The following is a 121,896-nucleotide window of genomic DNA, read 5'->3' as shown; positions in this document are numbered from 1 at the left end:
AACATATTAAAACAATCATTAGGAAGCCTAATCACTGAAAAGTAGAAAAACAACCAACAGAACCAAAAACCCACGAACAAACAACCTGGAGCCGGCTCCAGAATATTGGAGCCGCCTCCAATGGCCCTGGAGCCGGCTCCTAGACCATTGGAGCCGCCTCCAGTCCAAGGAGAGCCGGCTCCAATCCAATAGGAGTCGGCTCTCTCCCTCCTCTTCTTCGTGTTCTCCTCTCCGGTCGCCGTTTACGCCTTCGATATTTCACAGTATAGGTTTTCAGAGAGTTTAACTTAATCCCAGAAGATTCCAACCCTTAATTCAGTCCTTATTATGCTACTAATATGGATTAAACCAAGAATTAAACAAGAAAGTTCAAAGTTTAAACAGTTTACAATTTTAAAACAAATTCAGTTTCAGTGAAACTCTGGACATGAAACAGCTAACGTTTTTATTTTTTTTTAAACATGTAATTCATCCTGGAACTATTGAGTATGCAAAGAACACGAGTATAAGGGAGAGAGTAAGGTTAGAACTTGCCTTTTGAGATTTTTGTTAAAAATCTCTACGTTGTCTTCTACGATCTCCGGCGATTCCTCCTACAGCTTCCTCTGTTCCGCGTTTCTAATTCCACAGACGTGTTTTGGTTTTATTATTATTATTATTTTTTTAAGCAGACTTATCTTATATATTTATAGGCAACCAAAACCCTAAGTCCAATTACATCTAAAGTCTGAAACGCGGCCCATAAACACAACCTAGTTTATAAACCCTGTCGGCGCATTAAATTAAACCTAAACAGAACTAAACCCTAACCACACTTTTATACCTAATCATAAATTAAAACATGTAATTACTAATTCAATTAAAGAAACAATAAAATTCCAAGTTAACGTAAAACAGAAAATAACATACAATGTACAGAAAATTAAAGCCAAATAAATAATTAAAACAATTAACTTAAATAATCACAATTATGTAAATAATTCAAATAATTAGTTAAACCAAAGAAAACAAATAAACCAACTAATTAATTCAAATAACACAAATAAGTCAAGTAAAACAATTCAAAACAATTAATGAACCCAAAAACAATCAATGAACAGAAAAAACAATTAAACAAAATACCGAGACTATCCTTTTGAAAATTAGGGGTATTACAATTCCAATATCAAGTTGGGCTATGAGTGAGAATCCATTGGGCCTATTATTTTATTAGCTATAATGAATTAATAATTGGCCCGGTCCATGGACCCAATTCAATTAATTCATAAATTAATTTCTACTCCACTAAAAGAAATTAATTGAACTCCAATTAAACAATAAATAACCACTAAGTCAATATTGCACTTTGACCCCTCTATGCATAATTAGTTATCGGATAAATAAAGCCATCAATCCGACTACTTAATTAATATATTTATTTTGGTACCATTAATTATTTCTAGCTCGATCACAATAAAACATTTGTTTGACAAAAATAATAATTTAAATAAATAAATATATAATAAATCATTTTGTCTAAAAACATACGAAGGCCTTCGAATTTACTTTGTGATCAACCATAATCAATACAAAATAAATACAAGTAGCAATGATGCAAATATTGAAAATATAACCCTCTAATTATTAATTACATAACTACCCAAAGTGTCGGTCTAAGGATCCCGAAGAATCCGCCGAACAAATCAAAGTAATTATTAATTAATAAAAGAGTCTAAAATTTTCTCATGCTTAAGAGTCAAATGCCATGACGGTGATAGGGAGCAATTGCATACGACGACTCTCGCAATATATCTCAACCTAACGCGGATCCAGTTCAAATTTTAATTAATTATGAGTCCATCCATAATTACCGACTATGAACCATTTATGATTACTATTTATATATCATGCATTGATTGTCATCACATACATATATATAAATATCTCTTGTAATCAAATGGACACTATCAATTCTATAATGAATCAAAATATCATACATTGAATTCACCAATTGTATAAAACATAAATATTTCAGAAACGTCAGGAACATATGTCACTTTAATCCAAACAGGAATTTGCTATGCCAGGGCATATAAATCCCAACACCTCCAACAATTGTTCAACAATAGAGGAAGTGTTTGGTTAAAAGTGCTTACAAAAATAGCATATACTATTAAATACCCTCATCCTTCCTCCAATGATCATGCATCTAGCAGCCATGCTCTTGACTTTAATCCCCACTTGAAGAAATTTTGGTTCCTTCCCACCAAAATAAAATTTCAGTTCTCTTTCTCTGGCAGTGTGCTCACGAGCTTCTTCCAATCCTCACAAACCCTAAGCATTGAAGCATGACCCGAGATGATACATGTCCACTATGCCATTCCAAACCTGAGACCATTTCCCACCTTCTATGTCAATGCCCTTCCTCCAAATTGGTATGGCAATTAAGTCTATTTCGTCTTCATTTCGACTCTCTACAATATGTTCCCTGGGCTAAGCACTAGCATTCCTCTTAGATCTTTGGTCCCAACATCTCGATTCTAAGACTTATCTGAGTCTGGGTACCTTCATATATTTGAAAATTTTGCAATGACTAGCACTTTAACTCCATTCGTTGGGATCCAAAAGATATCATGGATCAAGCTATACACAACTATGAAGAATTTTCCGAGATATATGTGTACGTTGGCACAAATACTTGGGCAACAATATGCTTCTGATCTTCCGCTCCACAACCCCTTTCCACATCCACTTCATCCATCTCACTAGTTTCCCCCAAAGGAAGGATGCGTCAAGTTGAACTTTGACACTGCCTAATTTTCCAATATCAACAAAACTGTAAGTAGTGGAATTATTCTTTGAGACTCAAAAAGGAAACGTTGTTCATGTTACTTATTTCTTCTTGTCCTCCATTCCTAACTCTGAAGTGGCTGGAGCCTTCCATTATTTGAAAAGGCCTCTCTCTGCTTATTTATGCTCATGTTGATATTGAAGGAGATTGCCTCAACGTCATCAATATGTCTCCCTCTAACATTATCTTTGCTGTTTTGCTTAAGGACATCCAGTCCCTTCTATCTCCTCACAAGCATTTTTTGCTTTGTTGGTCTCCTAGACCTTATACTCAGTTGCCTATTCTATTGGCCAATGGGCACTCCGCTCCTATTGTGGGCAGGGAGGGACCAGGAAATGATGCGAGTGGGCAATAATAAATTTTTTTAATAATTTTAAAGGGGTAATGGTAATTTTTCAAGGGCATATACTTGAAAAAAAGCATATTAGCAAGATTCTATTGCTTAAAAAAAAAAAAAATTTCCTATAGGTCCGTCCCTGATTGTGTGGATTTCCACTGGCCCCTATAGAGGCCTCCGGCCTTCCCACTTTGTATCTTGATCTCTTTGATCCCCGATTGTCAGAAAAAAATAAATAAATAAATAATAATAATTACTAAAAATATACTTCCAATATTGAACACATTCCACAAATGTTGCTTTCATTTGGAAGTGTACTCAAACGCGTTTCAATATATAAATTTGACAAAAGTAATAAAAATAATTACACTGACCTATCTTCTATATATGCTTTATTACATAAATTTCTCCTAAATTTGAAAAATTAAATAAAAAATCTTTGTTTAAAATGTGATATATATATATATATATATATATATATATATATATATGTAATGAATATATATGTATATATAGAGTAATATTCAGAGAAATAAATCTTTCACAGATAGAGAGAGAATGGAAAACTTTTTATTCAAGTGTGTCCCAAAGCAGTATATACACATGGCCTATTTATAGGCTCAAAATTGTAGCTTCCCAAACAAGCCATAATAAGGCTTTTCACTGTAAGCAAGAATGGATGACTTAAGATTGTGGGCCCCACAAACATATATATATATAACACTCCGACTTGGGGTCCACAATACTAAGAATATATCTCGTTAAAACCTTACTAAGGAAAACCCAGTGGGACAAAACCCTAATGAAGGAAAAATAGTACAGTATTATTGTGTATGGTATTGCATAGATTAAAACCGCCTCATTAAAACCTTGTCAGGAAAACCCAGTAGGACAAAACCTGGACGAAGGAAAAAGAGTACAGCATGCCAATACCTTTTCGATCACTTGTTCCCCCTCATTAATTCAACCCTGAAGATCCTTTAGTTGGTGCATTCCAATGTTGTCCACTAACTTCTTGAATGTTGTAGTTACAAGCGCTTTAGTGAATAAATCTGCTAGATTATCACTCGAGTGTATCTGCTGAACATTAATATCACGGCTCTTCTGGAGCTCGTGTGTGGAAAAGAATTTTGGTGAAATGTGCTTGGTTCTGTCACTTTTTATGTATCCTCCTCTTACCTGTGCAATACATGTTGTATTATCTTCATATAATATTGTTGGACTATCTTTGATTGAGGAGAATCCACATGATTCTCGAATATGTTGTATAACAGATCTCAACCAAACACACTCTCTACCTGCTTCATGAATTGCGAATATCTAAGAGTGATTTGAAGAAGTTGCAGTCATGGTCTGTTTCATAGATCGCCATGATATAGCAGTATCACCATAAGTAAACAAGTACCCTGTTTGTGATCGGGCTGTATGTGGGTCAGAAAGATAACCTACATCTGCTTATCCGATCAACTGGGGCTTTGAATTTCTTGAATAAAACAACCCCATATCAGTCGTTCCCCGAAGGTAACGTATAATATGTTTGACCCCATTCCAATGTCTTCGAGTTGGTGCAGAACTATACCGTGCTAGTAAGTTGACTGCAAATGTTATATCAGGTCTGGTAAAATTCGCAAGGTACATTAGAGCACCGATTGCACTGAGATATGGTACTTCAGGACCAAGAATTTATTCGCCTTCTTCTTGAGGACGAAAAGGATCTTTCTTAACATCAAGTGATCGGACAACCATTGGAGAACTCAAGGGGTGAGCTTTATCCATATAAAAGCGCTTCAGGACTTTTTCAGTGTATGTTGACTGATAGATAAAAATTCTACTTGGTTAATGTTCGATCTGCAGGTCGAGACAAAATTTTGTTCTACCAAGATCTTTCATTTCAAATTCTTTCTTTAAATAATTAGCAGTCATGGTGAGCTCTTCAAGAGTTCCCATGAGATTTAGATCGTCAACATATACAGCTATAATGGCAAATCCAGATTTTGATTTCTTGATGAAAATGCATGGACAAACTTGATTATTCACATATCTTTCTTTTAGTAAATATTCGTTGAGACGATTGTACCACATGCGTCCGGATTGTTTCAATCCGTATAAGGATCGTTGTAGCTTGATCGAATACATGGTACGTGGTTTCAAGCTATTTGCTTCAGGCATTTTAAATCCTTCAGAGATTTTCATATATATGTCACTATCTAGTGATCCATATAAATAAGCTGTAACCACGTCCATCAGACGCATATCCAGTGCTTCTGAGACTGTCAAACTGATCAAGAAGCAAAATGTGATTGCATCCATCACAGGAGAGTATGTCTCCTCATAATCAATACCAGGTCTCTGTGAGAAACCTTGGGCTACAAGTCGGGCTTTATATCTTACAATTTCATTTTTCTCATTATATTTCCTTACAAATACCCATTTGTACCCTACAGGTATGACATCTTTAGGTGTCTGGACTACAGGTCCAAATACATCACGTTTTGCTAATAAGTTTAGCTCTGTCTGTATTGCTTCTTTTCATTTTGGCCAATCATTTCTACATCGACACTCTTCAACGTTTTGAGGTTCAGGATCCTCATTATCACTTACAATATCAAGAGCAACTGCAAAGGAGAATATATCGCTAATAATAACTGTATTTTTATCCCACAATTTTCTATAGTTTATTGAGATCTCATTATTTTTAGGTACCAGTGCTTTTTCAGAGGCTTGTGCCATTTCCGGCGTATGTGCCACTTCTGGGGCTACTTGCTTATAAAATTTAGATTGATAAATTATTTTCGTTATTCCTTTTGCAGGTGTGACCTCTTCAGGAGCGCCAATTGCTTGATTTGTTTTCTCTTGTACTTTCCTCTTTCAGGGAACGGTGTCTTTTGCACCAAATGGTTTACCACGCTTTTGGTGTGTCTTAGATGCATTTGCAATAACACTAACAGACTGTTCTACAGGGACATCAATTCTTGCTGGAATGTGTGCAGCTTGTATATGTGATTTCATCACTTTCTTTTGTGTCAGTGAATGCATCGGGTAATTGATTTGCAATACTTTGTAAATAAATGATCCTTTGAACTTCTAATTCACATTGATTTGTGCGAGGATCGAAATGAGATAAAGTCGAGACATTCCAATTAATAAGTCGTTGCTCTTCTGGCCTTTTCTTTTCCCCCTCTAATGGAGGGAAAACAGTCTCATCGAAAAGACAGTTAGCAAACCGTGCCTTAAAAACATCACCTGTCATAGGTTTAAGATATCTAATAATAGATGGAAAATCAAAACCTACATAAATACCAAGTCGTTGTTGAGGACCCATTTTGGTGCGTTGTGGGGGTGCAATGGGAACATATATAGCGCAACCAAAAACTCGTAAGTGAGAGATACTTGGTTGTTGACCAATCACAAGTTGTAGTGGTGAATAACTATGATATGCAGTTGGTCTAATGCGAACTAGTGATGTTGCATATAATATCGCATGTCCCTAAGTAGAAACAGGTAGTTTAGTTCTCATGAGTAATGGTCTAGCTATTAACTGAAGACGTTTGATAAAAGATTGTGTGACCACCGTGTTAATACATTAATTAAGACTATAAAATACCGAAATAGTCCACACGCTGGATGAATTGGTCCACATATATCCCCTTGAATTCGTTGTAAAAATGGTGGGCATTCATCAGCGACCTTGGAAGGTGATCGTCTGACTATTAATGTACCATGTGAACAAGCGGTACAAGGATAATCATTTGCTAAAAGAATCTTCTGGTTTTTTAGTGGATGACCATGTGAATTTTCAATGATTCGGCACATCATTGTTGGCTCAGGATAACCAAGGCGATCATACCAAAGTATAAAAATATTTGGGTCAGAGCACTTCTGGTGCGTCACTACATGTGACTCAATTACTCTTATATTTGTATAATATAATCCAGAAGATATAGTAGGGAGTTTTTCTAATACATGCTTCTAGCATATAATACAGAGATATTCAACGCCCCATTCATTTATAGTCTCAATATGATAACCGTTGAGACGTATATCTTTAAAACTTAATAAATTTCTTTTGGATTTGGTAGAGTATAGAGCATTATCAATATTTAATTTTGTTCCACATGGTAACATAATGATAGCTCTTCCGGAGCCTTCAATTAGATCTGCTGGACCTGATATTGTATTGACACGAGCTTCAACTAATGTTATACGCGAAAAATATTTTCTATCTCGGAGTATAGTGTACATTGTTGCACTATCTGCCAGGGATATATCTTCACCATTTATCTTGGGTACAGTCAATTCCTTAGTCAGATCCATGCTTCTTCATACAAAAAATATATATTTCATTACTTCAAACTTGAAATACAAAATAGATTTACATACAAGATAGCCAAAATAAAAACATATTGGTACAACCTAGATAGAGACATATTGATACAATGAAAATTTAAACATACTGATACAGATAAGATAAAACACACAAAGGATAACATGCTAGAGAAGGACATATTGGTATGGACATTTCCATCACCAATCAAATGATTAATACTACCACTAGGATCAGCAAAGAAGTCAGAAACATCAAGGTGAGTAATATCAACTGGTAAGTCATCATCCACAAAATTCATTTCAATTTCCTTTCCTTTCCCTTGTCATTCATTGAGGCACAGTAAAGATCAACTAGATGTTTGGGCGTACGACAGGTACGCGATCAATGACCTTTCATTCCACATTTATAGCAATGCTTGTTATCATATATCTCAGGAGCTTTGTTCTGCAAAGCTTTTCCTTTTGCCTACTTGGTCGCATTTGAATTCCACTTCTGGTGGGACGGTGTGGAGTTCCTTCTGGGAGTCAATGAGGAATTATGACCACCACAATTATTATAATTATTTCTATTGCGACCATATCTACGACCACCACTACGTCTGCGTCCGCGTCCACGTCCACGTCTATGGCCGTGAAATGAGGACACCTTCGCTTCTGGGAATGGAACAGATCTAGTTGGATGGGACTGGTGGTTTTTCATCAAAAGCTCATTATTCTGTTCAGTCACCAACAAACAAGAAATTAGCTCAGAATATTTGGTAAATCTGCGCTCTCTATATTGCTGCTGCAGGAGCACATTTGAGGCATGAAATGTGGAGTATGTTTTTTCTAACATATCATCATCAGTAATTTTTTCTCCACATAATTTTAATTGTGAGCTAATTTTAAACAAGGCTGAATTGTACTCACTTACACTTTTAAAATCCTGCAATAGCAGGTGGATCCAGTTATAGCGAGCTTTTGGAAGGATCACAGTTTTCTGGTGTTCATATCGTTCTTTCAAATTTTTCCACAGTGTAAGTGGATCGTTAACCGTGAGGTACTCTATTTTTAATTCCTCATGGAGGTGATGGCGAAGAAAAATCATAATTTTTGCACGGTCCTGCAAGGACGCATTATTTTCTTCCTTAATTGTCTTTCCGAGATTCATGGCATCCAAGTGGATCTCGGCGTCAAGGATCCATGACAAGTAGTTTTTGCCCGAGATATCAAGTGCCACAAATTCAAGCTTGGTAAGATTTGACATTATGAACTATAAATGATAAAATAACATAGTCAGAATTATTTCACAAAAAGAATAATCAATTTGAGATTATAAAAATACTGCAGTCACAATAATATGATTTGCATAGTAGTGATACCATATATATAAATAATAGTCAATTTATAATCACAACAGAACAAGTGGCTTGGTGGCTCGTTAACTCAACTTGCGCATTAAAGGGCCATAAACAAAGAATAAGTTATATGTATAGTAATGTACATAAAGTAACACGTAAAAGATTGTAACAAGATATTTAGCATTATACAATGTCAAAAAGTTAATTATGTGCTTTCAGTTACAAAACAATGGCTGATGAGCACTGAAAAGTGCGCATTTAAACCCGTTAAGCTTAAACATTCTAGTACCTTTATCTATCTTACTTTGCCGTTTTAGACTTATTACGTGTTATTTATATTTTCAGGCACTAATCCCAAAATTGAGCTAACTCAGCCAAATAAGAGCTTAATTGAAGCAATCCTGAGATAAACCAAAGGAGGGAGCAAAGTGGAGAAAACAAGGAGCAAAAAGGAATCAAAGTTGTGCAGCTGAAAAGTTCGATCGATCTAACTTAGAGTTTGATCGATCGAACATCTATGATCGATCACAGTACTTCTCGATAGATCCAACCTTGGCCTTTGCTGAAATTCCAAGTTTGATCGATCCAACATCACCTTCGATCGATCAAACCCTATTTTGTCCTATTCAAATGATTGATCTTATCCACAGCTGTACGCCTACCAACCACTTTTGTCCTTTTCCCCATAAATATCTTCGAAATATCTCAGCCTTATCCTTATCCGGAGGAGTCAGACCACTTCGATCGATCCAAGATGCAGTTCGATCGATCGAACCCATCTTCGATCGATCCAAGTTAAAGTTCGATCGATCGAACTTCCTCTAGCGAGAAAAAGTTAAAGTCCAACTCATTTATTCCGTCCTTCACCCAATCATTGGAGAATATGCCTTGCACGACCACAGCTCATCATAGGGTGTATTTGACCTACCTATATAAGGAATATGATACACTTTTTGGAGGGGAGCCTAGAGTCTCTTGTCACACATTGAAAATCATCTTGGAAGCTATTCTTGGAGAGGAAGAAGGGAGGAAGCTAGAACAACCATTGGAGGAGATCTTCATCTACAAGGAGCAGCCATGGAGTTAGCCCTTGAGGGTTAGATCATCACTACTATGAGTGGCTAGATATCTTCTTGGGGCTAGAGTTAGCCCCAAGCATGCTTTCTATACTCTAATCTTGTGTATTATTAAGGGATTAGTGTTGTATGATACATCTTGATATTCATGTATATATAAATCTTGATTATTTCATGGTTTGTATGGTTTAATGCTTCCAATTGACTATTCTATTCTACCCATATGTCTATGTATGCTAGAGTAGGATATTCATGTGCTTATCTCTAGATTTAGTGTTTTTGATGCATGTCTATGTGTATTGATGCTATAGATCTAGAGATTATCAAGATGATATGCTTAATGAATACTATTTTGGTTCATTTGATGGTTTATGCCTATTCTTGATGGTTTGTGCCTCTCCCCTAGTCTAGATAGCTTTATTTTCATGCTAGTAGTGTAGATTTAGTGTAGTGGTAGTATAATGTTAGATGGGAGGACAATCTACTCTTGATGTTTGATGTTCCATGCTTGTGAGTCCAAATGGCATATTCCTCTAATATTGTGTTGCATGTGGATTGTGAGCTTAATGAAGGATTAATGACTTATTTTGATCGATTGTGCTATCCCCATGTTGTCTAGACAATATATGCTCTATTGCTTAGATATATCGTGCTCTTCACATGATGTTTAGACAATACTTGCTTGATTTATCATCCTTGCCAATTGAATCAACCTAATGCACACACACCCCTTATCATATTGCAACACATCCATTACCCTCAATTGATCACTTGTTAGTAATATAGAAAAGTATTGCTTGGTGGTGATCTCTACACCCCAAGACCTCTCTCTCTCTTGTTTACCTCATATTATTTTATTTAGTTGAATTCAATTTAGCTTAATCAACCAACCAACCAATTGTGTGATCACTTGACCTACTAACCCTAATTACCATAGTTTCACAATTCGATACACCATCAAATCCCTTGGGACGATCCCTACTCGCCCTATCTATATTTTATATATAGAAAAGTAGTAGTGGCTTTTTATAAATGTAAAACTTGGCCACCTCCTAAACACACACAACTCTTCAAGCTTGACTTGGTATCGCGACCCTTGTAAAGGACCGGTCAGTTTTTGGCGCCGTTGCCGGGGATTTTAAATTGGCAACATCGAATTGTGAAATTCAATTAGGATTAGTACTCTTTTGATCGTATCTTTACTTTCTTTTTATTTTCTGTTTTTGATTACTTATTAAGTTTGTTCTTCATTAACAAGGTGCATTGAGCAAGGAGCTAGCAAAGTAATTCCAAGCTAAGGAGCAAAGCAAAGCAAAGGAAAAATGCTTAAAATGAAGAGTTGCTAAAAATTTTTTGCTAAGCTAAGTTTTTAAATTTGGAGTTGAAGTGCTAAAGGACTATTGTGAGACCTTCTTACTCAATCTCCTTAGTTAAATCGGGGGCCCACGTGGAGGCATTTATTTGACATACATTGCATTTGAAAATTGTGGTTGTGAAGTTTAATTGCATTGTTGAGAAAGTTGCTTATTCGTGTTGCATTGTGCATGCATGGTCGTCGTTCATTGAGACCTACTCTTGTCCCTCTTGATTTGCATTTAGAATCCACTATTAGGAATCCAAGGGGAAGAGGAAGTTCACATAGAACCAATCTACCAATGGATGCTCTCAATGATGATCATCTTGAAGACCTTGGTCACATGGACCAACAAGGCATCCTTCACCCTAATGTGCAAAATGATAATATGCAAGTTCCATTAGGCATGCCTAGGCCATACATTCATCAACCTCCTCAACAACAAGGCCAAATTCCAATGGGAATTCCAAGGCCAATGTATGCACCACAACCCCCCATCATTAATCAAGCTCAATATAACCAAGGTGTCCATGTTGCACCTCAAGTTGCTAATCCACCACTCGCATTGAGAGATCACTATGTGCCTAATGAGTATAATGCACCCACATGCATTCAATTGCCACCATTTAGAGCACACCATTATGAGATTAAAGCACAAACTATCCAAATGCTACCTAACTTTCATGGACTTCCTAGTGAAGAACCTTACAAGCATTTGGATGAGTTTCTTGAAGTTTGTTCTACCGTTCGATACACGGACATGCCGGAAGAAGTTTTAAGGCTGAAACTTTTTCCATTCACCCTTAAAGATAAGGCGAAGTATTGGTTCAACAACCTTAGGCCTTTTTCTATAACTTTTTGGGCAGAAATGCAACAAGAATTTTTGAAAAAGTACTATCCGGTTTCGAAGACCAATGCTATGAGAACCGCCATTAGGGAATTCACACATGGGGAGGGAGAAACTTTCCACGAGGCATAGGAACGCTTCAATGAATTGCTTAAGAAGTGTCCTCACCATGACATGCCTAAATGGCAATTGGTCCAATTCTTCTTTGAAAGCTTATCGGACAATTATAAAGGCATGGTTGATGCTTCAATGGGAGGTTCTTATATAGACTGGCAAGAGGAAGACGTGTGACGTCTTTAAGAGAGCATGAGTGAAAACTCTTTGCATAGAACATTGTCATCTAGGAATGGTAGAAATTCTCAAGGTAGGAAGAGTGTTGGCTTACATCAAGTTGACCACTCAAATGATATAACCGCCGAGATGAAGTCTTTATCTCAAAAATTTGATCAATTGATCAATCAAAACTCGGCGAATCAAGTGTCTTCCTTTCCTAATCATTCTCCTAGAGCTCAAAATGAATCATGTATGACTTGTTCTAGTGTTCTTCATTCTACTTCTAATTGTCCTCATGGACAAATTCAAAATGAACCCATTGAGCAAGTTAATGCAACATTTGTGAACCAAGGGAACAATCCTTATGGTAATCATTACAATCCCGGTTGGAGGAATCATCCTAATTTTTCTTGGAAAAACCAAGGGGAGGGTTCAAACTCTTCCCAAGGCGGTTTTCAAGGGAAATACATTCCACCTCCACTTCAAAACCAAGGATCCCAAGGTTCAAGACCATATAACTCACAAGGAAATCAATTTGCTAATTCTCATTTTCCTAACCAATCATATTCTTAAGGAAATTCTAGAGGTTTCGCTTTTGAGGAAAAGGTTTTAAATGCTTTAAGCACTCTAGAAGCAAATACTCAATTGTTGCATTCTCATTCTCAGTCAATTGCCAAGCTAGAAACCCAAGTAGGGCAAATAGCTGAAACACTTAATGCTAGAGAGAAGGGAAAGATGCACGTGAATGCCCCAATCAAACAACAATGTGTTGTAGAAACCAAATCCTCATTGGAAGGGCATAATGTGAGCATGTCAATGCGGTAACAACCTTGAGAAGTGGTAGGGTAGTAGATAATCAAGTTAGAATGCCTAATGAAGAGAGTGAACCGGTACAACCTCAAGTTGTCACCCGTCCCGTTCCACACACTATTCCTCCTTCATTGCATGTGCATGATCTTGAGAATGAGAAGCCCTCAAATTATGAGTTGAAAGATGATTTCCAAAGAGATTCATTGAAAACAGTGTTGAAAAATGTGTTTGAGAAAAGTTCTTTGAAAAATCTTATTCATGATTCTTCTTTGAAAAGTGATTTGAAATCCAATGAATTGAACAAGTCCAATGCTGAAAATTCTTTGAAAAAAAATGCTGAAAGAGTTTTTGAAAAAGCTCCATTTCCGGACGCCTTGAAAGGGTTCATTTCAAAAGAAAGGCAAAAGACCAAGAACAATGAGATAATGGATATGTTTAGGCAAGTCACAGTTAATCTTCCACTTTTGGATGCAATTAAGCAAATTCCGGCTTATGCCAAATTCTTAAAAGACTTATGCACCCAAAAGCGGAAGAACAAGAGCCAAACATCAAAAAAAGTGGTCTTAACCGAACAAGTGAGTTCCATTCTACAACACAACACTTTCCCAAAGTTTAAGAACCCCGGTGCACCTACAACATCTTGTGTCATTGGTGAACATGTCATCAACCGGGCACTTCTTGACTTAGGGGCTAGTGTTAACCTTCTTCCCTATTCGGTTTATGTCAAATTGGGCCTAAGTGAATTAAAACCGACGTCGGTGGTTTTACAACTTGCCGACCGATCCATTAAGAAGCCTAGGGGGATAATTGAGGATGAGTTGATTAAGATTGATAAGTTCTTCTTCCCGGTTGACTTTGTCGTCATTGACACGGAACCGGTGCCCAATCCAAAGAACCAAATTCCGGTTATCCTTGGCCGTCCTTTCTTGGCAACCTCAAATGCCAACATAAATTGTAGAACGGGGATAATGAAGATTTCTTTTGGGCACATGAGAGTGAAGTTGAACATCTTTAACCCCACACCCAATCCATTTGACAAATATGAAGAAGAGGTTAATGTGGTAGAGGAATATCATGATCTTGCTTGTGAAAGAAATGAGCTTTTGTGCATGAACAATGTTTCAAAGCCTTCATCTTCATCTTCAGCATTGCATGCCAGAAAAGTGATTTCGAACTCTTGTTGTGAAAGGGTGTGGAAGCCCAATGAAGGTTTTGACAAAGAACTCAAGACGTCTTTTGAGTTTACCCCAACAAGTTCTTCTAAGAACCGTTTGTTGGGAGTGACTCGAAAGATCTCTCATCCCAAAAAGGAGGGGATGTATTGCAAGATCTTTGATCCAGGCTAAAAGAGCCCAAGGTCTTGCTAGAGACGTTAAAGACTAGCACCGAAATTTGTAGGATGTCAAAACCCTATTCCTCCCTCATTTCTATCTTGCATTTTGATTCTTGCGAAGTCTGGATACTGTTTTTGTGATTCATATACATTGGAAGGAACTGAGTAAAGGATTGCATGAGCATTCAAGTCATTTTGAGCATTTAGATATAATTTCGATCGATCCAAGTCTTGGTTCGATCGATCGAACTTTGGTTCGATCGATTCAACTATGGACTCGATCGATCCAACTCTCATTTTGCACCCAATACTTAGAAAAATTTTGGACCTGCATCCAACCTCCAAACTGCATGCTCCGGGATCTCCAAATTCTCAAAAGTTTGATCGATCGTAAACCATTTCGATCGATCGAACTACCTTTCGATCGATCCAACATGTGGTTCGATCGATCATGAGTCCCAACACTTAGAAAAATTTTGGACCTGCATCCAAATTCCAAAATGCATGCTCTCGGACTTTTCAAAATTTTTCATGTTCGATCGATCGAATTCCAAGTTCGATCGATCCAATGTTCCAACACATCAACTCTTGAACCCTTAAACTTGTACATTCTTTATCCTCTTCGATCGATCGAAATCTTTCTTCGATCGATCGAAATTTGCATCTCATTAAAAAAAAAAAAATGCCATTAAGAGTGGAGACCTAAGTTCGATCGATCGAACTCCATCTTCGATCGATCGAACTCCATCTTCGATCGATCGAACTCTGCATATCGTGTTTTTAAAAATATAACCGAGTTGGATCGATCACTTTGGATCGATCCAACTTCACAAAGAAACCAAACCCTAGTCTCCCTCTTCTCTCAATCTCATCTCAATCCAGCCAACCTCCATTCCAATCATCTTCCCCACCTCCGGCGAGCCAATTCCAGCAAGGTAGAGCCTTATTTTCACCGCGGCTTCGCACCCTCTCTCTCATCTCATCCCTCTCGGTTTTGAGGTAAATCGCGAGCCATTTCTTGATTTAAAAGTTTAATCAATGCATGATTCATGATTTTCTATATTGATTTATGTTGTATGTGTATTAATCATCCATTTTGAAGCATCAATTTCATGATTATGGTATACATATTCACACATGCATTCGGCCGAACCAAATTGGGGATTTTTGATTTGATTTGGCATTTGGGGAGTGTTTGGATGTTGAGGATGGACTGTTTGGTGTGTAGATGGGCCCACAAACACGTTTGTGTGGGCCCCGTGCTCTAAATCTCACAGATCTGTGACTTTTCAAATTCGGCATTGGCACAGTTCGATCGATCGAACTTGTTCTTTGATCGATCGAAGTAGTGAACTTCATTTCACTATCTTCGATCGATCCAATCTTGTGCACTTTCATGCTTCGATCGATCCAAGTGTTAGATTGATCCAATTCACTTCGATCGATCCAACTTTTGAACATTTTTCACTTCGATCGATCGAAAATTTCTGTGATCGATCCAACTTAAACTTCGATCGATCGAACTTTCACAGATCATACATACACACTCCATTCATCTTATGTTGTCTTCATGCTATCTTTATATGCACAATGCCTGTGATATTCCACATTGGATGCATTTCACACCTACATTGCTTAGCATGATTCACATTTCATCATCATCATAGATTCATGTCATCCGTATATTGTCTATCTTATTTGACATACATGTTTCTATTATGCACTTAAATTCTTATATCTGGCACTGACTTATATTGAAATTTTCTTGTCTTTTTGCAGATCATGCCTCCTCGGTACAAGAGTACAGCCAGGAGATCTTCGGGGCCACAACGACCCCGTAGACATATGCGGCGCAGGATAGAGATGGTTGCAGAGCCATCTCATGCTCAGGCGGAGCCCGCACAAGCTGTTTCCCCTCAGTCCCCATCCCACGAGGCTGAGGAGGGAGCTGACCACATGCCATCTACATCCCAGGCTCCTCCAGCCTTCACACCATCACCTTCTCCTATGCGCCATCAGGCAGATGCAGCCGCCATGCCATCACCGCAGCCACCTCTACCGGCTCAGCGCCGTGACCAGTTGCTGCTGAGATATGCAGCTATGACCGTGGCTCAGGAGTCATACTTCGATACTGCGTACTTCTCCGAGTCTATCCTGACCCGGTCTGGCTATCAGGATATTATGCAGCGGGGCCTCTCAGCCATCTTTGCCCCAGTCACCGGCCTTGTATACCCGCGACTGGTGCGGTTATTCTTTCAGCATCTCCAGCCCTCGCCACGATCTACCGCAGAGATGATCACTACACTGGACGGCCACGAGATTGTCATCACAGTTGACACTCTGGCCCGTGCTTGCCGGTGCCCACACCGGTGTTCACCTGAGCTTACCGAGACATACCCGAGGCTGCATAGGCCTTCATTTTCTGACATGGCTGTTTCTTTGACAGGCCATCATGCCGGTGGTCAGACATTCGCCACCAGGACCTTCTTGCCTGACGACCTCTGGTTCATCGACACAGTTCTTTTCCAGAACATTTACATGGCGGGTCACAAGATCCAGAGGCGTCATGACTACTTGACAGCTCTTTACGCTTTTTACACGGGCTGCTGGGTATCTATCCCAGTCCTCATCTGGAGCGAGATGAGGTTGCTATATGATTCTTCCATTTCCAGGAAGGACCCTAAGCGGTCCAAGGTCCTGCCCTTCGGACACCTCATCACGCAGATCCTTCTTGACCAGCGCTACAGAGTGCCCCCAGATGAGGAGCCCCTTGCACGGTCCAGCTTCTATAGGAAGAGCGACTGGAATAAGAGCTACAATGCTCTTATTCGGAGTCTTCAGGAGCCAGCTGTAGAGGCAGCAGCTGACCTAGAGGAGGAGGAGGCAGCCTAGGCACAGCCGGCACCTCCAGCAGTAGCAAATATAGCAGCGGACGACGCACCAGTCGGTCCGGCTACCGATCGCATGGACATTGACCTGAAGCGACCTGCGGAGGAGTATGCCGATGCTGCAGATGATGCTGATGCCGATGATACCAGTGATCGAGCCGCTGCTCAGGAGTGAGTTCGGGAGTCTTCTTCAGAGGCATCTCTGCCTGAGTCTCCAGTTCCCACTCTCGGATTCGGAGCACGCTTGCAGACACTAGAGGAGGACGTAGCAGCCATGCGAGCCGACATCACTGCCCACCGAGCTAAGTTCACCTCTTTCAGGGCGGATGTCATGGCTTGCTTTGCCGATCTCTCCAGCCGACTCCCTGCGCCTGCACCCGCACCTGCACCTCCAGCCACTGCAGATCTTCACGATCAGGCCTCCCGAGACTCCACTTCCAGTTGTTTTATGCTTTCATTTCTTTTATTCTGGATCTGTATTATACTGTCACTGTTACTGTATTATACCTTGCGGCAGGTCTGTCGGCTTTATTATTTTATTGATGTACCTGCATTTTATATTCTCTATATATTGCTTTTTGATTATGGATGTCTCTTAGTATCTCATATTTGTATGTTTGACTCCATCAGGTACACCACAGTGACTTCAGTGAGAGAGTGCTGCCTAATTTTTTAGGACCACTCTTACACCTCTCTCTCTATTCTCTATTTATCCCATCTTACACTTGCATGTCCACTGTGCACTGATTATCCTATCTTGTTATCTAATGAGTTTATCCGAGTGCAAACTTTTTAGGACCACAGTTTATCCCAAGTTTGGGGGGGCCATGCCACCCACTTTGGATACTTCTATCCCGATCATTCATGTCTAAAGCACTGGTATACTCTTTCATTTGTTCTCTTCACACATTGAGGACAATGTGCAGTTTAAGTTTGGGGGTATTGGTGTATGTTTCAGTGTTACTTTAAAATTCAAATTTTGAGCATGTTTTGTGTATTTGAGGGATATTTCTATACTTGGTCCATTTCTAGCTATGATTTTGATCTTTTGAGGACTATATTGCTTAAATTTAAAAATTGCTTGACTTGAGAGTCCAATACTCCTTGTATGCCTTGAGGATGCCATTTAGGAGTAAATTTTTCAAAAGATTGATATCTTGCTTGCATTTGTGGTCCACATCATCCTGATTTTGTGATTGTTTTGAGATTCATTCTAGGATTCTACACTAGCACTGGCGCACGCTAGCATTCAATTGTGGGGTACATGTTTTGTTGATTATTGAATTGGTTATATCCCAATTGGGCTAGTAGTGCATTGAAAGCTTTCATTCTCGATAAAGGTGGATAACAACCCCTTTTCATTGAGTAGCCAGGATTCTTGCCTCATTAAGTAGTGAACTTCTCGCGCCGAAAGATGGAGGGCCCAAACTCTAGGTTAATAATTGAATTGAAAAAAAAAAAAAAAAAAAAAAAAAAAAAAGAAGTTGCAAAAAGCAATAAAAGTGAGGACTTCTCCCAAAAGGTGAGAAGTGGGAAATGATTAGATGGTTGTTGTCTTAATTTGTAGCCTAGTTGATTTGAGTTTGTAAGTCCGTAGGGGTGTCTTAACACCTAATGCCCTAAAGCCATCTGGTTTGGGAGTCATTAACCTAAAGCTCGCTACATGAATCTTCTAGAAAGCTTAAGAGATCAACACATTGCACAATACTTCCATCTTTGATCCTCAATAAAAAAAAAAAAAAAAGAAATAGAGTGAAAAGAATAAGCGCACCTAGAACAATAAAGCTTTAATAAAAGGTCCACTCTCTTATCTTGATGATCGGTACTAGATTTGTGTGCTAGTTTGAGGGTAAGGATGTGATTACTTCTCTAGTTAGCTAAGATAGCAACACACTTGATGCCGGACCTCTCACATGGATTCTAGACTTGTTTTGATTTTCATGATCATTTTCTTGATGTGTGGAGGACCGTGCTTGCTTGCTTGATATTAAAATTTTGGGAGATTGCTTAGAAACGGTTGAAAAATTGCATACTTAAGGTAGTTTTCTCCCAATGCTTGTTTGCAATATTGGTGCCTCTTTTGAAAAAATGAGCTTAATGTTTGTGGGTACCATTTCTGGAAACCCTCACGAGACTTTACTCGTCCACTAGGGGTAACCTAGGGGTTTAAAAGGCTTGTTGCATATGCTAAATGCAATCGTGTTCCCTACGAAAATGGCGCTATCATTTTACTTGCTTTCCAGTTTATACTTGTTTAGTTGTTCATTTCATTCTTTGACTTCTTAGTTCATTGCTAGGGACTAACAATATTTAAGTTTGGGGGTATGATGAGCACTGAAAAGTGCGCATTTAAATCCGTTAAGCTTAAGCATTCTAGTACCTTTATCTATCTTACTTTGCCGTTTTAGACTTATTACGTGTTATTTATATTTTCAAGCACTAATCCCAAAATTGAGCTAACTCAGCCAAATAAGAGCTTAATTGAAGCAATCCTGAGATAAACCAAAGGAGGGAGCAAAGTGGAGAAAGCAAGGAGCAAAAAGGAATCAAAGTTGTGCAGCTGAAAAGTTCGATCGATCCAACTTAGAGTTCGATCGATCGAACATCTATGATCGATCATAGTACTTCTCGATAGATCCAACCTTGGCCTTTGCTGAAATTCCAAGTTCGATCGATCCAACATCACCTTCGATCGATCGAACCCTATTTTGTCTTATTCAAATGATTGATCTTATCCACAGCTGTACGCCTACCAACCACTTTTGTCCTTTTCCCCATAAATATCTTCGAAATATCTCAGCTTTATCCTTATCCGGAGGAGTCAGACCACTTCGATCGATCCAAGATGCAGTTCGATCGATCGAACCCATCTTCGATCGATCCAAGTTAAAGTTCGATCGATCGAACTTCCTCCAGCGAGAAAAAGTTAAAGTCCAGCTCATTTATTCCGTCCTTCACCCAATCATTGGAGAATATGCCTTGCACGACCACAGCTCATCATAGGGTGTATTTGACCTACCTATATAAGGAATATGATACACTTTTTGAAGGGGAGCCTAGAGTCTCTTGTCACACATTGAAAATCATCTTGGAGGCTATTCTTGGAGAGGAAGAAGGGAGGAAGCTAGAGCAACCATTGGAGGAGATCTTCATCTACAAGGAGCAGCCATGGAGTTAGCCCTTGAGGGTTGGATCATCACTACCATGAGTGGCTAGATATCTTCTTAGGGCTAGAGTTAGCCCCAAGCATGTTTTCTATACTCTAATCTTGTGTATTATTGAGGGATTAGTGTTGTATGATACATCTTGATATTCATGTATATATAAATCTTGATTATTTCATGGTTTGTATGGTTTAATGCTTCCAATTGACTATTCTATTCTACCCATATGTCTATGTATGCTAGAGTAGGATATTCATGTGCTTATCTCTAGATTTAGTGTTTTTGATGCATGTCTATGTGTATTGATGCTATAGATCTAGAGATGATCAAGATGATATGCTTAATGAATGCTATTTTGGTTCATTTGATGGTTTATGCCTATTCTTGATGGTTTGTGCCTCTCCCCTAGTCTAGATAGCTTTATTTTCATGTTAGTAGTGTAGATTTAGTGTAGTGGTAGTATAATGTTAGATGGGAGGACAATCTACTCTTGATGTTTGATGTTCCATGCTTGTGAGTCCAAATGGCATATTCCTCTAATATTGTGTTGCATGTGGATTGTGAGCTTAATGTAGGATTAATGACTTGTTTTGATCTATTGTGCTATCCCCATGTTGTCTAAACAATATATGCTCTATTGCTTAGATATATTGTGCTCTTCACATGATGTTTAGACAATACTTGCTTGATTTGTCATCCTTGCCAATTGAATCAACCTAATGCACACACACCCCTTATCATATTGCAACACATCCATTACCCTCAATTGATCACTTGTTAGTAGTATAGAAAAGTATTGCTTGGTGGTGATTTCTACACCCCAAGACCTCTCTCTCTCTTGTTTACCTCATATTATTTTATTTAGTTGAATTCAATTTAGCTTAATCAACCAACCAACCAATTGTGTGATCACTTGACCTACTAACCCTAATTACCATAGTTTCACAATTCGATACACCATCAAATCCCTTGGGACGATCCCTACTCGCCCTATCTATATTTTATATAGAGAAAGGTAGTAGTGGCTTTTTATAAATATAAAACTTGGCCACCTCCTAAACACACACAACTCTTCAAGCTTGACTTGGTATCGCGACCCTTGTAAAGGACCGGTCAATGGCAAAAAAACAAAATATGTTTATACTAAAAGGCACATATAATTTATATTTCTATATTTTGCAAAACTTCAGGTTTGTAAGGATACTCAGTATAAATGACTTCAGGTTAAAGAATTTTAGATTCATTTGGACTTTAGGCCAACAAATTTTGCAAAACTTCGGGTTCACAAATAGTACCAAATATTTGTGAAACTTCAGGCTCACAAATAGTATATTAATATATGCAAAACTTCGAGTTTGCAAATTAAATAATTTAGTATTTGCGAGACATCGGGCTCAGCAATTTAATTAGCTGTAAAGTTTGAATAACAACAGTTTAATATAAATAATTATTTTTCTTACCCTTTGAAATGTCAGTTGACAGAATCTCGTGCTGATAACGTGTAATGAATATATATATATATATATAGAGTAATATTATAAATAAATCTTTCATAGAGAAAGAGAGAGAGAGAGAATGGAAAGTTTTTCATTCAAGTGTGTCCCAGAGCAATATATACACATGGCCTATTATAGGCTCAAAATTGTAACGTCCCAAACAAGCCATAATAAGGCTTTCACTATAAGAAAGAATTGAGCTTTCTCCGTAAGCTAACAATGTCATCGCGAATGATTTAAGATTGTGGGTCCCACAAACATATATATATATATATATATATATATATATATATAACAATATTTATATTATAAAAAAGGAAAAGAAAAAACTTATGAGAAGGATTTTTTTTTTCTTTTTTCGGCTCTCTCCCTCGCCTGTGTTTGTTTATATTCTCTCTCATGTGGGCGCAAATCCTCTGAAGTAAATTGCGGTGCGGTCCCCTGCGGTGCGGCCCTTAAGGCGCGTTTGGCTTGAAATAAAACAAATTAAGTCAAACAGTGTTAACCCCAGTTATATGTATTTAATACTATATACCCGGTTATCCCCAGCTGTATTATACTACATACTCCAAGTTAAAATATATACTATAAACCTCCAAATTCTCACACGGCTATCCTGCAGCACCAAAGTACCAGAAACAAAATTTTGATTAGGGGTTTCATCTTCAAAGATCGATCTTTGTGAGTTAGGGTTTCTTAAGCCAAGAAGATGTGGACTAGGTATGCTTCAAGAGAACAATATCAACTCTCACTCCAAGCCCTAACTCTAACTCGATAGCAGGATATCTCAAAAACAATCACAAATCAAGCCCTGAATCCGTCGAAGCAGAGTGAATCAAAAAAGCTTGGGTAAGACTCCTAACTCTTTTTTGATCTTCATGTTTATCTCTCTTTGGTTGGTACCCCATTTTGATGGTTCGAATAAAAAATAATAAAATTCAAAATCCAAAACCTAAAGGGGGTTTCATCTTCCACCGCAAAATTAAAACCCAACCTCTCTATGTTTTCTTAGCTAGCTATATATATATATACACACATCCATACATTTGTTGCTCCATCTCTTGTTTGAAGAGATGAAGTCTCCGATATCGGTGGCCATGGTAGGGTGTAGCGCGAGAAAGATTGTGTATGTGCATAGTCAAATACTAAGAATAAGAGAGGAAGATTCGCACATCGATAGGGTTTGAGCACCAAAGATAAGCTCTCTGGTGACGGTGTAACCATCAATCTGATCTCTATTTCTCTGGTAGCTAAGTGGTATTGAAAAAAAATTAGGGTTGGGATTTTATCGTTGGTTTTCAATAGTGGACCTGTCAATTTTGAATTTTAAAATTCTTTTAATTGATTATTATGCAAGTATGAATAGGTTTTGTATGATTGAAATGATTTTATCGTTGGTTTTCAATAGTGAACCTGTCAATTTTGAATTTTAAAATTCTTTTGATTGATTATTATGCAAGTGTGAATGGGTTTTGTATGATTGAAATTGGGTTTTGCTTTGATTGCTTTTTTATTTTTTATTTTTTTACTATTGTTTGGCTTCGAATTCGTTACATATTTCAGTTTTATTTGGACCATGGATTGTTGTATGGTAAGGTTTGGGATGGAGTGATAATGGTTTTTTCCTCAATTGTTGTCTTCAATGTTTCTAATTTAACAATTTATTGTTCATGCATGTTTGGGGCTTTGGGCTAGATTTTCATGAGTAATTTTTGATATTCCCTAATTATGTTTTCAAGTTAGGATTTTTAATGATCCATGGTTTCATGGAAGGTCTTTTGTGGAAACCTTTGGGTAGTATAGAATGCTTAGAGGTATTGATTTACAAAGAAATCAAATAATTGAAGACTTATTGTAAAATGGTCAGTGGAATTTCTCTCCTGGCCGGTAGAGATTTTAGCATATCTTTCCAAATTCAGAGATCATTTAATGGAGGATTCTGTGGTATGGAAGTATGGGAATTTCAATTTCAAGGCAACGTGGAATTTGTGCAGAGATTTGGGTACTAGAGTTGAATTTGGTGTGGAATTGATGCTGACCTAAAGTACGAGTAGCTTCTATACTGGTTACACACAATGCTATTCCTTCATTTTGCAATTTAAAAAGAGTGGTTTAGTCTTTCTTTTTATGTCTTGGAGTAAATGAATTTATGGGCTTAATTATGTGAATGGTTTCCTAAATAGTATGCTATAAATTTATTTTTAGGTGTTCCAATTGTTATTTGGTGTCAGACTTAACATAAAATATTTGTAGTTTTTGCACAATCTATTACAGTATATTCCAACATGAATGATATTGTATACATTAATGATTTTGAATATTTAAGCAAAGGATGTGGGTAAATTCGTTTATAGGTGGTTTAAGTGAGTTGTTCCGTAAGATTGAGCGAAAAATACTATTTTTTTCATTGTTCTTGTAATTTTAATTTCTTTGTGGAAGTTATAAAGGTTATTCAATTGTGTGGATGACATCCCCTATCTCATTTATGATCTTATTTTTAAATTAAAATTTAAGAATTTCTTCTGCATTTAATTTTGATTATTTAGAGCACATTAAATTGTATTGAGTACCTCCACTTGTTTATCGTTCAATTTATTATTTACAACGGCTTGACCTCAGATAGTTTATTCTGTAAATTAGGCATCCTTCTCATTTAAAGGTCGTCAATTGTTTGTATATGGCAGACATGAGCTTAAAATGTGTCTAGTTTTTTAGTTTTCTATTTTTAATTTTGGGTATAGAGTAAATGATTATTAGGATTATAATTGAACGTTTGGAATGAGGATATCGAATATATAAATAGATGTATTGATATAGATATATGTGTTTGCAGGTGGTCCAAGTGTTCATTAGTATAAGATTAAGCTAATAATTTTTATTTACATTGTTAGTTTTTAGTAAATGAAAGTAATTTTTTTCCTCTCCACTTTCTTTGTTGTGTCAACTTGCGTTGGCAGACTTTTTTCTAGGCATATTGTTTGGCAAAACTTGAGGAGGCTTTGCATGGTTTGTGACTAATTCAAAAGAATCACAAAGGGGAGTAAAGTTCATAAGATGGTACTGTGATTATTTGGAATATCTGAAGGGAGAGTAATCTTAGATTACATGAGGATCAAACAAGGTCTGCTAGCTACTTTTGTATATTTAGAAGCACTACTCTGTATGGGGCTTGAGGATATGGAGTTGCTTTGAATTTCTTAATTCTGTTATATTTATCCTTTTGGTTAGTTTTTTTAAAAATACTGGTAGTTTATGTTTTGTAAAATTTTTCTTAGCTCTGTTTTTTGCTGTATTTTTTTGTATCAATAAAACCCACCAGATTCAAAGGGGAAAAAAAAAGTTAGAATTTTGTATGTTGTCTAAAGTTAGTCCAAACAACTAACCTTGAAAATAAAATCATAGGTTTGAATTTGAGAATAATAACTTTATGAAAATCATGGTTTTAAGGTTGAAAAAACAATACACATTTTATGAAAATCAATATTTTGAGTTAAAAATTGTGACTCATTGTATTCTAGCAATATTTCATTCTATGAAAACTTACACGAAGAAGCAAAGGGTCGAAAATATGTATTATATGAAATCAATAAGGTGTGACATTCAAAGATTGAATACATTGCAAGGTTTTCTATGTTCTTTCACCTCCTTATTGTTAACAAGTGATATTGATATTTAGGATAAATAATATGTTGAATTAAGTTAAATTTATGTGTGACATTAGTTAGTTGACACTATGTAAATATGTTTTAAGGGTGAAGGTATTGAGTGAGCAAATTATCAAGTTCTTTTCAATAACATAGTGGTATGAAAGTAATATGAACTTTGTCGAAGAACTTCATGGTTCACTTGTCCCAAACTAAATGTATGATTTTTTTAATACTTGGAATAACAAAAAGGCCTTCGCTCTTTTCATTATTTTGAGAAACGTTGAGTATTTTGTTTGTTGTGTAATACATGTGTGAAGTGATATACTAAAAATTGTGCAAAAATACTATAATAGAAGCGAAAGTTTGTAAAAGCAATTCATATTCTTCAATTAAAACAATCGTTGTCGAGATCGATAATTCATCGCGGTGATTCTTTCCCATAAGGATTAAATTTATTTAGTACAAATGTAAATCATTTGGATTGGAAACTTGTTATACGAGAACTATTTCAATAAAACTATTCAAAAGTCCTTGTGTGTGCATAAGAATACAAATATTAAAATTTGTGAAGTAATATATTGAAACTTGTGCAAAAGTGCTAAAATTCAGGTGAAATTTTGTAAAAGCATTTGTTATTGTTCATTTAGAATTGCCGAGATCGATGATTCATCTCTTTAATCCATGTAGGTAAGGGTAAATATAATTTATGATGGAGATTTGTCATGTGAAAACTATTGGAATAAAATTAAAAGATATTTGTAAAGATGCATAAGAACACAAAATATAATGAATTGTGAAGTAACATATAAAAAATTGTGCCAAAGTACTATGATACGGAAGAAAGTTTGCAAAATTATTTCATATTCTCCATTTAAAACAACCATTGTCGAGATTGATGATTCATCACGATGATTCTTATAGGAAAGGATAAAATTTATTTAGTACAAATAGAAATAATTTGGATTGGAAACTTGTTACATTAAAACCATTATGTTATCAAAAAAAACTTGGCAAAGTTTTTCATGGATTGGGTTATATTTTCCAATTTCGTGGATTGCAATGATATTCACGTGATACTTGGTATTAAGAATTTTATGTAAAGTTTTTGACACAAAGGACATGGGTATACAAAGTATGTCCTTGACATTAGGATCCATAGAGATCACGCTACTGACATACTTGGACTTTCTCTAAAAGAACTTATGTTTATGAAAAATTAAAGGGTGACTAAGCGTAATAAGCACATAGACATAAAGTACATTTTCAAGCGTGAGAAGGTTAAGATTTTTAGGATGTATTTTTTAATGGTAAAATTTAACTTCGAATAATAACATAAATAATATGTTGAATTAAGTTAAATTTATATATGACGTTAGTTATTCGGCACGATGTGAATACCTTTTTTTGACGGTGAAGATGATAAGTGAGCAAATGGCAATTAATATCAAACTCTTCTTTTGACGATGAAGGTGGTAAGTGAGCAAACGTATAGGTAGTGAGTGAACAAACATATTAATATCAATTTCGGCAGGGGAACTTGTGCCACAACGCACCACCACTAGTTGGCGTGTGTGCATAGATTACCAGAAACTAAACTCTGCAACTAGGATCATTTTCCACTTCCATTCATTGAAAAAATCCTAAAAATGTTACATCTTTTCTTTTTTCTTTTTTCCAAAAATAATGAAAAGAGCCACATCTTTTCTTTTCTTTTTTTCTTCCAAATATTAAAAAAACATACACTTAGGTATAAATTATTTAACATATCTTTGAATTTTTTTAGCAAAGTTTACAAATGGTGATGTTACTTTTTAGACTCCTGTAATGTTACTTATAAATGGTGGCGAAATATTACTTATAACAAAATAGATCATCTTCACCCTCAAAATAAGGTATGCACATAATACAAATTAAGTAATGTCACATACAAACGTAACTCAATTCAACATATCATATATATTATAATTTGAAATTAAAGTATTTTAAAAACATATTAAATATTGTGCAAAAGTATTATGATACGGGTGAAAGTTTGCAAAATTATTTCATATTCTCCATTTAGAATAACCGTTATCGAGATTGATAATTCATCATGGTGATTCTTATAGGAAAGTATAAAATTTATTTAGTACAAATGAAAATAATTTTGATTAGAAACTTGTTACATGAAAACCGTTGTGTTATCAAAATAAACCTGGCAAAGTTTGTTATTAATTGCCATTTGCTCACTCACCAACTTCACCATCAAAACAAGGTATTCATATAGTGCCGAATAATTAATGTCACACATAAATGTAACTCAATTTAACATATTATTTATGTTGTTATTTGAAGTTATATTTTACTTCAAAAAAATAGAGCATCCTAAAAATTACCTTCACATGTTAATTTAAAGAGCTCCATCCCAAAGTTAGTCACTGGGCTAACTTCAGAAAACAAACAAAATATTCGACATTTTCCAAAATAATGAAAAGAGTCGCAACCCCCTTTTTTTTTTTTTTTTTCAAGAATTAAAAATGCATACATTTAGTTACTCTCTAAAAGTGAACCATGTAGGGTTTTCTTCTATAATCTTCAATAAGTATTGTAGTGAATATAAAATCTTCCATAATTGATTTTTTTAACTGACTTGGTTTCATTAGGTACCAGTGTGTTATCCAAAAATTTTGGTATTAAATGTATACTGCAATTACACATTTCATAAGTTATTATTTGATATTTATGAGGAAAAAAATATTGCAAAGTTTAATAAATTGACAAACAGATCACCTTCACCATCTAAATAAGGTATTCACACAGTGCTGACTAACTAATGTCACACATAAATATAAGAATTTGTGATTCTTTCATTTTGTCATGTGTTTGTGTAAATTATGATATTTTTTAGTTGAAATTGACATTGCTCTTCTAGTGAATCTGAAATCTTAGATAATTGTAGAGTTTTCTTCTATAATCTTCAATAAACATTCTAGTGAATCTAAAATCTTCAATAATTGATTTTTTTGAACTGAGTTGGCTTCATTAAGGACCAACGTGTTATCCAAAAATTTTGGTATTAAATGTATGCTGCAATTACACATTTTACAGGTTATTATTTGATATTAATGAGAAAAAAATATTGCGAAATTTAACAAATTGGCAAACAGATTACCTTTACCACCTAAATAAGGTATTCACACAGTGCTGACTAACTAATGTCACACATAAATATAAGAATTTGTGATTCTTTCATTTTGTCATGTGTTTGTGTAAATTATGATATTTTTTAGTTGAAATTGACATTGGTTGAGCATTTTAGTGAATCTGAAATCTTGGATAATTATAAAATTTTCTTCTATAATGTCCAATAAGCATTCTAGTGAATCTAAAATCTTTCATAATTGATTTTTTGAACTGATTTGGCTTCATTAGGTATTAATGTGCTATCCAAAAATTTTAGTATTAAATGTATGCTGCAATTACACATTTCATTGGTTATTATTTGATATTTATGAGCAAAAAAAATATTGCAAAGTTTAACAAATTGGCAAACAGATCACCTTCACCATCTAAATAAGGTATTCACACAGTGCTGACTAACTAATTGTAACATCCCAAACCTGTTCCAAACATACATTACAAGATCTATCCTCCAATAGTTACCTACGATATTAAATCAAAAAAAAAAAAATGACGACAAATGGTTCAAGATAAACATAATTCATCCCTTTAATACATTCATCCCAACCTAGAGTCATTAGATTACATGCCTTTAAGACGAGTACTACTGCTATTACATGATCAAAATATAAAAAACTTCACATAAATACAACATATACAGTGATACAAAAGAAAAGCCATAAGTGATAGTTCAAATCCATCTAAGCTTGCAGAGGGATGTCTTCAACGACCTCCTTTCCATGATCTGAAAAAAATAAAATAATGATGGAGTGAGCACGACGGCTCAGTAGAAGTTGCCTAAAACGCACTCCTTAATGTTTTCGTGAATCCACACAAAGAATAGCTATAAGAAAAGGGATCATGTTTGTCTTGGAAAAATAATTAAATTAATTAAATACAGTGCAATGCAATATCTGAAATGTAATGTCACTCCCCGTTTTACAAAATTCCTATCCAACGCCTCAATTGTCAAACCGTTAATGTAACCCGACCCGAGGTAACTCCCCGGCACCACGAGAGAAGGATTGGATAACTATCTCTGACCTAAGGTAACTCCTTAGCGTCATTTGGGACCTAGTAACTCAATCACACGCAAGGCAACTTCTTACATCCCCTCTAGGTCCCATTAACGACACGGACACAAGGTAACTCCTTGTCGCCCGATTTTCACAAACTTTAGTTCAAAACATCTTCCAAAATCTGTTAGTATTCTTTCAAAAATTCCTCCTTTGCAATAATCCCTTTCACCCTTCAATGTCCAATGATATGCATGATTATACATACTATTCAATGTTATCACGCTATAAACTTTAAATATCAAATTTCAGTGGTATAATCATGCTTGAGTAACACATCAACATGGCAGTTCTGTCAGCACAACATGTCCAATCGTGTAGAAAAACAGTACCACTTCTAAGGTAATTTAGACATACATATATAACATGTACTAATTCTAACAGTCAAGCTACAACAATCAACACATTGGACATGTAATGATCAACCAAACACATAGTAGATAATCTGCATTAGGAAAGCTCCAGGCCAGCTTTCAAGTACGTAACATATACATGTAAAGAGGCTAAAAAAAAAAATTCAGTTTTTGAAACACATTATATACAGTAAAGGCTAGAGCACTGGGAACACAATTTCATTCCTAAAAACCAATTCAAGCAACAATTTCAAAGGATTGATTCCATAAAAGCAAAGCTTATGAGAGTTAGGACAACCCCTACCTCTACAAGAGTTGAAACCCAGCCAAAGGCCACTGATTGATTGTCTAAAACCACCAACAATTGAGAAAAGATGAAGAACAAAATACTCCTTTGTAGTACAGCAATGGCTTGAAAATTATTTGGATCGTCCTTACAGTCATGGTTGTTCTTTTACTTGTTCTTCTATATATATATATAGAGGTGTTTACTCTGAGGTTGGTTCTTCACCAACCAACCTTAGAGTAACATACTTCAAGACAGTACCAAACATGGTGCTTGTACCCTTGTTCTGTAAACCCCACCCACCCTTTCTGTTCTGCAATTCATATCTCTACATTTAGTATTTTACAGTCCCGTTGGGAAGATATATAGAAAAAGAGAGATTCTAAAATACACAACATTGAATATCCTAAAATAAAATCAAATTGCATCATGAAAGAGGCATTATAGGTTTAAATACTAAGATTAACTTGTGGCATATCTCACATTTATGTTCTTTGGACAAAACTGCATTCAGTGCCCCGGTAATAGACATAATAATGACCTGACAAGCAAAAAAAAAAAATTCAAAACTGAGATGATTATCATTTTCTTGGATTGAAATTAAAACTAACATGATTATCCTGTTCTTGGATATAATTTAGCAGCTATATTCCAAACGTCATAACTAACTAAAATTTTTTAAATTATATAGAGGCGATAACTAAGACAAAGTCAAATCAATACTCTCGAATGATGAAATATATGGGACTGGACCGGACAAACACACTTCACATTTCACGGACACAAAACTAATCTAATACACAGAAGATAGAACAAACTAATAATTGCACAACGATAGAATTTTTTTATATTTTATTTTAATAATTAAACACAACATTTAGAGATAAAAAGAGAACCAAAGTAAAATTGATAGGAAGACTAAGAAAAATGAAACACTTAGGATTCTGCAATATATTTTGAATAACATCAGTTATTGTACAAAGAAAATTAAATAAATAAAATTGGTCACTTAAATCAAAGTTCCCAGATATCTCTTCGTGTTGTCATGGGGGTTCCATTAGTTCAACTGAATTATTCTTCAAAAAATTTCACCCAAAACTCTAATCTCCAAGTTTTGTGGGCCTGTGTTGGGTGTATGTTCTTACCTGTGTATGTATAAAGTAAGTAGAGACTTCCACCCACAAGGAGGTCAAATGAAGGATCAAGAAACTCTAATTGTAACAAGAGTATATTTTTACAATAAATAGCTGCACTTCAGTAACATTGATCAAACATAACTCACAAGCTAGTAATAATTAAACACAAAAAGCAATTAACATTAGACACGAAAAAAAATGCTAAAAATTCATATAAGTTTGATAAGTTACGAGCATAACATGCTTGTCTATTGCTATTTCAAATAACTATCTTTACCAAAAATTTCAACTAACACCAAAAAAGTAGCAGAAAAGCCCCACACTTGATATGCTTTGAGTGAATGATCAGCTGCCTCTTTCCTCTCCTCACCTCACCAGACTTAAATTTAGCCAATACCAATAATAATAATCCCCTTCCTGCATGCAGCTAACCCCAAATCAAAACCCTAAACTACATGCAACATTTTTTTTTTTTTTTTTTGAAACACATTTAAGCAATATACTCACATCTTGTAGAAGAACACCGTCGATTCATCAGTAGGCTGGATAACTCCGATTCAACCTTTTATCAATTCATTACCTCCCGCATCCTCCTTTTGCTCTATCGAAGAAAAAATACGCCTCGAAGCGCTCCGAGCTCCAATCGTATTCTGGTACCGAGCAAATTCCTCTCCTCAATAGTCAATTCGACATCTACCTTTGCCTCTTTCTTCACGGAATCGTGTGCGAGAGTACAATAGTAAAAGATGAAAGCCCAAAATTAAATCTTGCTTATCCTATTCCTCCTGTGTATAAAACCCAAATCGCGTGTGAGAATGAGGAGGCCCCGGACGACATGGGCCAGATCCGACTCGCAAACACAACATTCAGTTCGTATAGCTGGGTCGGCCCATATAAAGACACTGCCATATGGGCCGAACGGGAAGAAGCCCATCAAAGGTGACCAGGGCTTATGGAGGAATAGGCCCAGATCCAGCAATCAGTAAATATCTTGAAAATATCTTGTAAATATCTGGTAAATATCTATAAATAGGATATGGAATGGAAAGGAGGGGGATCTTTTTGGGTTGAGGTGTAAGAATTCTAGAGAGAGAAGGAGGAGAAGGAATTTCTTGCATCTTCAATTGGCGCCGTCTGTGGGAAACGCATAAAAGTTTGGTTGATCAATGAGGAATATCGAATGGATTCAAACCAATTCGGTTGATCGAGACTCGATCTTTGGGATTTGAATCCAGATCTGAGCGATTGTGACCTACTCTGGAGGAATTACAATTCTTGAAGCTTTGGCAGGAGTGACTTCAGATCTACGCAACAACGAGTTGTTCGATTGTGGCAGGATCTGACGGATTTAGAGTTCAGACAATTCAGATCTCGTAAACAGTGAGCATAATTCGGAGAATTAGAAGCCAGATCTAAAAATTCCTACTCACGAAGCTCGGATCTACTCGCGAACTTGAGATTAATGCCTTTACTCCGTTCGGGAATAATGATAGGTGAAAGCTCCAATCCGATGGAGGCTGTCCAGCAAACAAAGCTTGAGGAGTTGATGAACTTGATTGAAGCTCTCAAAAAAGAGAATGCAGAATTGAAAGCTGGACTGCAACATCGGCAAATACCTGCGGTTTCGCATCCACTTCCAGTCGGAGAAGGAGGTGTTCAATCTAATATCGCGCATCAAGGCGAACAGGACGAGAACAATCAGTCAGCTCACCACCGTGATGAAAGGATAATGGACAATTTGCCGCCATATGTTCGTCGAGTTGAAGATCACGAAGGATCGACTCACGTTGATCCGCAGCGGGAAAGGTTCGACCGAGAGGAAGTGATGGAGGCTGATCGCCGTCGAATAGCGTCGCCTTGGCAAAGAGAGTTCATAGAGGAGCGGTCGTTCGATCCGTCTTACCGGCCCTCCATGGTTACTATCACTCATCACGGTTCGGAGGGCAGAACCGTAACTCACAGAGCTACCGCTGGACTCCAGAGAGAGAATGAAGCTCTCCGATCCGCAGCTCGGACGGTGGATTCACCATTCACCGACGAGATCTTGAATGCCCCGCATCCAAGGAAGTTTGCTATGCCAGTCTTTATTCTGTTCGACGGAACGACCGATCCGATCGATCATGTGTATCATATCCAGTTGAAAATGGCCCTGAATACGGAAAACGACTCTTTAATGTGCAAATGTTTCCCTACAAGCCTGGCCGGACCGGCGCTCAGCTGGTTCAAAAACTTGCCTAGGAGCTCCATTGGTAGTTTCAGAGACCTGTGCGATCGGTTCATAAGCCAGTACTATGGGAACAAACGTCCGCCGAAGGACATCTCGAGCCTATTCACGATGAGGCAGCACAAGGATGAACGTCTCCAGGCCTTTCTTACCAGGTTTAATCTCACTAAGAGTATGGTGATCGAATGCCACCCTTCTACGGCAGTTCAAGCCTTCAAGTTAGCCATGACACGCGGAACTCCGTTTCACACCAGTCTGGTAGTGAACACGCCGACTACTATGGATGAACTCAATGAGAGAGCTGATGGCTTTGTGCGCCTAGAAGAAGAGGAGGCAGCTAATGCTCGGACAACGTCGCTTGTGTCGACCGAGGAAAAGTCCAAGGCAAAGATCAGGCAGAAGCAGGCTCAGCCGCAGCGTCAGACCTCTTGGAAGGCAGAAAAAAGGTCCAGGGAGGAAGAGTTGATTACTCCGCTGAAGGTCACTCTGGCGAGGCTGTATCAGGAGAACAAAGACAAGTTTCATCCACCACTGCCAATTAGGCAACCCCTTGAACAGAGGGATCAAACTAAACATTGTGCTTTTCATTCTGATTTCGGTCATCAGACTAACGAATGCAGGAACTTGAGGAGGCAAGTGGAGATGTTGATAGCTAGAGGGGAGTTCGCGAGTTATGTTCAAGGTTCGGCAATGGAGCAGAATCGACCGGTGGAACAAATAAAAAGGAGTCATAAACAAAGCTCCCACAATTCACAACCAGTTCGTATAATCAATGCTATCCATGGTCGACCCGAGCCTAGTGAAGAGTCAGATGAGCTGCTCCGGGTGCGCCTGCGGCAGGCGCAAATGAAGAAAAGGGTCGGCAATGTGACTACTCTACACCAGCAGAGCCCGTCGATGCAGATAAAGTTCGACTGGACAGACCTGCAGCGTGTTCAACTGCCTCATGACGACCCGTTGGTAGTCAGTTTGACAGTGGCAGATTGCTTGGTGCGCAGAGTTCTGATCGATCCTGGGAGCAGTGCGAATGTCATGCCAAGGGACACATTTGACAGGCTCGACATTAAACTAGAGAGACTCAAGCCCACCGGAAATCCCTTGTTAGGGTTCGATGGGAAGAGGGTGGAACCCGTCGGGATGGTGGAAGTGGAAGTTCAAGCTGCAGAACGAGCTCTTATGGAAACTTTTGTGGTTGTGGAAATTCACCCCTCGTATAATCTCCTGATGGGAAGAGGATGGATTCACAGAGTCCGAGGTGTACCCTCAACTCTGCATCAGGTCATGAGGTGCCTCGGGCCCGATGGAGATAAAGTGATAGACATTCGGGGGGATCAGGTCGCAGCCAAGGAGTGTTATTCCGTCACACTAAAGCATGCTGGGAAAGGAAAGGCGCCCGTCCGTTCGGCAAGCCCCAGATAGCAATTACAGGAACCTCCGCTCGAGCAGAATAGGGTGGAGGAGTCAGTCGAATTGACCGAGGAGCCCCTTCTGGATGTGCAGATCGATCAGTCCAGGCCAGAACGAACTACCAGAGTAGGTATAAGACTGACCAGAGAAGAGCAGCAAGAGCTAGTGGATTTCTTGTCCCGCAATGCCGACGTATTTGCATGGAGTCACCTAGACATGCCTGGAATTAGTCCCTCCGTATCCTGTCATTCCCTGAATGTCAACCCCAATTTCAAACCAGTGAAACAGAAGCAGCGAAGATTTGCTCCAGAACGTAATCAGATCATAGCGGAAGAAGTCGATAGGCTGCTTGATGCGGGATTTATCAGAGAGGTGCACTACCCTGAGTGGTTGTCCAACGTCGTTGTTGTGCAGAAGAAGAATGGGAAATGGCGAGTATGCATTGATTTCACCAATTTGAACAAAGCCTGTCCGAAGGACAGCTTCCCGTTGCCTAAGATTGATCAAATGGTGGATGCCACCACTGGGTATGAGCGTTTAACCTTTCTGGACGCATATTCAGGTTATAATCAGATTCCTATGGACCCCGCAGATGAAGAAAAAACTTCTTTTGTCACCGAGCGAGGAACATACTGCTACAAAGTTATGCCTTTCGGGCTAAAGAATGCGGGAGCAACTTATCAAAGACTTGTTAGCAAAGTTTTTAAGAATCAAATGGGTAAGATTGTGGAAGCCTATATTGATGATATGGTGGTAAAGAGTAGGAAAAAGGATGATCATCTGAAGCATCTGCAAGATGTATTTGATGTACTAAAGCGATATGGGATGAGGCTCAATCCGACCAAGTGCTCGTTCGGTGTGAGTTCCGGACAGTTTCTGGGACACGTGGTCAACCGCAGGGGCATCGAAGTTAGCCCCGCTCAAGCAGAGGCTTTGATTAAGAATGCCGAGCCAAAGACGATCAGAGAGGTGCAAGCCCTCACAGGACGAGTAGCTGCATTAAGTCGATTTATTTCAAAATTGTCAGATCACTGCAAACCATTCTTTGACACGATTCGGAACCATGGAAGGCAGGTCTGGGGGGATGAGCAATGACAAGCATTGACTCATTTGAAGGAATATATGCAGAATCCACCAGTCCTGTCAGCCCCAGAACCGGAAGAAAAGTTATTTCTATATCTTGGAGTATCTGGTGTCGCGACGAGTGCCGTTCTGATTCGTTGCAAGGAAGGGGTGCAATACCCGGTATTTTATGTAAGCAAAACACTGACGGAGGCAGAAAGAAGATACTCAAAGGCCGAACGGGTGGTACTTGCCCTTGTAAATGCAAAAAGAAAGTTGAGGCATTATTTCGAATCCCACCCCATAGCTGTTCTAACAACTTTCCCAATCAGAACGCTTATGCACAAGCCAGAGCTCTCGGGCAGAATGACAAAGTGGGCCATAGAGTTGAGTTCATTTGACATAACGTATGAGCCGAGAACAGCTGTTAAGGGGCAAGCGGTAGCCGATTTCCTACTAGAATGTGACACCGAAGATACGGAAGAGGACCTTAGATGCGGCTCTTGGAAACTTTTTGTGGATGGCTCCTCTAACCAGATGGGGGCTGGGATTGGGATCAAACTGCAAACCCCAGAGGGTACTTCCTTGAGCCAAGCACTCAGACTTGAATTCCGAGCCACCAATAATGAAGCGGAATACGATGCGTTGCTAAATGGATTAAAGTTGGCCAGAGAGCTACAGATCAAAAGTTTGACAGTGTATAGTGACTCGCAGCTGATTGTTCGACAGGTAAATGGTGAGTACGCGACCAAGGATGACACGATGGGGGCATATCGTTCTGCCGTTCTGCATAGAGCCAAGGACTTTGCAAATATCGAATTCATACAGCTCCCGAGGGAACAGAATGCAGATGCAGACCGTTTAGCATGCAGTGCTTCGAGTTGCGGTGAAACATTGGCGAGGGTGATTCCAGTAGGAATAGTGACCCAGCCCTCTATTTTCGAAGAACCGTTGGACTCTGACCCTTGGCAAGTCAACATCATACCGTATGAACCGAGTTAGATTGACCCCATCATTACCTATATTCGAGATGGCGTTTTGCCTATGCAAAGGGATGAAGCTAGGAGACTCAAAAAGAATGCTGCCAAGTACGCCATCGTGCGGAACCAGCTGTACAGAAGGTCCTACTCTGGCCCATACTTGAAATGTGTCACCCCCGCGGAGTCGCAGCAGGTATTGCGAGCTATTCATGAGGGTGTGTGTGGCAATCATTCTGGGGGGCGATCGTTAGCGCATAAAGCAATGACACAAGGGTATTTCTGGCCAAACATGTCAAGAGATGCGGAGGAGTTCTCTCGAAGGTGCGATAAATGCCAACGATATGGACCATTGATCCACCAACCACCTGAGGAATTGCACGTAATGGCCTCGCCATGGCCTTTCGCGCAATGGGGGATGGATGTGGTCGGTCCTCTGCTAACTGCAAGAGCTCAGAACAAGTATGTGTTACTGGCCACGGATTACTTCACTAAATGGGTGGAGGCAGAACCGTATCCTAGCGTGACTCAGACTCATGTGAGACGATTTATTTGGAACAATATTATCTGCCGTTTCGGTGTTCCCAGATCAATAGTCATGGACAATGGCACAAACCTCGACAGCAGGCAAGTAAGAAAGCTGCTGGAGGAGTATGGAATCAACCAGAAGTTGGCTGCAGTAAGTCATCCTCAGGCCAACGGACAAGCAGAAATCACAAACAGAACCATTTTCGCCTGCATTAAGAAGAAGCTGGAAGATCATAAGGGGAAGTGGTTGGATGAACTCCCGAACGTTCTATGGGCTTACAGAACCACCCCAAGGCGGCCGACTGGGGAGAGCCCGTTCGCAATGGCGTATGGCACCGAGGCAGTTATACCGGTTGAGCATTTAGTCCCCACTATCAGAAGCTTAGCATGGAGTCGAGATCAGAACGACAAGATGTTAAGATTGAACCTCGATATGATAGACGAAAGGAGGGACGCAGCGGCTATAAGGCTAGCATCGTATCAGCAAGTGCTGGCGAATAGTCACAACAAGAGAGTAAAACACAGGGATTTTGCCCCTGGCGATCTGGTTCTGAAAAGAAAAGTGGGGATGGTCAAAAAAATGATGCCACCCTGGGAAGGCCCATACAGAATTGCAGAAGTCATTGGCAAGGGGGCATATACGTTGGAAACCATGGCGGGAAGGCTGGTCAGCAAGCCTTGGAACGCCACGTCTCTGAAGAGGTACTACCAATAAAAGCTAAGTTCCGGCTTCAATTGGATGTTGTTTGTTGTCAATCAAATACATATGAATGAGCAAGTTACTGAAATTTACAAAAAAAGAATTTTCTTTTCCAACGGTCTACTATAAAAACTTAAAGCCAAGTGGCAAGTGGCATTCTAGCCGAGCGCCAGGCACTTGAGCAAGATAAGTGGCAGCTGGCACTATAACCCGAACGCCAGACACTTGCTAAAAACTTAAAGCCAAGTGGCAAGTGGCATTCTAGCCGAGCGCCAGGCACTTAAGCAAGATAAGTGGCAGCTGGCACTATAAGCCGAACGTCAGACACTTGCTAAAAACTTAAAGCCAAGTGGCAAGTGGCATTCTAGCCGAGCGCCAGACACTTAAGCAAGATAAGTGGCAGCTGGCACTATAAGCCGAACGCCAGACACTTGCTAAAAACTTAAAGCCAAGTGGCAAGTGGCATTCTAGCCGAGCGCCAGGCACTTAAGCAAGATAAGTGGCAGCTGGCACTATAAGCCGAACGCCAGACACTTGCTAAAAACTTAAAGCCAAGTGGCAAGTGGCATCCTAGCCGAGCGCCAGGCACTTAAGCAAGATAAGTGGCAGCTGGCACTATAAGCCGAACGCCAGACACTTGCTAAAAACTTAAAGCCAAGTGGCAAGTGGCATCCTAGCCGAGCGCCAGGCACTTGCCATAAACAAACACACGGCAAAGCTAATATAAAAGAAAAAGAGAGAAGAGATATGTATGTATTGAAGATAAGTTGAATAGAGCACAACACATAGGGAAAAAGAGTTCTGTCGTTTCATTAATATTGAGCATTAAGTTTACAAAAGAGAGATGTCCATCATTACAAAAAGATATGGAATGGAAGAATTCAAAGGAGCCCTAGCTAGACGCCTCAGTACCAACAGCATCCTGGTCGTGCCGACTCGCCTCCTCGGCCCCAACAGCCGTCTCACCTTCATGAGGTGGGGAATCAAGGTGAATGACTGAATCGTTCGGCTGGGGTTCAGCGTCAGCAGTGGCTATGGAAGGAACCACGGTTGACGATTGAGGAGCGGTCAGTGGCAGAGCGGTAGGAGGAGCTGTGATGATCCTGGAGGAAGCAATGTCCTGGCACTCATCAAATATACGCTCCGCTTCGGTGGGTTCTGGGTCGACATAGACCCCCAGAGGTTCGATCCCCAGGTCCTTGTCTACCTCATCCGGAGTGGAGCTGGTCTGTCCCTCATCCGGAACCCGGTCGGCGAAACCCTCCCGGAATCCTTGAGCATACCTAAGAGCACCGACCCTTGAGAACCGAGCGTGAAGGGCCAGCATCCCACCACCCACTCTGCTGATCGCGTCGATCAGAGCGGTACGCTCGTCCAGAGCTCTTTTTTCAAAAGCCATCCGAGCAGACTGTTCATCAGCTAGAAGGCGCTGGAGTTCTGCCTTCTCTTCTCTAATTGATTCCCGCTCGGTCTGCCAGACGCTCTTCTCAAGCTGGAGAGCGTCCTTCTCATCCTGAAGGGAATCATTCTCCTTCTTCAGGACATCTCTCTCTTGCTCGGTTTTGTCAAGCCGAGCCAGTACCTCGGTATTCTTCATGGCGAGGAGGTCGTTTTCTTTATTAGCCACCTCCAGGCTGTCAGAAAACTTGCGGGCCCTGGCGTTCCCCATCTCCACCTGCTTCTGCATGGCCATCATTCCGAACAATGTCTGCATAGGTGCACATTAAAAACGGTTAAGCCAATAGTCAGGTCGGGCGAAGGCAAGACCAGATAATATGAGAGAATGCATGAGTTAGAAAATAAAAGTCACCTCCATAGCAGATTGGGGAAAGCGGCTGAACACATCCTTCTGGGAAAGGCCCTTTGCCGCCTCAAGGTCCTTCGGAGTCCACATGCTCATGTAGTAGGCCATAGCGGTCTGGCCATCCTTCAGCATGGTCTCGTTCGGTTTCACGAACGTCCCATCCGTTCGGGTGTACCGAGGGGCCCATGGCGGTAAGGTGGGGATAGAAGAGGGGCCTGAAGCAGAAGCAGAGCCACCAGCTGCAGCAGGCCCAGAGGGAGCAGGAGCTCTAACCGCTCGGTGCAAGAAAGCACCCGGCCCGGAGACCCGGGTCCTTCTAATGAGAGGCTCCTCCTCAGGATCGACTTCACTATCAGGATGAGGCCTTTTGCCTCGTTCTTTGTCCCGACCGCCCCCTGCAGCAGCAGGAGCTATGGTAGCTGGGGGGGACGCGTTCTGGTTGGCAGCAGGGGCGCTGGCAACAGGGTTAACAGCCACTGCGCTCGGGGCAGTGTCAGATATGGTGGCTGAGGAAGAAGCTGACGCTGGAGAGGAGGTCGCCCCAGCAGCAGGAGTGGCTGGGGGAGTATTTTTCTTCCTGCCAAAAGAAGGAATCTGAAGTCTGCTCATGTTGTAGCCGAGTGATGAGAGCGCTAAGAGGTTGTCTGAAGTGAGGAGATCTGAGCAGGAAGGAATATCGTTCAGAACGTATTTCTTCAAGTAGTTACTCCTATCCCTGCAAACACTATAGCTCAAGTCATCACAAGGTATTCCCAAGGAACGGCATAAGAAAGTGCAAAAACGAGGAACGCATGTTTCGCAGGGGCAGTCATGTTTATGAGATTTGAATTTCTTATAGGAGGAGACAGAACAGACACCAAAGGCGCTCGGGATTGGGTAATCCTCTGCAGCCGGCGAAGACCAAGCCCCACTAATGCCCACTATGCTATCCCTCCAACCCTTCTCAGATTTTATTGTGTCCGTACATATGGACATCTTCTCGAACGGGTAGAGGTGGTAGAAGGGTTCGTTAGTACGGATCTTACTGACCTTATAGCACAGAAGGAGGTCTATGAGGTCGAGGTCCAGATTTCTGTCACGCATCAACAAGAGCATAACAGATATGATTCTAAAGAAGTTGGGGTTGACCTGCAGAGGGGATATCCCCAATCTATTGAAGACATAACTAAAGAAAGGGTGCAGAGGGAACCTAACAACATTCAATTGAAGGTTCGTGAATAAGACTTCGCCGGGCAGGAGGCCGGCGCCGGTCATAATGTTAACATCCTGGGGGCAAACCCTAACTTCGATGTTGTCAGGAAGTCTAAGTCTCATACGAAGAACATCCAGATCTACAACCATGGTGGAAGTGCTAGAAGAATCTAAAAGGGGGTAAATGGAAGCCTGCCGAAAGTAAAAAGAACGAAACTAACCTCGGAGGACTGCAAGATCGCTGGAAGAATGACTCTTGAAGGATTTCACCAGAAAAAGCTTAGCACTGTTCTAGAAAGAAAGAGACTTGGCTGATGATGGAGACGGTAAAGGGAAGTGAAGTGGAATTCTAGAGCATTATAAAGGCGAGGGGGCCCGAGGGCCGAAGCGTCGGGAAGGCGAGAAATTCCTCGAGCCCCGGAACATTGATTCTGGATCTGACCGTCCGCTCCCCCACGTGGTTATCTCGAGCCGTCAACATCATGATGAGACGCCATCAATAATTACCCCTTATTAAATAAGGGGCAATTATGGGGGCAGTTGAGGAGGCCCCGGACGACATGGGCCGGATCCGACTCGCAAACACAACATTCAGTTCGTATAGCTGGGTCGGCCCATATAAAGACACTGCCATATGGGCCGAACGGGAAGAAGCCCATCAAAGGTGACCAGGGCTTATGGAGGAATAGGCCCAGATCCAGCAATCAGTAAATATCTTGAAAATATCTTGTAAATATCTGGTAAATATCTATAAATAGGATATGGAATGGAAAGGAGGGGGATCTTTTTGGGTTGAGGTGTAAGAATTCTAGAGAGAGAAGGAGGAGAAGAAATTTCTTGCATCTTCAGAGAAAAATGGTGTTAGAATATGAAAACCCTAAATCAAATATTTGGTTCTCTTCAAAACCCAAATTGCATGTGTGAGAAAAGTTAAAGTCTATGTCCGATAATTTTGAATTATAGATGATTTCAGAATGAGGGAGATTTTTTTAGATTCTACGTTTTGAATTTCAATGCGTATATATTTCAACTTGGGTATTTGTATTATACAGTTGAGTTTAACTATGGTTAAGTAATGAACTTTCCTGCCTAAAACGACGCAGCTTAAGGGCCTTTTAAAGAAATAACTACGTGTAAAAATATTGGCCAAGTAAATTATACACAGCAGGGGACCGCATGGGAGATAACTTCAGGGGATTCACGCCCCTCTCATGTCAGCTTCAACTAAACCCTTAACTAAACTAAAGCCTTACGATTCGAAAAATAAAACTTCAACTAACACCCAGTCTCTCTCCCGGCTGTGCTCGGCATTGACATCTTTTGGGTGAGTTTTCTTCGCAATCAATCTTGATGTTATATATGTGTATGTAAACATGTATGACTGTTATATACTTGTTAAAACTGCTTCTATGCGTGGGAATTTGATTTTAAGTGGCCTCTACATGTTTGATAAATTGCCCTAAAGACAGTTAGGGCTTTTTGATCCTCACAGTAGTTATGAGAAGGTAATTAGGAGACACTGACAGTACATCTCTTTCCCTTTCTATAGATATAAGTTTGGGGTTTTGTTGTAATATTATTTTCCTCCACATGTTTGATAAATTGCCCTAAAGACATTTATTTCAGAACCTCGCTCTCTTGGCTATCAAAGAGTAATAAATTGCCCTAAAGACAATTAGGGCTTTTTGATCCTCACAGTAGTTATGGGAAGGGAATTAGGAGACACTGACAATACATTTTTTACCCTCTTCTATATATGTAGATTTAGATATAAAATATGGGGTTTTGTTGGTAATATTATTTTGGGTTTATATCCCTTCTGAAGAGTTCATGTCATAGAAAATATTCAGTTATGGTAGTTGAGCATGAAATTTTTCATGGATTTACATAGCAAAAAGCTACATAATATTTTTTATAATAAAAGCAAATCAATTTTCAAGACCTTTCGTTTTACATAAGATGCATACTGTTTAGGTGACACAATTTTCTACAAGCTACTCCGCTAACCCTCCTTAAAATTTTTATCTTTGGCAGAGGATTTCTTTTATCAATACCATAACCTCATACATAAGATTTTAAAGATGTTGCTGATTGATCCTGCAAAGAAGATATCTTTTCAGCGCTGCATTAGTGATGGAGATTTGGTTATTGTATATGAGAGGCATGACACCATGAAGGCTGTTAAAGTTTGTGAGGGTTCTATGCTGCAGAACCGTTTTGGTGTATTTAAACATTCGGAATGGATAGGGAAAACCTTTGGGTCCAAGGTGTTCAGCAACAAGGGTGGATTCGTTTACTTGTTGGCGCCAACTCCTGAGCTATGGACTCTGGTTCTAAGCCACAGAACTCAGATTCTATATGTTGCAGATATTAGCTTTGTTGTCATGTACCTAGAAATAGTGCCTGGTTGCTTGGTTCTTGAGTCAGGCACTGGGAGTGGATCTTTAACTACCTCACTAGCAAGGGCTGTAGCTCCCACAGGACATGTATATACATTTGATTTTCATGAACAAAGGGCTGCCTCAGCTAGGTAAAGATCGAGATCCTTATTTAATTTTTTAGGTTAGTGCTTCTTGTGATATTAGGTTCATATGTACTTTCTTAAGTTTCAATCTCAAAATACAGTTCAGGATATTTTAATTCTAATTATTAAATCATCGAGATCCTTATTTAATTTTTTATGTTAGTGCTTCTTGTGATAGTAGGTTCATATATACTTTATTAAGTTTCAAACTCAAAATATAATTCACTTATCAAAAAAAAAAAAAAAAAAACTCAGAATATAATTCAGCATTTTCTTATTCTAATTACTAAATTATCCAGATCCTTATTTAATTTTTTTTTGTTAGTGCTTCTTGCGATATTAGGTTCAAGTGTACTTTCTTAAGTTTCAAACTCAAAATACAGGTCAGGATTTTTTAATTCTAATTATTAAATTATTGAGATCCTTATTTAATTTTTTATGTTAGTGCTTCTTATGATATTAGGTTCATATGTACTTCCTCAAGTTTCAACTCGAGTTCAGGATTTTAGAGTTCTGTTGCTGATTTTAACTCGAATTTAAGATGTTGTAGTTGAACTTATTTACTTGACTTGATTTAATCTTGGATTGACCACCCACATTATAGAAGTACTCAATTTTTTAATACCTCTAAAGGTTATCTCTCAACCTGTTTTCTTCAAAAGGTACATTGGTAACTAAAGAATGAAGTGATTTGTATCTGTAGCTCATTTAGTTTATGTTCTGTGTAGCACGTTACTTTTTCAAGTGGACCAAGCCATCCTTGCACACTAGTGGGTGCTTATTTGTATAGGTATTTAAATGAAGAAGGTACTTAAATTAAGCTTGTTTACTCGATTTGAAGATAAGTTTCACAGTGCTACTCAATTTTAATAACAAACTTCATTAGCTTTCAGAAATAGTTATAGGTCATATAAAGTTCATATCCTTGATAGTATTCTGCTCCTCTTGTAACTTCAATGGAACCTGTTCTGCCCAAAGATACTCGAGGGAAGGAAAATAGTACGTTTGCTGCTCATTGTTTCTCATATGTATGTCAAACAAAAAATTGACTTGGTTTCTTTCCATTTTTCCTCGATAGGGAGGATTTTGAGAGGACGGGACTGAGCAGTTTAGTCACTGTGGGGGTCAGAGATATTCAGGGTGAGGGGTTTCCTGTAGAATTTTCTGGGTTGGCTGATTCTGTCTTCCTGGATTTACCACAACCCTGGCTGGCAATTCCTTCTACTGGGAAAATGTTGAAAAAAGATGGGATTATATGCTCCTTCTCACCATGCATTGAGCAAGTACAACGTTCATCTGAAGCTCTTAGATTGAATTTTACTGGTATGCTTTTATGCAGCTGATTCTTCTAGATATTTATCTCTACCAGTGCTTTCTTTTTCTTAAATTAAGTTTTCTTGTTTTTCAAGTGTTCGTGCATTCTTCATATATTGATTTTGTAGTTAAAACTTTTTACTTGTCTGGTCCATGTTGAATATTCATTGATGGATATTTGTACATGTGCATGTATCTTGCAGACATAAGAACTTTCGAGGTACTCCTTAGAACGTATGAAGTTCGGGAAGCGAAAATGGATTGCTGCGAGGGTGATGAAGGGGCTTCTCTCGGGTCTCTTCCTCTCAAGAGGAGGCAGCGATCAAGTGAAGGAAGCAATGGCCAAGAAATTTCTACTTCTCCCACAGTCATGGCTAAACCATCTGGTGAGGCTAGAGGTCACACTGGCTACTTGACATTTGCAAGACTTAAATGCCTCTCATAGAAAGCATGACTTTGCTTTTGCCCGTTCAGGTTAGAAGAGTTTGCTTGCTTGTATTTGGTTCCGTAGAAGAGTTTGCATGCTTGTATTTGGTTCAGTACATTGTTAATTTGTTACTAAATCGGGAGCTCCGAAGGATTTCATAGGAAGTTCTTTCTTAAATGGTGTTTGTGTCTTATGACTTTGTATTTTCTTTTAGATCTTAGGTGTTTGGAAACAAATGCAAGGCAGAATAGCATCTACTGCTAAAATTACTGAAATATATATATATATATATATATTTTTTAATGAAATTGAGACTGGTTTATGAGCGCTGATATGGTAACTATATTGTTACCAAAAGAGTTTTATAACACATTTAGTTATTAAAGTATTGACCCTGCCAAAAGCTCTAGGTGAAGGTAAATCAGTGAAATCACGACCTTCAATCTATCCGACTAGCTGTCCACGATGCATTTCCACTACTCTCTCATATTGCGCATCATCATTTAGCTATTGTATATATTCAGTCAATGGTCCCCGGGGATTAGGCTGGGAGTTCATACACGGCCAAATCTTGCACTTAGACCCTTCGCATCTCATCAATCAAGGGTGGGCACTGCTCCATCACTAGCGGCTTCGCCTGCCTTTCCCCACCGGGACTCATTATCCATCCGTAACCCAACCCATCCTCAGCCCCTAACTCTTACCTACTAACGACCCAAGCACAATTTTCCAAACTTGGGAGTTTGTTTCAGCTATTAGTTGGGTGGTCTCATAGCCATTACTTGGGAATTTGGGTTGTAATTCCATTCTTCCTTTCATACAATTTATGAGATCAATGCCCTACATTTATTGACCCTAGCATTCATGTGAAATGTTTATAGGTCATGTGAGCTGTGAATCGAACCAAATGGTCATATTCAAAAGCCAAACAAATAATAACACACGTTTAACATAGTCAAACTTTTTTATACAAAAGCTGGAAAACATGCCATAAACACAATTCTCTCTCTCTCTTGCATGTGCACTGTGCGCGCACACAAGCTACCTACTTGTCCTTTTTATAGCATAACTACAGGAAACCAGAAAATGACATCAAACACCATACCTAACTCTTCAATATCCTGTTCGAGTTTTTTTCGAGAAGACTTTGAACACCCTAGAAAGTTGGCTCATTGCATCATCGGAACATTTTTGCAGGAAAACACAGCCAAACACCTAAGAGCTCAGAAACTTCCCAAGAGAGACCATCTCCAACAGGTCCATCTCCTTCTTCACATCAAGCTGCATCTGATTACCCACTTCCAATGGCATTCCGAACTCCAAATTGCTCTCAACAACAGAACCACTAGGCATGTCATCAAGCATGGACCCAAAACTACATTCGTCAGAAAAAGTTTCTGCGTCAAAAGATAAGTCCCCGCTCTCACAATTACTTGGGACTAGCTGATCATTGAGGTCGAAATCTGATCTCTCAGACTGAAGTTGTGGACAGAACATAGTATCAACCACATGTGTGTTGGATTCCGAGAATGGGTTATTTTGATATCCAACGCGATTTTGATATCCAACCCAATCTGAATCTGAGGTCACGCTCTTGATGTAGTTCTGCAAGAGGTAGTTGTTGTTCTTGGTGTTGCGATTATTGCGCTTTGCAAATTGCCTTCTTTTTGTTGCATTCCAATGGTTCTTTATAGTGTTTTCAGTCCTTCCAGGTAACCTCTTTGCAATTTCTGACCATTTATTCCCTAGTTCTCTGTGGGCTCTTATGAGTATCATGTCCTCTTCCTCAGTAAATATATCTTTCTGCAAATGAAACAGATAAATAAACAGTAGTAATTGTAAAACTATGCGTTCATGCCCGTAGCTGTATTCTTCTCGTGTGTGTGTATACTCATGATTTCTAAATGAAGTGAGAAGTGCAGTGGATATATATATATAGGAGAAAAGTCATGACAAACTAAGAAGAGGACTTGCGAATATGAGATATTTGGAGATTGAAATGAGTAGTGCTTGAGATTATAGGTGTTAAGAAAATGATCTTGATGAATGGTTGGTAAATTATAGGTGTCCATGTGTTGTTTGAAATGTAGGCTTTTCAAAATGGAATTGCTTTCAATCCATTTGATCCATTCTAAAATCTTCCTAACATAATTGGATTTTGGAAAGATTGAATTAAAAACAGACTTTTATTTTACCATTTTCTCCTACATATACGGCGGCAATTATCATAGAGGATTCTTCATTTTTATTATAACAATATCTGATACCAAAAATGAGAACGAATTTAGGCTTCGTTTGTTTCGATGTAAAACATTCTTTTTGGAAAATATTTTTCTTTTTCAGGTAAAATATATATATATTTTTTTAATTTGTCGGTGTTTGGCAAATGTTTACATCGAGGTTAAGGTCGAGTCCATTCGGCGGAGCATGTAAAATAACTTGCTAAAAATTAATGGATAAATTATTTTTGTTAAATTTTAATATTTTTTTTCTTCGTAAATATTTTATGGACAACCAAACACCATAAAATAAAAAAATATATATTTTAAAAAAAATATTTTACGTCCAAACAAACTGATAATGTAAAATACTTTCTATTCCCTTCCCCTTTCCATATCTTTTTTCCAATGGAATTTTGTTCCAAACACAGCTTAAACACACACACACACACATATATATACACATATATATATCCTTAGTCATAATCCCATATACACACATTGTATATATATATATATATATATATATATATATATATATATATATATATATGTTTAGTTGGAATGAAGGATTGAGAAATGATGGAAGAGATGAGGATAGAGGAAGCTTTCCTTGTTTGGTTGGAATTGGGAAGGGAAGAGAGGTGGGAAGTAAGAAGGAATACTCCTAAGTTCCTAACATACATATGTTCAATTTTTATCGGTTCAAAATTGGGTGAAAGAAATAAAAAAAGACTACCTATAAATTCTTTCCAATCAAACAAAAAAACATTTCATCCTATTTATCCTTTCTATTGTATCTTTCATTCAATCAAACAAAAACTGAGGGACACCTTCTCATTCGTCATCTTCCTTTCATCCATTTTTTCATTCATCCAACTAAACGGAGCATTGAGTATTTTTGAAATGAAAAATTAAAGGTTCAAGCCCTTAAGATGGGGCACAAAGGATTGATATATATATAAGAAGTGAAGTAATTAATTCAAAACTCCTTTACAAAATTATTTAAAGGCAGGCTTGAACATGTAATGCATGACAATTTGGCAAATGTATAAAGCAGTTGAAAAAATTAAAATTTTATGAACAACAATGTTAAGCGCGTGACCGCACCGCATGACATATGAGCAGTGAGTGTGTGAACTAGAATGAGACGAGCCAAAAAACAGAAAAAAGTGCAAAAAATGCAAAGTAGGAGAAGCATAAAAAGTGAGAAAAGCTTCATGTTCTAACAAAATAACATAAGTATGGCCCGTGCCTTGTGTGTGAGCCTGTGAGGGCACCGTGCATTCATATTAGCACAAGACTTCAATGTCTTGTCTCAAATAAAAGGAAAAAACATTGTGTCAAGTGCATGGCCTGTGTGTATAGCATACTAACTTACAAGAAAAACGAAAACGAAATAGGGATTATACATGGGTGTCACATATAGCGTGTATACAAAATGCAAGTCTGTGTGCGCGTGCGCGTGGTTAACATGAATAATTGAACGTGTGTCATGTGTGTTCTTACTATCGTTTGATTGAGTGACCTAAATCTTAGTCCTGATTGAAAAACCTAAATCTAAATATCTCAAATCCAGTAAGTGTACTTGTCGTGCGTGTTTTTACTGCCGTTTGATTGAGTGACCTAAATCTTAGCCTTAATTGAGTAGTCTAAATCTAAGTCTCTCAATCCAATAAGTGCACATGTCGTGCGTGTTCTTGATGTCGTTTGATTGAGTGAGTTAAATCTTAGTTTTGATCAGGGGCGGAGCCAGGAATTTGGTTCAGGGAGGGCATGTTAACACTGACAAAATAATTTTTTTTTAAGCAGGCCGAAAATATAATAGTGTAACAACAGTGCATTAGAATAAGTGAATAAAAAATGAATAAATAGATAAAAAAAAGAAAAAAAAAAAAAAAAAAAAGGGTTATTGCACATAAATTATGCATGAGTGCAAGAAAAAATAAATTTTTAAGAAGAAAAATGAATTTTTTAAGAAGAAAATGAAACAAAAAGAAAAAAATATGAGAGAATTTTGAAGGAAAAAATAGATTTTAATTGTAAAAAGAGAATGCAAAAGTTTTTGAAGATGACAAAAAAAAAAAAAAAAAAAAAAAAATTGAAGAATAAGAAAGAAAATGAATAAAGAATTAAAGACGTTTTTAGAAATAGATAATTTTATGGAGATAATTTATAAATTTTATAAGTGTGTTTTATAAATATTTACAAATTATACGCATAAAATAAAATAAAATATAGTAGATTTAGGGGCAAATGGACCATTTTAATAATTTCAGGGGGGCATTTTATCAATTTTTACAAATATATATATAGTGGGGCAGCATGGGCAGGGGGGCAGCTGCCCCCCCTGGGCACATGCTGCCTCCGCCACTGATTTTGATTGAGAAACCTAAATCCAAATCTCTTAATCCAAAAAGTGCGCGTGTTACGCGTTTTATTTCCGTAGTTTGATTGAGTGACTTAAATTTTAGTCTTGATTGAGAAATATAAATCCAAGTCTCTCAATTCAATAAATGTGCGTTCTTGCTGCCGATTGATTGAGTGACCTATCTTAGTCTTAATTGATTGAGAAACCTAAATTCAAGGCTCTGAATCCATTAAGTGCAAGTAGTGTTGGGTGTGTTCTTGCCGTTGTTTAATTGAGTGACCTAATCTTAATCTTGATTGAGAAACCTAAATTCAAGCCTCTAAGTGCATGTGTTATACGTGTTCTTGTTGTCGTTTGATTAAGTGACCTAAATCTTAGTCTTGATTGAAAATCCTAAATCCAAGTTTCTCAATCCAATAAGTGCACATGCCCTCCATGTTCTTGTCGCCATTTGATTGAGTAACCTAAATCCAATAAGTACACGTGTCATGTGTTTTTGCCATCGTTGATTGAGTGACTTAAATTATAGTCTTGATTAAGAAACCTAAATCCAAGTCTCTCAATCAAATAAGTGCACGTATCGTGCGTGTTCTTACTGTCGTTGATTGAATGACTTAAATTATAGTCTTGATTGAGAAACCTAAATCCAAGACTCTCAATCCAATAAGTGCACATGTAGTACGTATTCTTGCTGTCGTTTGATTGGGTGACCTAAATATTAGTCTTGATTGAGAAACCTAAATCCAATAAGTGCACGTGTCATGCGTGTTCTTACCGTCGTTAATTGAGTGACCAAAATCATAGTCTTAATTGAGTAATCTAAACCTAAATCCAATAAGTGCACGTGTCATGCGTGTTCTTGCTTCCGTTTGATTGAGAGACCTAAATCTTAGATTGAGAAACCTAATTCCAAGTCTCTCAATCCAACGCGTGCAGTGGAGTTCCAAGGCCAAAGCATCTTTTGACAGTTTTACAATTAGTTAAAAATAAAATAAAATAAAAAATAAAAGTTAAAAACCTTTATGTCCGGCTTTAGATGATTGTGCCATCTCTCCCTACACTGCTTTCCTACTCTCCCATTCAGCATCTGAGCAATGTGAGACCATTTCCGAACCCCATACTGTTTTACCAACTGCACCAACAATCTACAAATTGAAAGAAAGAAAAAATAATAAAAATCAATGAGATAACCTTCAGGATTCAATTAGAAACACAACCAAACAAGAAATTTGTAGAGAAAAGGGAAAAAGAAACAAATAATCTTGAATTGACACAAAGAAAAAACTAAAACAAAAAAGTGTACCTATCTTCTTCAAGAGTCCATTGGCCTTTAACTACAACATTGGTTTTCATATGACCTTTGCTTTTCTTCATCTTCTGCCTCCTTGGATCATTACACCCACTCTCTGCATTATTTTCACAAGAGAGCTCGTCCCCATCCGGCAGAGATGCTGCACTCATCGATCCCGATTCTTGAAAAAGAAATGGATGATAAAATTGGCTCTGATCCATGGCTTGGACTGAAATTTTTGGAAGAAAATTCAGTGATCCTTTACTCTGAAACCCATGCATGAACTGATCATTTGCATCACTACCCAATGCTAAGGCTTTCGACGCATATAAATTGGAATCTTTCGAGTACCCAATTGGGGAAGAAGATCGAAAAGGATCAAATGGATCATAAAATGGAGTTACAACTCCTGGAAACAGAATGGATGGTGGTTTTACAATGGAAAATTCATCAAAATTTGGAAATTTTTTATTTGATCCTCTAGATGAATTACAAGATTCTATAGAAACCCCATTTCCTAATAGGGATTCCGGGTAAAAAATTGGATGGAAAGTAGGATTTTGTTTAAAGTTTGCATCAAACTCCATGGAGTGAAAGAGCAAGGAATGGAGCAGGAGGAGAATAGCAACAAAGAGATGGGTTTTTTTTTTTTCTTTGTGCGCGTTTTGAAATGGCATATGTGGGCTTAATTAGTGAAAAAGGAAAGGAAATTGGGCTGATTAGTTTGTGACCGTCGATTATTGGGCCTGATCCAACGTTTGAAATTGCTAGTTGAGAGTGACGGTTAAGCTTCCCTTTCTTAGTATAGTCAAAGGAGAGCTAAAAAATGCAATGATTAGGTCGTTATAAGGCCTTGTCTTTTTACACCATCTGAAGGACACGTGGCACTTTTCTGTTGTGTATTTGCTTGAGTTTGTAAAGAAGTTACTGGTTGGAATGGCAAACTATTTCGAAATGATTTAGTTTAAATTTGTAACGACATTACTGATTCAAATTGTGAATTATTCCAAACTCAATTTAAAATAAAATGTACTTAAAAAATACATTATTAACATGAACTATATAATAGAAGAATAAAATAATTCAACAATCGATCCAATTGTATTTGCTAATACATTCCAGATAAGTTCCAATCAAAATTTGAGCGTAGGTTTGTGAAGAAGATGTTACTGGTGCAAATCGTAAACTAAGTAAGACTTGAATTTAAAAGATAAAATAAACAGCACTTAAAACATAATACACTTTATTTTTCTTTTTTTTTTTTTGTCCCCAACTTGGAAAGCCTATTTGGAGGCATAGTGTGTTGGACATTAATGCCTCTGTTGACTGACTCCATTTTATATGTAATTTTAACTCTGCTAAATATGCTTAAATTTACGTTACATATGTATAGCCATTGACTTAGTTTTGCTTTTATTAGGTTTTCAAGACAATTAAGATTTGTTTTAACGTGTGTTAATCTTTCAATAAAGAGAAGTAATCAAAAGTTAATTAAAGAATTACACCTTTTTCTCCCTTGACTTTTCTACTTTTGTGTAATCTCTCAGACTTACCAAAAATGGAAGAAGATGCTCTCTCTCTCTCTCTCATATTTAAGGCCATTTTATCTCTCTAGAGGGTGTTTGCTTTTCTTATGTCGATTTTTTTTCTGTTTCAACCAGAAACCAGAGCAAATTTCTTCTATTCTTTTAATCACTAAATTATGAATTTATGACTCTCTCTCTCTCTCTATAAATATATTTTTCCTGGATGGTAAGATGTATTGATAAGTATAAATGACAAGGGGCAAGCCCAACATTTACAAGCCAACCAAAAACATGGCAGGACAAAACCAAGCCCACAGAACCCAGCTATATAAAGCCCAGCCCAAAATCCAAATTCGATGTTAAACAATTTTTTTTTTTTTTTTTTTTTTTTTTTTTTTTTTTTTTTTTTTTGTGAAAGGTAATTCGATTTTAAACTTGTGACAAGCTGAGAAACAATTTATTTTCAGGGTACAGTAATTTTCTTGAACTCCCTAATCCTAGGCGCTGTTTGACAACTTTTTTTTTTTTTTTTTCGGTGGTTGATGGAAAGCAAAGCAAAACAAGGAAACGCCTTTGGTAATTTTTATTGCGATTTGAATAGTAAGTATTTGTTTTCAAAAAGATGCCAAAACCGAAATGTTTTCATATTCCGGCAATGAAAAATATCAAAAAAAAAAGCTCTTGAATGACTTTTTAACTAGTCATTTTAATTTCAAACTTTCAAAAAAAATTTACCAAATATGTTTTGAATACACTCCACAAAAAAAAAAATATATTTTTAAAAATTTCGGATGAAAACAAAAACATAAAACAACCACAATAGTAATAAATTGGAATTTTAGTGTATACAGGGCAAAGCAAACAATTCATTTATCAAACAACATAAGAACAACTTGATAAAACAGGAGAGCATAAACAACATGGAGAAGTCTCATCCAACAGTGGATATGCCTTGAATTCCATTGAATTAAATGGAACTTGGATAGGGTGCAAGCCGTTAACAGAATTAACAGAGGAAAAACTAAAGAAAAGGACCTAATAGATTTGAATCAAATACTGTATCTGGAAAATTGGTCCTAATGAATTTATTCTTGTTTCCCCATTATACATTTAACCAAGTCTAGAATACGAAAATAATCATAAAAAAGTGCAGAATGTTCACCCTCAAGTCCATCCCTGCTCACCCGATTGCTGCCTGCAAGGTTATTGCAAGGGCTCCCACCAACAACAAGATCAAAACCACCAAATGAATTCATCAACTCCTCCAACCGGTCACCGTTGAGCTGTTGCACATCAGCAAGGTCAATCAGATTTCCTTTTTGGTTGGTTTGCTCCCACCAGCACCTGACAATATTTCTGTTCACTTCGGAAATCTCAACTGATACAACATTTTTCAAAGGGATACCAAGCCGATGAAGGGCTACTTCTGCACCACCAATCCCAGAGAACAGAGATAAAAGGTTGATGCCCCCTGGGAATAAGTCCTTCAAGACAGAAAGATGATACGCCACTGTATCGACCTGAAAATATTTTATCCCATAAGATACATGACAAATTTGAGATTCGGGAAAATTGTCATTAAAAATTATTCAGAATATGGTATTTTACCCAGAAAAATCATGTGAAGGAAGAGTTTGAGTAGAAAATCAATTCAATTAATTAAAATTATATTTATTCTAGAACTACTGGGAATAATCCATAGGTACTTGAAATATCAAAGCATTAAGGGAAAATGCAAAAAGACCCCCTGATATTTTTTATTTTTTGGCAATAAACCCCTCTGGAAAAAAATTATATGGTAAGAAACCCCTTATAGTTTCTGAAATTACGCCCCTGCCTCCGACTAGTTCACGTTAAAAAAGGGACAGAAAAGCTCACACGACACAATAACTGATGCCGTTTTGCTGACAAAAATTCCCGTGGGCATATTTAAGTCTTGCAACAGGATTTGGATCATGATTTTGACCCAAATTTGCGAAGGGTCATATTTGATAGTAAAAGAGATCAAAACTCTACTTGGAAAATAACCCAGATTAGCACCACCATGACCATACCTCGGCGGTTCAGCATCAATTTACCAGTCATATCCAAGTAACCACCAATAACGTTGTTATTTGGTTCTTATAAAGCAGACAACCCATTTCTCATCCATGAACCAGTGTGTGGTGCATGTATTAGCAATTGTAGTCTCAAAATTCAAGCTCTTCCATAGATTCCTACCAAAACCTCCACCATGAACTCAGGTCACCATCTCCATTTTGTTATTACCTTAATTTCTTTGTGAACACACACACACATATATATATATTTGTTGGAGAATATCAATATAGGATATTTCTCCAGATATTCTCCAACAATTTTGATCCATCCTCAACCCACATAACCACCCAACTCCCATTGAAAAACAAACTATTCGAAGTGACCCAACATATTTGTCAACCTAAGATCACTGTCACCACTCAATCAAATGCCATCATCAATGGCAATGGCTTCGACAAAAAATTAATAGCTTTATGTAGGTCAATCGATGGCTTCTATTTTATAGGTCCATTTCATTTGGGTTTGCAGAAAAGATAAAACAAAGCCTATAAACATGAAGAAAAAAGGACCCACTGATGATGTAAAGGGCGGGGATGACTAATTCCTCTCAAAACCATTAGCAAATAGAAAGGCACATCTACAGTGAGTTTTAGTGCCCTTTCTCAACAAACATCAAAATCTTACCACCCTAATTAATTACAGATATGAGATGTGTACATAATAAATACGAAGATATACAGATGTACATATATGTTTGGTGTTTGGATAGAGAATCTCTTCTCTTTTACACACATAACAAAATTCCAGATTAATTTGGTAAAGCAGTTTTCATAATCTATCACATTTCATAATTCTCAATAAGATGTTTATGATGCCACGACAAATTGTGATGCAACAAACTGACTACAAGAACAAAAGGGGAGATAGCTCAGATGGACAACGTTGAGGCTTCCAGATAGAATTTAAGGGTGGGACAGTTGATCGTGTACATTAAACCTTAAGCAAATGACAATGTATTGGTTAGAATCATTTTAGTAACTTTGTATCATATTTCTTTCTCCTCTCTCGCTGATTTCATGCTACAAGAATGAAAATGTAATTTTGGGTGCTCAATAACAGGAAGTAACCAAAAGGGGGAGTTCGCAAAATGCCAATAGTTCAACGGGATTTTTTCATTTTTCCAAATATTTATGATTTCTTCAACATATTTGACGAGAAAAATTGTAAAGAGAGAGTGGCATGAGAATAAAAGAAGTGTTCACCTGGAATGAGTTACCAAGAGATTTATATCTGTCGGTCCTATTTATACCTCCTCCTCTTGTATGGTTCTTCGGGAACCCCAGTAGCATTTCTATTTCATCAGGCTCAAGCGGTGCCACCTTGTTCCTTCCAACCCAAACCAGATTCCATTTCCTACACTCTTCGAGAACATACTTTTGCACATTCAGGGGTGGCTCACCGTCCCAGTCTTCAAGAGCCTTGCGAATCCTCTCAGTCAGCTTTGCACTCCCATAGACAGTTTGTAAGCAATTTAACTTTGTTCGCGTATCCCATGAGGGCCACCATTTCCTTGTTAAGGGTAATGCGTCATGTATGGTCTGTGGGGGAAGCGGAAGAAGTGGAAACCTGTTTTGGATTGGAAGATTGTGAACATAGCCTCTTTTCCTGGCAGATGCGCAAAAATACTTCGAATCCACGAACTCTGGATCAACATCATATAAGAAGCGAGAAATGGTGTCCCAAACTCCTTTTGGAGCAAGTGCTACGTTCTCGTAATAGAAGTACGGAGGCCCAACAGCTGCCTCTGGAATAATTCTTTGGACTACATGACATGGTTCTGTAGGTACTCCAAATCCAACCATTGGATTTGGAAGACGAATTGTCTCATCTTCTTCACTTAGGATCTTTTTCTCATGCCCCCTCTGTTTCCTTCTTTTCCACAGCTCATAATCAGAAAACTTCCTCTTCTTGTATCTCCCATTCTGATTTAATATATCCTTCAGCTTTGGCTGTGAAGGGAGGAAAAAATTTTAAATCACATGGAATATTCTGAATCTTTTACAAAAAGAATCAAACAGAACACATATCATGATGCATTAGTAAATAAAACAAAATTTAAGAGCTATCACAAGACTTATTCACATATTGTAAGAACTAAGAAGGGAATAAAGATGACCTTATTTTCATCAGGTAGCTCATTTAGATAGGCATCAGCTGCCTTCGACATTTGAGCAGCACAAATAAAATCTGTCAACTCTACAAGTGAGGCTTCTGGACCTGAATATTTCAGAGCGGGCACTATGAGAGTTGGATAAAGTTTTAAGTGACAAATGTGTATCTAGAATAAAGAGGAGAGACAAACTTTCACTATATCAACTAGCAGAAACTACTGATTATCAAGACCAAACATGTGTACCAACTAGCAAAAACTACTGGTTATCAGGACCAAACGTATACACACATTAATGATGTAGAAATATATAAATATTTATATATTTCAACAAATCATAATCAAAGTTAGCAGCACAGAGAAATATAGTTCATCCAACACACCAGTTTATATTTTTAATTAAACTTCTAAAGAGGCTCAAAATACAACAGAAAGGTGTGGGCCGTGGGGGTTACCCACTTCCAGTACCCATTAGTGTCTTCTCCGATTCATTAGATTACCAATCATTGTTTCGTATTTCAGTTAAATGAGAGAGCTACCCTTCAAACCCTGAAGGAAGCATTTAAATGAAACTGAAAAATGGAAATGCTAAATATATCATATCTGTCTCATTGTTACCTTTCCCTGCAAGCATAACTCGAGCAGAGAAGGAAAGCATTTCATAGGGAGAAAAAATAACCAAATAAAGGGCAGATTTAAAACAGATCCAGATTAAACTAAAGATATTAAGTATAACAGACATTTTGTTCTTGGACATTGAGCACTTTTTTTTACCTTGGCAAGAAACACTTTCATATACACCCACTTGCCCCTATGGGTACTTGAACCCTCGACCTTCTACTTTGAAAGGCGAGGAAGTACCACTACACTACAGCCTTTGGTGGTATTGATAATAACAATTTGATTGAGTTATTGATACAAGGAAAAAGAAAAAAAATAAAGCTAGACCTAAAAAGTCCTTTTTATTTGAACTCACCTAGTCAAAAATCCTCCCATCTCTCAAAGGAGAAACAAGGTATAGCCTCCATACTTGCAACGACTCCCTCATATGCAAGTTTTCACTTTAGTCAAATTCTAAAATGCAAAGAGACATCAGTATACAACTGACTAGCTACCTTCTTTCTCCCTAGAAGTTCCTCAAAGCAAATGGGTGAGGCATATACATTCAGATTACAATTCTGTCAGAATGTTTTTTGGGTTGACACCCAGTTGCTCTAAAAATCATGATGAACAAACTGCTGCCAGTAACCTCCACTATAGCTCCATGCTCGTACCACTTTCACTTGATATAGAAGTAACTCTAGAAACATAAGTACCAGGGACAAAAGCAATGAGAAAATAAATCAAAAAAACTACTGTAGTACCTACTTTCTCACAATCATAAGACATACAGTGAAGGTAAGATAAAAGATAAAGATGGAAAAGAAAGAAAAAGAAGAAAAGAAGATAAGAATGAAGGTCACAACATGTTATAGGAATCATAAATGAGAGACCTAATATTAAATCTTCACTAAACAAGGCACTCAATGAGAAGTTAGTTAATCACTGAGATACAAGGATCATCTCAAAAATATTAAACCTTCTCCAATAAAATATATAAAAAGTATTAAGTACTGAACCCTATGTCCTAAATGAAAAAAGCAAAGCAAATCAATAAGATTAAGATGAATATTTTGACGGCATAAAACCAACATAACATCATATACACACCACATCTATTCATAGCTATTGAAGCATCTTCCCTTTTGTAGCCCATGCTTGCTAAGGTTGACAATGTCTTATCCTTGTCGGTCAAAGAAGAAATATTTTCCTGCAAGAGGAACCAATAACAAAAACCAAATTCAACATACATAAACCAGGTAGGACACACATCCCAGGAGATATGTGTGTCACATTCCACACAAGTTGCAAATGTTACTGGTCGATAGTCTAGGAAATGCACCTAGGAGAGATATATATGTGTGTGTGTGTGTGTGTGTGTGTGTGTGTATTTTGTAGAACCTAAAAAAAAATCAAGGAAGATTTTCCTAAATCTATCAAGCTAATACTTCCAAAATTGCTACAATCAATAAAACAGTTAAGTTTTTTTTCTAAAATATAAATTTGTGCACGCAGACATGGGTGTACAACTAAAAAGATTTAAAAAGAACTATCAGTGCAAAAAATGATTTTAAATCAAAATACTTCAATATAGAGAAACAGCGGTAACCACGTTTCAAAACATCTCAGTATAAACACTGTAGCAATGTGCTTTTTCATTTTCAGAATGAAGGTCACAAAAGTAGTTTTCTCTATTACAGCTCTGATTATTTCTTACAGGGTTTGACGTTCAGTTTGGAGAGGAGGGTGGGGGAGACAGGTGGGCTATTTGGTTTAAACAGTGCCTAGGATAATTATTTTAATTTCTCTGTAAAAAAAAAATCAACTTGTTCACTTTGCCGTTAAGAAGAATGTGGAGATTGGCTAAAATTATCACACATTGAAATATAGGCATTTCTTCATAGGTATACTAAAATTAATTAGTTGTGCACTGTAATACCTCTAATTTTAAAAGGATAGTCTCGGTATTTATTTATTTGTTTTAATTGTATTTTTAATCATTTAATTGATTATTTGACTAATTGCTTATGTCTTTAATTGAATTAGGTATTACTTGATTATTTGATTATGTATCTATGTATTATTTATATTTGTCTATATGTTAATTGTTTAATTAGATTATGTGCTTAAATGGTGTTTTGATTAATTGTAAATTAAATGTTTTCTTTTCTTTTTTATTTTATTTTTCTTTTATGGTTATGGTTAGTAGTAATAGGCCAACCAATTGGGTCCCATGGACTACTTGGAAAGGAGGTTGGATGTGTATGGATTATTACCCATGGATAGTTGTGTATGTATATATATAGATATATATTATATACATATATAAAAAGGAAAGTAATTTATTAATTACTTTTATGGTAACTTGGATAGTAATATTTAATCTGATGTATATGTTTTATATTTAAATAATAAAAATATACGTAGATTTGATACGTGTTATGTTTTAAGTTCCTTTATAATATTATGATAACTTAAATATTATTGGATAATCCATTAATAAATAATGAAATGTGTATAATTTATTTATTTAATAAACATATACATAAATTATATACGTAACATATTTTACTTACCTTTTTAATATATATGAAAGGGAAAGTAATTTATTAATTACTTTTATGGTAACTTGGGTAGTGATATTTAATCTGATGTATATGTTTTATATTTAAATAATAAAAATATACATAGATTTGATACGTGTTATATTTTAAGTTGCTTTATAATATTATGGTAACTTAAGTATTATTGGATAATCCATTAATTAATGGGATGTGTATAATTTATTTATTTAATAAAGATATACATAAATTATATACGTAACATATTTTACTTACCTTTTTAATATTTTAATATTAATTTTTTTTTAAGTTGACTTGGATTGGGAAAAGGGCTAGAGTTATTTTATTTAGCCTATAAATATATAGCTATAGGTTGTAAAAGGGGGTTAAAAATATTCACGTGATATATTCTAAGGAGAGAGAGAGTTAGAGAGGGAAGGATGAAAAGGAAGGAAGGAGGAAACAATCCTGTAGAGAGAAGATCAAGGAAGAAGAAAGATAACTTTCGATCGGAAAGTTTAAGGCAAGTTCTTCTTCTATCTCTTTCCCTTTGATTCGTGTTTCTATGCATGCCTAGGAAATTTCAGGATTTATTAAACACATAAAATTAAATAATTATGCATGTTTAATTGGATTAGAACACAAGTTTTATGGAATTGGTTCATATCTGTTTTTGTGTTATGAATTGATAAATGCATGATTTTGATTTGATTTCTGGTGTGAATTTTTATATGTTTACATTATGTATTTTTCATATCTGTGGAATGATGGAACGTAGAAACATGCCTAGGATTACTGAACATTAAATAGGAACTAGGTTTGGGTTTAAATAAATTTAAATAGACTCAATCATAATGATGCTTGCTATTTGAATGTTTTAAACAAACGAAAAGATTTAATCTTTTAAAATGTTTTAGCAATTAAGATTAAATGTGTAGGATGAATTGGATATGGAGAATGCTTATTTGACGGTATAATAAAATATCATCATATATAAGATTCAGTTTGTGTAGGACATATGATATAGGACGCTTAAATAAATAATAAGTCATTCCTATTTTGTGATAACTTGATATCATATTATCATAGTTATTTCTGGATTGTTTGATTTATTTCCTTAATCATTACATCAATTGTTGGATTGTGTGGTTTAATGCACCGGTATGGGACGGTGGCATTCTAGGGATGGATTAACTTATCAGTTAAGTCCTACCTATTTTATATAAGGGAATAGATTAACTAAAATGTTAAGTCCTACTTATATTTAAGTCAAATCAGCTGAACAAGTTGAATGACTTATGGAGGATTAATTTATTATATAAAGGAATGGATTAACTAAAATGTTAAGTCCTACTTATATTCAAGTCAGGTCAGCTGAACAAGTTGAATGACTTATGGAGGATTAATTTATACTGGATAGGATGGTTACTAGATTATATATATATAAGTATGGTGCCATGATATGAGCTTGAGTCTCAGGATCAGTGGTTAGGGCGCGTATATCGCTAGGGATGTGTAGCTAGATATAGTGTAGTTGGGTACCCTGGTAGGTCTAGGTACTCATGCCTACTATATGTGCGTTTTGCATGTTGCCTACTATTCAGGTTGAGACAACCCTATAGTCTAGTGAGGTTCCTTTAGTGTGTGTATATATATATATACGGACTACTAGTTACTGTTGGATTGACTAGGATGTATACGTGTATCGGATCTCTGCTTGGACTGTAGTAGAATAGAACTTGTTTGTGGGCCTGACCCACCATTATTTTTCAGGTGTTCGTCAAGAGTAGAGGTTGTTCGTGTTGAGCAGGGATCAGTCTACTTTATTCTTCCGATGCTACATAGGAGTTCCTTTATGATTCAGTTTCCTGATTTAGACAGTTATTGCTGTCATTTGTTTAGTTTAGATTTTCTAGGGGTCCACACAGTATGGATTCCCGAGTTGTATTTTGGAGGATCAGTTGTATCAGAAGAGTTTATTAATTAATGGAAATATATTCTGAGGTTTATTATTAGATTATCATTTTAGTTTCTTGTCAGCATTTTATTTATTCTTCTTTATTCTTTTGTACTCTGTGTTCGTTTATTATCAATTTGTTTTGATATCCTCGGGTATTCGGGCGTGGGCCTGGCCAACCCGCATTCGGAAATTCGGGGGTATCACATGCACAATAAGTTATTGACTAAAATTCAGGAAAAAAAAAAAAAAAAAAAGTTAGTGACACTATATATCTTGAGGGAATAAATATTCATTTCTGCAAAAGCATGTGCTATACCAGCACATCACTTACATGAAATCCATGCATTATTATCACTACTGTGTAATACGGGCAAGCAAAATTCAACACTTACATGCACTTCCATGTATAAAATTAGGAATAGGACACAAATGATGACAATATTTCAATCAATAAAATTAATGTGTCAGGGACATAAAACTCCTAGCAGCTAAATACATTATATTTTATATGCAGCTTGTAAAGATAAGATAATAACAGATGTGCGTGAGTGTCTTATGTACCCAAATAAAAAAAAAAAAAAAAAAAGGAGAGAGAGAGAGAAAGAAAAGAAAGATACAATAATAATGATGACGCTAAGTTAATTTTGCTGATACAAAAGAATATATAATACAGTGGACAAGAATCATATATATCACTCAACCAAGGATCAGAAGAAGCAAAAATGCACTTATACCTCACTTCCAGGCCAACTATCGGTATCAGAGAGATCATTCAGAAAGCTCTCATCATATTCCGTAGAGCAAATATCAGAATCGACATGTTGCTGTCGTTGAGGTCCTTGAGGAGAAACAGGATAGTTTTCAATAGCCTGCCAAAAAAGTAGTAAAATATACATACCAAAATATATAAAAATTAGAGAGCAGTAAAATACAATCCTAGCTAGGGATGATAAAACTGCCTTAAAGCCAGCCTGACCAGCACACTTGCCTGGAAAATAATGCTTAGTGAATGCCTAATAAGTTTTGAACCAATACCTCTCCACTGAGGTCAAGTGCTCTACCATTAAAGCACGAACCCCCAAGTTCTACATACTCTTCTATAAATATATATCCATATACAAGTAAAACGCTATAATACTTGTGTAAATATACATACACATGCACAAACACACAAATGTATATAAATATACATAGATTATATATATATGTATACAGACATATAGACATACGTGAATATAGACATATGTGTTTAAATATGCATAGGGGTAATATATACACAGACACACACACACATACATGGTTAGGCAAAGTATTTTTCATCAAGGGGAATGCGGGAAAGAACATGCACAACGTGAAACACAGAACTAGTTGCATAAGTGTTGCCATCTCCTACGTTACATGGACTCAAGTACATGCAACAGGTGCTGGTATGTTACGATTTAAATAAAGTTGTATCTTTATTCCCAGACAGACTTTTGTTTTCTTTTTCTCTTTTATTCTCCCATGGAGGAGGATGGCACACTTCAAAAACCAGACCTCATATTTTTCAATATGCAGATCAACTCAAAAGCCAATAAAAGAGTAGCCAGGAGAGCATCTGAAATGAGGCAGACATTACTCACCGAGTATGTGAGGAGAGATTCTAGAATTGATTCTGAATTTCCTTCTTCTGCAAGTTTATCAGTATAAGGCCATAATGAAGTTGTCAAGCTTAAAACTCATTGAATAAAGTAACAGTAAATTTACCATTTTCCTCGATTACTTTCAGAACCATCTTTTCAGAAAACCCCATCCCTATAAAATGATTAATCAAATTGGAGTTGGAAGAACCTGAAGATGAGCTCATCTGTAGATGTAAAAAAAAGTGGTCAAAAGCAAGTTCAAGGTATGTGTATCATGTGTGTGCACCATCTTGTGAGAAAATTTGATGAAAGGAACAAAATTGAAAAGAAAAAGTTCCAAACAAGAGAACCCAAATGAAAGCAAATTCCTAAATTGACTAAATGAAGCATAAAAGGGAAAGCAACACAGGAGCAAAATTAGAATAACATGAAAAACATTAGGCACGGCAAATTTATGGACAACCAATTTTGTCAATGTCCAACACTATCGATCTAAATACGTAATAAAGCATAGAAGTTCTTGAAATCTTCTGCATTATGTCTTCAGATCTCAATATTACTCTTGTTTTTAGTCCCGATCCACCATGCTGGAAAAATCTCCATCTTCAGACCTATTTGGACTTGGATTTCTTTCCTAATCTTATGATTTATCATCAACTTTTTTTCTTCATCACATCCAAGAAAGATTAATACCTTAGTAGGGGCCTAAGGAGTTAACATTTTGCTGGAAAATCGAACTCGCCAAAATAACAAAGGTTTCAAATTAAATACATGAAACAGGGGGGGGGGGGCACGTGCCCCCCCGGGCCTACATTGGATCCATCCTTGCTTGAAATAAAGCCTCGACGCTGTCCAGACCATTAGCACTCTTCCAACCACAATCCAACGTGGACATATTTCTTGACAAGTTTTTGCTCAATCAATTAGCAACTGCATCGAAGTGCAATAAAGAAGCAAGATCATCTAATAGATTGAAGTAATCTTTATTAAAGTAATCTACTATCAAATATACTTCTCTAGACAGTATTCAAATTCCTCAGCTTGCATAAGAATTGAAGATAAATCCACTATGGCTGACACAAGATTTGATGTCTACAATAACACAAGAGACCATGATAGGAGCATTTATTCAATTTACTAATGTAGAATTTGGTGATAAAACAAACAAGAGGAAGTCAGATCCTATTAGTTAGACTATAAATCTTCCAAGTACAAATTTTTATCTATTGTGTCAAAGTGACGTGAAGGTTATTACAGACACCTAAAGGAAAGCAAACCAGACAGTTAGAATTGCCAAGTTTTAAGTCTGCTAAGTGAAAATCTAAATAGAACAAACATGAACACAACTAAGCAACTAACAAATGATCCTACGTAAACATTATATTGCTTCCATCCCCTCGAATATCCTCCTAGTCGGTGTCAAACTAGTAACATCGTGTCGTAAATAATAGATAATGTTAAGTATCTGAGTCATGTGTTGGCATATTCCTATGTCAAAGTGTTATGAATCATCCGTCTACAACCATGGAAGATGACGGAGATGGAGCTCAACGAAGAACACTCAGGAATCTCTCAAGACTCCATCACATATCCAGGTTAAGATAAGTTTAGACCATAGAGACCAATCATGATCTAGGTTTGATCTCTAGAAGGCTCAAATATTGTTTTAATCCTGTTTACAAAAATTGGGGTTTTTGATTAAATGATTTTCAAAACAAGAATTTTTACAAAACAATAAACCTTGATCGAAATGGTCGAACAATCGGAAGAATATTTTGAAACCCTGAATGACTCGATCGATGTGTCGATTGATCAAAGCTTACCCAATGACTGTCAATCGAAGTCTCGATCTGTCAAACTATGTGAACGCAGTTTCATGAAAACACTCTCAAATCAAAATTCTAAAAGGACTTCTTTTTTTTTTCTTCTTCTTTTTTGATAAATAAAAATTCTACAAGGATTCGACTTACCATACTACTTATGTAACCTATATTAGCTATAAATGGAGCTTTCAATTCCTTACATATTATTGAGAGAATTTAAATTTTTAGAGAGATGAAGTTTTGAGAATCAATTTAGGGCATGGATTATATTATATGTGATTAAGATAATGAAAGGAAGGAGCTAAATTGAGAATATCTATTTAATCGGATGACTAGCGGCTAAGACTGAAATCACAAGAGAAGCAGGTTCTTGAGGAGCGCGTGTTGTTGACTAGAGGAAGAATTATCTGGAGATTTTCGGAGAAAAGTTTGTTTTCTGTGTCAAGAGGTAACTAGGAGATTTTTGAGGTAGAGAGTCTATTAGCCTAAGTTTTACCCTCTTTCACATATGGCGAATTTTGGTTTGCCTGAAGTAGGTCCCATTTTTTTTACCAGCTTTTCCTCGTAAAACATATTGTGCCTCTACTCTATTTTATTTATTGCTTTATATATTTATATGATTGCAATTAAGACACGTAATCAAACAAATTAACTGAATTTTAAACAAAAATTAACATTGATTCAAATAATTAATTATTGCAAACTAATATCAAGCCATAAGACCTATTCACCTCCTCTAGGCCTAAGTCACTGCTCGTACTCTAACGTATCAAAGTCTTGGGTAACAGTCCCTAACGCACCTTTCAGAGAAAATAAAAATTATCAGCACTTCATTCAAATCCAAATGGAATGACACGGTAGCATGCAAGCGCCCCATGCACACTCAAAGAGAATGACATGGTAGCACATGGATTGCTACGCTATAAGAAGAGTTTGTGGAATTGACAGCATGTTTATCCCAATGAGTGCCACACATCCTTTGAACAATGCAATATTCCTTTTAGTTGTTAAAATTGGTTAAAAATTTAAAATTTCACTAATTTTCTTTGGAATTATCATGCTTGGTCTGTCAAACATTGTGATCTATAAGTGCCTGATTATTTCTCTAGAATAAGGCATTTTAACCCCAACCTTCTTCCAATGCCCACACCCCATTCTGCATCATCTGATACGGCATCAACCTCAAAATCTTAAAAAGATAAGAGTTCTATACTTTAATTTCCGTGCACCCCACTAAAGCAGATTTTTTCTTATCAAAAATCGAAAAACTGATTTAAGTTGATGAATCAAAAGCAATTTTAAAAAACTGTTGACATGTATTAGATAGTAACCAGATTAATGCCAATCAATGGACAAGCATTTCAATGATTTTCCAACTAGGTTCATCTCGTTTAGCAACAGTGAAAAATTAATTATCAGGTAAAAAAAGTAATTAAAAATTTTGCCTATATATATATTGGTAAAGGAATTATCTTCTTATACAGTATCGTGCATTTAAATAGTAAGACAGTCATTAAATAGCTGTAATTTAAGTAAGGATAATCTGCTTGCCCTACTCGCAATTGAATAGTTTTGGTGCTGAAACCAAAAGAGAGATTCCACTATAGCTTCTAGTTTAAGCCGGTAACATTTACCTCTCCAGATCCTGCAATAGTTTCTCTACCAGGTACTGTCAAACTTGAACAAGCAGATATGGGTAAATTCGCAATTTCTTGTTCATCTTCAGTATCCCAGTCAAAGTTGTCACTCTCTCCGCCAGAAGGATTCCCGTCCTATGCAGATTTAACCACACCATAAAGAAAAAGAAAAGAGAATTACAATTAATACAATTAATATTATTGCCTATCTAAAACATAGAACTAAAATCATTGATGATAAAGGTCCCCCTTTTCTGATATTAACTAGTAAATCAGTGCATAACAAACATTAAAGCTTAGGGTCCTTTGGCATGCGATGAGTTTTAGGCGTTATGTTTTTGGTCAATATCAAAACAACCGTTTTATTGTAGAAGTGTTTTGGGTAGAAATCGGAACCATGTTTGGTAATGAAAATTCGTTTTGAGAAATTCGAAAATTTGCTTTAGTTCCTCTTCTACAATATCACCAATTTGGTGACATGGGGGTTTTGGCCAAAAAATCTAATATGTTATGAACTATTCCAAACCAATATCAGCCGTCCCAAACATGATATGGGCCCAAATTTGAATATCTATATCAGAAAAACAATATCATAACGCATACCAAAATAAAATAAAAGAATAGATATTAATTGTGAGTTTGTGAGAGATAAAGTATAGATATCAAAATAAAAGAATACATGCACAGAAATTTATAAGAGAAAGGAAGACATACCATTTATAAGTAACCACTAGTTTGGCCAAGCAAAGGTTCTCAAGCTGTGAAAAAAATACATGAAAATAATTTAGTGACAAACTAATGCAGCATAGACATTGATGATTTAACAGAAATAATGAAGAATCTCAATACAAACCGCACAGTGGCTGTAATCTAAGTTTATCATAACTATTCTTAGGACTTTAGGCACCATATCTCGTACAGATAAATAGTAACATGATGCCAGTTAAAAGATAAATAGTAACATGAGAAGCGTGCACAGGGGCTTTCCAGCTAAAAGATAAGGACTCAGAATTTAATGGTTTACAGGTTAGAAATCTAATGAAAGACACTAGAATAGTCAGATGTTTTCCGAATATCAGAATTCACGCTGTTTTAAACAGTGATAACCACACCCACCCCCCACCAAAAAATAAAAACATGCGGAAAGAGTGTGGGGCATCACTGTTTAAAACAGTGTGAATTTTGTATTCGGAAGCCATCTGATGTGAACCATTAATTGTTGAGTCCACCCAGATATTTTATAATTTGCTTATTACATATATTTCATCAGAATGACTTTAAGATGCAAATTTTCTTAAATGGGGACATCTAGCAGGGTATCTTTTACCTCAATTTACATGTGACATGTAACATGTTCAAGACCACGTCTAGTTACCTTCGCATCAGGTTTCAGCCTCAATTTACATAACACTTCTATCTTACATGGAACCATTGCTTGACTGAAAGTGAATGAGAATATGTCAAATCCACAGTGTTTCCAAAGTTTTGTGGAAAATGGGCAACGATAAACTAATTCAGCTGGTATAAATTGTTCTAGATATCTTCAACATACTGCTATAGGTTTATCTGATGGTGTCTTGTGTCCCATTAACATGAGAAAAGTGTCACATACTTTGAAAGAACAGGCTTATTACGCTTTCTAAAAAGAAATATAAGCGATAGATAAGCAGCAACTTGCAAAGCCAATTATCTAAGATCAGCATAAACAAACAATGGAGATTTTAGAAAACGTGATTAAAAAAAAAAAAAAAAAAAAGAAAAGTGGAATGGTTCGAAGCTGATTCTATTGGATCATTTACATCCCCTAGCCCATAATACTCAGACTGAAATTGGACTTGACATGTCAAATCAATAGCTAGCAATCAAGAACCCCCTTTCAATCAAATAAATGTTTTTTTTTTAATGTGTTTAAATATGTTGTTTATACAAACTGTTAAATACCCACGAAAGTTAGAAGTGCACAAAGGGATTACTATTCCAAATAGTATGTAATTATATTCTAAATAAACCCCTGCAATCCTAATTATGCAGTTGTGTTTCCTTAACAAATACTGGTAAGATAAATAATAAAATAAAAAATAAAAAGGATAAGGACATATAACAATTCAATTATATAGACTTATCAAAAAAAAAAAAAAACAATTCAATTACATAGATGTGACTCCCCACATTTAGAACACCACAGCACTGCTTATCTGAGTTTTGTTTGCTATCATGATTAGAGAGCACTCATCAGAACTCATGAAACATGGGATAACAACAAGTGAAAGCCTTTTTGATGTATATGAATTACAATGATTATGTACCTCCTTTATGATAGTTTACTTCACTCCATGATAGTCATTTTTTTAACAAGTATTATATGAATTACAATGATTATGTACCTCCTTTAGAATTTGTTTGGACATACATTGGCCTTGGAAACAAAGAGACTAAAGATTTTAATTGTTCAGAGCCTGGTGAAATCGTTTTCGGAGAATGGCCCCAAAGTGACTAGAAACGGCAGAATCAATTCTAGGATTACCAATCCTTGAAAACCTGTTTGAGTTTGGAGTCTATTTGTACTTCAACCCTATGGACAGGGTTCAAGGCCTCATAACTTACTTGGGAGAATAATCAATTCTAGGATTTCCCGAAAAAACATTACATTTATTATAAAAGACGTTACGCATTTCTTGAACCCAAAAACCCTAGTTTCACCGAATCAAACTCAATACAGCCTCAATTTATACCCTAACAAAAAAACTAACCCTCCCTGTGAATCGCACATCAAACAATCTTGCCAAATAAATCATACTAAAAAAATTATGAAACATGCAGAAACGGAAAAAGAACACTTCTAATCTCTTGCTAAACAATAATAATAATTTCAATCAGAACAGAAATTGCATTAACAATAATCACAATTTCAACAACTATCGAGGTGCTAATAAACGACAACATTCAACGAAATCAAATAAAATTCACCTCGTGTGCAAAGAATCACTGTGTTCTTGAAACTGTGTTCGATGAAATCGATAATGTACTTCGTTCTTATGAAAAAATCTTTCAATGTAAAGGAAAAACAGGGAGGGTTTTAAGGTATGGATGAAGAGCTACACTATAAAAAAAGGCCAAAATGGAAACCAAGAAATGCAGATAAGCGATCAAAGGAAACATGCAGTGATGCAGATACAGTATATATAGAGAGATATAGAGAGAGAAAGCAGAAGAATGGAAGAAAATTTTCTGTTACAGATGAAAGTGAAAAACCCCGTGAATTTAAGAGAGAGGGATATGAGGAATCGCACTCATAAAGAGCGCGGTGAGTGAGACGAAAGCATTTCGTGGAATCTGCGCAGCAGAGACAGTAAAAAAAAGGTACACGCCACCGTGGAAAATACCATCTTACTCGCGCCACGTCAGATAAATATATGTTACACCTACGGTTTGTAATTCTGTATGTGACACACTCTGTGAATTTTTGGCCTTTAGATTTAAAATAGAAGAGTGTGTCATGCGTGGATCTACCATGTCACTAGCTATGACGCTGCTAGAACTGGGATTGATAATATTTGTTTTTGCTTGGTGCAATGGTAAAGTTTATTAAAGGGGCGAGTATTAGACTTTTGTACTCTCATGTGTAAACTTTGTCCATTTATGTAGAGACAAAGTTCACACTGTTCTAGAGAGAAAGGAAAAGGGCAGAAAGTCTCCTTCAATATTACTACTTTTTTTGACTTTCAACGTCCGCTACTGTAATATTTGTTTGGTACAACAAATCATGAGCTCTTTATATTTAATAATTAAAATTATTTTTTAAAATTTATAAATATTAAATTATTTAATTTATTTAATATAATTAATATTAAATAATTTATTTAAAAAATCTTTTAATTCAATAATTAAAAAAAATTATAGAGATAATAGATTTTTTTTTCTTTTTTCTTTTTTTAACATTACTCAACAATATTTATTTTCTGGTGGCCAGCTGTCTCCAGAGACAAAGACCACACTGTTCTAGAGAAAAAGGCCAAAATCTAGAATACTCCTTCAACATTAAATAACTTTTTTGATTATTCAGAATTTTCTAGTGGTATCTTATTTTCTTTAAAATAATTTGATAATCAAAAGACTTTCTTGATACCTTCTTATTTACCTTAAAAAGCTAAGATAGGAAATTCAAATTTTCTCAAGACAAAAAAATAAATAAATTTTTTAAATTAAAAACTTCTTAAAACCATCACAAATATTTGCGAATAGTTCATTTAGTTTCTCTTATTTAGTTGTTAACATATACATAATTATGTATAACTACCTTATAAAATAAATAAATAAAAACATCAGTTTAAAATAATTTTAAATTATAAAATTTATTAAAATTAAGTTAGAATCCTAAGATAAACTGTCAATATAGTTCTAATTCTAACCATTTTCCCTATTGCCCAAAATTAATTTAATTAGCAAAAAATATATAATAGTGAAAATATATTATTAATGTGTCATATGAGGACGAGCGCATGACTTTTTTTCATCTACAGTATATTACCTGATGAAAAAAATATATACAGACAATTTAGAAACCTTATAAAAGTATAAGGGTTTTTTTGGCAAATAGATAATAAAGGGTTGTAAGTCGTAAATCTAAAAAAGTAAAAAAGGACTCTTTTGCATTTCTTCCAAAAAAAAATTTGTATAATTAATAAAAATTGCCTATAATTCTACTTTTTCACATTTTTGTTAATCATATATAACTTTCATAAACTGTAAACAATTTGTATACAATTTCTGCACTAAATTTAAGGTTAAATGTTTTACCCGACACAGACATCCCATCAACTTACTCATAACCCATAAATATAAGATCTGAATTTTTTTTTGAAATTTTCAATTCAGCATTTTCAAATTAATTGCATAAGATTGAATTGTAAGCATTTAGGCATGCTGTTCAAATATCCCTGTTAAATGTAATGAGAAATTGCATATTGAATTGGTGTATATATAGGTATGAAATCTTATTTATTAGTAGGTTAGGTAGTACAAAGTAAAACAAACACAGTGTACAACATATATGATCTAATAAACTTTATGAAACATCGGGCAAAAAGATAGTCCTAATTAGGTAAAAAAACCTAACCAAATAGTTTGGTCGAGCATTACTCTACCCTTGAATACAAGATAATGGGATCCATGTGGATCCTAATGCAATACATTTACCGATGCACCGAATCCACTAGAATGTTATGCGTGGCAACAGGGTGGGGGACACCAACCCCATCCTCATCCTCGTTGAGTATAAATATTCTTATCTCCATCCAAAATTATTTATAAATGGGGTAAGGACATGTTTAGTAAAGTACTTTCATAATTGTATCATAAATATTACGAAAGTAAATAACAAAACAATTTTTCAATCGCGGTAATAATTATTTTTATTTTATGTAGATAAAAAAGTTAAAAGTAATATTCAATTTATTAATTAGGCTTAATTTAGTGTGATGGAATGGGCTGAAATGGAATGACTATTTCACTTTCTTATTCTCTTTCTCTTATCTGCTGTTTCACATTAAAAGTAGAATAGTCATTCCAAAACATTTTTATAAAATGTCCATCCTATCAAATACATAGAATGACCATCTCATTCCCACTCATTCCCACTAATAATAATAATAAATCAAAGACAAAAAAATACCCTTTCGGCTTCGTTTCACGCAGATGGACCACCAATGTTTCTCTCTCTCTGCGATACTAAAAATTCTTTTGGATGTGTTTCGGACAAATCTACTAATAGTGTTGCTCTCTCACTACGACACTTTCACTCTCTCTTTGTGACGGTACATTCCCTCCTTCCCTTTCTTTCACTGCTAACTTAGATCTCTTTCTCTTCATACATGTAACGAATAATATATAAATATATATAATATGTATATATATAGCAATTTTCTCTCTCTAGATCTTTTATATGTTGTGTTCTTTGATTTGATTGCGGAGTCTATCCTCCTGTACTATTGACTCTGATCTAAAAATGAATTGACTCGCAACAAAATTATTTTAAAAAAGATTGATTTCCTGCTCGACTTGAACAATTTGCTTGTGGCCCTAGATTTAGATAGCGAGAAAGCAAAAGGGGCATTTTCTGCTGAAAGGACTGCTAATAAACAATGAAATCAAGATTTAAACTTCAATGGGGAGATGGTGGGTGTGTGCGTGGACAAACAGCAACAAAATGACTTATTAACATTTTGGACAATAAAATAATTATAATAAGAATATAGTAAAATGCAATCTGAGACATTTTGGATAATAAAATAATTATAATAAGAATATAGTAAGATGCAATCTGAGATTGATCTGATAAAATCCCAAATTTGATATCTGAGATTGGCCTGATAAAACCCCAAATTTGGTGTATATAACCCCAATTTTGGTGTATATAGTAAAATGCAATCTGAGATTGGTTTGATAAAATGCAATAAAATGATTATAATAAAATTACATCCATATATTTTAAATTTAGAGACAAAAATAGAGATTGGTCTTTGGTTGCTTGGTAAGACAATTTCATACCATGGTGTCTCAGTTTATGTCAACAAAAATATAATTGTTATAGTCCATTCCTGTCAAAATTTTTAGTCATAATTTAACTTCTATACAAGATTTTCGAAAATGAATTAAGTTTGATTGTGAATTAACACTCATTAACTTAAAATATATGTATAAAAAAGTAATTTTAAAATTTGAAATTTGAATAGAAAGTGAACTTTGCTAACAAAAAAAATCTCAGGTAGGATATACGTTGACTTCATTAGTGGTGGTTGACAGGGCAGGCCCTCACCAAGCACAAACATCTAGTTGGGATGAATAACGACCCAACGTGTTCAATTATCTTATTTCGATTTTAATTTAATTTTATAACTCACTTTATTTTTAGATACCATCAATGAGAATAAACATTAATGCCATGCAGTTTATATGCACCCAAAAGTTATTATTATTATTATTTTTTGTCGGGAATTTAATATGTGCTCAAAAGTTGCCAAAATAACAAAGTTCAATTGCTGTTTTCAATGTAAAAATACATGTTTGCATTAATCGACGAAAAACTTTAAATTTGTGGGCTATTTTATTTTGTGCTAAATTATTATCATTGCATGTCCAAGAACACAGTTCTTGAATTGAATGAAAAAACATTAAAAAAGAAACAGACCACTATTTAAAGATCGACATTATAAAAGTTTATTATATTTGTCACTCTGTAGATCCACTAAAATCATACTATTATTATATATATATATATTATAGATTGAAAGTTTTGACAAAGTCAAAAACATCCTTTACGTTGACTTTAGATGGGTCTGTAAATCTGTATACATTGTCTGTATATAAGAAAGAGGTCTGTAGCTCCATTTTAACAAAAACAGCAGCACAGAGTATAGCCAGCAATGAGATCCTCATCTCTGGCACTGCTGGCGTTGGCCTACTATTGCTGTTTCATTCTCTGGTCAGCTAATGGTGCTGTTACCATCTCTTCGATAATCAGCAAAGAGGTGTTTGATTCAATATTTCTACACAAAGATGACAACGCTTGCCCTGCTAAGGACTTCTACACCTATGATTCATTTGTTGAAGCATCCAAAAGGTTTCCTAAGTTCGGTAAAACAGGATGTTTAAGCACGCGCAAGCGTGAGATTGCTGCTTTTCTTGCTCAGATCTCCCATGAGACCACCGGCGGTTGGCCCACCGCACCCGACGGGCCGTACGCTTGGGGTTTGTGCTTTAAAGAGGAAGTTAGTCCGCAGAGTGATTATTGTGACTCCACCAACACCGAATGGCCTTGCTACCCAGGCAAAACTTACAAAGGAAGAGGACCTATTCAACTATCATGGTAACTCTCCATAAATATATATATATATATATATATATATGAATATTATATTTTCTGTAGGACAACCTTATAGTCTGAATGGAGAAATTTGGATTATATCATTCCATGTGCACTAGAGATTGTCCGAGGACATTGTGAATTTCATTATGTGGTGATCTCTTTTTTCTCTAGTGCACTTGATCGTCCAAGCTAGGGAGAGAAACTGAATTCCTTAATTGAGAGTCTATACATTACAAAATGTCTTCATATAGTCGGGGAGTATTGCAGCGTAATCCAAATTCAACTTATACCTAAGTCGATGATCCCTAATTAAACTGTTTCAAAATAAGTGCCGCCCACTAGAACTCGAGCAATTCAAATCTAGCTAACTCGAGTTTTAACATGAGCATAGCAAAATATGCTTAATTAGGTTGAGTATAGACTCATTATGTTGGTTGTCAAGGCTGATTGAGCTCGACATTAATTAGGTTAACATAGTTATAACTTCACATTAAATTAGTTCTTGAATATTTATTTATTTATTTATTAATTATTTGTCAATTGTGTTGCATGCATATGGCAGGAATTACAACTATGGTCCAGCTGGCAAGGCGTTGGGATTTGACGGACTAAAAAATCCTGAAACTGTATCAAATAACTCCATAATCGCGTTCAAAACAGCTCTTTGGTTTTGGATGACTGAGCAACAACCGAACCTTTCTTGTCACAAAGTCATGGTTGGACGTTATGTCCCCACAGAAGCTGATTTGGCAGCTAATCGTACGATAGGTTTTGGATTGGTCACTAACATTATCAACGGTGGACTCGAGTGTGGAATACCTAACGATGAACGAGTCAACGATCGGATTGGATATTTCAGGAGATATGCCAAGTTGTTTAGTGTTGATACTGGACCTAACTTAGATTGCGCATATCAAAAATCATTTTAATGCATGGTTATATATATATATTTACAGGAATGCAATATTGAAATGCCTAGACTCATCTTCTTGTGTATGTTGCTTCCACTATTAATTGTTGGCTTTTCTGAAAATTTGAATAAATGGAATGAAATGGAAGTTTGATTCAAATTTTGGTATAATAGACACAAAATACGTGCATGTTTGAAATTTTTCTTTAGTATAGAACTTTGAAGGAATTATAAAGTATGTATGGATATAATTTCAAGTGTAGAACAATCACTTTAATTTTGTGTACTGATTATAGTGTTTTTTTGGTTTCATAATTTCATATTATTACAACTAAACTAAAGAAATTGTTGATGCAAAATTCTGCGCAATTCAAAATCGGAGGCCTATCCTACAAGAATTGAGGTTTGAGCAAAGGTAACTGAAAATGATACTGGTTAATTTATGACACTTTTTGACAGAAACTAATACCAATGTAATTAGGGTCGTGATAGAGGGACCGATCATTTTGGCTGATTACTTTTGCAGAATCCACATGGCAGTCTACCTGGCAACCAACTTACAGAAAAAAAATCTCTGTCGATTTCACCGTCTCTGCAAACCATTTACCCATCTCTGCAAGGGCAACCCACAACCTCCCATCACCACACCACAATCACCTTCTGAACCAAGTCAATTTTCATCGTACAAACCTCAACCAACCAAACAAAACCAAAAACCATCACCACACATCACCACAATCAACCCAAAACCTGATCCGAAGAACTGCAAATCCATCACCACCGATTTTCGTTTTCAGTTTTTTAATTTTTACTCATCACTGTTTGAAGAAAAAAAAAAATCGATGCAGGAGTTCTGAAAAAAAAAAAAAAAAAAAAAAAAAAACAGTGAACAGCCGCCGGAATCCTCTTTGGTCGTCATCATCTGAAGCCGCAGTTCACAGCCATGATATTAGGGATATTATCACCGCCGAGCTTCTCCTTGCTCGCCGGCAGCAGTTCTTCATCACGGCGAGCCCTCCACCGTCCGAGCTCGCTGTCGCCATCTTCCCACCATCCGACCTCTCTACCATCGCTCCATCATAGCCAGCCCATCGCCACCGCCGGTCAGATCATCCTCAACTGGACGTACAACTAGACAGCCACGTAAACAGCCACGTGTTTCTACCTAACAAACTGCCAAAATCGTCGGCCCGAATATCATTTTCCATGTAATTAATTTAGTACTTCAGTGAGAGTAACACCAGTTTAATCAACTTAGTACTTTAACATAATTGTATAACAAACTTTTTGAGTTGATCCCCCCTTCTTTTATATAGGAGAGTACCTCATAATGGAGATAAGAGAAGAAATAACCGAGATTAACATCAGGTTTTTTTTTTAACGGCAAGACACACACAAACATCACTTACACATTTATTTTGCTCATTTGAGGACTTGAATTCTTGCACCATTCAATTTGAAAGGTAGAGAAAATACTAATAGGCCACAAGGTATTGGTGACGTCCCTTTTTATGTTAACCGGTCCTTATTTCATAAGAGAAATCGCCAATTATGAAAAATATTATGATGAGTAGTGATTGTTATCTTTGTCTCCTGTATCCGAATTTCTTTATCGGTTTAAAATTTTGTATCATAAATTAATTATCAAACAATAATAAAAGGAGCCTATTGAAGCTTGATTTCAAATTTTCAAGGCTACTTGGATCATAAAAATGTTATTATCTTATATGATTCTTGCTACAGCGAGATAAAGGCCGCCCTCAATTACAAGTACATTCATTCTATCACATATGTAACATTATTACTTCAAAATTGCAACACCATTATTTCATAAATGCAACTCATTATTTCGATTATACACAATGGCCAAATTATTACTTTCAAAATGCTACAGTTTACTTTGGCACATCAAGGGGTAATATACAAATTATACATTGTAAAGGGAATTTTATTAAATTAACTCATAGGAGTATTATATATCATGAACAATTTATTAAGCTTCTTAAAATTAATTAAATCATACTAATTAACTAGAGACTTTATGTCAATTCAACTGTCCATAAATGTTATTGATTAATATTTAAAGTACATCTCAGAGAATCAAATTGTTTCTGAAAGTTATTGATTAGTTGTATTTAAAGTGCGCGCATATATATATATATTAAATATGTAAAAGGTACTCTGTGTGGATCACTATCATCACTATTATCAACGTTTGAAGTTATAAATAACATAACATAACTTTAGTCAAATTACTCGTAAAAACTAAAGAGGTCTGTATATTTAAATATTTAAACATTTGAATTTATATCATGCAAGAGACTGAGTCAGATACTTGAAACAGCGAGAAAAAAAAAGAAGAAGAAAAGAGTACTTTAAAAGCAAGGGGCAATGTCGTCAATCCAGTCGAGCTCTGTTGGTGCGTTGCGCACCGCGAATACGTTAGAAATCCCTGGCCGTTTCGATTCAGAGAACCTCACTTTCTTTTTCCCTTCTATTTTTCCCGCCTATTTTATTTCTGCATCTCTTCTCAGATCACGCAACTCATCACACCCTCTCCGTTTTGAAAAGCCCTCCAACTTCACTGCGAAAAATTCATCATAAATCTCGAAAAAAACACACACACACACACACTCTCTCTCTCTACGCCTTTGTGTTTGGGAGATTCGCTTCAGTTTCTTCAGAATCGTGAAAATGGAGTTCCTCGAAGAGCAGCGCCGAAAATATTACAAGTAACTCATACAATTTATCACCATTTCTTTTTCCAATCTGAAATTGATCTATTTCTCTCTTGATTTGGAGTGTTTATGGATAATTCTACTCATTGTTGGTCTCTTTTTGATCAATTTAAATCCGATCTCTTTGTCTGTTCTAGGTTTGGTATATTTCTTATTGTGTTTTGAAAATTATCTGCAATTTAATATGTGGGCAATCGAACCTGTGTAGAATAAAAAATGAGAATAAATTATTATAATAATTCCGTGACAATTTCAGAAGAGTAGTGAAATGCATAACTGGGGACGAGATGAGCAGTTCCTGAATAATTTTACCGTTCTTTCATTTGTTTGTTTCAAACACAGACACACATACAAGCTAGTAGTAGTCTTCCTCATATTGAATTTGTTGGTTCTGAGCTGTTTCTATTTACTGTTCATTTTTTTTTGTTGATTTCTCTGTTTATTTTTCAGGATATAGCTGCTTGATTTATTGGTTTACTCTGCTTGGCTGAAGTGTGATAATGGAGATCAGCAGACAACAAAATTTGCGAGATGTAAGCCTTGTCACTTATAATCTCAAGAAAAAGACTATAGCCGGGTTTTACATTTAATTTTCTCATCTTCTTCATTGGCTTAAATTTGAATACTTATACGCATGATTTTCTTCTTTATCTAAATCAATTTTCTGGTGGATGGATTTGGGGTTGTTGTATCTAGTTATATGCCAGTTACTCCGTAAATTCTTAGATCCCTACTAGTATTGTTTTTCACATCAGATTCTGTTATCATTCTTCTTATTTTGATGGAAAATATGGTTATTCTGTAGTTATTTAAATGAACTAATAGGGGAGTGGAGATATTTAGATGTTTCATGGATAATCAAATATAAATTTCAGGATCGCGTGAGTGATGTTCGGAGTTTTGGGAGCAATTATCATCCATGTAGCCAATCCAGGAAGATTTCAATAGGAGTTATGGTAGACTCCTCAGTGGAAACAGGACCCAAAACTACAATGGAAGATTTGGCTGCTGTGGCAAACGCAGAAAAGTTAACTTTGAGACAAGGAAAATCCAGGGAAGATAGAAACAACTGGGAAGAAGTCAGAGCTGCCGTTATTGGTAGACAAACTGATGCTCCAGAGCAGGTGACTTCCCCCTGGGTTTCTACTAAAACCTCCTTCCCGGAAAAACCAAACTTGGAGGCAGTTCATTATGCAAGACCGACTTCAAAGTTACCAATCACCAGTGGCATGCACAACACATGTGATGAAGCAAAGGCAGCACCATCATCATATGCTGTTCAGTTTTTTGCAAACCAGATGTCTGTTGATGACAAGCAGAAGAAATTTAGCAGGGTCACTTACAGAGAGGAGAGAGCAAAGGATTTATCTGCAAAGAGGGTGGGGGAATTTTCATTTGCAACTGTGCAGGAAGTTTTTGTTCCAGAAAATGAAGTGGTAGAGGGTAAAACAAGCAGAACAGAAAACAGAAGCAATGAATCTTTGAGAATGAAGCTTTGGGACATTTTGGGAACTGTTTCTTCACCAAAGAAGCAGTTCTCTAACTCTCAGTCTCCTGAGGTGGGCGCAATAAACCCAGAGCAGAATATAGATCAAACAAGTAATCCTGTTGTCAAGCCTGGACAGAACTCGGACACAATAGAAAGTGATTCTGAAAATCCTGAGAATACTACCATGAGACCTGTGACTCGTTCTTTGTCCCAGAAGAGATCTTCATCTAAAGTGCAACTGAACAAAGCTAAAAATGTGCCACCCTCTACTTATAAACAAACACGCCTGGAGAAGAATGACTTCTCTTTTGAATCTGGAAGGTCGTTTGTTGATACCCATGGTGTTTCTTCAATGTCTCAGAGAAAAAAGAGTAGGAGAAAGGGTTTTAGTATTGAGCCACGTAACATTTTCTTTCATCAAAAGGATAATGCAGATGACATTCAGCAAGCAAGCGATAGGAGTAAAGGAACAAAATCTGCTGAGAAAACATCTTCACTTGGAAATAAAGCAGGAGGTGTGCAAATTTGTGCTCCTAAGAAAGACAGTGTGTTTGTTGAGCCAAAGCATGGAATCCAAACGACTGATGCCCCTAAATCACCAATGGTGAATATGACTGATAACCTAGGTGATATCAACAGTCCAATACTTTCAGGACACCAGGACCAGCAAGAAGACTTCACCTACCCATCTTTAAAGAACATTGTGGACCGACAATCAGATTTCAAGACCACAACATTTGAAATGAGAGCTCCAACTAAAACTTCTTCACCTGGCTCACTGCCAAAAACCAACCAGAGGGAACTGGATGATTGCAGTCCTGCAGAGAGGGTATTTAATATGGAAGGCATTCGTAGCTTCAATAGTTTCCTGGCTTCAAAACCAGACTACCATGAAATAAACGTGGAGACGGGATCATCTGTATCCTTCATGTTATGCAGCTGCTAATATTTATAATTTTGGTTATGAGTATTGGTTCCTACCTATTTCGAGTTTGTATTTTGTGTCTCCTTATTGAACTATATAGGAAGATGCAGGGGAACTTGAAAATTCTCCTGTCATGAAACCAGTGCCTACTTTGGGAGAAAAAGATGCAGATAACATGTTGTTCAAATCACTATCTGAAGAGAGGGATTCCGGAAGCCCTGAAGAAGGTTCACCTATCGATGAAGGTTATAACCACATAGAAGAAAATGATGCAGAAAACATGCTGTCTAAGTCATCATTTGAAGAGAGGGATTCTGAGAGCCATGAAGAAGGTTCACCAGTTAATGAAGGTTATAACTTACAACCCTCAGGTGTTCGCATGTGCATTATATGTTCCTCTATTATTGTTAAATAATTCACTTTAAATATGTAATAAATGTGCAAAAGAACACATCCACTTACCAAATACAATCCTCAACTTGATTGAGAGAACTGATTTTAAGTAGAAACTTACTGATATTTTAATAATTTCTATGCCCTATTTATACCAAAAGAAGGAAAAAACGAATCAAATTGCATTTTCGGAATTAGAGATAACAAATAATTGGATTGTTCCTACTTTCATTTTATAAATGCTGTATCATTTTATTCCTGAGATGCATTAAATAGAGTAATTTAAAAATGTGCTCATAGAGGGTAAGAATGAATTTTCTTCTTTTGGGGGGGGGGGGGGGGTGTTGAGTCAGACCAATTTTTTAACTTTTGGTTGTCGACCCATCAAACAAGATTAATTACCGGTGTCTTTCCTGCTTACGCTTTAATCAATTTTTTGGGTGGGATGCTTGCATACAGTTATGTAAATGCCTTGAATTGAATATGAACCTTTCATATGAACTTTAGTTTGTATCCTGGGGTGATTATGTAATTGGAAAAATGGAGTAGCTAATATTATCTGGGAGTATATGATCCCTGTTAGAAATTGCATAATATATCACCAAATATAGATGTTACAAGTAAACAATATCTTACATAGCATTAATTAATAAAAGATGGGGAGCTAAAAAGGTCAATCAATATCACAAAAGAACCTAAAGCCATTTAAATGTATGATATTGGTACCCTGTTGAGGCAACTCATAAAATGAATTTATAATAAAAAAGGTTCTAGTTGCAATACTTGATGTTGGTCGCCTGTCATTAAGTGCATCAGGGGATACCTTGTAAACTATGTTCCTGAACAATCATAACTATTGGCTGCACTGAATCTTCTGAGTTGTGTAAGAGTGTAATGTTCATATTATTCAGTTTCTTTTGCCTCTGATCATACTTTTGGTATACTTAAGCTTACATGTAGTATTTGTATACTTTTTGTCTACAATCCATCCATTAATTGTCAGACTGTCTTGATTGATAAGCTTCAACCGTGCTGGTGATCATGACCATATGTTTCTTCTTATTTGTGGTTTCTCTTGCATTTTCTTTTTTCTTTTTCCAAGTAAAGGCAATTTATTGACTTTATTTACTGAACATGTTTAGGTTGCTGGCAAACAGAAATATTGCTTCCAGAATTTGCTACTGCTGAGAAACCAAAGTTCCTTTTTCATCGAAGCAAAAGGCTCCGCAGCGAAGAATGCACTAAACCTAATGACTTTACTCCAACCTTACTCTCTCCAAAAGGTACACCTTCATTAAGATCAACATGTTCTGCTCCCTCGGCACAATTTTCTTCTCTATGGTTTCTGTTTGTTCTTCCTTTTCACTATTTCTTATTAATATTTTTTTATATTTTTTTTGGCTTTTATGTTGTTATTTGTATTTTCTTCTTTGGCGGTACAAAATGGACAGGTGACAAAAGCAATGGTTTTAAGGGACTTTCAGAACAGAACCAAGAGGATGGATTGGCTAGGTATATCTTTCTTTGCTGAATAAAACAATTAAAAATTTCATCAAATATAAACTATTTTCTATCTCAAAATGACACTAGAAATGACACTTTCTTTTGTTTTTTCTTTCACTTGACAATGTCTCAGTGCCATTGGTCTATTTGCTATGGCTTTAGAAAGAGTTAAATTGAAAATGAAGTCAGTGACAAGTAAGAAATCTGCTGAAATTTTGATGTCTGTTGCTGAGGGAATACATTCGCAGCTTCACAATGCTGAGTCTCAGATTCAAACAGATCTGTACGTATTTTAGAATGACAGTTCTACCAGTTTAGGGTATCGGTTTCTGAAGTGTGTGTGTGATGTTTCAGGGGAAAGCTATCAAGTCTCTGTAAATCAAAAAGAAAACGTCTAGACACTAGATTCCAAGGTAATGGAATTTCATAATTTGATTACTTTGATTGACCATATTATAGCTGATCATTGAATTGATCACATAACCACTGCAACTGGTCCTATATATTCTGTTTCTCAGCATTAGTGATGCCTATATGAAACCAAGTTAAACGAGAACCTCTATTCTTGAAATTTTGATTTTCGGTTTTAAGACCTCAATAAACAGTAGACGTTCGAGTTGCAAGTAAAACGTGAGGTCTATTTTGGTATAAATCATCATAACAAATTATTTGTTGTCCTTTCACTTAAGAATATCCTATACCAGGCAAACTCTTAGTTTTAATTAGGAATTTAGGATATAACTCTTCTTATCTTGAAGCTTGTGAGCTTCTTGTTTCTCTTGTGAGAGGACCATGATTTATTGTGACAGGAAACACCAAACTGCTTCAGAATTTTTTATACACAGAAGTTAATTCGTTGTTGAATTGAAAAAAAGAAAAGAAAAGGAAACAACTTAGCTGCAAATTTTGCCATAAGAAAGTTCTGAAAATTATGAGGCAATGAACAGCAAAGTTAGTATCACATGTAAAAGCAAAAATATATGGTGATACTGTATTATGAAAATATATGTAACAATTCTCTACATAAGTTCTTGTTCAGCCCTTTGAATTAGTTTTTCCAGTAATCATGTTGATTTTTTGCATCATTACCAAGATGTGGCCATTTAGTAGTGAGTCCTCAGTACGAGTGTCTGGTTTTCATTTATAGTTCTTGGATTCCCAAATGCTGGGCTTTAACCTTACATGCAATATGCTCCAAGTATTATAGCGAAATTTCCTCTTTATGTATGAGGATGTCATGGAATGCATGTGATTTTAGCATATCCTCTTAGGTCATTAACTTTGTAACAGCTATAAAGCCTTGAGATTTGTCAGGCCACTACAGAATGAGTGCATGCATTCAGTTCATGTCTGTGTATATATATTTCCCCCCTCTTACGGCTTAAATGGGTAAAATTTTCATGCAGAGCAACAAGAACAACTGAGGATCATAAACGAAAAGTTCAAAGAAGAGGTTAGTCAGCATATCCAGGATTGCAGGAGCGCAGTTGAAGGGGTGGAAGCACAAAGGATGGAATTTAAAGGAACTGTGGACAAGCAAAGTACGACGATAAGTTCATCTTGAATGGATATTGATTGACTGTGTTCATGCTTTGTTTTAGGTAGTTGAGGTGTTACTTATATGTTAAATTGTGGTTTTATTAGACATATCAACTTCTCATTCCAACAACACTATTGTATGCAAGTGGGTCAGTACTGTTGTCTTCTGTCTGCGCGAATGGTATATATCATAGTGCAAGACACTGTAGTTGCAATTATACTATTGGATGCACTTAATTAGTTAGGCCTTGATATAAAGGTGGTAGATGGGCATGCTAATACACTCTCATTTTCTGTTGTCAGCACATAAACATGAATGGCCTGTAGTGATCAGACTGCAGTTAGAAGCTTTCAAAAGTGTATATGTTTCAATACTAAGCAGAAATGACTTCTTTAAAATACTTACAAAATTTTGTTTTTTCCAGAAAAGAAAAAAGAAAAGAAGTTACAAAGATGTAGCAGATACATTTAGATGCTTGAGAAACACAATAGATTGTTTACAATTCCTTGTTGCACACAATAAAGACATTCATTTTAGATGCTTACGAAACACAATAGAAGAGGCATGCGTCATCTCATTTGTAGTAGCGTATTTATAAACAAGTCCAATCATCTATATTTGGTGGTTACTGTAACCTCAAGGCACTGAAAAGTCATTTAAGGCTTGTTTCAAGGTTCACATCTAGGAGAGGTGGCCTTAAAGTATTTTAGGGCTTTCAAAGTTTGGCAACCATCCTTTAGGTGCATGTGTCAGGAGCCAAGGAATTGTACGTTTTATGTCTCATCAGATGAGGCGCATGTTTCATGGGTCTTATCTTATATAACCTTTCCCCCCTTAATTTTATAAATGACGAATTATATCTCTTCTGTCATTTGATTGAAAATGATAATTATTTGATATAGGGAGAGGTGCATGCATATCTGTTATATTTAACCATGCTTCTTAAATTCTTAATTATACATTTTCTGCTTATTTTAGCTATTTCAACTTATAATCACTCCAATATGCTTTTAAATTGTGTAAGAAGTGATTTCTTTTATTCATTACTCTCTCTATTTACTACTTGTTAAATTGTCTTAATTGAAATTATCTGGAAGTCCAAGCCCTGTCTTATGGGAAATCACACTTTGAGTAACACTTGTCAGTGTTAGAAGCATTGAGTAATATGATATTTTTGCTTGTTATTTTCTACTGGAGGCTATAAATATAAATATCAACTGGTTGGAGTGTTTGTATTGGTGCAATGACGTCATGCAGCAGAAATCATGGAGTTGTATCCAACCAGGCAGCCAAACTGATATTACTGACTTCCTGTGTCTACCATGAGAGGCTGCTATGGAAAACTTATTTTTACTGTACAACTGGTAGGGTACACAAATGCAATACTTATTCTAATACGTTGTTATTGATACGTTTAACTGTCAGAATCATCACACCTGAAGCTTCTCTTGCAAGCAGAAGAAGCAATTGAGACGCAACTGAATGATGCTCAGAGAAGAGTCATGGCTGTCCACAAGGCAAGTTCTCATATCTTACAATCTGAACAGTGTGTTTCTTGCCAAATGGTTGTCCACTTGTTCCAGGGTCTTAGTTATATTATTATCATGCTGTGTTATTATATATTTTGGAGACCAGTAAATTTTGGGGAGCACAATCTGTATATTGGAAGTTAAAATTCTTCCATAATCTGTTAATCTGATTTGATTACCAGAGGATTTAAAGAGAGAATGAATAGAAAAGAGGAGGAGAAGAGAACATTTTGGGGGCCCTTGGCCTCCATGTAGGTCTGCCCCTGCTTATAGTTATAGTTAGAGTAAGATTCCCCACGTGACCTCACTAGTGTTTTAATTATGTTAAAAGGACTTTTGGTTCACAACCCAGACAAACAAAAGCATATGGACCTTGACCAGCGAGTCACATCAGTTATAAAAGGAATAATAATACAGGGAAAAATCCTTTATTCTCCTAATGTTGATGAGAGTTTGTTCATGTAGTGATATCAGACATGGAATCTCCATTCAGGGGGTTTCAGTTGTTTTCTTCTCCTGTCTCTCTCCATTTATTGTTTCTTCAGTCTTTGCTCCATTATGAAATACAGTACTATTTTTTGAATTGATCATATTCCAGAGTTTGACCATGTAAATATCTTTAGCCCTACCTAGATCTCATGCAAATGCCACCTATTTAATGGTGGATCCTAATCCTTACTCTGCCACGAAATAATCTTTTTCAGTAACAATATTACGGCAATTGATAATCTAAAACATATCCAGCCTTAGAGTCCCTGTTGTTTTACCTATTGAATGTCCGTGAGAAGCTGAGAATAATGTTGCAGCTTGGCTCAGCTGTCTGAAATTTTTGATCAACTGTTATAAAATCCCATAATAGTCTAACATGCCAGTTGCATTTACCTTTTGAGATAATTTGTGAATGTAGTAGAGGATGCTATGCATGTTAACTGGTCTTATGCATTGCAGTTGGCAAGAGAAAAGATGCTTCAATTGAAATATGTAATAGCCGAGTGCTTAAAAGAGGGTATTCTCAGTTGACATGATTTCCGCTGTTATCTATCAACAAGACGAAGACGCATGGCCCCAAATATGATACAAGAGTTTTGAAGATGTTATCAATGTTGAGAAGTTAAGTTGTAATGTAAGTCTTCTCATCCATCTTACTGGTGATGAAATGAGACTATGGTATTTTCCTGGTTTGGAACTCATTCAACTCTTCCCAAATTTATTTCTTAGTTGTATGGACAACAAAATGGTCTCTAAATGGCTTTCGTGCTTTTGGTCCTTGTAGCTTAATGTAATGAATTATAACATGACACTGTGAATTAGATTTACAGTACAAAAGGATATAATTTTTCCGAAGTACACCAACACCCAATTGGGGGATGTATGTGAAAATGCTAAATAGATATACTCGTTGTATCTGGTTTCATCTCTTCATTTAGGCAATATGTGCAAATTTGTTATTCGGAATTCTCTCCATTCTGTGTTTTACTGTTGGAACTTTGTGGTTGTTGCGCCAACTCATGTGAATTGTTTTCACCTGAATTTGTTTGCCTGTTCCTCTTTAAAATTATTGAGGGAGAAAAAAATAAAGTTGCTGAAATAATTCACTTTCAATTATTAGTTGGTTTAGCCAATTCTCACCAACTGGAAAGCTGATACTGTATTTCACTTTCAATTATTAGTTGGTTTAGCCAATTCTCACCAACTGGTAAGCTGATACTGTGTACATCAAATGACAAAGTTACTAGTGAATAAAATATGGTAGGTGCAAAAGGTAAGGTGGATCATTGTAAGAAAGAAAAGATATTGTGGAAGTGCAAAGTTTGTAATTATTTTATCATTGTACATTTATATATATATATATTGGTCGGTAAGTTTATGTACTATCATTGAAGAAAGAAATGATAAAAAAAAAAAAAAAAACAGAAATAATTATTTCTCCTTACGTCGGCCCTTTTGAGAGGAAAAGATTAGATAGACGTTGACATAGATTAAAATATATATATCCTAAAAAGTAAAAATGTTGAATAATTGATGATTGTGAAAGGAACGGTTCACATGGCACTCTCATCTTTCTCCAAATATTGGCCTTGAGTCGGTGTAGGGTCCTCCATTAGTACAAATGGTGGGGCTATGTATCATCTTGAATGTGTGGGGAATATATCTCGGAGGCCCAGCACGTGGCAGTGTTGAAATGCGCAGACAAGGGCACGTGAAGTAAGCGTGATCACGTGAAGCACACGCTTGTCTCTCCTCTTCGTCTGCTCCCGTGTAGGGACTCCAACGGGAGGGAAGCAATTTTGTGGTCCCACTGAATTAGTCCGTCCCTCAATCAAAACAAGTTAGCGGAAAGGGACTTGTCACTAACGATGAAGAAGAGAAATTACCAAATTCCACACTAAACTTAGCTGAGGTTCCCACACAGTCAACGTGTCCTCTTTGCATTACTACGTTTTGGATTGATTAGTGAGCCCCCAACGGGAGAGAGTGGTGTCTTAGTTGTCCTTGTCACATGGGAAAGAAGACGGTGATGGTCATGTCACGCCTCTATCATATCCTTAATCACATTGTCCCCCATTTTCAATTAATTCGTACAAATTTCTCTCCCCTCTCTCTCTCTCTCTCTCTCTCTCTATATATATATATATATATATATATATATATATACACGCGCGCGCATAATACACACATATATTTTCATAAAGTATCTTTCATGAAACAGGACTCTAAAACGTGTCCTTCGTTTTCACCTGCCACTTTGTTATGTACAAATACTGCCTATACATACAGGTTTTATTAACGGCTTGTGCGGTTGCAACTTGTTCGGGTTGGGCCCTCCTTTCCAGCACCAAAGCATTACTACATCCTTCTTCATGCACGCACGCAGTTACTGGTTACCACCGAATATTTCTGTACGCATATATATACATAATATTGTTGTAATCATTTTAGTATAATTTTCCACCTTCATCCACTAATTTCGCTTAATCATGTTGAAAAATCTGATGAAAGATTGTCAAACAAAGAATAATAAAATAATTTTGAATTCACAAAAAAACAACTTAGCCAAAAATATGATTTTGGAATCTTAAATGACGTAATTTCATTCAAAAACGTCCTCCTAATAGTATTTGACATTTTGACCTAGAAAAAAAAATAATAATTAACTTTCTGCTATCTGACCGTAGAAACAATTCTATAGCCATTGACAACCTGTTCCATGTCAAATTGTTTTTATTAAAATTTGAGTCGTAGGGAATTCGAGCTCCATTATACCTCACACTCAATGTGATTTTCTTTGGAATGCAGTGTGTGAATGATCAATAAGTCTTGCTTTTAAAATTCTTTTTTATTTAACTTATAAATCACTCAAATTTCCGGGACATGTGTGTTTTTATATATGGTATTTCTTTCGGATCATTTAGTATATATTCTAAAAACAGAAACCTTACCCTCCTGTTCTCTCTCTTGGTGGGTATTTGTCAAGTCTATCTCACAAGTCTGGATTGAGGTGATATATATTCCAGCCTTCCATTTTCTTATTCTTAAATAAGATAGTTATTGAGCTTGTTATTAGCTGCCTTGTTAGATACAATGATATGAAAAAAAAAATTAAAAATAAAGCACGTACATTGTCCCAAAAAAATAATAATTAATTAATTAATTATAAAATCACTTTGTTGTATTTTGAAAGTGTCCTAACATGCTCTTGAGGTTCAATTGTGTCTCAATCATGATTAACAAAAATAAAATAAAATACTCAATTTTTATGACACTTGTATCCATACGTTGGAGCCGTGTTCAACACCGCCACGACACACTGCATACTTTTTACCTACCGTGTAAGGCTTCCAATATGACATTCTATAAAGGAATGTGGTCTCTCTTTGGTGGTATAAAGAAACTTCCGTAGTAGTTTGCCTAATTGTTAAAAACCTGACTTGGTAACCTTTTTATATTCTTCTACCCCTTGATACTTCACTGTGTAGCCTTGGTCTGAGGTAATAGGAAAACTTGCATCAACACAACCACAGATTACAGATCGGTTTGGCCAAAGCCAGTTTTCACGTAAGTTTCTTCTTTAACATCCTTCAAAGTTTTCTAGTTTGAGAGTATATATATATCCTCTTCATTCTTTGACATGTTTGAATGTTTGATCCATCTATATATGCATACATATATATTTTGTAGTGCAGGTCTGATCATATATATAATTTCATGGAATTGGTACTAGAAAATGGTCAGATTCTAATTCGAGGCCCATCCAACAGAAATCAATGGAGGGCCTCGTCCGCTGCTGATTCGTGTTCATTTAGTTCCAAGGTTGAGAAGAAAATTGGAGAGGACAGCAACAATATCACAAAGATTGCAAGAGCTGGGACTCTTGATCAAAGCAAATCAAGCTCTTACTATGATAAGATGGATTTTTTTCTGAATCTTGGGCATGATTGTCAGAATTTCGATGGCCAACCTGAATTGCGTGAGGCCAATCCAAATGCTCCCTCGGAACACCATGGCAATGCTGCCACCATCAACACGGTGTCGAAGAATTCAACTAGTCAAAACCTAGACGTCTTTGGGTGTGGTTTTCCTAACTCAAAGATTCAGGAGCCGGACTCAGTACACTACAAGAAAATAGGGTTGATGAACTTCTCCAATTTCTTAAGACCAACGTGTCTCGCGAAAGCAGCTAACATTCAGAGCACTGATGGAGCTGTGAAGTTCAGTAGTAGTAGTGGCAAGATGTCTGCTAAAGATTTTAGCAACCCTTTTGGTGGATATCCAACAGTGATCAATTCTGCTAGTGGCTCAGAAAATGTTATAGGTCTTAAAAACCAACAAGCACAGATGCAAGCCGAGATGGGTTTTAGGCCGTTGGTTCCTGAGACCACAAAGGAGCCACTCTCTCATCACCAGCAATCTCAACCTCTATGTCGAGAAGATGCAATTAGGGATAATAGATCCCATAACCAAGTTCCTAGTAAATCTGTGAGCTTTGCAGCAAGTGTGGTGAAGGGAAATCCTAATACTACTGCAAGATCTATGGATCCTTTGGCTGCATCATCCTCTGTATGCTCACGCGGAGTTTCAAATGATCAAACTTGTACCGCAAAGAGGAAAGATGAAGAAACTGAGGACTCAGCATATTATAGTGATGTAAGTGAAAGCATCAAATATATATACCTCCACAAATTCAATGTTTCTTCGTTTCTTAGACAAAGTCTTTCTTGCATGTTTTCTTAACAAGTTTTGACATTTGTGCAGGATATTGAAGAAGAACCTGATGGTGTGAAGAAGAAACCTGTGGCTGCTCGAGGAAGTAGTTCAGGTACTAAGAGAAACCGAAGTGCAGAAATGCATAATTTATCTGAAAGGGTGAGTAAACCAAATCAAACCCTCCCTCTCCCACATTTTACCACATAAAAGTAGCCTGACAAAAAATGTTACGGAAATAGGGTATGACGACTTATCTAATTTCTTGGTCTATATTTGCAAACAGAGGCGAAGAAATAAGATCAGCAAGAAGATGCATGCGTTACAAGAACTTATACCCAATTGCAGTAAGGTTGGCCTTTTGCGTTTAATACTTATTTCAAATTTACTTCATCAATTTTCTATCATCAGAAACATTAATTTGACAGTTCGTTGTATATATACTTGATAATGTTACTCACTTTCTCCTTTCAAAATTTTTAGGTAGACAAAGTTTCTATACTTGATGAGGCTATTGAGTATCTGAAGACCCTTCAACTTCAAGTACAGGTATAATTTGTTTGAATTAAGCATTTGATTACACCAAGTCCCGTGGCCTAGTGTTATCGAGTTCAAGTCAGTATTGAGGGATGGAGTTGTTATATTAGTGTTGGTATCTTCATGCAGATTATGTCAATGAGATGGCGCTTTTACATGCCGCCAGTGATGTTACCTCCAGGAATGCAACAAATGCATGCACCACATTTGACTCAATACTCTCCCATGGGCATTGGGATGGGTTTGGGAATGGGGTTTGGTTCATCTATTTCAGGAGCCAATGCTCTGCCTGGGTTCCAAGGAATGCAGTTTCAGAGGCTAGGAGTACTCCCTGGTCAAGTGCTACCCATGCCAGTGTTGCGTGAGCCCTTTAATACCATGCCCGGAAGGTCTTGTACACAATAACTACCTCATGTTAACCTACTGGAATTGAACATAAGGATTCCGCTCACCCGTTAGGTTTAAAGGATTCATGAAATGATGTCAAATGCTCATACAACTGAACTTTAAGTCAGATTTGTGTGCTCATCACTGAGACATATATGCCTGTCTTCCCCTATAAGGAAAAAGATGGCGCGCGCGTTGAACAAAAGGCAGTAAAGCTTCAAAGTCTTTTATCTTTAGTCATCAGACAGTCCCATTTGGCTTGTGTTGATCAATCTCAACAAAAACAAGGTTTATCAACTCTCCTTGCCTCAAATTGCTCCAACTCATAGTCCATTTGCAACAGAGTTAATTTATCGATCCAAGAGAGGACGTGATTAGTGATCACTTATCAAGATGATCATGCTTACTCAGGTTTCCCATTAACCCTGCACTAAATTTCATCACGATGAAAAGGGTAATGCAACTACTGGCAGCAGAATATTGTTAGTGAAGTTTTGGATGCAGATTTTCTTGCCAAATGGGAACTCTTTTGGAAAATATGTATCCAATTTCATGAAGACCTGCAAACACCGTACGAGAGAGTTCCATGTAAATGAAGACAGCTTCCTTTTGCTTGTAAGCATTTCTGTGAATTACTGCATTATTTTACAGCCAAGAATGTAACTTTTTCTAGGCTTCAGTGACGGATAAAGCAGATTTTGGGAATTATGGACCACAAGGTCCACACATGTGGTCCAAATTTTAAATAATCTCAACTTGTCAGATGTTTGTGCGTTGTCATAAAAAAATCTTCAACGATCATTGTGGGGTCCCGGTTCCTGCTCTGTTTTTTTTTGGATGAAATCCTTCAATCCATTAAAATTTCATCTAGGCTTGAAAATTTTCTTCTATTAAATTTGTTCAAGATTTTGATCTCAGATGAATCAATAGATGTTGCAAAAGTACCATCAACTTAGAATCCTAAGAAATTGTTCCCCCAGCACCACCAAAAGAAAAACAAATGAAAAAAAGAAAGATGAAGTGGAATAGGGAAGGTGGGGATGTCAACTTATTAATTTTTGACTATTTAAAATATTATACACTTTTTGTAAACTATATATATATATATATATATATTGAAAGGTAGATTTGTACATGATGTTGCTCCAACAAGATCATGTGAATTCTACTCCAAGCATCCTGCAAATCAACTATTGATAAATACTTCTTGGACAACCATGGTCCCCTGGAGTTCAATAAATTCCTTCTGAATGATCTATTGCCATCAATGTCAAAGTTATTAGTTCACTTAATTCTATAGCTCCTCACCGTCACCCACAAGATCATTGGACAAGAAACTAGGGACCAGCTTATACCCTTCATTCGTCATCTCCAACAATAAACTTCCTAGTGTCTCTTGGATCTTATTGAATTCTGGATGCTTTGTGCCTCTGGCATGGAAGATATGAATACAACCTCCTAAATCAATCCAGCTTTTTCCAGGTTTCTTTATCAAACCCTTCTCTTTTATCATAGTTCTAAGCTTCGAGACATCTTCCCATCTGTCAGTGGATGCATATATATTCGCTAAAAGAACATGATAGCCTGAATCTTTTGAATTCTTCTTGAAAATTTGCCTTCCAACAAAGTCAGCAAGCTCCACCTTGTTATGAACTCTGCAAGCACCGAGTAAGCTTCCCAAAACATTAATGTCCGGCTCAACCGGCATCCCTCTGATAAAATTGCATGCATCCCCAAGATGGCCTGCTCTACCAAGAAGGTCCACCATGCATGAATAGTGTTCCATATCTGGCATCATATCATAATCATCTATCATGGAATTGTAGAAAAACCAACCTCTATCAATTAGACCAGCATGACTACAAGCAGACAGTAGTCCTATAAAGGTAACTCTGTTAGGCCTAACTTTTGCGGCCTTCATTTGATCAAAGAATGATAAAGCCCGCTCTCCCTGTCCGTGGATCCCATGAGCAGATATAATTGTATTATATGTCACAACATTCTTTACTGTCATCATATTAAATACCTTCACTCCAAGCTCTAGGCAACCATTTTTACAGTACATATCTATTAGAGAATTTCCAACAGAAACAACCATTCCCAAACCGCTTCTAGTTGCATAACCATGAATCTCCTTTCCATGTTTGAGACTCCCCACCTCAGTACAAATTGGAAGGATGCTCACCAATGTTATAGAGTTCGGTTCAAGTTTAGATTCCCAGATTCTTCTAAAGATCCTAAAAGATAAATCAAAATTCTCACTGAAAGCATGCCCTGCAATCATTGAATTCCATATTGTGATGTCCCTGTCAGACATGATTTCAAAAATGTGTTGTGCTTCTCTTGTGGAATGACAGTTGACATACATATCAACTAATGCACTTGCTACAACAATATCAGATTCAAACCCTTGTTTTAGGATATAGTTGTGCATCTCCTTTCCTTGTTTCAACATTCTGAGCTTGGCAAATCCAGGAAGAACACTTGCCGCGGAGACTGCATTAGTTTTTACACCATTGCTCTTCATTTCCAGATACAACTCTACACTCTCCCGGTATTGGCTATTTTGCGAGTAACCAGCAATCAAGGTACTCCAAGAGACTGCATCCTTATACTGCATGCTGCAAAACACACAGTAAGCTTCACGGGTTTTCCCACATTTACAGTACATATCCATTAAAGCATTCGAAACAAACAAATCGCTATCAAAGCCACTCCTAACAGCACAGCCTTGCAATCCCATTCCCACTTTCCTAGCCTCCAATCTACCACATGCCGGAAGAAGACCAGAAACAATCAGCGAATCAGGCCGTATTCCTTCCAATTTCATCCTTCTGAAGAAACAAAAAGCTCCAATCCAATCCCCATTCTGCACAGTTCCGCATATCATCGCGGTCCAGGAAGCTAAATCTTTCCTGGGCATTTCTTCAAACACCATCCGCGCTTCAACCAAGCTGCCACATTTGGCAAACATATCTACCATGGCACATTCAACATAGATATTTGGTTTTATACCGCGAGAAGTTTCATTGAATCGGATCAATTCTAGAACCCTTTTCCCTTCTTCAAGTGCACATATCCCAGAACAAGCCTTTAGAATTAATGGGTAGGTAAAATTATCAGGGACTATGCCTTGTGTGAGCATCAAGTGATAGAACTCGATTGCTTCAGAAAACTGAGCAACCTGCACAAAACCCCTGAGAATCGCATTCCAAGCAATGTTGTTCTTCTGGGGAAGTTTATGGAAGACAAGCAAAGCTTCTTCAAAACTGCCCAATTCGACATAGACGTTGACGAGCTGTGAACCCAAGACCCTGTTGGTGGTGAAGAAACCACCAACAAGGAGGAGAGAGTGTAACCTTCTGGCTTCGGAGAGATTGGGTGGGCACTTTAGGAGAGAGAAGAGGTTGCTGTAAGAGAGATGGCAATGTTGGGTGTCAGTATTGGTGAAATGGATTGTTTGGTTGGTTTGATCTGTGGATGTGTGAGGTGGGATTGAGAGGAGAGTGGTTGTTGATGAAGTGGTTCTGTTGAAGAGCAACAATGGCGGGATTATCAGTGGCTGTTTGGCTACTATGGGTTGTATGGAGAGTGTAGCCTTGGATAGCATGTTCTGATGTCTGAAGTTTACATTATTTAAACCCCAAAGGCCATTTTTAATCCTATTTGGTTAGATTAAAAGGCAAACAGTTTAACTAGGAAGCCCTTCATAAGCCTGCCAATCTTAACAGATCTCTCTTAAGGTTGAATTCTGAATTCGGATTCCCTCTTGCACACTTGACGGTGGGGGCAAAGATCACTCCACATGAGACGGGATCCACTCTACCTATAAGTGATTTCTACCCGGGCATAAAATAAAATATTAATTCTTAAATTCCATCAGTTTATTCCCCTCGTATTAGTGACAAAGCTGGCTTAGATACAATAAATTGAAAGATATCGCCATGGTCGATGGTCTGATTAACATTTCTCAATTATATTTCTGTCTTTATTTTCTAATGCACTTAAATTGGTGAGACTTTGTTTTGTATTATCAATTGAAGTACAACTTTTCCAACTTTCTCCATGAATCAAATGTAGGGGTGCCTAAATATTGTCAACAAAAAAAAAAAAATACCCCGCGCGTGTATATATATATATATATTTGTGGGGTCCATAATAGTTTAAGTCATCCATAATGACATTTTTGGCGTGGGAAGGAAGATCAATCTTTTTTAGCTTACAATGAAAGCTTTATTATGGTTTGTTTAGGAAGCTTTATCTTCAGCCTATAAAATGCCATATGTATCACTACTTTGTATGTACTTGAATGAAAGCTTTTCATTTCTATCTTTCTCATTCTCTCTTTTTGAAAGTTTTCCTTTTCATTTCTCTCATTTAATATTACTCTCTCTCTCTATATATACACACACACACACACACACACACACATATATTTATTACACGTTATTAACACGAACTCTAACCATCTGAGATTTGAAGAAGAAGTTTTCTCTCCTTCTTTCTATCTCAACTATATATCTATTTTGTGATATTAGTTTTGATAGATTGTTGAGTTTGTTTGCTCTTTCAAAGAACACTGTATTTTTTACTCCAAATGGTAAGAAAATTTTAATTATTGATTATTGATTCATGAAATAAATTTGTTTACTTAAATGATATATGTGTTAACACTATGATCGGTTCTACCGCCTTTATTATTTAATGATCTACTAACTATGGTCGGTTCTATCGCCTTTATTATTTAATGATGGTTGATTATATCGCCTCTATTATCTACTAATTATGGTCGGTTTTACCACCTTTATTATTTAATGATTTATGACTAGTTTTACCGCATTTGTTGTTAAAATAATTCATATTATGTTATTGTTTCACTTAATGCCATTTTATTATTTATATATCATGCTAAATTGTATTTTTATATTGTTATCACATCTAGTTATTTTGAAAATGTCAAACTTGACAAAGCTGAAATTCGTGGCCTTGGATATTTCTAGCAAAAATTATTTATCTTGGATTCTGGATGCTCAAATCCATTTAGATGCCATAAGCCTCGGAAATACAATTAAAGAAGAGAATGATGCGTCATTACAATATAAAACGAATGCCATAATTTTCCTTCAGCGTCATATTAGTGAGGAGCTAAAAACTGAATACCTCACTAAAAGAGATCCACTATGTTTGTGGAAAGATTTAAAAGAAAGATATGACCATTAATAAACAGTTATTCTCCCAAAGGCTCGGGCTGATTGGCAGCAACTGCGGTTGCAATATTTTAAAACTGTAGCTGAATACAACTCTGCCCTATTTAAAATCAGCTCTATACTGAAATTGTGTGGTGATACCATCACTGATGAACTTTTGTTCGAAAAAACATTCACCACATTTCACGCCTCGAATGTATTATTACAACAACAGTATCAAAAACGTAGATTTGAAAAATATTCAGAGCTGATATCATGTTTATTTATGGCAGAGCAAAATAACGAGCTTTTGTTAAGAAACTACTACTCTTGTCCAACTGGATCGACACTGATCCCTAAAACATATGTTGCCTCATCCCGTGGTCGTGGACGTGGACGTGGTGGTAGAAATGGCTATAATAATGAATATGGTCGTGGTAAAAATAAATACCACAATAATGAATATAGTCGTGGTAGAAATCACTCTTATTATCGTAAATTATATCAATTCTCAAATTTTCGCAATCAGAGATCCACACCATATCCCCAAAGGAATGATTATAATGAAATGAAACAAGTAAAAGGGAAGGATATGGCTCAACCTCCCAAGGCACATGATAATACTTGTTATCGGTGTGGAATGATAGGGTATTGGCAAAGTATTTGTCGTACACCTAAGCATCTTGCTGAACTTTACCGAGCCTCGATGAAATAAAAGAGGAAACAAAAAGAAATGAATTTCATTGATCATGATGAGCCAGTTGGCATCACAAATCTAGATGTATCAGATTTTTTTGAGGACCGTGATGGAAAGATAGACTTCCTGATTGGTGATGGAAATGTCCACACCAATTAATCCTATTTTCATTTTATGTTCTGTCTACTATGTTATTTTCAACAAGTTTTTATTTTCCTTGTATTAAAGTTTTTATTTTCTAATTTGTATTAAAGTTTCTTTTGTTATAAATGTTTCTTTTCTAATAAAGAAATTTACATAAATAGAAATGGATCTGACTAGTTCCAAAATAAATAGTGAAGATATATGTCTTGCAGATAATGGAATGACACACAATCCTCCGAGATTAAAAATATTTTTCTCACCTAACTTTGACAGACGCAAGTGTCAATATAATATCAGGTCCCACCGACTTGATTGAAGGCTCCAGACGAGCCAACATCATTTTACCACATGGAACAAGATTACAAATCAATGATGCCTTATATTCTACAAGATCTCGAAGAAATTTGTTGAGTTTTAAAGACTTGCGTCGTAATGGGTATCATATTGAGACCGCAAATAAATTAAATGTGGAATATCTCTACATTAATTACTTCCATTACCTCATGCAAGAAGCTGATATTAGAAAAACTCCATACTTTCTCTTCTGGGTTATACTATACAACCATTAGGACAATTAAGTCAAATGCTGTGATACATAAAAAATCTTATGACTCAGAACTTTTTATGCTTTGGCATGATTGACTTGGTCACCCGGGGAGTACAATGATGCGTCGAATTATTGAAAATTCACATGGACACCCACTAAAGGATCAAAAAATCATCTTACCAAATAATCATCTATGCACCGCCTGCTTACAAGGTAAGTCGATTATCAGACCATCCCCTTAAAAAGTCATTGTTGAATCTCCCCCATTTTTACAACGAATTCACGTGGATATATGTGGGCCAATTCATCCACCCTGTGGACCATTTCGCTATTTTATGGTCTTAATTGATACCTCAACACGATGGTCACATGTTTGTCTACTTTTTACTCGCAATGTTGCATTTGCTAGACTGCTTGCTTAAATCATCAAATTACGGGCACATTTTCCTGATTACCTAATTAAGACAATCCGTCTTGATAATACCGCTGAATTTTCTTCTCAAGCTTTTGATGACTATTGCATGTTAGTTGGAATTAATGTTGAACATCATGTTGCATACACTCATACCCAAAATGGTATGGCTGAATCTTTTATTAAAAGACTTCAATTAGTTAATTGGTCGTCCTTTGTTTATGCAAACAAAATTACCTATTTCTGCCTGGGGATATGCCATATTAGATGCTGCATCATTAGTTCATATACGACCAACTGTTTTTCATAAGTACTCACTATTGCAACTTGTTTTTGGTCAAGCACCCAATATCTCTCACATACGAGTTTTTGGTTGTGCTGTATATGTTCCAATTGCATCACCCCAACGCACTAAAATGGGTCATCAACACAGACTTGGAATTTATGTTGATTTTGATTCTCCATCTATTATTAGATATCTTGAACTTCTGACATATGATGTTTTTAAAGCACGATTTGTTGACTGTCATTATGATGAGGCTGTTTTCCCACCATTAGGGGGAGAAAAGGTACAGCAGGAACGTGATCTTACTTGGAATACCCTATAATTGTCTCATTTTGATCCTCATACAAAACAATGTGAACAAGAAGTTCAAAGGATCATTCACTTGCAAAATGTTGCAAATCAATTACCTGATGCATTTACTGATACAAAGAAAATAATAAAATCACATATACCAACTGCAAATATTCCAGCACAAATTACTATCCCTTAGGGACCTTCCGTCAGTAATACAGCAAATGAATCTAAAACACACCTGAAGCGTGACAAACCAATCGGTGCAAAAGACACTGCTCTTCGTAAAAGGAAATCACAAAGAAAAATTGGCACTCCTAAAGAGCCAACAAAAGGAGCAACATATATTATTGATCAATCTGAGATAATAGCCTTTAATACGGCAGAGACTCTTGATGAGGCCCAGGTACCTAAAAATGATGAAATAATAAATATTGATGAGGTAAAGGCAACCAATAATGATATGGCTCTTGATGAGGCACAGGTACCTGAAAATGATAAGAAAGAAAAATATGGAACGAGATGGAATAGAAATGAAATTGTTGTCGACAACATATTATCATGTCATTGCTCTTGATATTGATAATGAAGATTAGGAACCTCAAAATGTCGAAGAATGTCGACGAAGAAATGATTGGCCAAAATAGAAAGAAGCGATGCAAGCAGAGTTAAATTCATTAGCTAAACGTGAAGTATTTGGACCTGTAGTCTAGACACCTGAGGGTGTTAATGTTGTTGGGTACAAATGGGTATTTGTACAAAAGCGTAATAAAATCCTGAGATACAAAGTCCGACTGGTAGCTCAAGGTTTTTCATACAGACCTAGTATGGATTATGAGGAAACATACTCCCCTGTGATCGATGCACCTACATTTAGATTCATAATATATTTGGCAGTCACAGAAAGATTGTATATGCATCTAATGGACGTGGTTACAACATATTTATATGGATCATTAGATAGTGATATTTATATAAAAAACCCAAAAGGATTTAAAATGCCTGAAACAAAATCACGTAGTATGTACTCGATAAAATTACAACGATCCTTATATGGATTGAAGCAATCTGGACGAATGTGGTACAATCGCCTTAGCGATTACTTACTCAAAGAAGGGTATGTGAACAATCATCTTTGTCCATGCATTTTCATTAACAAATCAAAATTTGGTTTTATTATTATTGCAGTATATGTTGATGACCTGAATCTTGTGGGAACATTGGACAAGATCGAAAAGACGGCCACTTATTTAAAGAAAGAATTAAAAATGAAAGATCTTGGAAACACAAAATTATGCCTTGGGCTGCAGGTTGAACATTTTTCAAACGGTATTCTCATCCATCAATCAACATATACAGAAAAGGTTCTGAAACGTTTTTATATGGATAAAGCCCATCCATTGAGCTCTCCAATGGTTATCTGATCACTTGATATCCATTTTCGTCCTCGAGAGGATGATGAAGAACTCCTTGGTCCTGAAGTGCCATATCTCAATACGATTGGTGTTCTTTAGTATATTACAAATTGCACAAAACCTGACATAATTTTTCAGTCAATTTATTAGCAAGGTACAGTTTTGCACCAACCCACAGACATTGGAATGGAATCAAACACATATTGCGATATCTTCGTGGCACAATTGATATGGGATTGTTTTATTCAAAAGCGTCAAATTCTCAATTAATTGGATATGCAGATGCCAGTTATCTCTCTGACCCACATAAAGTTGATTCACAAACAGGATATGTGTTTACCTGTGGCGGCACTGCTCTATCATGGCGATCTATGAAACAAATAATGATTGCAATTTCTTCAAATCATACTGAGATACTCGCAATTCATAAGGCAAGCAGGGAATGCATTTGGTTAAGATTAATGATCCAACATATTCGAACAACATGTGGTCTCTTGTCAATAAAAGATAGCCCAACAGTATTATATGAAGATAATGCGGCATGCATTGCACAGATGAAATAAGGGTATATTAAAAGTTACAGGACCAAACACATCTCACCAAAATTCTTTTATGCACATGAACGCCAAAAAAAGGTGATATTGATATTCAGAAGATACGTTCATGTGAAAATCTAGTAGATCTATTCACTAAAATGCTTCCAACTACAACATTTAAGAAACTGGTGCACAACATTGGAATGTGTCAACTAAAGGATCTTCAGGGTTGAACTAATGAGGGGGAATGTGGGGGCAAAAATCTCCCCTTCCAATTAAGACAAGACACATCAGCACATAAGGAGACTACCACAAATACTAAGACTAGTCAACTTTCATATTGGGCTTCTACAAGAAGCTTGGGCCAGGTCCACTAATCAAAATGGGCTGAACTCATTAAGAAGGCCCGAGATGATGAGACCCCGAACCCAGGTACGAATATATTACTAAACCCATTTTAGTAACAGTTCTATTAGAAGAAGAATTATAATTTATGGAAACCAAATAATGTAAATCATTGTTATAAGGAAAGTACGATGTAATTTAGATTCTTAAGGAACAAGCAATGCTAATCCTAAAAGGAATCCGTTAAAGTTTTCTCCTATATAAAAAGGGCTCAGGACCCTCAATGGGGGGGACACAGAAAAAGGGCAACGCCCCAAAAAGAGAGATCCAATTCTCATCGCCAGAACTACGTTCCGACCTGATTCCCACGCTTCATGCGGGATACGTAAGCAATTTAGGTAATCTTAGGTTCGGTCATATCATCAAAATACCCTCTCATCTCTATATAATATCTCTAGTTCGTTGTTCTTTCTCTATTATTATTTTGGGTGTAGTAATTGTAGAGAATTCATTGACTTGTCAAAATTAAACGAATTTTTGCACTTACACTTTGGCGTCATCTGTGGGAATTGTGTAAAAATATATCCCCACCAAAGTTACAACACTTCAAATTAAAATCTCCAAGTCTAACAACGTGACTTAAAATTAAAATTTCCAAGTCAGCAACGTGACAAAGTCGAAGGAGAGTATGGATTTGAATCAAATCCTTTTCAGACGTCCTAAGCCCGTGTTCCACACACGATCAGATCTTTGTGTGCACAACAAGTGCAGGCGTACACGCTGTGTTCCTCACACAGCCGAAGGATCTACAGAAGGATATAGATCCGGCCAACGGAGGCTTTTTTAGGTACAACAAAATTGTAGTCAGTCTCAGATTCACTCTCAATTCCTTTATTCACTTCATTAACTATTGGATCATTCAACTGTGATGAGTTTGATGCCACAATAGATAACTCAAAGTTTTTGTCAACATTTTTAGCCCTATTTTTTAGTAGATTTCTGGACAAAAAAAGTGATTACAGCATCATTGTTTTTACAAATATCATTAATCAATCTCTGATTTAAGCTCTAAAAGGTGGAACATAATCCATTTGAGTCGGGTGCCATCAAGCCCATCCACAGCTGCTGCTCATCGCCATCCTTTTCACCGGTCAAGGCCTCCGATGCACCACCTAGAATTCACAGCCATCTTCCTTCTCTCTATCTCTGCATAAACCACATTCTTCTCTCTCACCAGTAGAGACTCAATCAAGTCCATCAAAGCCTACGACAAGGTTAACGACGACCAAATATTCTGGCAAAAGACCCCTAATCGTGTCATCTACCTCGCAGTCGCCGTGGTCTTTCTAGTGGCTGTCATCGCCGGCATCGTCGTTGGTGTTAAGAAGTCCAACTTCGATTTCGATGGAGTCTCTGCTTCTCTGGTGACACCTTCCGCGTCTGTCAAGGCGATGTGTAACGTGACCCAGTACCCAGATTCTTGCTTCAAGAACATTGGTAGCAGATGAGGCCACCACCGACCCAAAAGAGATCTTCAAGCTGTCTCTGCACGTGGCTCTTAACGAGCTCGTAAAGGTGTCGTCGTTGCTTGATACATTGATCTCCAAGATCAGTGACGAACGAGCCAAGAAAATGTTGATTATTTGTCAGAGCGTGTTTGAAGACGCTTTAGATAGCATCAACGATTCGATATCATTAATGGCAGTGAACGATGGTGAGAAATTGCTGTCGCCATCCAGAATTAAGGTTGCGAGGACATGGTTGACCTCGGCACTTACATGTCACGGCACTTGCTTGGACACTCTACAAGAATTGAACCCCACAACTGCCACCACTCTGTACAACAAATTAAACAGTTTGATCGAACATTCGGTCGAATTTTTAAGCAATAGTTTGGCGATTGTGACTAAGGTTTTGGGGATTCTTTCGGATTACAACATTCCAGATCATCCCAGCCGAACCACCCGTCTGCACCGCTGCTGTGATACCTCTCGGATCTGAGACACGGGTTGATCAGGCCCAGGCCTAAACCCGAGGGATATCAAACAATTAATATGTAACAGAACACAAAATACAAGATGAAATAAATAATAACAAAAAGCTGGAAGAATACTAATTGAAATCCTCAAAATAATTAATGAAATCTGTTAAATCCAAACTCCAAACCTCCATAAGTTACAACTCAGGAATCCATCTAGTGGACCCCTTATTATTAAAAATCCCAAATGAAACTAAATATCTGAAATAGAAAATTAAAGGTAAACATAGAAAAAATTCCTACGTAGTCGGAGGAATGAATGTCTGTATCTGTTTTGCACGTCAAAGCTCTAACCCTGGAACTGACGAACACCTGAAAAAAATAAAATAGTGGGTCAGGCCCACATGCAAGTCCTATTCTACTACGATCCAAATAGTAATCCGATACGCAGATACATCCTAGGAAGACTCAACAATATCTAGAGTAGTCCATATGTATATATATAATACACACTATAGGACGCTCACTAGTCCAGTAAGTCTGTCTCAGCCTGAGTAGAGATACCATGCAAATCGCACAATAATGTGGTCATGTGTACCTAGACCTACCAGGGAACAACACCTATGTCCAATCATCCATCCTAGGCGATATACGCGCCCTAACCATGGTCCTGAGACTCAAGCTCATACCATGGTACCATATAATAAATATATAAAGTCCGTACTCCTTCTAATACAAAATACCATCCATCTGTGTAGTGGTCTAGTATATGTATAGTCATCCATCCTGAAACCATATTAAGTCATCCAACTATTTTGTTGACCTAACACAAGTAGGTAATGGACTTAACCAATATGGTTAATCCGTACCTTAATCCAAATTAGGTAAGACTTAGGGTTTGATCCAGTCCATAGCTAGTATGTCACCGTCCCATACCGGTACATACAATCCTCCAGTTTACACGGTTGACCAAACAGTGATAAATGCATATCAATTATACTCCAGAATAAAAACACATACAAATCTAATAAGTGTATGATCAAATTATATATCCAGTATATGATCTAGAAGTCACATTCTAATCCTTTAAAATGTTAGAGTAAAATACAGCATCTAACTCCTCTAAAATAGTACCATAACTTGATGCAATAAATAGTATAGTTAAACATCAATTAATTTCCATTTAAGCATACCTATTTTTTTTCCAGAACATATAATATATGCTTATACAACAGTTAAAACATGAACAACAGTTTAAAATTATGCTAGAAACCAAAGTGCTTTATAGAAACAGTAAGCAATGTCAAGGTATAATTCAACCTCCCACATATAGTGTATTATTGTAGGTTATCCCATGCTTCAACATTAATACTAACATGCTTCCCAATTCTTTTAATATCTCTGGAACAGTTTTATAAACCATCCACAGCCCCTAGAACAACTCAGAAACCCTCCTACAGGCCAACCGGAAGTCAGAAACGTGAAAAATAAAATAAAAATAAAAGAGAAGCCGCCTCCACCAAAAGTGGAGCCGCCTCTCCCCTTGGTGGAGCCGGCTCTACCCTTGTGGAGCCGGCTCCACCCCCTTGTGGAGCCGTCTCTCCTCCATTGAGAGCCGTATCCCCTACTCTGTGCATCTTCTTCGCCTCCGACGAAGTGCAGAAACTCTGTACAGTTTTTATAGCATATTTAGGAGTTCAATTGCAGTCCTATAATCCATTAAAATCATGCATTCAATCCCAAATACATAAGGTTAAGCAAAATTAAAACTCACGCAACCAGTTTATTTTTAAACAGAGTAACGTTTTACACACAACAGAATTATGCAATGATTTAACAGTCGATTCAACATGCTTCCAAGATTAATATTACTTCAACTTAATCTATTTTAGTGCTAAATTAATTCCTGGAGTCCGCTAGGCATGCACAGAACACGAATTAAAGGGAAAGAATAAACTAGTGACTTGCCTTCGAGTTTCAGATTTGAAACTCTAAACTACCGTCTCCTGAATTTTTTGACGAGGTTTCCGACTGTTGTTCCACCTTTGTCACTCTAGGTTTAGTCTCAGTTGAAACCCACAACCCTAGCTTCCTTCCTCTCTGTAACTCTCTCAAGTTCTCCTCTCTGTTTCTCCCAAAACCACAACTGTTGCTCTCTGTATGTTCTCTACGTGTATGGGTTTTGTTTTTAAAACCCTAGGTAGAACTCGTACATGTATTTATAGGTGTTTGTAATATACAACCCTAATTCTAGTTGCAATACAAGAAGGAAACCTACATATACCAAGTCGGCTACCATGAAACCTAAAACCCTAATCCTAACTCACGCATTTAACTAATTAAATCAATTACAAATAACTCAATTAAAATAACCATAATTAAATAAAACAAGTATAAAATTAAATACCAAATAAACAAATAACAATTACACATTTAATCAAATATCAATTAAATCAATTTAAAACAAAATAATCCTATTTAATTTAAAACAATTTACAATTAAACAAATAATTAAAAATTAAACAAAATACATGTAATTTAAGCAACACAACAAACAAGGAAACAATTAATCAAATAAAAAGACAATTAAATCAAAAATAAAATACCAAAAATATCCTTTTAAAATTAGGGGTATTACAGCTGCCTCCATCATCGCAGGTAGCAAATCCTCACCAAGCTCGCGGATTTGTCTCGTCGACGGTTTTCATCTCATTAGCCGTCTATCTCTACCGCGAGCTCGCCAGTCATCTTCATCCTCGACAAGCCGTGGCCCACAAGCGGAACAGCCCGTCGTCTACCACATCTGAGCTTCTCCTTGCTCACCTCCTCTATTGATCTACTGGTCTGGGCTGATTAATCTACTGGTTTGGGATGCAATATTGCACTCGTTGCCATGAAAAATGGAAGATTTCTCTATGTGAACTCATGCTTCGTACAGTGATCTTATTCCACCTCTTTCCTTATTTCAAATATTTTTTCCTCTTACAAATATTGCTCATACACACTTTATTACTTGTGTTGTTTTGCGGATCTTGATTTCTTCATCTCTTGCTTCTAACAACATTACATCGCTCTTGCATTCGCCCAAATCACAATCATTTTATACATATATATATGTATGTATATATTGCTGGCCCCAGTTCTTGAGGAGCCAAGCCCGGATTAGCGCTATCACTGCCAGATAAATAAAGTTGTACATACAAGGACTTCGTTCTTACAGGGAAAGTTGTACATACAAGGACTTCATTCTTACAAGGAAAGTTGTACATACAAGGACTTTGTTCCTTTGAGAATAGAAGTAGACTGTTAGGAAAAGCAGGAAGAAAGCTATTCGTCATGTGCCTTTGCCCATCAACCATCCATATGTTGCTCGGAACGAGACTCTTATCTCTATGAACGCGATAAGTATCCAGTGTTTAATATTCTTTTTACTGTTACGTAAGACAAAAATATTAGCCCGAGGCCTATGGTCTCTCCATTTGCCAGTACAATACATTACGCAATAAAGATAAAATAATTTTGCCCATCTACGTATATATATATATTCACCTGCTATGTATTGTATATTCAGTTGTTACATATTGTACCGATGGACAAACAAAAACAAATATAGAATTTACATTTTCGAATTCCATGCACTCATGCATGACTCAAATATGCATGTGTGAAGTTTAATTCACATAATTTCACTTTCTGACCAATCACATCTTAGTGTAGGAATCTTGATTTTGATGATTGCATATCAAATTACTTTATCCAGCATGTGTATACATGTGATTGTACATACATACATACATATATATATTCTGATTAATTACCTAATCCAATCATACACTCCTATACCTATTACTTTTGACTCTCCACTAAGATGTGATGTAGGATCTATTATTTAAAGTTTTAAACGTATAGCATGCCACAAATAATTTTTAGAAGTATATGTAAACATATATGTAATAAACATATAAATGCTTACTGATTAGTTGGAACTCCCAATTTCAATCAAGAAATATATGAAATTCTTTCTTGCCATCAATTAGTTGGTGAATGCTGCATGTAATTCTTTTACATACTTCTGATAACTTTGTTTACAAATAACTTTATGTTTGCTCCATGTTCGTATGTTGATTAATATTTGGGTTTGGTTTATTTACATTGCAAGACAGATTTATCCCCAAGTGAAGTGGCAAATAGCCCAACTATGCAGCTATGATATATGTGTCCTCAGAACACACAAAAAAAAAAAAAAAAAAAAAAAAAAAAAAAAAAAAAAAAAAAACAGTGGTGGCAACCCTAACCACAAAAAGCCTCGGACCCAAAAAGTCCGACGGTTTAAAAAATTCTCAAGGCACAATGCTGAGGGACAACAAAATCTCACACATCAAGAATCCGTAGACGCCAAAAAACAAAATTTCCTCTAAGGCACAAAGAGCTGCCGAGGAATAAAGTTCATCTTCGGACCTCAAGAGTCCAACGTTTTCAAAATTCCTCTAAGGCACAAAAAGCTGCCGAGGAATAAAATTCATCTTCGGACCTCAAGAGTCCGAAAAATTCAAAATTCCTCTAAGGCACAAAGAATTGCCGATGAATAAAATTTGTGTTCGGACCTCAAGAGTCCGAAGATTTCAAAATTCCTCTAAGGCACAAAGAACTGCCAAGGAATAAAATTCATCTTTGGACCTCATGAGTCCGAAAGATTTCAACAATTCCTCTAAGGCGCAAAGAGCTGCCGAGGAATAAAGTTCGTCTTCGGACCTCAAGAGTCAGAAAGATTTCAAAATTCCTCTAAGGCACAAAGAGCTGCCGAGGAATAAAGTTCATCTTCGGACCTCAAGAGTCTGAAGATTTCAAAATTCCTCTAAGGTACAAAAAACTGCCGATGAATCAAATTCATCTTCGGACCTCAAGAGTTCGAAGATTTCAAAATTCCTCTAAGACACAAAGAGTTGCCGAGAATAAAGTTCATCTTCTGACCTTCTAAGGCACAAAGAGCTGCCGAGGAATAAAATTCATCTTTGGACCTCAAGAGTCCGAAAGATTTCAACAAATTCCTCTAAGGCACAAAGAGTTGCCAAGGAATAAAGTTCATCTTCGGACCTCAAGAGTCCGAAAGATTTCAAAAATTCCTCTAAGGCATAAAGAGCTGCCGAGGAATCAAATTCATCTTCGAACCTCAAGAGTCCGAAATATTTCAACAATTCCTCTAAGGCACAAAGAGTTACCGAGGAATAAAGTTCATCTTCGGACCTCAAGAGTCCGAAAGATTTCAAAAATTCCTTTAAGGCAGAAAGAGCTGCTAAAGAATAAAATTCATCTTCGGACCTCAAGAGTCCGAAAGATTTCAACAAATTCCTCTAAGGCACAAAGAGTTGTCGAGGAATAAAATTCATCTTCGGACCTCAAGAGTCTGAAAGATTTCAACAATTCCTCTAAGGCATAAAGAGTTGCCGAGGAATAAAGTTCATCTTCGGACCTCAAGAGTCCGAAAGATTTCAAAAATTCCTCTAAGGCACAAAGAGCTGCCGAGTAATAAAATTCATCTTCGGACCTCAAGAGTTCGAAAGATTTCAATAAATTCCTCTAAGGCACAAAGAGCTGCCGAGGAATAAAATTCATCTTCAGACCTCAAGAGTTCGAAAGATTTCAAAAATTCCTCTAAGGCACAAAGAGTTGCCGAGGAATAAAATTCATCTTCGGACCTCAAGAGTCCGAAAGATTTCAATAATTCCTCTAAGACACAAAGAGTTGCTGAGAAATAAAGTTCATCTTCGAACCTCAAGAGTCTGAAAGATTTCAAAATTTTCTCTAAGGCACAAAATAGTGCCGATAAATAAACTTTCATGAAAATTATCTCGAACTCAAATAAGTTGAATGTTAAAATTTTCATTTAAAATCCTCCAAAGTACAAAATACAAAATGAATTGAAGAAATAAAATTAAAAGCTGAATGAAAACTAATTTAGAATCCTCAAATACATATAATTATCCAAATCCAATAATCCAAAACTCTATAAGTTTACAACTCGGGAATCCATCCAGTGGACCCCTTATTAACATTCTCAATCCAAAACTGAAATGACTGAAATAAAGTCTAAAGCTAATATAGAGAAGATTCTTACATAGTCAGAGGAATGAATATCTGTATCTGCTCTGCACGTCCAAGCTCTAACCCTGGAACTGACGACCACCTGAAAAATAAAAGAGTGGGTCAGGCCCACATGCAAGTTCTATTCTACTACGATCTATACAGTAATCCGATACGCAGATACATCCTAGGAAGACTCAACAATATCTAAAGTAATTCATATATGTATATATAGTACACACTATAGGACGCTCGCTAGTCCAATAGGTCTGTCTCAGCTTGAATAGAAGGCAACATGCAAATACGCACCCTAAGGTAGGCATGAGTACCTAGACCTACCAGGGAACAACACCTATGTCCAGTTATCCATCATAAGTAATATACGCGCCCTAACCATGGTCCTGAAACTCAGGCTCATACCATGGCACATATAATATATATATAAAGTCCGTACTCCTCCTAATACAAAATATCATCCAACTTTGTAGTGGTTTGATATAATGTATAACGCATCCATCCTGAAACCAAAAGTAGGTCACTCAATTCACAATTGATATGACACATGTAGGTGATGGACTTAACCTTTATGATTAATCCATACCTTATTCCAAATTAGGTAGAACTTAGTGTTTTAACTAGTCCATACCTAGTATGTCACCGTCCCATACCGATACATACAATCCTCCGGCTAACACAGTTGACAAATATAGTATTAAATAGTCATCAACCATACTCCAGAATATGCACAAGATAAATTAAATGCATATACATAAATATTAGGCATTCAGTACAGAGCCTAAAATCATATCTAATGTTGTAAACTGCAATGACAAATGCAACCCTTTACATCTTCCAACAACATATGCATCAATATAAATTCATACATATATAACAAAATTAGGTATTCACTTCAAAACCTAAATATCATACTCCAACAATTTAAATAGCTAAAATATATCATAGTATTTAAATTCTACATATAGTCCATAAGCTGATACCTTTTAACAGCCATTAAGTACCAATTTATTCAAAACCAATCATAATTGAATTTACAGATAATTCACTACGTTCATAACATGGTGGAAAATATGATTAAATATAATTAATTCATATACCAATAATTTGCTAAGTTCCGGTAATTAAATTTCTTAGCCAAACAGTGCAACGTATAGACGTTTCTTTGAACTGTTCATTACTCATTTCCTTAATCCATTATTTTACTAAGCATTTTCAATTTTAATATAAGTCCCTAACATTTAATTACACCTTACAATAACCTTTAAACAGCTTCTGAAAACACTGTACAGCCCAAACACGCACAAAAACCAAACTGTATGAGATTTCTGGGCAAGAGCAGGCTCTAAAAAAATTAAGCCTGCTCTTTTATTTGATTGAGCCGGCTCCATGGCTCTAAGAGCCGGCTCTAAGGCTGCCAAAAGCCGGCTCCCAAAGGTGGGAGCCGGCTCTAAGGGTTACAGAGCCAGGTCTGTCCCCTTTTGGAGCCTGCTTTCACTCCCTTAGATGCCGTCGACTTTTTCTGCTTCATCTTCTTCGACTCCGATGTTTTCCCAGACCTCTGTAATGTTTTTAATAGTTGTCCTAGGGTTCAATCTTTGTCCTAGATTAATCCTAATCCACTGATATGCAACCACGATCTAAAATAGACACAAGTTTTGAAGCAACGATTACAGAATTTCTGATAGAAACTTTAAACAACTTATAACAGATTTATTTAGTAAAAATCAAAACTGTTTTAAGATCTTGTTCTAGGGTTTAAACTCACTCCTAGATTAGTTACAAGGCATCCAATATAAAATTTACAAACCTTAGTTTAAAACAAACTTAACCACAAACTACAGAAAGAACAGAGTATCACAATTAAGCAAAACAGTTAATTCACGAGTATTAAACCAAATTTGTATATACATAAAACATATTATTATGTTTGTTTACAACTGTTTTAGCCTTTATTAAGTCCCTGGGGTCTAACTAAGCATGCACATAACACGAATTAAAGGGAAAGAATAAGAATTAAGACTTGCCTCTGATTTCCGGTTGAAAATCTAAAACTGTCGTCACTAGCAACTCCGGCAACGTCAATTGTTGTTATCAACCTCTGCCGCTCCTAGTTAAATCCAGAACTCCTCCTTGAATCCCTCCCTTAATCACTTAAGGTTCTCTCTCTATTTTGTCTCACAAAACACACTCAGTTGCTCTCTGAAATCTCTCTGTATCTTAGGTACGTGGATTTGGCGAATAGGGTTTACAAAAACCCTCGACAAACGTATACCTATATATTTATAGGTTTTATTTGAAACCCTAAATTCAAATCCTAAACCAACTACAAGTCGGCTCAAACCTAAGATATGATTTAATTTAAGCAAAACCCTAAGGCAATTCACGTAATTAATTTAATCCATTTAAAAATAAAATCCAATTAAATACACATGAGATTAAAAATAAAACCATTTAATTTAAAGAAAATAAAACACAAGTAAATAACAAAAATACAACAAGTAATTCAAATAAAAACACTTAAATAGTTAAACCAATTAAAATAATTCAATAAAATTACACATAATCAAATAAAATGCAATTAAATACAATAATTAAATTCCAGAATTGTCCTTATAAAATTAGGGGTATTACACTAACTATTGTCAACAATATATATATATATATATATATATATATATGTGTGTGTGTGTGTGTGTGTGTGTGTGTGTGTGTGTGTGTGTGTGTGCAAAGTGTTTCAGTGTTTCAGTCTTTATTTATTAATATATAAAAATATTTATTAATTGCTTAAATAGTTCAGTATTTTTTTAGTAATATAAAAAAATATTTATTAATTGATATAAAAAAAAAATTATAAAAAGAGTTTCTATAAAACTCTAACACAATTACCTAATAAAATTTCAGTTACCTATTTTATTTTCTATAAAACTCTATCACATATAACCTATATATATATATATATATATTAGGTCCGGCTTGTGGTGTGCATATTTTTTCTTTTCTCTTTATAATTGGTCTCGTAAGTTTTTTCTTTACTTTTTCTTTTTATAAGCATTATTATTATTATTTTCTGTTTCTAATTGATGTTTATGTTTAGAAGTAGTTGTTTTATTTTTTCTTTTTATTATTATTTTTGGTTCATTCTTAATTTATTATTATTTTGAGTCATTATTGTTTTTTTTTTTTCTTTTTCAAAAGTATCATTCTTCTTTTTTCTTTAGTTTTAATTTTTATTTTAGTCTTTGTAATTATACTTTGGATAGTTCAAAATTTGTTATTCTTAATTTGTTGTATTGAGAAGGTTGGATTGTTAATTTTTTGCTTTACTTTTTCTTTTTAGAAGCATTATTATTATTTTTTTATTTTATTTTTCTCTTTCTAATTAATGTTTAGAAGTAGTTGATTTGTTTTATTTTATTTTTCTTTTTCTAATTGATGTTTAGAAGTATGTTATTATTTTTTTTCTCTTTCTAATTGATGTTTATGTTTAGAAGTAGTTGATTTGTTTTATTTTTATTTTCTATTTCTAATTGATGTTTAGAAGTGGTTTTTTTTTTTTTTTTTCCTTCATTTTTTTATTTTATTATTTTTGGTTCATTCTTAATTTATTAATATTTTGAGTCATTATTTTTTTTTCTTCTTGGAAAGTATCATTCTTCTTTTTTCTTTAGTTTTTATTTTTATTTTACTCTTTATAATTACACTTTGGATGGTTCAAAATTTGTTATACTTAATTTGTTGTATTGAGAAGGTTGGATTGTTAATTCTTTTTCTTTACTTTTTATTTTTAGAAGCATTATTATTTTTTTTTTCTTTTGTTTTACTTTATTTTTCTCTTTCTAATTGATGTTTAGAAGTAGTTGATTTGTTTTATTTTATTTTTCTCTTTCTAATTGATGTTTATAAGTGGTTGATTTAGTAAGTTTACTTTGGATTGTAATTTTTTTTCTTTTATTTTTTTGTTTTTTTATTTTTGTTTCATTCATAATTTATTATTATTTTGAGTCATTATTGTTATTTTTTTTCTTTACTTTTTATTTTTCAGAAGTATCATTATTCTTTTTTCTTTAGTTTTTATTTTTATTTTACTCTTTATAAGTTTACTGTGGATTGTAATTTTTTTCTCAGTTTTTATTTTTTAATGTTGGTTCATTCTTATAATACAGGTTTAAATGTTTCACACTACCATTGGCAGTAGCTAAGAATACAAATTTCTATAATAAAAATAAAATAATTTCTATAAAACGCTACCATAAATTACCTATTTTATTTTTAATAAAATTCTATCACATAATTCACACTAGACAATGATATATTTAAATAGTTTCTATAAAACTCTAATACAAATTACCTATTTATCTATATATTATTAGTTTTATAATGAAAGGAAATCTATTTAAACAAAAATTTTAAATATAAAAAAATATTTATTAATTGATATAAAAAGAGATTTTAAAAGAATTTGTATAAAAATCTAAAACAAATTAACAATTTATCAATTTATGAGTTTTTAATAAAAGGAAATATAATTAGACAAGAATTATTAATATAAAAAAATATTTATTAATTGATATAAAAAATTTTTTAAAAGGGTTTGTATAAAACTCTAACACATATTACCTATTTATCTATTTATAATGAGTTTTTTTTTTTTAATAAAAGGAAATCAAATTAAAATATATATATTTAAAGAAAATAAAATAATTTCAATTAAAAAATGAATCTTATTAGACAAGAATATATTACAAGAAAATAAAATAATTTTGTAAAAGAGCTTCTATAAAATTTTAACACAAATTACTTATTTATCTATTCATTATGAGTTTTTTAATAAAAGAAAATCTAATTAAACAATAATTATTAATATAAAAATATTTATTAATTGATATTAAAAATAAAATAATTTATCTAAAACTTGCCACAATTTATTACCTAATTAAATTCAAATATGTATTTCAGTATTTATTTATTAAATTAAAAAAAATATTTATTAATTGAAAATAATATTACCTAATAAAATTCATATTACCAAAAAAATTATTTTAAATTACCTAATAAAATTCAAATTACAAATTACCTAATACTTTTATAAAAGAGTTTTCATAAAATTCAAATTACAAATTGCCTAAAAAAAATAAAAATTATCTTAAAATTTATTTCAAATTACATAATAAAATTAAATTTTAAAAATTGCCTTATAAAATTCAAATTATCCAAATATTTATTTGAAAATATAAATAAATATATTAATTAATTAATATAAAAGGAGTTTTTAAAACAGTTTCAATAAAACTTTAACGCAAATTACCTATTTATCTATTTATTATGAATTTTTTAATAAAATAAAATCTAATTAGACAAAACTAACTAATAAAAAAAAAATATTTTTTAATTGATATAAAAAATTATATAATTTCTCTAATACTCTACCACAAATTACCTTTTGTTATGAGTTTTTTAATAAAAGGAAATCTAATTATATTAGGATATATTTAAAGAATTAAAATAATTTGTATAAAACTCCAACACAAATTAGCTATTTTATTTTCAATAAAACTTTATCACATTATACAATGATATATTTAAAGAAATTCTATAAAACTCTAACACCAATTATCTATTTATTATGAATTTTTTAATGGAAGAAAATATAATTAGACAAAAAATATTAATATAAAAAAATATTTATTAATTGATATAAAAAGATATTTTAAAAGAATTTATATAAAACTCTAACAAAAATTACCTATTGATCAATTTATTATGTGTTTTTTAATAAAAGAAAGTATAATTAGACAAGAATTATTAATATAAAAAATATTTATTAATTGATATAAAAAATAAAATAATTTTTCTAAAACTCTACCACAAATTACCTTTATTTGAACTTTTAATTAAAGAAAATCTAATTATTAATATAAAAATAAATATTTATTAATTAATATAAAAAGAGTTTTTAATAGAGTTTATATAAAACTCTAACACATTTTATCTATTTATCTATTTATTATGAGTTTTTTTTTAATAAAATAAAATCTAATTAGACAAGAATATATTTTAAGAAAATACTAAAATTTCTATAAAATTTATCACAAATTATTTTCTATTAAACTCTATGCCATTATCTATTTATTATGAGTTTTTTTAAAAAATAAAATCTAATTAAACAAGAACATATTTTTAAAAAATAAAATAATTTCTATAAAACTCTACTACAAATTAGTATTTTATTTTCTATAAATCTTTATCACATATAACCTCTATTTACATATTTATTATTAATATATTTAAATAAAATAAAATAATTTCTTGTCCAACTCAAATTACTTATTTTATTTTCTTTAAAACTCTATCACATGTAACTTGTATTTATCTATTTATTATAAGTTTTTTAATAAAAGGAATCTAATTAAATAAGATATATTTAAAGAAAATAAAATAATTTTTTAACAGAGTTTCTATAAAACTCTAGCACAAATTCCCTATTTATCCATTTACTATAAACTTTTTAATAAAAGAAAATCTAATTAGACAAGAATTATAAATATAAAAATATTTATTAATTAATATAAATAATTAAATAATATCTTTAAAACTCTACCAAAAATTACCTTCTATTATGTGTTTTTTAATAAAAGAAAATCTAATTAGACAAGGATATATTTAAAGAAAATAAAATTATTTTTATAAAACACTTCCGCAAATTTTATTTTCAATAAAACTCTATCACATTAAACAATGATATATTTAAAGAGTTTCAATAAACTCTAACATAAATTACATATTTATCTATTTATTATTAGTTTTTTAATGAAAGCAAATATAATTAGACGTGAATTATTAATATAAAAAATATTTATTAATTAATATAAAAAGAGATTTTTAAAAAGTTTCAATAAAACTCTAACATAAATTACCTATTTATCAATTTATAATGTGTTTTTTAATCAGAGAAAATCTAATTAGACAAGAATTATTAATATAAAAAATATTTATTTACTGATATAAAAAATAAAATAATTTTTCTATAACTTTATCACCTATAACCTATTTATTATGAATATATTTAAAGAAAATAAAATAATTTCCATAAAACTGTACCACAAATTACCTATTTAATTTTCTTTTTAAACTTTATCACATATAACCTGTATTTATCTATTTATTATGAGTTTTTTTATAAAATAAAATATAATTAGACAAGAACATATCTAAAAATAATAATAATAATTTTTAAAAAGAGTTTCTATATAACTCTAACAACAATTACCTATTTATCTATTTATTATGAGTTTTTAAATAAAAGAAATTATAATTACCCAATAATTATTTATATACAAAATATTTATTAATTGATATAAAAAATAAAATAATTTCTCTAAACCTCTACCTCAAATTACCTTTTATTATAAGTTTTTTAATAAAAGAAAATCTAATTAGACAACGATATATTTAAAGAAAATAAAATAATATCTATAAAAGTGTAGCACAAATTTCCTATTTTATTTTCAATAAAACTCTATCACATTAGATAAGGACATGATTAAAGAGTTTCTATAAAACTCTAACACAAATGACCTATTTATATATTTATTATGAGTTTTTAAGTAAAAAAATCTTATTAGACAAGAATTATTAGTATAAAAAAAGATTTATTAATTGATATAAAAATAGTTTTTAAAAGAGTTCCTATAAAACTCTAACACAAATTAACTATTTATCTATTTATTATGAGTTTTTAATAAAAGGAAATCAAATTAGATAAGAATTATTAATATAAAAAATATTTATTAATTGATATAAAAAATTAAATAATTTTCTAAAACTCTACCACAAATTACCTTTTATTATTACTTTTTTAATAAATGAAAATCTCATTAGACAAGAATTATTAATATAAAAAAATAGTCTATAAAATTCTACCACAAATTAGCTATTTTCTTTTCTTTTAGTATTTTAGTATTTATTTATTAATATTAAAAATATTTATTAATTGATATAAAATGAATTAAAATAAAAGAGTTTTTATAAATAAAATGAATTAAAATAAAAGATTTCAAATCATTATTAAAACAACAAAAAAAAAGGTAAAATAGGTAATAGTTTAATAAAACAATTTAGTAAATAATAAAATAAGTTACAAAACATTCATCACGTGCATCGCACGTGCTTTTTTTTAATGCATGTGTGTGTGTGTATATATATATATATATATATATATATATATATATATATATGATAAAATTTAGGGTTAAATTAAATGCTCCCAATTTGGAGTTTGTGGCCTCTTAAATGGGCTAGTATGGACAGGTGTTATACCATAAATTCATTGGGCATAATACTAGCCACATCAAGCACGTTTCCGAGGAATACTGGAGTGGAGCCTCAGAGAGGACTGACTCTTATAGAACGAAATAATTATAAAATTCTAAATTGTATGGTTGTCAAAATCTTAGCCTGGCCCAAAAGAATCGAGTTTGTTTATCAGTTGTTTGAGCTCAATCTGTAGAGCTCTTAAGACCCTTCCCCTAAATTGTTCGGTTGTCATAATCTTAGCCTGGCCCAGGCGGATGGACCAATATGGCTACATCATAGGTCTTTGACTCTAATATCGGCTAGGTTATTCATAGCCCATAGGTGATAGGTCCTATTGAACTCGTCGTGGAATTTTTTATTGATCTCTCAAAAAAATAAGAACAAAAATTACATTTAAAGTATTTTTCTAAACTATTTGGAGACAATTGATTTTATTAAATTAGGTTAAATATATATATATAAACAAAACTCAAATTTTGATAACTTTATTTCGGTCTAAATGAAAATTGTATTTTTTTTTTTCTATGAAAATGGTATGTTAAGAGTTCAAGATAGATTAGCTTCAGCCTTCAGGTCGAGAAAAATAAATACTGCTATTTCTTTATTGCAAGGATATGATGTTTGAGACCAAGTTTTACTTCAAATTTGATGCATTATTTGGGCTTTTAAGTTTTGTCTTTTAGTGCCCCATTGGAATTGTTGTTAAAATGATGAAAGTGCCTTCAATAGTAGAGCTCTTATAAAATTGTTGTTAGTAAAAAAAACATGTTATGCATTTAGTAATGTATTTTATAAATCCCTTTTTATATTTAAAGTATTTTAAATTTATTTGGTAACAATGTTATTTAAAACACTTTTATTATTGAATTTACTAATAGTATTCCTATCTATATTTTTTTTTGGTTCTATCTAATATGAATTCTTGCTTACCAAAAGAAAAAAAAAATTAAAACATCAGCACTCATATTTATGAAATTCAAATTGTATAAGATTAGAAGTTTAGTTTTACTAATTATATAGGTTTCTTAAAAAAGAAGGATACTGAATTTCTAATATATATAGGTTTGTATTTTCTTTTAATACTAGAGACAAAATTATATTTATAGAAAGTAAAGAGGGATTAAATTTTAAAAAAATTACTTGTTGCTTCAAGTGGAGGCTCTTTTTTCATGAAACATCTACTATCTAACCGTATTTATTTTTGTCACCAATAACATTTCATCACAGTTTTTTTAAATGAAATAGCTTTTTAATGGTAAAGAAGCAAATCCCAAGCAGGAAGTTGACAACAAAGTGGAAAGGGAAATAATAAATCTTGAATATTTTTGTTTATTCCTTATTTGGTTTTTTGGAAAAATAAAATAAAAATAAAATTCGAAAGAGAAAGAATAGAAGTATATAACTTTGAAGAAATTCAATTTTCATTACAGGAAAAAAAAAAAAAAAAAAAAAAGAAAAAAAAAAAGGATATCATTAGCAATAATATTCTAACCATAATGTGATATACGAAAGGGGAAAAATAGTTTACAAAAAAAGAAAAAATTATATTGAAGAAAGCCAGCGGCACTGAGTTGGAAATGAAATTTAAGGGAATTTGATTATTTGAAGAGATTCGTCCCATGTCAGTTGGGGACAACACACAGATTTTAAATCTGTTAAAAGCAAATCACAAATGGGATCTCCACACTTCAACTATGGCAGAAATCATTGTTTGATGTGACAATTTTGTGATAGTCAATTTATTATTTAAGGGTTTATATATATATATCACTCAACAATGGTTCGAGTTTAGTGATGTAATGTGATGAAATTTGATTATCATCTCCCACTAGAAGCAAAAGGCAATGGTAATTATTTAAGCTTTTTGTGGGACAAAAAGGGGAAAAAAATGTTACTACTTTACAAAGCTTTGACATTAATAGATGTGGTTAATTATAGTCTTTGATCCTTCTTCTAATATTGTGTTCCTTCTTATTAAAGTCTTCTTTGTCATGATAATTATAATTCGGGTCTTAATCACTTTTTATTGTTAGACTTTACATGATACATGGAACTTAAAAAAGCATAATCGCTTTAATTCCCTTCTGTTACACTTTACATTCCGTTACATCATCTGCTCTAAAACACTCAAAAGATTCACAACTTGTCAGGATGATCAAATCAAATATTGCTTGTGTTCTTCCTTTTTTACCCTTTTCTTCCCACCAAATGCTAGCTTAATAGTTTTTTCATTCATTAATTATGATTGATAATTATAAGTTTATATATATTTGAAGTATGATATAAACAACAGATTTTTGATTGTTTTATTGCATTATCAAATTAGGTAGGGCCTTAAATACTTAGATCAGCTGTTCATGTTTTAATCAATAGTATAAATAATATATAAATATGCATGTGCTTATGTTACCTTTAATTGATGTTAATAGACTGGTTTAGACGTGTGATATATATATATATATATATATAGAGAGAGAGAGAGAGAGAGAGAGAGAGAGAGAGAGAGAGAGGAGCGCTCAGCAGGGTTAGCTCTTGGTACTTGAAGAGGAACGTGGGATGCTTCATTAGTGAAGGAGTGGGACATGGTATGTCGAATTATCTTCACTTGCTAACCCTAGATAGATACAGAGAGTCATGGAGATGAAAGGTTGTTTGATGAAATTAATTATGAATGGTTTTTAAGGTCTTGGGACAAAGTCTAAATCCCATTATCTCAAGCGATAATTGAACTTTCATGTCAATTAGTTGTCATGAAGGGATGGGATAGCCTAAAGATAATGAAATACGAGGCACCTTCCTATTTTTCAAGGACATAACAATGATGCCTTTTCAGATTTCAAACGACCAGTTGATTATAATCCTCATTAAACCTTATCTGTGTTTACTAATATCCCACGGTCACTTCCACAAATTATTATACA

At 35.4% G+C, this 121,896-nt stretch overlaps 8 protein-coding genes and 2 long non-coding RNA genes across 13 annotated transcripts; 5 read left to right on the top strand and 5 right to left on the bottom strand.

Annotated features, from left to right (window-relative positions):
• Positions 1-7,959: 7,959 nt before the first annotated feature.
• LOC132282235 (uncharacterized) lies at positions 7,960-8,739 on the bottom strand. Its single transcript, XM_059783842.1, has one exon. It carries the CDS (start codon positions 8,737-8,739, stop codon positions 7,960-7,962), a length of 780 nt encoding a protein of 259 aa, XP_059639825.1.
• Positions 8,740-22,464: 13,725 nt separating this feature from the next.
• Positions 22,465-25,438, top strand: LOC132284335 (uncharacterized). Its single transcript, XR_009472251.1, has 2 exons — positions 22,465-22,923; positions 25,032-25,438. It is a non-coding gene; the product is annotated as an uncharacterized LOC132284335 (long non-coding RNA).
• A 3,953-nt stretch (positions 25,439-29,391) lies between these two features.
• On the bottom strand, positions 29,392-32,541 carry LOC132285506 (uncharacterized). 2 transcript variants are annotated; one of them, XR_009472564.1, is made up of 5 exons: positions 32,239-32,541; positions 32,009-32,148; positions 31,079-31,136; positions 30,614-30,908; positions 29,392-29,625 (listed from the first exon to the last, which is right to left on the bottom strand). It is a non-coding gene; the product is annotated as an uncharacterized LOC132285506 (long non-coding RNA). The 2 variants fall into 2 exon arrangements; XR_009472563.1 differs by lacking the exon at positions 30,614-30,908.
• Positions 32,542-42,818: 10,277 nt separating this feature from the next.
• Positions 42,819-47,752, top strand: LOC132283275 (uncharacterized). 2 transcript variants are annotated; one of them, XM_059785208.1, is made up of 5 exons: positions 42,819-42,948; positions 43,659-44,154; positions 45,227-45,471; positions 45,666-45,936; positions 47,087-47,752. In XM_059785208.1, exons 2-4 carry the CDS (start codon positions 43,706-43,708, stop codon positions 45,905-45,907), a joined length of 936 nt encoding a protein of 311 aa, XP_059641191.1. In that variant the 5' UTR covers positions 42,819-42,948; positions 43,659-43,705; the 3' UTR covers positions 45,908-45,936; positions 47,087-47,752. The 2 variants fall into 2 exon arrangements, with proteins under 2 accessions (XP_059641191.1, XP_059641190.1); XM_059785207.1 differs by lacking the exon at positions 47,087-47,752 and having other exon boundaries at positions 45,666-46,082.
• Positions 46,856-52,357, bottom strand: LOC132282234 (transcription factor MYB1-like). Its single transcript, XM_059783841.1, has 3 exons — positions 51,838-52,357; positions 51,498-51,670; positions 46,856-47,692 (listed from the first exon to the last, which is right to left on the bottom strand). Exons 1-3 carry the CDS (start codon positions 52,355-52,357, stop codon positions 47,105-47,107), a joined length of 1,281 nt encoding a protein of 426 aa, XP_059639824.1. The 3' UTR covers positions 46,856-47,104.
• A 1,808-nt stretch (positions 52,358-54,165) lies between these two features.
• On the bottom strand, positions 54,166-71,046 carry LOC132284256 (DNA (cytosine-5)-methyltransferase DRM2-like). Its single transcript, XM_059786345.1, has 10 exons — positions 70,677-71,046; positions 68,424-68,467; positions 67,707-67,844; positions 64,374-64,473; positions 64,250-64,296; positions 63,362-63,496; positions 59,217-59,316; positions 57,513-57,613; positions 56,599-57,345; positions 54,166-54,816 (listed from the first exon to the last, which is right to left on the bottom strand). The coding sequence occupies exons 2-10, from the start codon at positions 68,424-68,426 to the stop codon at positions 54,382-54,384; spliced, it is 1,806 nt and encodes a 601-aa protein (XP_059642328.1). The 5' UTR covers positions 68,427-68,467; positions 70,677-71,046; the 3' UTR covers positions 54,166-54,381.
• A 3,351-nt stretch (positions 71,047-74,397) lies between these two features.
• Positions 74,398-76,557, top strand: LOC132285550 (chitinase 10-like). The gene is made up of 2 exons (XM_059787739.1): positions 74,398-75,573; positions 76,136-76,557. The coding sequence occupies exons 1-2, from the start codon at positions 75,131-75,133 to the stop codon at positions 76,500-76,502; spliced, it is 810 nt and encodes a 269-aa protein (XP_059643722.1). The 5' UTR covers positions 74,398-75,130; the 3' UTR covers positions 76,503-76,557.
• Positions 76,558-78,791: 2,234 nt separating this feature from the next.
• LOC132285977 (meiosis-specific protein ASY3) lies at positions 78,792-88,517 on the top strand. Its single transcript, XM_059788220.1, has 11 exons — positions 78,792-79,215; positions 79,672-79,754; positions 80,097-81,629; positions 81,736-81,985; positions 83,171-83,311; positions 83,480-83,540; positions 83,665-83,814; positions 83,886-83,944; positions 84,938-85,072; positions 86,497-86,588; positions 87,549-88,517. Exons 2-11 carry the CDS (start codon positions 79,722-79,724, stop codon positions 87,618-87,620), a joined length of 2,526 nt encoding a protein of 841 aa, XP_059644203.1. The 5' UTR covers positions 78,792-79,215; positions 79,672-79,721; the 3' UTR covers positions 87,621-88,517.
• Positions 88,518-90,442: 1,925 nt separating this feature from the next.
• Positions 90,443-93,527, top strand: LOC132282988 (transcription factor PHYTOCHROME INTERACTING FACTOR-LIKE 15-like). Of its 2 annotated transcripts, none has more exons than XM_059784848.1 (6): positions 90,443-90,656; positions 90,785-91,745; positions 91,854-91,964; positions 92,089-92,154; positions 92,286-92,351; positions 92,469-93,527. In XM_059784848.1, the coding sequence occupies exons 2-6, from the start codon at positions 90,807-90,809 to the stop codon at positions 92,742-92,744; spliced, it is 1,458 nt and encodes a 485-aa protein (XP_059640831.1). In that variant the 5' UTR covers positions 90,443-90,656; positions 90,785-90,806; the 3' UTR covers positions 92,745-93,527. The 2 variants fall into 2 exon arrangements, with proteins under 2 accessions (XP_059640831.1, XP_059640830.1); XM_059784847.1 differs by having other exon boundaries at positions 90,780-91,745.
• A 91-nt stretch (positions 93,528-93,618) lies between these two features.
• On the bottom strand, positions 93,619-96,593 carry LOC132282987 (putative pentatricopeptide repeat-containing protein At3g01580). The gene has a single exon (XM_059784845.1). The coding sequence runs from the start codon at positions 96,334-96,336 to the stop codon at positions 94,021-94,023; it is 2,316 nt and encodes a 771-aa protein (XP_059640828.1). The 5' UTR covers positions 96,337-96,593; the 3' UTR covers positions 93,619-94,020.
• Between the last annotated feature and the right edge of the window lie 25,303 nt (positions 96,594-121,896).

Source organism: Cornus florida, unplaced genomic scaffold (genome assembly GCF_030987335.1).
Source record: "Cornus florida cultivar Cherokee Brave unplaced genomic scaffold, ASM3098733v1 CherokeeBrave_3.0.0_Hap2_Chr11, whole genome shotgun sequence".
NCBI lineage: Eukaryota > Viridiplantae > Streptophyta > Magnoliopsida > Cornales > Cornaceae > Cornus > Cornus florida.
This window is presented reverse-complemented; position numbering and strand designations above follow the sequence as displayed.

Coding starts and splice junctions, on each gene's coding strand:
- LOC132282235 (XM_059783842.1), bottom strand. CDS start 8,739: ATGTCAAATCTTACCAAGCTTGAATTTGTGGCACTTGATATCTCGGGC.
- LOC132285977 (XM_059788220.1), top strand. CDS start 79,722: ATGGAGATCAGCAGACAACAAAATTTGCGAGAT. Junction 83,541..83,664: donor CAAGAGGATGGATTGGCTAG/GTATATCTTTCT, acceptor ACAATGTCTCAG/TGCCATTGGTCTATTTGCTA. Junction 83,815..83,885: donor TCTCAGATTCAAACAGATCT/GTACGTATTTTA, acceptor GTGATGTTTCAG/GGGAAAGCTATCAAGTCTCT.
- LOC132285550 (XM_059787739.1), top strand. CDS start 75,131: ATGAGATCCTCATCTCTGGCACTGCTGGCGTTGGCCTACTATTGCTGT. Junction 75,574..76,135: donor GGACCTATTCAACTATCATG/GTAACTCTCCAT, acceptor TGCATATGGCAG/GAATTACAACTATGGTCCAG.
- LOC132282987 (XM_059784845.1), bottom strand. CDS start 96,336: ATGCTATCCAAGGCTACACTCTCCATACAACCCATAGTAGCCAAACAG.
- LOC132284256 (XM_059786345.1), bottom strand. Junction 64,297..64,373: donor GAAAGTAATCGAGGAAAATG/GTAAATTTACTG, acceptor ATAAACTTGCAG/AAGAAGGAAATTCAGAATCA. Junction 57,614..59,216: donor AATAGCTATGAATAGATGTG/GTGTGTATATGA, acceptor TGAAATATTCAG/GTCCAGAAGCCTCACTTGTA.
- LOC132282988 (XM_059784848.1), top strand. CDS start 90,807: ATGGAATTGGTACTAGAAAATGGTCAGATTCTAATTCGAGGCCCATCC. Junction 91,746..91,853: donor ACTCAGCATATTATAGTGAT/GTAAGTGAAAGC, acceptor ACATTTGTGCAG/GATATTGAAGAAGAACCTGA. Junction 92,352..92,468: donor CCCTTCAACTTCAAGTACAG/GTATAATTTGTT, acceptor ATCTTCATGCAG/ATTATGTCAATGAGATGGCG.
- LOC132282234 (XM_059783841.1), bottom strand. CDS start 52,357: ATGGAGTTTGATGCAAACTTTAAACAAAATCCTACTTTCCATCCAATT. Junction 51,671..51,837: donor GAAGATGAAGAAAAGCAAAG/GTCATATGAAAA, acceptor TGAATCCTGAAG/GTTATCTCATTGATTTTTAT. Junction 47,693..51,497: donor ATCTAAAGCCGGACATAAAG/GTTTTTAACTTT, acceptor TTTCATTTGCAG/AAAGATATATTTACTGAGGA.
- LOC132283275 (XM_059785208.1), top strand. CDS start 43,706: ATGTTGCTGATTGATCCTGCAAAGAAGATATCTTTTCAGCGCTGCATT. Junction 44,155..45,226: donor CAAAGGGCTGCCTCAGCTAG/GTAAAGATCGAG, acceptor TTTCCTCGATAG/GGAGGATTTTGAGAGGACGG. Junction 45,472..45,665: donor TCTTAGATTGAATTTTACTG/GTATGCTTTTAT, acceptor TGTATCTTGCAG/ACATAAGAACTTTCGAGGTA.